We start from the raw sequence: 116,333 nt of genomic DNA, 5'->3' as shown, positions 1-116,333 counted from the left end.
TCTTTGCCGAGTGCCTGAGACACTCGATAAAGGCCAAATTGCACTCGGCAAAGAACACACGGCAAAAAATTGATCGGCAAAGCTCTCTTTGCCGAGTGTCTTTTATCGGGCACTCGGCAAAGGTTTTGCCGAGAGCCCTGGGGGCACTCGGCAAAGAAAAACGACCGTTACGGCGCCGGCCCCATTGACGGTCGCTTTGCCGAGTGCCAACCCTGCAGGCACTCGACAAAGATTTTTATTTTTTTTTTAATTATTTGTCGAGTGCCCTCTATCCGGCCCTCGGCAAAGATGTTTTATTTTTTTTCTAAAAATTCTTTGTCGAATGCTCCTGGCCGACGCTCGGCAAAGTTTGAATTTTTTTTAAAAAAAAAATCTTTGCCGAGTGCCCTCTGGCCGGCATTCGGCAATGTTTGAATTTTTTTTAAAAAAATCTTTGCCGAGTGTCATGGTCATGGCACTCGGCAAAGCTGGAAAAATAGTTTTCCGAGCGCCCATTTTTCCAGCTTTGCCGAGTGCTGTGACCATGGCACTCGGCAACGGGGTCCTTTGCCGAGTGCAACACTCGGCAAAGTGTCCCAAAACGGTAAATTTTTTTTACATTCCATCATGACAAATAAATTCATACAAACATATATCACATATATATCTCATTCATCACACATATATGTCATCCATCACATATATATCTCATCCATCCACACATCCATCCGCACATATCACATCCATCACAATATATATCACATATATAATAATAAGTGCTCAAATCCATCCAAATAAATCCACAAGGCCATCACAAGTCCATCAAAGTCCACAAGTATATCACAAGTCCGTCACTAAGTGAACAACAAATGAAAAAAATACAACGTGCACTCATCTCGGCCACTACGACTGTGGTGAAGGCCTAGCTCCATCATTCGAAGGTGCATGAGGTGGATTATTCGAACCACCGTCAGATAGAGACTGCACAGAGGAGAAAAAGATTGCATGTGAGATAAGATTATTTGGATGGCTAATCTAGGAAGGTAGAGGCCATATAAGCAAAGCACAAGCGAAAGTAAAAAACTTTCATACTCACAGCTGCAGAACGCGGAGGCGGAGGTGGAACCAATAGCCCAGCTGGTAGAGAGAAGCCCACATGTTGCCCAAGCCCTTGTAGGAACTTCGTAATGTCCGTCAGCCTCTGCGCTTGGGCCTGCCGCTCGGCCCGCTCGGCCTCCAGCTGGGCCGCCATCCTCTGTTGCCCGGCCTCCAGCTCCTGACGTTGCCTCATTTCTTGTTCCAGCCGGGCCTGCAATATTTCACTCCAATGTTTCAGTAATGCAAAGCTAATTAAGGTGTGTAAAGATCAATGTATGACAAGCAAAATAGGAATAACCTCGAGTGCGTCGACCCGGTGCTGTGCAGCGGTCGGCCGTGTGCGAATGGTCGGGCTCTTGCTCATGCTCTGTGCTCGGATCTGGGAGAGAGAGGGAGTAGAGGTCGTGTCGATGATGCCGTCGTCAAGCCAGAACCGCCCATGCTTCTTGCCTTGCCCCGCCCTCATGACGGCCTCTCCATCGAAGTCCTGGGTGCTCGGATCATGGTCTGACCCATGGAGCGACCTCGCCACCTTAGTGTACTCACTGATGCGGGAGTTGACGCTCGGGTTCGTGTATGCCTCGGGCGGGTCCTCCATGTTGAAGGAGACGTCGGACGTCGCCTTGCCCTTGTGGGCCATACACCATTCTTAGAAGTCTGAGCAAGCCTAGCCACTATGTGACGCCGACTGCGAGAAAGATAGCACGATGATTAGAAATCAAGCAGAACTGAGCGTCACAATAGATAAATGAATTCGTGTACCCATGCTTGTTTGTATCCGACGAGGCTGCGGCTGCCTTGATGATGTGCTGGACCTTGCATCTACAAACGATGGTCCTAGGCATCCCTGTGCATCTTGAGGTACTCCTCCGTGAACCACCTCTCCACCATCATCGTCCAGCACTCAGGATACGCTTGGCACCACCAGGGAATCATCTACATGTCATCAAGTATTGGACATATAAGAAGATCAAATTCAATCAACTTAATCTCAAAATAAATTAATATTAATGTTCTTCATTTACCTCAAGGTACTGCTCCCGGGTCAGCTGCATCTCTCTTGCGTCTTTCTTGGTTTTCCTCTCTCCAAGCTTCGACCCATAGTAGGTTACGATGGCCTGGATGCGCACCTCGCGATGCACATCGGTGACGAGTTTTATACAGGCTTTGGTAGTCACCTGCTTCGCCCTAGCCTCAAATCTCTCCTTACATCTGTAATAAGTCTACATACAAAAGCGATGTATCCATTCATTATTTTAAGAAAAGTTCAATGAATGCGACGTATTGAGCAATGTTGTGCGAGGGAGACTTACCCAAAACTCTGTCTTCACCCGTGCCGCCTTGTTGGGGGTACTCCGCATCGAGGGCGACGACGTAGTGGTCAAACGAGTAGGCTGGCTCCATCTTCGATGTGTATGTGACAATGTCGGGGAAGTGTTGCCTGCACAGAAGACCTAGGATGCCGTTGACTAGCCATGCGCTACCACCCGACACAACCACCCAGTTCCTGCACAAGTGATTAAGAAAAATTATTAGTTTTTTTCATCATATCATATGAAGTAGTGGTGATAACATATAAAGTTACTTACTTTTGCCCTTCGGGGCGAATCACTGGGCGTTGGTGAGGAAGCTGAACTTGTGGGAGGCTCGCGGGACCTCCCAAGTAGACACTCGAAGAGGAGTCAGAGGAAGCGGAACCCGTGCCTGTCGCCTCCCCCTCCTCCTCGTCCGTCTACCAAATCAGCTCCTCATCCGACTCGTCCACGGGCGCCACCTCCTCTAGCTCCCCCTCACGTGGCGTGGGAGGAGACGGCCCCCTCCTGCGGCTGGCGGTCCTCCTCCTCCTCCTCCTGTTCGATCCCTCCACCGCCCCCTCCGCCTCCTCCTGCAGCCGATGTGGTCTTTGGTAAATTGAGTTCATGGACCTATGACGGTCGCCCACCCTCTTTGTTCAATCACATGCAGTAAAAAAGAAAATCAAGACATATTAGAAATAGGTGCAAAAATGAACAAAACATAATTACAAAAAACATAGTAATACATGTATTAGAAATATTTGCAAAAATGAACAAAACATAATTACAAAAAACATAGTAATAAATGTATTAGAAATATATGCAAAAATGAACAAAACATAATTATAAAAAACATAGTATTACATGTATTAGAAATAATCTTCATGATTGAGATTAGCTGGATCATAGGTCTCGTCGTCACTATCAACATTGTCCAACTCATCAACACTATCCGAAGGAGGAATGTTGTCTTCATTGTCATTGCCTAAACATAATCGCTCAAGCATTTGTATGTCCTTCAGATTTCACACCTCGTCTCCAGCGTCCTCGTCATCATCCCTTTCATTGTCTACTTCCATTCCTATCTCTTTGGTTAAGTCTATGTCAAACCTCCCTTGTAGCCCCTCTTCTTGATAGAATTCTCCATCATATGTGTTTGGGTTGAAGTTGTAATCTTCATCGTTTGGGACATGTAGTTTACCGTGTGGCGATACCTTGTGCACAATAGACCAACCCTTAAGATGCTCGGTGTCTTTGCACGCGTATGACTATAATAAACCTAGACGGCCTGTTGAGCCACAATGTAGACATCTTTTTCCTGGATAGACGGAATCCTGTCGAATCTCGACTAGCCCAAGCTTAGGGGTCCATCTTGTTACTCCAGGATAAAACCAGTGGCATTTGAATATGACAGGAGTAAGAGGTTTGGAACCATAGAATGATAGTTCGTAGATTTCTTCAATTCTTCCATAATAGTCGAGTCCATCAGTGCTGGGCGTAACAACTCCGCTATTTGTGGTTTTTCGATTGGGCCGACTCTGCTCGTAGCTTGCTGTGTGAAAACGATATCCATTCATGTCATAACCGATAAATGACTTGACCCTAACGGCACAGCCGTTTGCAACCTGTCTCAGCTCGTCACTTATAGGCGCATCAGTTTGGGCTTTCTATTTGAACCAACAAATGAAATCGGGGCTCTCTGGTCCCGTACCTTGTGAAAGAAGGGTATCATTTTCTTGCGGGGTAGGTTGCCTTGATCCATGCTAGGATTGGCGAAGAAATTCCCTATACCAACGAGAAACATGGGGGTTGGACGAAGAAACAAGGACATACGACAAAATGAAACAAGTTCGTTCAGAACTTACCCAATGAACGGCTGCACCTCGACAAGGTTGGTCAACACATATAGCATGATACTGCGCCACTCTTCATTTTTCAATTGCTTAGTGGTCGATGCACTTGCGCTTCCGAGTTGCCCTTGGAAAAGGCTGAGGTTCGATTCATTTTCGCCAGCATTGTAACGAGGGGATGGATTATAAATGCTAGGAAGGTTCTCAGTGTAGTATTTCTCTGTGAAGTTCGACACCTCCTCTAGAATGTATGCCTCTGCAATGGAAGCCTCAATTTTGATATTATTTCTACATTTTTTGCGAAGAGACTTCAGACATCTCTCGATTGGATAGCACCAAAGGTTCTGCATGCCCCCCCCCATCCGTGCCTCATACAGGAGGTGCACAATCAAATGTTGCATCGGCAAGAAGCAGCCAGTGGAAAGATCTTCTCCAACTTATAGAGCAACACGAGTGCTGCTTTTTCCAAGTCATCAATGACGGTCCAAGAGAGCTCCTTGGCACAAAGCTAGTGGAATAAGTAGCTCAACTCTGCTAGCACTTGCTAGACATGCTCTGGGACATAGCCTCGAACCATCGCCGGAAGAAGCCGCTCAATCCATATGTGGTAGTCATAACTCTTCATCCCGTTGACTCACAGAGTGCCTAAGTTCACTCCCCTCTTTAGATTCACTGCAAAACCATCAGAGAACATTAGCGTCTTGATCCATTCAAGTACTTCCCTCCTTTGGTCCTTTTTCAAGATGAAATCGACCTTAGGGCTTCTCTAGGTCTTGCCATGACTAGGAGGCTACATCTCTTGATTTGGTCTATCGCACAACGTTGCTAGGTCCACTCTAGCCTTAGGGTTGTCCTTAGATTTTTTTAGTGTCCATGAGTGTTGCCCAAAGTGCCTCGGCGACATTCTTTTCGGTGTGCATTATATCAATATTATGTGGTAGAAGAAGGTCATCGAAATAGGGGAGCCTCGTCATGCCCGAGATATGAGTCCACATATGTTGCTCACCATATCCCACAAAACCACCTTCTTCATTGAGCACGAGAGCATCTATCTGAGCATGAACCTTAGCACCAGTCATCATCCGCGGTGCAGGGTTTGTCACTTTGACACCTTTTGTAAAGTTCTTGATGTCTTGTCTGAATGGATGGTCAAGAGGTAGGAATTGATGATGTCTGTCGAACGATGAATACTTGCCACCCTTCTACAACCAAATGAACCTCACACCTTCCTTGCATATTGTGCATGGGAACTTCCTGTGAACACACTAGGCGTAGAATATCCCATACGCTAGGAAGTCATGCAGGGAGTAGTGGTACCAAACGTGTATTTTGAAGATTGTCTTTATAGCTCGATCGTATGTCCATACCCCTTCGTCCCAAGCATGGACCAATTCATCAAACACGAGCTCCATGAACACACCCATATTACTCCCTGGGTGTCCAGGAATTATCAACGACAAGAATACATTATGTCATTGAAAGGAGACACCGGGGGGAGATTAAGGGGGATAACAAAGACGGGCCAACATATGTATGGGGCAGCCATCATTCCATAAGGATTGAACCCATCTGTTGCCAGCACAACACGTACATTACGAGCCTCATCTGCTTTGTCATGATGTTTGTCATTAAAGCGGATCCAAGCTTCACCATCGGATGGATGTACCATCTTGTTAGGATTGTACCGTTTGCCATTTTTATGTCATGTCATCTGTTTCGCGGATTCCCCGGTCATGTATAGCCGTTGGATCATCGGTAGGAACGGAAGGTACCATAGGATTTTCATGGGGATCGTAAGTTGCCTCTTCTGGCCATCATCAGAGTCTACCTCCAGGTACCTAGAGGATTTACACTTTGGACAGAACTTTGCATGCTCGTGTTCTTTCCTAAATAGGACGCACCCCTTCGGACAAGCATGTATCTGCTCATACGGCATCTTAAGTGCACGAAGGAATTTCTGTGACTCATACATGCTCTTTGGCAGAATGTGGCCCTCCGGATGTAGTCCGGCGTAAATCCATTCTTCACAAGATGTTTACACATTTCCACCTTATTTACCCTTATCCTGTTTCCACATTTGTTGTAGGGACACAAAACTAGGCAATGTCCTTTAGTAGCCTTGCCAAATGCACTATTCAAGAAAGCATCGGTCTTGTTCATCCATTCTGTGGTGTAATCACTCTGACTTCTCCAGCCTGTGTACATCCATTGATGGTCATCCATCCTCTAACATATGTATCAGTGAGTAATATAACCATCAATTGCATCTACATGGTGTTTCTACTGTCTAATAGGTGAGGATAGGTCCTAATCCCACCCGCGGATGCGTAGATGAGGTTAGTTTTCATGCTCTACTCCTATCCGAGACAGAATTTCGGCAGCACCTCCCCACTATTCTCCAGATACACGTCCTGCCAAAGAAGAGTGCGTATCCAGAGAACAACAGGGAGGTGATGTCGAAACTATGTCTCGGACCGGAGCAGACCAAGGAAATTAATCCATCTACGCATCCGTGGGCTGTCCAAAAAATGTGGACAATCCGAAACAGATACGGTCATAGATATGCAAAGATCTGCATACCTCCAACTGTATCTCTTTCGAACAGGAGACGCCTAACTGGGTTACGCGATCTATGACCATGATACGGAAAGAGGGGTTATACCTAGGGTGGCGACGGAGTCAGGCTAGCGGGGCCGTAACGGGTCGGTGCAGTAGCGAGGCGACGCAGTGCAGGCAGACCGACACGGTGATGGGAACTCTGACTCGACTCCGACGGGCTCTTCTCTACAAAAATGGAACAAAAAACTTTCATTAAAAAAATTCGGCAGAACCTCCCCTGCACGGTGAGGTTTCCAAAACCTACAAAAAATAACGGCACGATGACCGATAAGCACATATGCCTCAAGAGAAGCCATGTAGTTTGGATATCAATCCATGCAGAAGAATATATCCAAGTAGTACCACTACTTCTACTACTACTTCCACTATTGCTACTACTACTACCACTAGTTCTACTACTACTATCACTACTTCTAATACTACTACTACCACTAGCACTACTACTACAACTAATACTACTACAACTATCACTACCATGACAACAACAAGAGAGAGGGCATACCTGATGGGCGCCGGGGGTAGGGGCGGGCGGTGTCAGGGCGGGCGGTCCACGGTGCGCGGCCGGGGGCAGGGCCGGCTCCTACTCCTCCTCCTTCTCCTCCTCCTCCCCTCCTCCTCCTCCTCCTCCTCGCCTCCTCCCCCTCCTCCTCCTCCTCCTCCCCTCCTCCACTCGCCGGTGTTGGCGGGCGCGTGGGCAGCGTGGGCACGCGGGCGGCGTAGGCGCGGGTGGTGGTGGGCGGCGCGGGCGGTGGCGGGCGGGCGGCGCAGGTGGCGGCGATGCGGGCGGTGGCGGCGCGGGCGCGCGGGCGGTGGCGGGCGGCGCGGCCGGGGACGGTGGCGGGCGGCGTGGGCGTGTGTGCGTGTGTGCGGGGTGCGTGGGCCGACCCAGCCGGCGGGGTTAAATCCCCCTTTGCCGAGTGCCCCCGATCTGGCACTCAGCAAAGGTTTTTTAAATTTTTTTGACCGCCTCTTTGTCGAGTGTCATCTGGCCTAGCACTCAGCAAAGAAAGTTTTTTTAAAAAAAAATCTTTGCCGAGTGTCACAGATCTGGCACTCAGCAACGTTTTTTTTTAAATTCTTTGCCGAGTGCCCCTGACACGGCGCTCGACAAAGATTCAATATTTTTTTAAATGTCTTTGCCGAGTGCCCACTAATTCGGCACTCGGCAAAGATAGGAATTTAAAAAATTACTTTTTTTGAAATGTCTTTGCCGAGTGCCCCTGTGAAGACACTCGGCAAAGAGAAAATTTCTAAAAAAATTTCAAAAATCCTCTTTGCCGAGCGCCTTATTCTTGGCACTCGGCAAAGACCCCCCTTTATCGAGTGTCATGTCCCGGCGCTCGGCAAAGTTTTTTTTGGTTTTGGTCTCCAAATTTTTTGTGCAACCCTTTTAAAGTACTAGGAACTCCTCGTTAGAATTTGGGAATTTTTTGTGGCTTTTGATATATTTAGTTACTTTATTTCATTTACTTGAATTTTTTCGAAAAATATAAATTTAAACTGCACGTGGTACGAATAATGGAATTTAATGATTCAAAAAATGATAGTCATGTTACTGAGTGTAGTGTGAGGCCGTATCCAGGAACGGACCCGAAATTTTGGACATCTTGTTCACGAAACATGACCGCGAACTTGCGTGCGAAGTGTTTTAAAATTCTATAAAAAGCAAACGAAGTCCGAAAATCATGAAACTTGTTGAGATGTCGTGATATCGTATGTGGAGGCTATGATAAAAATTTCAGAAGATTTCGTGTACGTTGTCACTTACGATGCTTACAAACCAGAACATCTCTACATGTGTCACACTCGGGATGGCAACGAGGGCGCAGAACCAGGCTGCAGCGTAGAGCTCCCTCGGCCCTTCGTGTACACAGGAAAGAGAAGAGAAAGAGAGAGAAAGAGAAAGTTTGGGTGGTTGACAAACGGACCCCACTGTAGGGTAAAATGGTCATTTCACCAGTCTGTTTGACACCGTTAAATAGAAAAGCAGACGGAATGGCTTGGAGAGCAAAGAAGTTAAGAACGATGACACTCGTGAGAGCTCAATTTTTTTAATGGCTTGTACATAATTGGAAGTTTTTTTAATGACGGTAAAAGCCTCTGGTTCAAGAGGTTGCTACTAGTTGGATCTTGGCACAGTTAAAACTGTTCTCTGTTCTTCACTTCATTAAGAGGCTGCTGCTAGTTGGATCTTGGCACAGTTAAAACTGTCTCTCGTTTTGCTTCTGATTCATCATTCAGAAAAAAAATCCCAAATGAATCTGAAATGGAGCATTCTCATGCAGGATCAAAGGCACCGAATTCCGCATCATATACCAGGCTGAGGTATCCTTCACCAGAAATTGGGATCCTTCTGTCAACTTGAACATAGATAAGAGGTGACTGATGGACAAGTATAGCAGTTCGGCTCTTTGGGTCATTCTGAACCTAGAGTTATCTCGTCTTCAGTTCGTCGATTACAATTCTCAGACATCAGACTTTCCTGCCATTTTTGTTATGGCTCTAGTTCGTCTTACCCCATATTCGGTTTGTTCGGCTTCTTTTTTCAGCTAAAATAGTATTTTTCTCTCACAACAATTCAGCCAGAACAGTGTTTTTCAGCCAGTTTCAGTCAAGTTTCAGACCAGGGATGCATTTCGTTCCCTCTGCGACCTATAGGATTGGATTGGAGTGGACTGCATCCAAATGCCTCAAAGATGGTAACCTTATTAATTTAGAGAAATGATGACGGTATCAAAATAAATTAGGCAACCAAATACACCCTAAGGCTAGGCAGGCTAATATAGTATAAACAACCAGGAGTTGGCTCAGTGGGAGCAGGCTAAGGCTGCCCAGACTAGGATTCTAGCCAGACTAGAAGTTGGCCAGGAAACCAAACACGCCCTATAGAGGCAGTTATGCCAGCCACCTCTACTTTTCTGTCTCTACAAATCACGATTTTGTAGACAATGTTGCATAAGCTGATAGGACAAAGGTCTTTGAGCCGCTCCGGACTCTGAACCTTTGGTATTAGGACAACCAGAGTGTCATTCCAATTAGCGGGCATAGCTCCACCATTCAAGAATCGCAAAACTTCTCTAGTAATGTCCCCGCCCGTCCCAATGTTTTTTTGTAAAACAATGAAGGCATTCCATCCGCCCCGGGAGCTTTGAGATCTCCTATTGCATCCAAGCTTGTTTAATCTCTTCGGCCGTGAACTCTCACATGAGGGTTCTATTCATATCATCCGAGACTTTGGCATGAACATGTGGCAAAAGCTCATTAATATATACGGCCCCATACATGAGAAGTAAACAAACTTTTGTATGTGTTAGTAGTAAGGTTTCTCATCTCCACTTCTTGATCCTACTTCTTTTCTTGCGTTCAGAAGCGTATTGGTGGAAGAAGCGTGTATTTCGGTCCCCCTCCTCCACCCAATGCACTTTCGCTCTCTAACGTCAATAGAGGTTCTTTTGTTCCTCCGGCCATTCTAGCTTATACCTCAGGAGCTCCTCCCTTCGAACCGAGCTGTCATTCACCGCCCCTTCCTACACGCCTCCAACAATCCCCTTGCACGCTTGATGCGTTTCTCAAGATCACCAAGAATATATATTTCTACTCCAGTCAGCAAAGTCATGAGCCACATTCCTCGCTACTGCATCATGCACCCCCCTCGACATACCCATTGACAGGCGCCATGCATTCTCTACAATGACCAGGCATTGTTCCTCCACTCACGCAGCCTCAAAGCGAAAAGACTTCTCCACCCTAGACCTCTCCTCTGCAGGTGGATCGGTCATCACAATGACAGCGCGATGGTCAAAGTGTCTATGCTCACCATTGATCACCCGTTATAGTAGGAACCAAGCAATCCAATCTAGCCACGGCCCGGTTGTTGGAGCTCAAAACTCTGTAATCGTGTCAGAGTTCTTGTATCCATGTTTAGGTGCATTAGCTTTGTTCATTAGGTGCATGAACATGTTTTTGTAACTGCGTAGAATCGCGGGCAGGGGTGGAGACTTGCACACCACTGCGCCGTGACCGCAATCAGGAGGCTCACTCCGCCACGGGCTGTTCGCCGTGCTTGTCGCGTGGACGTTCGCAAATGACGGCGTATCACGCAGCAACAACCTGTGGCGGGGATGTCGGTCGAGCCGGTATAAATATCAATGAAAATGCATCTGGTGAGGCTGCGCCATTAGCAGCTAACCAACTCGCCGTGTATCGCGCTCTGCGTCTCGTTCACGTGTTCTTGCGTGCGGCGACCGCGCACCACCGGGCATCGCCATCACCTGAGTGATTCCAAGGACGGCGAGCCGCCGAGCCTTACATTCTGGTTGAGAGTTTTGGTGGATCCAGTGGTCCACCAAGAGAGCCGACGCGGAAGAAGAACGCGAGCCACGCCGCCATTCACCATCGAACACCATGGGCGACACATCCAAGTCCACCGTGAAGGAGAGCTCGCTCATGTGGCCGATGCTCACCAGCGACAACTACACCGAGTGGTCCATGTTGATGCAGTGCAACTACGAAGCGTTGGAAATCTGGGGGGTGATCGACCCAGGTACCAACCCGAAGCGCGCACAAGATCGACAAGCTATGAGCGCCCTCCTGCGCTCTGTACCCAAGGAGATGTGGCAGACGTTGGGGAGGAAGACGACGGTGAAGGAGGCGTGGGATGCAGTGAAGACGATGCGGATCGGAGCCGATCGCGTTAAGGAGGTGAACGCCCAGAAGCTCTTGAAGGAATTTGAGAACATTCAGTTCAAGGAGGGGGAGTCTGTCGATGATTTCGGCATGAGAATTACCAATCTTGTCGGTAATCTCAAAACCTTGGGCGAGACGATTGATGATCTCCGCGTCGTGAAGAAGTTTCTGCGTGTGGTGCCACCTCGGTTCACACAGATCGTGGTGTCCATTGAGATGTTCGTCGACCTCAAGATGCTGACAGTCGAAGAACTGGTCGGGCGATTACGGGCGACGGAGGAGCGCTTCGATGAGAAGGTCGACCAGATCGTTGACAAGGCCGGGCGGCTAATGCTCGCCGAAGAAGATTGGTTGGAGAAGCATAAGCACCGATTCCACCCTGGCAACAAGGCTGGAGGGAGCGGTGGCGGCGGCGGCTCCTCAAAGGGCAAGGCGGCGGCGCGCCCTGACGGTGGTGCCATGGGTGCAGTCAAGTTGACCTCCATGGGCACGCCGAGAAGGAAAGGCCGGTGTCGCAATTGCGGCATCTACGGCCACTGGGCGGAGGACTGCAAACGCCCACCGAAGAAGGAGAAGAAGGACGACACACAGCCGGAGGCCAACGTCGCCGTCGGCGGGGCCGATCACGGTGGCGCTCTGCTCTTGGCCACGTGCGACGTCGCGCGCGGGCCGACACAGATCGTGCACCTGTCGGAGAAAGTGACCCCCATCGATGTCCCCGACGGTGTGTGGGTGCTAGACACCGGCGCAAGCAATCACATGACCGGGACGCGATCGGCGCTGACACAGCTCGATCAAAGCGTTCGTGGCTCAGTGCGTTTCGGTGATGGGTCTCGCGTCGAGATTCAAGGAATTGGCTCAGTGGTGATGCAGGGTCGTCATCAACAACACAAGGTACTGACTAATGTGTACTATATCCCCAAGTTAAAAAGTAACATAGTCAGTCTGGGTCAATTAGAAGAAAATGGATTGAAGGTTACTCTAGGAGATGGAAAATTGTGTGTTTTTGATCATGACAAATCACTGTTGATAGCTGCTCCAAGAACTGCTAATAGATTGTATACAGTAAAGTTTGGTCTCACCTCACCTATATGTCTGTTAGCACACTCTGATGATAAGGATTGGCAGTGGCATGCCAGATATGGCCATCTGAATTTTAGAAGTCTAAGTGAGCTTAGTGGGAGGCAGATGGTAGATGGAATGCCAACTGTGAAAAAGGTGGAGCAAGTTTGTGATGGTTGTGCTCTTGGCAAACAGCATAGAAAACCTTTCCCAAAAGTGTCAAGTTTCAGAGCAGAAAATTGTTTAGAACTTGTACATGCAGATTTATGTGGGCATATCACACCTAAATCTCTAGGTGGTGCTTCCTATTTCTTGTTGGTGGTTGATGATCACAGCAGGTACATGTGGGTTGAGTTGCTCAAGTCAAAAGATCAAGCTCTTGACTATTTCAAGAAAATCAAGTTGAGGGCAGAATCTGAATCTGGTGGCAAGTTGAAGGCTCTGAGAACAGATAGAGGGGGTGAATTTACTTCTCACCTGTTCTCTCTTTTCTGCAATGAAGGTGGAATCAAACACTACACTACTACTCCTTATTCCCCTCAGCAAAATGGAGTGGTGGAAAGGAGGAATCAGTCTGTAGTGGAAATGGCTAGATGCCTGCTGAAAACAATGCAGGTTCCACCTGTGTTCTGGGGTGAAGCAGTCTCTACTGCAGTGTATTTGTTGAACAGGTCTCCTACCAAGGCCCTGAACAACAAGACTCCTTTTGAGGCTTGGCATGGAAAGAAACCTAGAGTGAGTCATTTGAAAATTTTTGGCTGTGTGGCTTTTGTAAAGCACACTGGTCCTGGTCTGAAAAAACTATCTGACAGATCATCCAAGATGGTGTTTATTGGCTATGAGTCGGGCACCAAGGGTTACAGGTTCTTTGATCCTGCTACTGGTCGTCTTGTGATCAGTAGAGATGTCATTTTTGATGAAGGACAACCCTGGAAGTGGACCAATGCAGCAGATGAAACAGTGCAGCTGTCACCTGAATCTTTTGTTGTACACTATGAGTCTGATGAAAATCCAACAATAGATGGTGCAGATGTACAACCAGCAGCAGAAGCAGAAGGGGAGGCATCTGTTGGGCAGGGTGTTGTGGCTCCACATGAAGCAACACCATCACCACAAAATTCCCTAGATTCAGTGCAATCTCCACACCACAATCTAGCAACACCACCCAGCCAGGGATTTGACAGTTCAGAAGAGAGAACACCAAGATACAGAACTCTTACTGACCTGTTTGATCACACTGAAGAGATGCTTGACTATGAGTACAGTGGCATGTGTTTGTTGGCTGCTGATGAACCATTGGGTGTGGATGAAGCACTAGAGGAGCAGTGCTGGGTTGATGCTATGGAAACCGAGCTGGAGTCCATCAGGGAAAATAACACTTGGTGCTATGCTGATCTTCCAAAGGGATACAAAGCAATTGGACTGAAGTGGGTTTTTAAAGTCAAAAGGGATCCAGGGGGAAACGTTGTGAAATATAAGGCAAGATTAGTGGCAAAGGGATATGCTCAGAAGCAGGGGGTGGACTATGAGGAGGTTTTTGCTCCAGTTGCAAGATTGGAGACTGTAAGACTGATCCTAGCTTTAGCTACTCAAGGTGAATGGGAAGTGCATCACATGGATGTGAAATCTGCATTTCTTAATGGAGACCTGGTAGAAGAAGTCTATGTTCACCAACCTCCAGGTTTTCAGAATTCCAAGTATCCAGGCAAGGTGGTGAAACTGAGAAAAGCTCTTTATGGGCTGAAACAGGCACCTAGGGCCTGGAATGCCAAATTAGATCATGAATTGCACAAGTTAGGTTTTGTCAGGAGTGAGGAGGAGCATGCTGTGTACAAGAAGGGCAGTGGCAGCTCACTGTTGCTGCTTGGGGTGTATGTGGATGACCTCATCATTTGTGGGCCTGACAAGAACAAGATTGTTGAATTTAAAGAGCAGATGTGCAGGACTTTCAGTATGAGTGATCTTGGCATGTTGAGCTACTATTTGGGAATGGAGGTGAAACAAAGTCCTGGGCAGATTACAATCTGTCAGAGAGCATATGCTACTAAGATTGTTGAGCAATGTGGTATGACTGGTTGCAATCCAGTTGATACTCCAATGGAACAAAACTGCAAGTTGCTTCCTGGAAAGCCTGATCTTGTCAGAGATGTAACCAAATACAGAAGCATTGTGGGGAGTTTGAGATATCTGGTGAACTCTAGGCCTGATATAGCTTTTGCTGTAGGGATGGTGAGCAGGTTCATGGAATCTCCAACTTCAGAGCACTGGGCTGCTATCAAGAGGATTGTGAGATACATAGCAGGCACATCTGAATATGGTTGCAAGTTTCAGAAAGGATCCACTTCAAGTCTGAAACTGTTGGGCTATTCTGACAGTGATCATGCTGGTGACCTTGAGAAGAGGAAGAGCACCTCAGGAATTCTGTTTTTCTTGAATGACAATGTGGTCACTTGGACTTCTCAGAAGCAAAGAGTTGTCTCTCTATCTAGTTGTGAGGCTGAGTACATTGCTGCAGCCTCGGCAGCATGTCAAGGTGTCTGGTTAAGCAGCCTCATTGCAGATTTGATAGGAGAGAAAATTCAGAAGTTCAAGTTGTTGATGGACAGTAAGTTGGCACTCGAGTTGAGCAAAAACCCAGTCTATCATGAATGAAGCAAACACATTGACACACGGTATCATTATATCAGAGAGTGTGTTAGTGATGGTATTGCAGAGGTTCAACACATCAGCACTGACAGACAGTTAGCAGATGTTCTGACGAAGCCATTGGGGAGAGTCAAGTTCATCGAAATGCGTCAGAGGCTGGGTGTCATCAGTGTCTGTCACGATTAGGGGGTGAAATGTTGGAGCTCAAAACTCTGTAATCGTGTCAGAGTTCTTGTATCCATGTTTAGGTGCATTAGCTTTGTTCATTAGGTGCATGAACATGTTTTTGTAACTGCGTAGAATCGCGGGCAGGGGTGGAGACTTGCACACCACTGCGCCATGACCGCAATTAGGAGGCTCACTCCGCCACGGGCTGTTCGCCATGCTTGTCGCGTGGACGTTCGCAAATGACGGCGTATCACGCAGCAACAACCTGTGGCGGGGATGTCGGTCGAGCCGGTATAAATATCAATGAAAATGCATCTGGTGAGGCTGCGCCATTAGCAGCTAACCAACTCGCCGTGTATCGCGCTCTGCATCTCGTTCACGTGTTCTTGCGTGCGGCGACCGCGCACCACCGGGCATCGCCATCACCTGAGTGATTCCAAGGACGGCGAGCCGCCGAGCCTTACACCGGTCAGGCCACTCCCGAATGTATCGAGAGCTACTATGGCTATTGTTCCTCCATGCGAAAGGATCTCCTTCAAAGCCCAAATCAGCCAAGCCACACTCCTCCAGGGTCTTACAAAAATGATCCATGCAGGATTGGGGCTGCGGGAGACCACCCTCCTTCTAACACGCCAAGAGGACTTCATTAAAGTTCCCCATACACAGCCACAGACGTCGACGCATGGCGTTTAGAGTGCATAGCGCTCGCCATGACAAATCTTTCTTCTCCACACTCGGTTCTCCATAGAAGCCCGTGAACCTCCACAAGAATCCATCCGCTTTCGTAACATCAGCATATATCGATATACATGCGCAAGATCCCTTGAACATGTACATCCACTCCCGTCTTCCAAAAGATTGCCAAACCCTCGCTCCTCCCAACACAATCTTTCACTACTACACTCGCACCTTTCACAGTCACGTCGTAACCCTCATCGTAGTCCAATTTCAGCCTCGACAGTAAGCTGTCGGCGGTGATGATCATGGCCCTCACTGTCGCTATCTGAGACCGTCTACGGTGTACACACCGCCGCATTGGCTTATGATCCGTTCATGCTAAGGTCCTTACTTCCGTCGTATTGGAGCACGATCTGCTTATGTGGGTATGCACTAACACCACCGCATTGGCAAATAATCTGCCTGTGTGGAGGCTATCATCACTGTCATGTGGGCACATCAACCGCCTGTGTAGTGGTCACGACACCGTCGCCTTGTACTTTGACCCGACTGTCTACCGTGCACGTTCGTTGTCGCTTCGATGGCCGAGACGTCTGTAGTGGTGAACATCACCGTCGCTTCAGCGTATGAACCATCAGTACAAAGGTCATGGTCACCGTCGCCTTGCACCACGATCCGTCTTTGATGATTGTTTAGTTGGTGTCGGGTTACTAAATGATTCGGCGGTGATACACTTTTGATCCCTGCCGCATAATACGTATAGCGACGATGTTGGACGTTTGCACCACCAACGGCGGGGCGGTGGTGATAACAAAACAATAAAATATTTTACTAAAGACAAAGCATACAGATATAATCATTACATCCATAAACAATGTTCTTACAATAACAATGATCGTTTACCATAATATCTTTCTCAACTGATTTACTAACGCAAGCGGTACATGGATTGCAAAACTAAAGGTACTGATCTGTAGAGACTTACATAACAAAACGACGTAGCTATGCTCCTCCTATGTGCCACTCCTGCTTGCTAGGCAAAAATGAATATAATTAGTGCATCCTTCGGATTGATAGTCAATGCACCATGAAACCCCTCTTCTTCCTCCCTTAGCCAATGCAGGAAAATTGTTCAAAAGAATTCAGACTCAACCTGCACAAAGCAGCAAAATTAATGATATTGAACACACCATTTCTTTAGTTACCAAGCCTAAATTGGTCTATATATATAATCAAAACAACTACCTACCTGAACAAACAAAATACAGCAAATGCACCTTTCCTACTCTGCTAATGACTCTATGAACAAGAGAACATAAGGAAGATAGTAAGGTCCGTAGATACATAGACTCCAGGTAGGTCTAGGACAGTGGATGATCCGTGTAGGGAGGACATGAACTTTTTGTGGTTCATGTCATATGCAAGCAGTGTTCTGTCCTCCCTAACAAGGAAAATCAAATTTCATTCAAGGTGAACCGCAATCAGTCTGTACTCCGCATCACAAACCTCTAACCAAATTTAATATTGTTCTGTCCAAACATCTCTAGTGTGGTCACCGTATGCTTCAGTGTCCATCTATTACTACCATAGTCTTTAAGGATCCATATTGAAAGCTGAGTCATAGTGTAAATATTAGCAGTACATAAACACAACTGACCCTGGGCTTCATGGATGGAGATTGCATCACCACGTGGCTTCTATATTTTTATCCATGTCTTTCTATCCATATCAATAGCAACGATCTGGGAGAACTCGAGCCAGTGCATAAAACCATTAAGAAACACACTTCTCGCATATGTGGATACTATAATATCGTCGCCCCATTCAGATTCTTTAAAGATCTAAGCTGCACTCTTAGATGAGTAGATGCTCACACCTACGGACTCACCCTCCATTATCTTCCCATATTCAAATACATGGAAGTGCGAGGAGACTGTCGGATCAAACCCCAAACGAGCCTCACCACAAGAACGGAGGTTATTCGGTAGTAGCAACCATTTGTTAGTCGCCGGATTGCAGACAACATAGCGACACCCAAAACACCAGCAGAGGATGAGGCCGCTGTAGCAATCTGAGATGACGACATTGTGAATGGGGAAGGGCAAGAAGGACAAGAAGGGGTGTTCACCGGTGACGCTGGCAAAGTGGCATTTGCCTTTCCAGGTGTGATAGAAGAATCCAGCAACAATCTGGGGTAGCTCTTTTCGGTACTTGGTGTCTGAAATGAGGTGGTTCTAGTAGCGGCAGACACACTTGCAGCTACACAAGGAGCGAGCGGTGAGACGGCGGAGGATGAAGACCAAGACATGGTCTGTGAGGATGCCCACTCCCTTCATCTTGTTGGGGACCTCCTCCATCTTGACAAGGATCTGCTAGAGCGGCAGACACACACTAATCAGATGGAAGCTTGCTTCCTACTTATACTTACATGAGTGAAGAGGAGAATAAAAATCCAAGAAACATAGATAAGGGAAGTATGAAAGCATTACCTTTACATTTGCATCTTGCAGCAGTGAGCTCGAGTGGGCACGGCAGTGTGTACCACCTTGGTCACCGGTGGATCTGTGTGGGGTGGTGAGGCATACCGACACCGTGGCGCGAAGCACTAGATTATCGGTGGTGAGTGGCGGTGATGGGGAATAGTAGAACTGAGGAGGAGGCAGATAGGGTGGGGGAAGCGGCGATCTTTGTAAGCTAAAGTAGGAGCCGCAGGAATGCAAATTTGAGCGAAACTTTGTAAATACGTGCGGGAGACTTGGGCGGTCTTGGAAATTGACGATAGTGGTGCCATCCTAAGTTCCTGACTGTTTGGAAGCAGTGGTGAAGGCTGCCAGCGGTGGTGGTTGCGTGTTATGAATATCACCTAATGACGGACGTGACATATGGTCGCAAAATCTAAGGTGCTCGGGGGCTACCATCACACTACCGGTTGTAGAAGACCGCTTCCCCATCACACAAAATAAACATCGCAGCAAAGATAAGGAAGATCCCAAAAAATACATAAGTTAAGAACATTTCATATTTGATCTAAATAAAACATACATATTCTACGCTAAAAAATCAGTACATAAAATAAAAATCCTACTACAAGACTAGCTTCAGCGAGATGCGGATGACCCTCCATCGGGCCTTCTGCCAGGCTTGTAGTAGGGGTCCTTTCCCATGCGACGCTCGGTCCACTGTGTTAATTAAAATATAGTTAGTTTCAATTGGTGACAGAAACTACGTAGTAACTTAAAAAAATTGAAAGAAGGTTGATCTCAAAAAACATCATCACACAGAGTTATTTCTTCAGTACCTTCTCCTTGCGCGCTTCCTTGTCGGCCCTATTGGCCACGTGACGCTTGTCCCTACGAGCCTTCACTGCCTGATTGCCTATGTAGTCTCCAACTCCACCAAGCTCGCGGTCGTGGGCTATGACGTCGTTGCTCAGGATATACTTGGCCAAAGCACTATGCTCTGGCCCAGAGATCCCCTAGCCTTGCGAGACTTCCCATTGGTCTACTGCAGCAACTCACGAAGACTTCATGATGACACTTTCTTGCCACGGCAAAAAGGACACACAAAGGTGCCCTAGCCACGACCACGAAACCTGACGCCTCCATTGGAGAGGCCAAGTAGGATCTTGCTCTCCTTTTCTTCGAATTCAGCCTCGTCTGAATATGAGTTTTTGCTCTCAGAGTCACTGTGGCATGCCATGGTTGCGCATGAAGTGGAAGAAAGAAAGAGAAAGATCACTGCAAAATATTACAAGTTCAGAGTGGAGAAAGAAACACACCGCACCCCCTTATTATACGAAGCAATGGCGACGATTCGCATGGCAACGTCGACTTCCCCAGGCGCATATTTTCTGTAGCCTCGCCTCGCAATGTACCCGACCTATCCATTCAATGGTGACCATTCGCATGGCAGCGTCGAGTTCCTAAGGTGCGTATTTCACGTCGCTTGGCCTGGTAGCGTACCCAAAGCGTTCAAAGACATTGGAAAAGCAACCACCACAATGGTCATCAATTAGGAGTGCGATTCACACATAAAAACACGCCATACCCAACAGCGATGTTGTGGGCTATGCGTCGTCGAGATCGCGTCCAACGTCCAAGATCAAATGGCACAATGCACTGCATGGCCGGACAATACTCTTTAAATAACCGGAAAACAAAGTTTCATCACAATAACCACAACACCAAGATTAGCGATGGATGGTCTGACGCTAAAAGCGGCTACAACGATAGACAATCTGATGCTAAAAAGTTATGGCGATAGACTTCTACAGACGGTGTAAGTCCTGTCGCTAAAAATCTTTAGCGATAGACAGTACTTTTAGCGATAGATAGTCTGTTGCCCTGAATTTTTTTAGCGATAGATAGTTTGCTGCTACTCTTTAGCGACAGATAGCCTGCCAGTACTCTATAGCGACAAATAATTTAAAGTTACAAATGTTTTTAGCGACTGATGGTTTGACGAGATCATTTAAATGCATTTAAAAAAATAAAAGGCCATTTGGTTGCAAATTAATACAAAAGTAACATCATTGTGCACGTTTCTTATATAAATAGATTCATTCATGACCAAGTCCAAACACTCACTAAGACATACATATATGGTCAGCCATTACAAACATGAATCAATGATTCATCAATGATAAGTCTACAGTATCAGCTACATGTATCCAAAAGAAATAGACTAGCACCTAAATCAGCTTTGAGTGGCAAATCATCCACAAACTTGCTAACTAGCACCATAGTAGACCCTAAAAATGAACCTAGCATGCAATCAGTAACATGTTAACATAGATCCATGATCAGGTAAAGTTACTATGCTTCATTTTTTTGTTAAATTAATTGGATCTTAAATAACGTGTATGTAGATTGGTACTTAGGGAAAAATTGAAGGCCTCATATTGGGACTTGGTTTTCTGTATCTTGGAAGCTTACTTATGTGCCGAGCAAGTCAAATCATGTAGTAAATAGATGCTCCAAAGAAACCTAACTAGTCAATTAACACTTGTGCTACTCAAGCTAATGTTGCCTACAACTGTACATATGTCACCAGCTCCTATCTTAAGTTTCTTATCACAGCTCCTATCTCAAGTTTTCAGGAAGCTTTTTTCTCACTGAAAAATATGCAATTGCAGCCCATGTAAAGAAAAACAAACTAGGATCTATTGCAACAGTGTGTATCACATAGTCTATATATCACAGAATAGTTTATATATCATCCAGCAATAACATGCGTACTACAGACCTCCCAAAAAAAAGGATGCCTCCACCTCTTGCCACATCCTGCACACTGTAGACATATCCAGATCATCTTTTTGATCTGAACAAACCATAAGATCAGATGTTATACTGATGTTGTTGTTCCTTAATGAGTTAAAACTCAACCAGCTAGAAGTATATGCATCAATCTACATCATAAATTTGACCTTATTACAGTTATAGTATAAAAAAACTTTAGTTCACAGAAGATGAGCACAAGTATGTATTGTTGGTCTAGAACAAGATACATAGGTAGTCAGTGCTATATTCACATTGCTTGCAGATTCTATTTTTACTTCAACTTTTGTAATTTTATCTCCTACTATATTCTTTAAAGCCAAGGCCTGACCCACTGGTACAAAATGAAGGCGCATCCATGCATTGTACTCCCTAATATTTAGCAGATCGTACCTTGGAGTTGGAGCATTGCCGCTTCAGCTGTCTGCCATGCAGCTTTAGGCACCTGCCATTCTGGCCGCTGCTTTCGTTATGGTTGGGGTCAGGATTGCGCCTACTGCAGGCCTCTACGTGCTAGCAGGATGGCATAGGGACAGTGGGCGAGATTTTGAGTAGCACCGGCGGCCAAGGGCTGGGAGGGTGCCCATTTTTACACTGCAGTATTTCATAACAAATGGCAATTAAAAATGAGATCAACTAACAGCTACATTTTATTGCCACTTGGCTAGAGAATATCTATTTTTTTAAAACAAATGGTACGGATTTGAGTATGTGAACACATAAAAAATTCATGGTTGGGCATGCAAAGGAGACACGCTTAGGATACTATCATGTTGCAGAAATTTTGCTGTTATTTCCATTTCAACATTGGGCAAGCAACACAAGTAGAAATAAAAACAGCAGATATTCACAGAAGAATAAATGTGGAGGCCTAGTGTGATAGACCAGGAACATAGAGATGCATGCATTAGTTCTGAACATAGAAACCACAATTTTTTTGTTTGCGATATAATGTACGATGGAACACATGTTCCTCTGTCTAGCAAAAGCATCATCTTCTAAGGATGAGATCAGGTCCCAAAAAAGTAACCAGATCAAATGGTGCAAATGACTAAGCAGATATCACTCTATTTCTGTGGAAATGTAAAGTGCAGACTCACCGAACTTTTAGTTCTTCACTACTAGTCTAAACAATATAGATTCTCAAATAAAGTCAGAAGAGCAGATAAATGAAAGTGCTTTGGTACTGCCCTACACTACAGACTTGTCTACAATCAAGCACAATGCTCAAAAAGTACATGACATCATATTAGCAGCCAACCGGATGCATTGCTGACTTGATCCATCTGACACCGTTAAGGAAGCTAAAACTTTAATGCTAATACAGAGTAAAAACCTCGAATATGCAATAGAGGCTATAGTAAACTCATAAAGCGACAATCATGAATACTAACTAGTATTGAGTGTGTACCTGCAAGGCTTGAATTTGTTGGATGCAAGCAATGTGAGGACGGCGATGCAGCTGGTCTGCACCTCGTTGTCTTGATAAGGGACTGAACTCGACGCACCTGAGATGTTTAAGTATTGAATAGAAAGCATCAGAGACTCATGTATGACTATAATAACAAAAGGAAACTGTTGAACTTTCTACTTCAACCAAAAAAAGCAAGATCATGTCATGCCATATCTCCAACTTGAATATAATTAATCCTAAGGCATAACATCATAAATATATTTTTATTTGTTTTAGTTTGGCTGCCTTCATTTACCACAATGCAACAGTTTCTTTATGCAGTTTAAGTCTGAACAATGCAGTTTAAGTCTGAACAAAAACGAAAACTGCTAGCTTCGGTGTCCACATGAATAACAGCAGCAACAATAGATAAATCTAGATCACCCATCACATACCATTTATGTTGTTAATTCTTTCCAATGGTTTGTTTCATGCACATGTCACATACTAACAGCAGTAATAGTCACAAATAAATCAAAGGGTACAGTCTAGTACATACAAATCGCAGTCAAACAGCATGCTAGCCTACCAAATCTTATCTACCCAAATAAATATTCAATGTTGCTTTCAGCTAATACTTTACAGCTTTCATGCATCGAACTTGGTACTGCAGCTTCATGTACATATATGGAATGATCATTAATGTGCAGTTGTTAACTTTTTTTTGAGGGAACAGCAGGGAAGGCCCCTACCTAAAATTTTCATCAAATTTTCCTGTACATATGCAGCTGTTAAATTTCAACTAAAAATTTTAGAAGCAGCTATAAAAAAGGTTAACTACAAGCTGCAGCAAAAAAATGGATGTAGGACAATGGCACTAATCTTAGTATGCAGAGTCATATTTAATGCATGATTGCAAGGGCCAATTCATTGTGCATATTATCATCCCACAAGATGGGTTATCTAACTGGAAAAATAAATTAAAGATCCAGTTGGGGTTGTCATATATATCACTACTTGCTTAACCTAGTTACACCACATGAAAGCAGTAACATTCAGTTGTAGATTTCACTAAATATATTACACTTGTATGTAATACAGAGAAGCTATCAGCTCAATTACAGAGTGTGTTCACCTGAGTTGAGTGTTTGCTCGTCTCCTCTCCAATCTACCTAAGAAGAATGCAATTTATATACAGTGAGTTGCAATGGGCAAAATGTTCAGCTAGCATAGGTGCATGTAATTCTCGAGATTATTTCCAGAAGTGCACAAAATAGGAAAAAATAGAAACATATGACTGAACCATGATTGTCGACTCAAATAATCATCTTAGGTCTGCGGGCAACAGGGAAAAATATATTCAACCTTTTTCTCAGCACACATGTTATATTCTCTGACCACACAAACAACAATCAAAAATAGACCTAAATTATTTCTTACACATCTAAAATATATTCAAATTAATTTGATAGTCTACATGTCTTCAAATTCTCTACAAACAATCATCAGGGAAACTTTCCAACATAAGATAAAATAAACAAATTTACTACATCACAGATCAAACCAAAATGAAAATTATGTCAAGTCTAGTTTATTACTTTATTGTATGGCCATGCAGCAGTCCTCTCAACAAGATAGGAACAGAAAACTTTTATTTGAATGGATTAAGTGAAATTAGAAGCTATCCAGTAAATAAAATTATAAAGGAAGAAACTTAGTTTGTACAACTCACTATACCTTTAATAATTGTATCTAAAAGCACTGAGCAGAGGACAGCAATGGAGCCTTATGTAGCTTTCCATTGATTGGCATCTGAGTGAATGAACAATCACTGCAAAGGATTAAATTGAAACCTTAGATCAACTATAACTAATGTAAACAATCACCTCCCTCCCTCCAGTGACACATGAATCAAATTAATTTCATTTTCTAAGCCCCATTTCTTCAACAAAATCCTAAAATCCAAACCCTAAATCATAATTCCTCAAATCCTGTACCAAATCCCCAACCCTAAGATTAAGAAATGGGCTTAGTGCTCACCTAAGATGGCGTCAATGGGCTCGTCCGAGAGCTCACCGCCGGCGCATTAGGAACCACCACCGCCGTCGTGAGGCTCCTCGCATGCGTGCGCGCGTCCAGCAAAGGGCGCCATGGTGGTGCCCATTTTTTTAGCGACAAATAGATCAACGGTATATCTATTTTTAGCGACAGACGGATTAACGTTAAATATGATTACCTATAGCGACAGACAATGAGTCGTTAAATGAGGATTTAGCAACAGATCGTTTGTGAGTTATCTTTAGCGTCAGATCATCCATCGATAAATATATTTTTTAGCGTTAGATGTCTGACGGTGATGCGGTGTTGTGGTGTAGTGAACTCCTTCTCAATCAACCCCCCCCCCCCAAAACTCCTCCTCAATCAACGTACGTCGTGCCGTCCGCACGTCATACCTCCATCCACGTCGGCAATAATGACAGCGAGGCAGCACCCCACGTCGCTGATGGCGCTCCCTATCGAGGTGCAAATTGAGATTGCAGGCCACCTCGCTGTGACCTCAGAGCAGCCCATGGATGACCTCCATAGCCTACAAGCGACGTGCTCATCCATGCACCGCATCTGCGGCGACCCCACCGTCGGTCGACGCGTGGTAGTGGATTGGTGCAGACACGGGGCGAGGTCATCGAATGACCGTGTCAACTACTTCACCCTCCTTGCTAGGCTAACCCAAGTTGGCAACCTAGAAACTTGCTTGCTCACTGGGATACAAATAGTATTCACAAAAAACCACAGCCCCCGGCCATGCCTCGACTATCTCACCCATGCTGCCAATGGCGGGCACAATGTGGCAGCCTATGTGGTCGCCATATTCCTCTATAGGCACAATGGTGGTGCCGGCGATGACAACACTGAGAGGCGGTACATATGATAGGTTGAGGGCGAGGAAGAATCATGGGCAGTGGTGGCAGGCGATGGTGATGGACCAACAAGTAGGCGGCTAAGCAACAAGGGGTGTCAGTTGTGCCACGAGACAGCCGCGAACGTGATCCACGAAACGATGTGGTGGCGCAACATGTGGCCGCCACCACCACCGGCACAGTGAAAGGTCCTTGTGTGGTTTTGGTAATTGAGTGACAACCTAGGTGGACTAATTGTGTTTATGTGAGATACACAGGTGATTAGTCCACAGGTACATATGTGTGAGCAACATATACCATGAAGGTAAAAATGGCTTGGAGATGTTGCAAAGCTCACACATGTGATGATGAAGGAGCTCATTGCACATGAGACATGACATTGAGTCATGTGATCAAGGTGGAGAAGATCAAGACAAGACTTGGCTTGATGGACCGGTTGCAAGCGTGAAGGGCAAGTCGGAGGCTTTGAAGCGATGGACCATGTGGTGGTGAAGCTTGAGCAAGACTTGGCACCGATGGACGAAGGCAACGGTGAAAAGCAAGTGATGTCAAGATCGATGAACCAATATGATCACATGATGATATAAAGTGGATCATATTATTGTTGATCATGTTGGTGCATGTGTTGCATCAACATTGGAGGAGATGGAATGGAATGCGCAAGGCAAAGGTATAACCTAGGGCATTTCATTTCACTAGTCATAGGTGTGTAGAGAAGTTTGTGACTGGGTTTAGGATAGATGGCCGTACTATCAAGAGGGGCAAACTTGTTTGCATATCGGTCATCTAGTGCCACTCGAGTGATCTAACTTTGCATCATCGCTAGGATTGAGTGGCGTGGCAAGTTGAGTGGCTAATCCTTTGAAAAATGATTGTGAAAATGCTAACACACATACACATGGTGGTGTACACTTGGTGGTGTTGGCACATTTACAAAGGAGATGAAGTTAGAGTTGATGTGGATCAACTTGGCAATGGAACGGAGGTGAGAAGGGTTCGGAACTCCACCGGCGGAGTGTCCGGACGCTGGTCACGTGGTGACCGGACGCTGGAACCCAGCGTCCGGTCAGTGATGGCAGACAGCGTGCAGGCGTCGGTCATCGACCAGACGCTGGCGCTGGAAGTGACCAGACGCTAACTGTGTGCGTCCGGTCAGGGTGATGTGTGGTGATGTAGGCAGAGCAGAAAGGCCAGAGAGTGACCGGACGCTGGTGCTGCGTCCGATCACGATCGACTGGATGTGTCCGGTCATGTCTGGTACCTTACTGGAAATGACCGGACGCTGGGGTTGCTGTGTCCGGTCAGTTCAAGCTGCTGCGTCTAGTCGTTAGATGACCGTTGAGATCAGATGAATAGAGTTTGAAGAAGGGGACACGTGGCGTGCATCGCACGATCGGACGCTGAGGTCCAGCGTCCGGTCAATCTAACCGGAGCGTCCGATCGTCCCGAGTTTTGCCCAGTGAAGGGGTAACGGCTCTATTTGTTCGTGGGGTTATAAATAGAAGCCATGGTCGGCCTTGGGCCGATAGCTGAGCACACTAAAGCCTTGGTGGCTTGTGTAGTGGTGCTTGGAAGCCCTTCATCTCACATATACTTGATAGTGATCATTCGATTGTGTGAGAGAGCGATTCTAGTGCGATTGCATCATGAGGTTGCATTGAGTGGCACTAGGTGATCGAGTTGCAAGCCGGTGGTGCTTGTTACTCTTGGAGGTTGCCACCTCCTAGATGGCTTGGTGGTGGTCTCCGTTGAAGCCCGCAAGAAGCTTGTGCGGTGCTCCAGAGAAGAGCTTTGTGAGGGGCATTGTGCTCGCCCCACGGGAGCCGCGAAGAGCAACTCTAGTTAAGCGTGTCATTGAGCTACCCTCACTTTTAGGGTAGGTTCTTGCGGTGCCCGACGTGCGGGCTTGGCGGGTGATGCCAATTAGCCGCCAAACCACCAAGTGAGCGGTCGACACAACGGGGACGTAGCGTGTTGGCAAGCATGTGAACCTCAGGAGAAAAATCATCATGTCAACCTTGTTCTTCCCATTGGTTTGCATCCTCGTTACACAAGCTTGTGATTACTTTCATATACATTGTGCTTGTGTAGTTGCTCTTGTAACTAGTTAGCTTGTGTAGCTTACTAGTTACCTTCTTGCTTGTGTAGCATAGAAGTAGCTCCCTTGCGTGGCTAATTAGGTTTGTGTAACCTTGTTAGTCACTTTGCTTAGTTTGTGTAGCTAAGTATTTGCGCTCTCTAATTTGGCATTGGTTGCCTTGTTATTGAGCATTGCTAGTGAGCTTAGTTGGCTTTGTGCTTTTGCTTACTAGCATGTGTAGGAGCTCCCTTGTTGCTTAAAGTACTAGTGGCATAGGTTTGTGTGACCTTGCTCCTAGAATTGGTTAGGTGAGCTCTAGCTAGCCCGGCACCTTTGTTGCTTAATTAGTATCTTTGGAAGGTGCTAGAGAACATAGATAGAGGGGTGTAGTCTTGGCTAAACCGATAGTTCTAATTCTGCACTTGTTTCGGTTAGCCAACGCGATTAATTTTAGAAAGGACTATTCACCCCCCCCCTCTCTAGTTCGCCATCTCGACCCTACACACAGGTGTGCGGCGATCTTCCGTGCGCAGGCGGCGACTGTGGTGTTCCAAAAGGATGGGAATGAAGGACTCTATTTTGCAACGAGGACTATAGGCTTCACCACGAAATTATTTTGTTTGAAAAGGCAATTGGAATAAGAAACTAATTCACTCTTTACATGCGAGAGTGAATTAGTTATGTTTTGATTTTCTGTATAAGTGTTCTACTATAGTACTCTTTAATATAAGTGTTCTACTACAATACTCCATAATTCAATATAAGTGTTCTACTATGAATTAGTTAGGAAACTACTCCGTAATTCAATATAAGTGTTCTACTACAGTACTCTTCGCGCTCTGAATCACCGTATGAAACGGTGGCGGGAGCTGTCACACTACCGAGAATTGATGTCTAATTTTAGATTCGTCGCATAACAGAGTTCATTCGATCAAGTCTCACGTCACATTTTTTGTGAGGAATTAAATTAAAAGCCAAGCAGAAGACAGTACACATGACCACATCCCTCTATTAAAAGCCAAGCAGAGGAGCCATTGATGTTGAAATGTTATTGTAACACCACCGTAACGCATGTGTGCACCAAATAACTAATTCAATTTGCAAACAAAACAAAGATGGCACACTAGTTTAGCTGAAATAATGACAACATCCATTATTGAGGAAATTAACATGTCCATAGACAAGCAAACAACATTGGTCCATTTAAAATGCATGACAGAGAGATACATCAAATACAATTTATTTATTGCTCTGTCAATGATTCCAAGAACAAGGGAACATAAGGAAGATAGAATGGTCTGCAGTTGAACTCTTTTTTAATGCTACGTCTAACATACCGAAAGACACGGGTAGGGATGACATGAACTCTTCTGCGGTCCATGTCATATGCGATGATTGTTCCATCCTCCCCAGCAAAGAAAATCATATTCCATTCTAGGTGAACTATAATTATTGTGTACTCGACAACCCAATCCATGAAACCAAATCTAATATTAATCATTCCAAATAGGATCCGTGTGCTGACCGTATGCTTCAATGTCTAATTATTAGTACCATAGTCTTCAAGCATCCAGATTGAAAGCTTGGAATCATTGGGACCATCAATAGTACATGCACACAAGTGACCCTGAGCTTGATGCATGGAGTGTTGAAGGCCACTAGGCCTATCAATTTTCCTCCATGTGTTTCCCTCCATATCCACAACAAGTATCATAGAGTACTCCCCATAGTGCCCCATAATGTGCAGACAACCATTAAGGAACACACTTGGTTGTCTATAAAATATCACATCAGTATCCCTGCCCCATTCAGATTCCTTATAGATCCATGTTGCAGTTTCAGATGAGTAGATCTCCACACCTGTGCACAAACTGTCGACATCCACATACTCAATCACATGGAACGAGATCCTCTATGAGGCTGGCCAGTGCATTCCTGTTGTTAGGGGTTGCCTCCATTTCAAAGAGCTTGTGATCGTCATTGTGCAGTAGGATGAGAGCTTCCTTAGTAATGAGATCACTAATGAGGAAAATAATCTGACAAAGATCCATCAGTGAGGTGCAAAAGTATACCCTTGTCTTTGGAGTTGGCGACGGCGCGACATGAGGCGTGCAATGGTTCATACAAATTGCGAGAGGAACAATGCGCCGGCCGTGTGGGAGGTGGTGGCGGCGCGGCGCCAGGCGTGCAAGGTTCACATAAACTGGGAGAGAGGAACAATGCACCAACCTTGATGATGGAGAAGTGGAAGTACTACAGAGTATTATTGGTGATGCAACTATGTTGTGGGTAGTTGGGAAATGGGGAAATAACTCACGCTGAATTTACTACCACCGGTAGATCAAACAGTCGTGTAGGGCCGGCGGCCAGAATGCCTATCCCAGTCGGCTTGGCTTTTCATGCGATGGAGAAAATACCACTGCCGTATCTATTGTTAACCCATGGGTGGTAGAAGTTTCAACAGCCAGTTTCCTTCCCTACGAGGCCTCCCTATTGGTCCAACCGACGGAGGAAGTATGGCACCATCGCTTCTATTGCTACGGCTGTGAAAGTGGCGACAATGATAAATCAATCTGTAGTAGTGTTTGACGATCAAATTCATAAAACCCAACTTCCACCATAATCCTTTGATCCTCCTCTCGTCCATATTTGTCTTAGACAAGAAGAGAATATCAGGGTTTCCTCCTGTGAACATTTAGAAGGCTACGAACTGTCATGTCGTTCCCCAACCCGTGGTAGTTCCAAACTATTATCTTCATTGCGACACGCAGGGCTATTCTAATAGCCCCACTACATTAGTTTCATTCGCATTCACCTTCTCCTCTGATCTACCTTGCTTAGACCTCTTAGCATCTTGAGAACCGTCAAGCTCCATCATAATCCCCGTCCCTCTTCTTCTTTTGTTGTTTCCCTTGGCCCTTCTCCATCGACTCCATCTTCTCATCTCGCATCACCCTCTTAAATTTGCACAAGGCCATGTCCTTCTTCCCTTCATTCTCCTTGATGACTAGTGTGTCTTGCTAATTTGCATGGCACTGATGACGTGCATCTCACTGTACTCCCCACCGTGGACCGTCATCGCTAGGGCTGACCTATCAACTGGCTCTAGGAATAGTTGGGTCCTCACTACACTTGGTCATTGTTTAATGGCTTGGATACATTTCATAGGGCTTGTCACCTCCTCCCCCTTCTTGCCTAGGGATTCCTTCACAATCCCCTTCTTTGAGTCCTGCCTCCATGATAGACCATCAGCTCAGGACTTGCCTCCACTACCCCAACTCCCTGAGCCTCCTATCCTCCATGCCCTCGACCCTTGTGTGGTGGCACAAACCGTAGCTCCTTACTATACGGTGCAAGTTCATCCTTCCCTAGCTTCTTAGAGCTCTATCCACATGCCCAATGAGCCCCCCAAATGTAGCAAAAATTAGGCAAGTATTCATATGTGATCGGGCACCACCATTCGCCTTTATCAGCCACCAGATCCACAGTAATGCCTCATCACAATGGTTTATGTATATCTAGGTAGATCTTGAGTCAGAGGGCTCTACCAGTAGCCAAATCACCCCCATCCGCCTCCACCTACAAGAACTCGCCAACCTCATCCCTAATCACTCTAGCCATGGCTCGATTCATCAGCCCCAAGGGGAGTCGCTCCACTCGTATCCAGATTAGAATGAGGGAGAAATCAATCTCATTCAGATATTTGGCTTCGTCAAACTCCGACAGCACCAAGAGTTCCTTCAAGGTCATCCAATGCCTATCGTCTAGCGCCTTCCTCTTTCCCACCGCCTGGTTAAAGGAAATCAAGAAGACATTTCCCCGAGATCATTGCAAGTAATCCCCTTTGTGGGACACCAGATCCAACCCACAGACTGCTCAATGACATTAGATCTAACTCCCTTCTCTGAAAATATCTTCGCAACTGCCTAAGGTAGCCAATCACTCCCACCACTCCTCATCTCTAATCTGATCTTGATGCTCTTATTTTCCTTCGGTGATGGTTATAGCTTCTTCATCATCCCCTCGACCCCTCCATGGGAAAACTTCCAAGATCATAGGTCCCAAGTAGCAATGTTGGTGATGATCTAGAAATTGAGTGGACTCAAGAGGTAGACGGCTAGTAGAAACTAGGGCTTTGGTAATTATGTGGACACACAAGGCAAGGAAGCAGCGATCATGGTCACTAATCTAAGGAAACTAGCAATCAGGGCACAAGGGATCCTAGACTCGAATCCCCTAGGCTAAAGCGTGCTAGGAGATGATCAGGGGACCAACAGAGATGATGATGAAGCATACATCACCACCGAGACCCACTCGAGTCACCTAGGGAAACCCTAGACACCAAGACCGTTGCCCCACTTATCTAAACATGTCTAACTTGTTGGTCTTTCATCGTCTTCGATAAACGCAAGACGAACCGAGGATGCATGCATCTTATTCATACAGATTAATTATACAGCCATGATACGTGCAAAAACTTTGCATGTATTCTGACAATCATGTGGGCTTAATCAACAATACATTAATCAATTTATCCAAAAGATTATCGTGGGCTTTGAGTTCTCGATAGGCCACATGTGAGAGACGCGTGATGGGTCATGTATGAGATGTATCTATAAAACTATTTTGTTAATTAGACTTTGCACTAATTGATCAACTTCTTATAGCCCATAATACTTTTTTTAACATAGCCCATATTTGTCAAGTATGATATGCACAAAGATATAGAATATTACATGCCAAAATCTAGTCATAAACCCATACATGAAATAGAGCATGATCGGCAAAAGAATACACTGAAATTACACAAATATGCCTATCAATTGTTGGGACAAAGCAATCCCAAACAGGTTAAGAGGAGAGAGTGGAGATGAGAGGTGATGGAAACTAGGGTTTGATAACACACAAATGAGAGTGGGTGAGAGAGAGCCCCTTCCCCTTATTCCCTTGGGCATTATATATATGCAATGGTTAGTTACAAGTGGCCCCTTGGTTGGATGGGTTTTACATGCCACTACACTAGCACTAGTTGGACCACTTTTGGGGGTTTTGGCCCATATATTATATGGGCTCCCCCAACAGTAGCCCCTTAACTACTGCCTACTAGGTCTTGAAACAATAAACATGATATCGAGGTGCTTACCTCTCGAAGGAGAGCAAAGTGGAGGGTGAAGACAGCGCCGAATAAACTACGGTAGGCGAGCAGGGCGAAGACGAACAGCCCAACACCAAGCGAAACCTTGGACAAGAGCACCATCCCCACAATGAATGCCTAGATGACCATCATTCAGGGGCGGACCCAGTATACAAGGAGTAAGGGCATGTGCCCCCACTCAAATTCTTGGTTTCCAAAGAAAGTATGCCTTCTTTTGTGTAGTTGTAGAGCTCCATCAGTAACAAGCCGCCACTCAAATTTTGTGCTAGTTTTTCCCTTGTAATTACCTTTCGTGCTGCAAGATGGATATTCTTCAACGCATTCATTGGGTGCATAAATAGTTGACTAGTAACTATGACAGTACTTTTTTGAGTGGAGATAGATAGTACTTTTACTTTACTCATAAATATGTTCTTGTGTATACAGGTATTCACTTCCTAAGTCGTTGTATTATTATGGACTTGAGAGCACAATGGCTTCTTATGCAACAATTTTCCTCAAGTTAACACCACTACCACTTTTATAATAACCATCCTTCTAAGGTACATCACTATGCAAATCAGATTTGCTAAGGATGGGTGCTAAAAATTTACCTTAGAGAAAACAGTGCTAAAAACATTTGATCTAAAGGTGTTTAAAAATATAATCACAAATGAAAATATTATTTAACCAAATCTGATTTGTTTTATAGGCTAATACAAAAACATTGAACCTACATTTGTCTTCTATTGAAATTCAGCACTACTTAATTACGTGTGAAACCTTAGATCACATTGTGTCTTGTGTCTTCCAATATTCTTCTAGCTTCCTTTATATTATTCATGGTAATAATTATCTATTGTTTTGCTACATTGCTACAATGTATTTTTGATATATTGCAAACCTAATTTTCTATAGCATTACAATGATGTATTTTCAACACATTTCTACGTAGTACTTAAAACTTGAAACAATAAGAGATCATTGTATACACCCTCCACTATCTAAATATATTGACATGGAAATTTAAAAGGAACAAACTAAAGAGAGAATAACCTACATCATTTACTTTCTGAATTGAAATGGATGTGTTCATATGTGCAATGAGGGAGAAAACTATCTATCGTCTTTGGAATCAAATTTATTTTTAAAATTTGTGTAAAGTGAAAGCCATGGGTTAGACAATATAGCGACGCCTATTCATACATATATGATTGCCAGAGGGAGTAACGTTGCTAGAGTTCAAAACCGTGGGAGAGGAGAACCCACTGAAGGTCCAGTAGGAGGCTTCAGAAGGAGAAGGACTAGTCTAGGAGCTGCCTGAGTGCCCATCACACGCCCCCACCAGTTACATCAAAGGCAAGCTCCGGAGCATAATAATCCTCTCTTTATTTTATTAAAAGAAACTGGAGTCTATTATGTTTGATGCATTCCTTTTACTCACTACACATTTCATATCTAAACTCTTATCCACACAAGAACTGAAGCCCTACGAATGAGAAACATAATTGGATCATTGAAGGTTGCAGCTCTGTTTGTTTCTCTTGGTGGGACACTTATTATCGTTGGAAGCTTCTCTCAAAGGCACATCTTTATCGCTGGGAGCTTCTCTCAAAGGTGCATCTTCCCTTGGGGGATGCATTCAGTCATTGTAGTCAATGTAGTCGAAGTAGTCATTGCTGAAGGTTGTCGTGAAGCCTCCATATCTTCTCTCACAAGCGCCGGGCAAAAGAATTCACCCACTAGAGTGGCTAGTCCTCCAGTATTCTCTCCTAGCCCCTCTTGACTAGCCCTCACGATGAAAGGTCCTAATGGCTAGAGGGGGATGAATAGCCTATTAAAAATTTCTACAACACTTAGCAAACCGGTTAGACAAATATGAAGCGAAGCGAGTGTTGCGCTAGCCAACTAAACATGCAAGCCACCTACCACAATTCTAGTTTCTATAGTCTCTATCCACACAATGGCTATGTCACTACACTAAGTTAGTGTGCTCTCAAAGGCTAACTAAAGAGCCACACTAACCAAACTAACAAGCTCTCATGACTAGCTACACTAAAGAGCTTGACAACTGGTTTGCGGTAATGTAAAGAGAGAGCAAGATGGTTATACCGCCAAGTCGAGGAATGAACCAATCAATCACAAGAATGAATACCAATGAAGACCAATCACCTCAGAATCAAATGATGACACAATGATTTTTTACCGAGGTTCACTTGCTTGCTGGCAAGCTAGTCCTCGTTGTTGCGATTCACTTGGAGGTTCACGCGCTAATTGGCATCGCACGCCAAACCCTCAATAGGGTGCCGCACAACCAACATAAGATGAGGATCACACAAGCCACGAGCAATTTACTAGAGTACCTTTTGGCACTCCACCGGGGAAAGGTCAAGAACCCCTCATAATCACCACGATCGGAGCCAGAGACAATCACCAACCTCCACTCGATGATCCTTGCTGCTCCAAGCCATCTAGGTGGCGGCAACCACCAAGAGTAACAAGCCAAACCTGCAGCAAAACACGAACACCAAGTGCCTCTAGATGCAAACACTCAAGCAATGCACTTGTATTCACTCCCAATCTCACAAAGATGATGAATCAATGATGGAGATGAGTGGGAGGGCTTTGGCTAAGCTCACAAGGTTGCTATGTCAATGCAAAATGGCCAAGAGAGTGAGCTAGAGCCGGCCAAAAGATATTTATAGACACCCCCAAACAATGGAGCCGTTGGCTCAATTATTGGGCTGACTGTGGGACGAATGAACGCGTCCAGTCGCTGCATCCGGTCACAACCTAACTGCCACATGTCCCTTTCTAATTGTTTAGCCATTGGCACCCAACATCTATCTCTGCGCACAATAATACTACGTGATCGGACGCACAGTTAGAAAATGACCGGACCCAGGAGACGCAGTGTCAGGTCAAGTCCAGAGAGCTCCCAGAGCCGCTCTGGGCCAACCGGACACGTCCGATCACACCGGACCAGACGCTCCCAGCGTCCGATGAATTATTGCGCTGAAAACCCGAGACTTGCTGGTTCACACCGGACGTGTCCGGTCGCTCTCTCTGCTTCGGGCTATATCACTTTGACCAGACGCTGAACAGTAACTCATCAGCGTCCGGTCACTCCACTAAGCCAGAGTCCAGTCACTTTCACTTAGTCGCTCACCTCGGGTCCAAATATCGGACGCGTCTGGTCCTGATTTCGAACGTGTCTGGTCACTTCTGTCTGACTACCCCAAGATCGGATAAAATACCAGACGCGTCCGGTCCCAATTTCATACGTGTCCGGTCACTCGGTGACCAGCGCGACTAACTCCTTTTCAACTCTATCTTCTTTATCCTTGCTCAAATGTGCCAACCACCAAGTGTATCACCTTGTGCGTATGTGTTAGCATATTTTCACAAATCTTTTCAAGGGTGTTAGCACTCCACTAGATCCTAAATGCATATGCAATGAGTCAGAGCATCTAGTGGCACTTTGATAACCGCATTTTGATACGAGCTTCACCCCTCTTAATAGTATGGCTATTGATCCTAAATGTGATCACACTCGCTAAGTGTCTCGATCACTAAACTGAAAAGCTCCTATCAATTTCATCTTTGCCTTCAGCCATTTGTTTTTCTCTTTCTTCTTTTCCAGGTCCAAGCACTTGATCATCACCATGGCATCACCATCATCATGATCTTCACCGTTGCTTCACCACTTGGAATAATGCTACCTATCTCATGATCACTTAGATGAACTAGGTTAGCACTTAGGGTTTCATCAATTCACCAAAACCAAACTAGAGCTTTCACACGACCAAATCTTTAGTTGTGCTTGGTGTAATCGACACATTTGTATTAGCCATAGTAGCGGAAGTACATGTTTGAACCAAAGTTGTCAGTGAGCCCCTCATCCCAAAGTGATTGACAAAGGTGAACTAGTCCTTGGTGGCAAAGGAGGTGGCATATCCTCTCGACCTCGATGATGAAGGCAAGTTGCCTTAGGCGCTGATGCCAAAGGTGTCGATGAAGGCTCTCAAGTCATTATGCGAATATGATGGCAAAGCTGCTCTTGCCAAAGCGTTGGTGGTGGCGAGTCATAGCGGTTCGCCAAAGATGTTGACAAAGCCCCACCTGCTGAAGTGTTGGTGGAGGCATGTCATTGTGGTTTGCGAAGATGTTAGCGATGACCCTCCTACAAAGGTGTTTGGCAGAGGTGATGTTGGTGTGGATGCCGAAGGTGTTAGTGAAGCCCCTCATGTTGATGTGTCGACGGAGGCAAGTCATTTTGGTTTGCTAAAGGTTTTGGCGATAGCCCTCCTGCAAAGGTGTTTGGTGGAGGCGGTGTTGGTGTAGTCGTCGTGGATGTTGGTGAAGCCCTTCTTGTCGAAGATTGTTGGGGAAGTCATGTGAAAATGCGCCCGAGTTGAGAGGGTGCATTTTTTAGGGACTTAGGTGAAAGCCTTATGTTTGGTTTTGGTAATTGAGTGGCAACTAGTGGACTAACCTTTGTCTTAAGTATTGATTAAGCTAGGTGATGTTCACACCGAGAGTTGAGCAAGATGGCATCCACGGAGGTGATGAAGGAGGCCACAAGATGATCAAGTGTTCAATATCTAGAAAAGAAGAAAGAAAAAACAAAACCCTATGGTTAACAGGGGCTCTGATGTCTAGTTGCTTATGGTTGCTATGGTCGGAACTTATTAAACAAAACCATATCACTGATGCCGAGACTCCCGGCCTGGGTCAAGTCAGTGTCGGGACTTCCGACGGTCGGGACTTCTGACGATCGTCGGGACTTCCGACGGGCACAGACAGCAGGTCAGTAGAACCATCGATGCCGGGACTCCTGGCTTGGGTCGGGACTTCCGACTGTCGGGAGTTCCGACTCACGTCGGGACTTCCGACGTCCACAGTCACCGCGCAGGCTGTGACTGGGAGTCAGCACTTCCGGCAAGAGTCAAGACTTCCGACTGTCGGGAGTTCCGGCTTACGTCGGGACTTCCGACACCGACAGTCACAGAAAAATTATTCTATGTGCTCGTGAAGTGCTAGAGTGTCTCACTTTGAATTTAATTAATATGCTTGAGCACTCTATCTTCCTCAGACCACCGAAACTTGCATCCCTCTTAATAGTACGGCATACCTATTAACTCAAGATCAAAAGAAATACGAAATTAAACCTTTTGAGTTGATCTTCTTTAAAATTGATGCCGTGTCTTTCAATCTTCATCAAGTGAGGGTGCCAACATGTCAATATTGATCTTGTCACTTGAGCATAGCCATCTTGAGCACGTGACTTGATTCCATTCATCAAATATGAATAACTCCAAAATGTATCAAGTCACTTCCATCAAACATTCCAATAGTGATTTGATCCTCCACATAAACATGGCCATCATAGCTTGATTAGTACCTCAACTAAATGCAAGTACTTCCTTCTTCACCCTAGCTAGGTTCTTCGGCCGCCAAGCCGTCGCTTGCCCTTCACCCTTGCTTAGTACCTCGAAGCCTTTCCTTGCTATCTTCACCATCTCAAGCCATCAAGTCACATCTTGTGTTGAATCATCCATTCATGTATTGTCATCTTTTTCATTTCAATTTAGCAAGCTTCACTTAAGAGACCATTCCATATGCAATCCTTCATGTCTCATTAATTAATCCTAACGAGCTTGCTTTCACATAGTACATGGAATCCCACAATAGATAAGCCTTTGTATGAGTTTCATTTGCATTGTTGTCTTGTGCTTGAACTAGATTGTTTATACAACAACACATCATTTTGGCTTTTCATTAAGTATCTGTGAGATAACCTATTACCTGTTCACACTTAGCAAACAGGTTAGACCTTTAATCATGTTGTCATTCAATCATCCAAAACCCACTAAAGGGCTAGATGCACTTTCAGTTACCGATCTAGAGCTCCCTACCCCGCCTTATATAGCCTAGGGGGTAGGGTTATAGTTTGAGTCCCGATCGGTTTACATGAAAGGTTTCCAAGTTTGTTACAAGGAAAATCTACGTACAAAAATGATTTATTCCTTACACATCTCGGTCTCCAAGCTCCATACCTCTAGTTGCTTGTTCACCAAGTTTGATGATGTACCCTGTCCTAGTTGGGCCTCATATTCAATGTCTTCATCCCACCCCGGTTGTAACGGGCTCTTCTATGGGTGGTGAGGAACCATGGATCCATACCACTGACAGTCAAAATCCAACGGTCAAAACTAAATCTAGACCTTGTCGTTAGACCCCCCCCCCTAAGCTCTAGTGCTCCCCTAGCCCTAGCATCGGACAAATTTGATGGGTCTAAAGAGCTTGGGCGTGCTACTGAGGTCTCCGTGCGAATGTCAAAAAAACTTTTCTCTAGTGCAAACACAGTGCACCCACCCGAGAAACCCAGTGGTTCCTGTAAGGTTCTACAAAACTAACCCAAGAGCTCATGTGACACTAAAAAAGTTTGGCGCTTCCCTTGTACTAGCACCGAAGAAAGTGGCTTCAACATTCAAATATCCTGCATGTAGAGGTAAATGCCACATGTCCCCCATGAGGAGCCTAAGCCCTGGTGCTCTGACCTGGTCATCACCGGATAAATCAAGTGGCCCACTAGTCAGTGCAAACAAGTCAGTGCACAAAGGCTGGGGGCCTGAGCTCTGGTGCCCCTAAGGGCTATTGATATTACCTTTGATATACATAAGCTCTAGTGCACAGAGGCCGGTAAAATCAAAGCCTTATTGATATACCTTTGCCTTTAATTAGGCTTACTTCCAACTCCATCTTCTTCAACAATGTTGAGCACTTGCATCTTGTGGTGAGCATCATCCCCACTATCTTCTAGCCTTGATCAACTCCTTCATGTGGACCTAGCACAATCATCTCTATTGAGAGCATTAGTCCACTAGTTGTCACTCAAATACCAAAACCAAACTAGGGCTTTCAATCTCTCCCTTTTTTGTAATTATATTAATGACAACCTTAACAATGATATTGAATTAATTGAAATTCTAAGCTTCACACAAGTGTAAATTTCTAACTTGGTTTAGATTTTTTTCACTTATCCAAGAAATAAGACCACTTGAAAAGAATTGGACAAGCTTCACAAAATCCTACTTGGTAGTGTTAACTCACTCTACATATGTGCTAAAATGGTTTGGTTTCAAGTTTGCACATATGCTAGATTGAAGTTGTGGTAGAATTAACACTACTAAATGATGCTAAGGTATTTGTGATAGAAATGTATCTTTGTAGCGTGAATACCACTTTAAAAGTCCATCCTTAGTATCATGTTAGCTAGACATAAAAAACACTAGATACCACGTGAGATCAACATTAAAAGCATGACTCTAGTTAATATTTCAAATAACAACTATAAGCTCTAGAAACCACTTGTAAGCATATCTGACTATGTACTACTATAGACAAGTCATTAGTCAAGCTTATGTCTAGCAATCAAAAATTCACAACAAGCATATTATTCGAATTAAGCAACGATGCATGTGCAAGCACAAATATGATTTCAAATACAACAAATTAAACATAAGGTTCATGAGCTTAATCACCCTACTTGTGTGCTTATTCAAACTTTTGATCCCCTTCAATTCTCCAGTCTTGTTCGTCATGATATCTTTGTGTCCACATTGTCCCCCTTTCTCCTCAATTTCCACACAAAAGATGACACCACTTGAAATTGATGCTTGAAATCATGATGTAGACACCACACTTTGGTGGAGATGATCACTTAAGGTTGAGGATCACTGGATCTTGATTGTTTCCATGAGCTTCCTTCACATTGGCTTGAACTAATTGATTTGCATAAGCTTCAAACTCGGTTTAAACCCTCTTCAAGCTTCTTCACAGCCCTCTTCAAGCTTCTTCACATGCCCATGAGCGGTTATCTTGTTGAGGTTGAATTTGTCACTCTTCTAGCTCACCAACTTGATTCAAACACTTGGGTTCACATGCTCTTGAACAAGTCTTATGCTACCACACTAGTATCATACAAACATAGAAGCAATAGTTTAGTTTGTAGGACATGAACTCAAAACATGCAATATTTGCATTGTATGTCCTTAATGTCACAAATATGTTCTGTATGCACTAACCACATGTAGTAAGGTATGTATGCTCTTGCGCAACTAATTTTACCTTTGCTTTGGTCGGAGGAGGGGTTAATCATATATACAGTGTTCTTTAAGACATGTTGGAGAAGTCAAGAATGTTCAACTCATTTCTTAGCTTGCAATATCTTCATCAAGTGTCTTGGTGAATTATATCCACTAGTTGATCATCGGTGCCCACACTCTCAAATCTCAATTTTGATATCCCTCTTTGTTTGGTGATCTCTTAAGAAGTTATGGTGGCAAATATCAATGTGCTTGGTTCTAGAATGTTGAGCCAGGTTCGTGGCTATCTTGATGGTACTCTCATTATTACATAGCAATGGCACTTGATCATTTCTAAAGTCTGACAAAGTTACTCTCATCCATACCAATTATGCATAAGAACTACCCGTGGACATATACTCCACCTCGGCCGTTGATAATGTAACCGAATTTTGCTTCTTTGAGAACCATGACACAAGTGATCTTTCAAGTAATTGATATGTGTGGGAAGTGCTCTTCCTATCAATCTTGCACCCCACATAGTCGGGACCAGAGTAACCAACTAGCTCAAATTATTGTGCTCCTCTAAGGTACCACAAGCCAACATTGGGTGCAGTGGCGGAGCCAGGATTCCAAACTTGGGTATTCCTACTTCCACGTCAATAAAAAAATCAGTTGTTTTTAACTGCAATGAGTAAAAATACTACAAAATATGAGCCAATTTGAGAGGCTGTTTTTTTACTGTTTTGGGCTTCAATGAGTGAAAATACTATAAAATATGACATTATACATATACATATACAAGTATATACACATATATACATAGAAGTGTGCTAAAATAGTTGGGTATTCCTGGAAATACGGGGAATACCCTCTGTACCCGCCCATGATTGGGTGTATGCTTCAAATACCTCAAATCCCCTTATTAGCCATGGTCAAGTAACATTTCTTAGGTGAGGCTTGAAACCTTTCATACATGCATACACTAAACGTGATATCCGGTCCTAATGCGATCAAATAGAGTTTAGATCTAGTCCTAATTGGCTTATTATCCCACTCATGATCCGAACTCACAACCCATGCTCATACGAGTTATATATTAGAATAGCGCATGACGCAAGATGTAAATTTGGTTGGAACGTGCGGACATGTTTGCCCCAGGTTGACCATTCTAGATTACTCTTGCTCGATCTATGTGGCATGCAATATATATGCCAATATATATGTCCTCAGGTCAGGTCGTTGATGTCACAAAACACAGAGCTGATCAGACATGAGCAAATTATAGCTTCCTCGCTGCAAAAGGCAGCAGCTAGCCGCTGAGCCTGAGGCAGGCAGCAAGGCCAAGGGAACCATTTATGCATCCACCGGCACCGCGCGAGCGCAAGAGGCCAAGAGATGGAGGAGAGGAATGGTCTGGAAGAGGCCGGTCGATCGTCCCTGCATCTCTATCGATCGACCTGTCGTGTGGAGGCAGCTAGGCCAGCCATAGTCCACGGGAGCCAGGTGCCCAGGTCTCTCCCAGGACAGGAGTGATCGACGACGGACGGAGGCCTGAGGCTGAGGCTGAGGGGAGCAACAGCAACAGCAACCAACTCCTTCCTTTGGGCGTCACGGGAGTTCGATTTCCGGCGGAGAAAAAGCTCCCGCCTTTTCCACTTTCCCCAACGCTCCCCCTTATCTCCTCCCTCCTCGCCTCCGCGCAACCAACCACGCGCCACCTTGTTCTCTCTCTCTATCTCAGCTAGAGCTCGAGGCACCAGAGAGCTTGCTTGCATGCGCGTCGTCGTACGGCGTTCGTCCTCGTTGGGTCGTCTTGTGTTGTTTCTCGTCGGAGAGAAGAGGGAGTAGCTAGGAGGGAGCTAGGAGCTAGTAGGGATCGATCGGCCGGGAGAGGTAGCCGCCGGCTGGGGATCGGATCGGAGGTGGTCCGTATATATACATGCGCATGGAAGGGGGCGGAGGAGGCGGAGGCGGCGCCGGCGTCGGAGGGTGCCTGGGTCTGGGCCACGGCGGGGAGGCGCACATCAAGGGCACGCACACGCACGGCGGCCGCTACGTGCAGTACAACGTGTACGGCAACCTCTTCGAGGTCTCCGCCAAGTACGTCCCGCCCATCCGCCCCGTCGGCCGCGGCGCCTTCGGCATCATCTGGTGCGTACCTTCCTCCCCCTCGCGTTCGTTCTCGCTCGCTAGCTTCTCTCCGGCACCTTTTTTTTTCGTCAGAAACTTTGCATGGAATCCTTCTTGCCTTCTTGGTCAAGGCTTTGCAATGGACCCCACCACCACCCGGGTGGCAGTGCATCGCCTATGCAGGAAAAACAATCGTCAGAAATTTTTTTCACAAGTCTGAATGTTTTACCTTCATCACGTCTCATTAAAGCTACCGAAAAGGAAAATAATCTCTCCTAATAACATGAAAAAGATGGATCCTTTTTAAATTCTTTTATTTGTGAAATTGAATCGTTGTCATAAAAAGGGTGTACAATTACATACTTCTTTCATCTCAAGTTTGTAGTGATGACTACTGGCTGATGATTAATGTATGCATATGTTAGACTGTTAGTTGATGGTTACTTGTGTGTATGTATGTATTCCTTTTGTGCATGCAGTGCTGCTGTCAATGCGCAGACTCGTGAGGAGATGGCCATCAAGAAGATCGGCAACGCGTTCGACAATCAGATCGACGCAAAGCGCACTCTCCGAGAAATTAAGTTGCTTAGGCACATGAAGCATGAAAATGTGAGTCATCCTTAATTTCTCTCTACCTTGTGATGAGCCACGTGACGATCTCTGTGGTCGTGAATCTTCAGATAAAGATACTCCATATATACTAATTACTTTTTGTCAATGTATGTATTTAACTATATATATGGCTAATAACTCTGTAGCTCATTAGCTCATTGCAAAGGTAAGCCGTACGTCCAGAGATCTGCCAAAATTTCTGGTGATTCTCTCTCGATGCAAAACCATTCTCCTTAATTCGTCTAGGCAGGAATTCTTTTCAATCGTTGTGAATGTTAGCTACGTATAAAACAACTATCTTTGTATAGCTAAATGATATATCCCTTTTCCTATGGATATTCAATTTGATATAGTTCTTCTCGTGCCACTCGCTCGGGTTTGATGCATCATCAGCCAATAGACTTAAACCACTTCTGATGATCGACTTGTAACAACAACACATCTACCCCTTTTTCTGCAGGTTATTTCAATAAAGGATATCATACGCCCACCTAGGAGGGAGAACTTCAACGATGTTTATATCGTTTACGAGTTGATGGACACTGATCTTCATCACCTTCTACGATCAAACCAGCCACTAACTGATGATCATTGTCAGGTACAATGTTGTGTCGTCTGTTTTCTGTTTCCATTTTTTACATCAGAATCCTGTATGTAAGTTGAATATGGTAATTAATCTGACTGTTAATCTTCCCTCATGCAGTATTTCGTCTACCAGCTGCTCCGAGGACTCAAGTATGTACACTCAGCAAACGTCTTGCACAGAGACCTCAGGCCGAGCAACCTGCTGCTGAATGCCAAATGTGACCTGAAGATTGGGGACTTTGGGCTGGCAAGGACCACAACTGAAACTGACTTCATGATGGAGTACGTCGTTACACGGTGGTACAGAGCGCCTGAGCTCCTGCTCAACTGCTCAGAATATACTCAGGCTATCGATATGTGGTCGGTAGGCTGCATCTTCGGTGAAATGGTCACAAGAGAGCCTTTGTTTCCTGGAAAGGATTATGTTCATCAGCTTTTGCTAATAACTGAGGTATAGTTGCCAGTTCACAGTCCAAGATTTTGTTTTCATTCTCCTCACTCTTCGGGCAATCTCCTGATCCATTTTGCTGAAGGACAACCTAATTTCAGATTAAAATGTCTAGACAGGTGAAAATAACAAGGTCTTATAAATTGGTTTAAGTGAAGTTTGGAATTTGCTCATTTGACATGTTTTTAAAAGCTAACATTTGGTCAAAACATGAAGCATATAATTATCTTGGTTTCTCAAGCTAACACCTGAATGGTAATGTCTCACAAGTCTTGTTTGTTCTTTACTTATATAACTTCTTCCTCTTCATTCTTTATGATTTAAAAGCTGGTAGGCTCACCAGATGACACGAGCCTTGGGTTCCTCCGAAGCGATCACGCCCGCAGATACGTGAGGTCCCTTCCTCAACACCCCAAGCAACAATTTCGTGTGCGGTTCCCCACTATGTCTAGCGGTGCCATGGATTTGCTTGAGAGGATGCTCGTGTTTGATCCGAGCAAGAGGATTACTGGTAATCTTGCAGCCTTGCATGAACTTGCTGCATTAATTATCATATAAAATGTGTGACATGCCTGTCTGGATGCGGTTGATTTTGCTGGGATATAGGGAAAGAATGAACCACCCATCGTTTGAAATTCTGCACTTTTAGTCCCATATGAATTATATGATGACCCTCAAATGAATTGTTGAAACTGAAGATTATTTTCATGCAACTATCATTCTTGCATTCTGAGGGCAAAAGGGCCAATCTCTTGAAATATACTAACCTTTTGTTGCTTTTCTTTTGGTGGAATTGCAGTTGATGAGGCTCTATGCCACCCATACCTGGCATCCCTTCATGAGATAAACGACGAACCCGTCTGCCCAGCGCCTTTCAGCTTCGACTTCGAGCAGCCATCGCTCACCGAAGAAGATATCAAAGAGCTCATCTGGAAGGAGTCTCTCAAGTTCAACCCTGACCCAATCCACTAAATAGTTCCCTGTGTAGACACGAGCAAACCAGGATGGCATGTCTATCAGCTCCATATGGGGACGAAAGGCAGGAGGTAACTGCAACAAGATTAGTGTATAAGTGACCACCCCTCATCATCAACATCATCATCACATCTCGTGGCTTGTCAATGGCGACACCCTAACGTCGAAAACATTGGACATTTATGAAACATGCTTGATCAATAATTTGTAGTGGAGAAAGCTGGCAGCTTATCTGCATCTTGTTAGGTTGTATCTATCTTCCTTCGGTTGTATGCTTAAGAAATGTAGGTAGGAGCTTGTCACTGCCTATGGACCATGGTAGCGCAGTTGTCCACACACTACAGACAGCAGCTCACTACGTCACCTTCCAGCCGTTCCTGTTATGTTCTTAAATCTTGATGAACATAGAACCACATGATAAATGTTGTGTGACTACTCACCTTACCCGAATTCGTTCCAGCAATTGGCACCGTTCCCTTAGTGTTACACAAATATTCCTCATACAACAGAACGTTCTTCAAACCAAGCGTGTGATACAAGATTACACACCAAAGCTTTTGAATAGCATCAACAACATACAGGCAGAAGTAGCAACGCATTTGTTTTAAGGGCACATGGCATCAAGCTTCAATAGACACATGAACAGAACAGGTAGTCATTGCATCAGAAATAGACGGGACAAGCAGACACAGAACTGGAGATATGATGCCGACTCTTTTCCCAGCTGGATGAACGCAAATGATTACGTCTGATGATCCAATCAGGAGCAGCAAAAAGGAAAAGAGAAAAGAGAGAGATAAAAGGCCCAGCTCACAGTAAAGACAGTTCGACTTAATAAAGTTCTGGACAGAAAATCATGATGTCTTCTCTAAAATGAAGGTGCACTCTCGTTGTTTGTACACGCAACTTGGCGAACCCAGATACAGTTTAAAAACATAAAAAAAAATAGTATTTGCATCTTTTCAATGATCGACTTGAAACTTCTGTATATCGCTTCACAGGGGTCCTGTCACAGATACAAATTAAGAAATAGGCGACAAGCTCCATCAAACAACAGAAAGGTCAATAAGCACTAGTGAGACAGTTGCATTGAAAAAATCCTATATGAAATCCAAAATGGAAATAGAAGACTAGAAGTATATGCAACATAGATCAGCCAGTACTAAAAAGAATGAAAATTGGAGTTATGTTGTTAGCAGCCTGCCAACTTTGGCTATGCCATAACTATCAGCAGACAATTAAACTGCTTAATAAGTTGGACCTGCTAACCAGTAGTTAAAAAACATGAATGTTTACAAAAATATAAGATGACTTTAAAAAATCCACAAGTAAAGTATAAATCAAACGAACAGTACTTTAAGAATCTAAAATTGTAATATTCTATAAACCATAAGAAATTAAAGAACTACACAGGATGCAACATGTATCACAAAAGACTGCATAATGCAGAGATTGCAAGAATCCTGTAGTGAACAACTGGTAACAGTCTCTTAAAGAGCATATGGACATCCTATGTAAAACAAAACAAGAAATTTGTGACTTACATCCGTGCACCTTACATCCTATGTAAACCAAAACAAGAAATTATTCCTTGCAACAGTCCAGGAGTTATGATGTAAACAACACACATCGGACATGAAGCCCCAAATTATTGCTGATGGCATTAGTGTACAAGATGTCAGACATACCACAATGCAATGCTTGTCATTTGAGGGGAACCATATCTTAGCATCCATAGAACTCAGCCAAACCTAACAGCAGATGAAAACTATCAGACATTAAAACTACTAGATGATACAATAGGAAATGGATTGTGGATAAAAGAATACCTGGCTGCCAGCAGAGAAAATGGTCCTTCAGGCTACATAAGTTGACACCAGTAACCTATGTAATATTTAAGTGTCAAAGCTAAGGCAAATACAGTCACACAGCAATGGAAACGAAGTGTAATCTCCTGCATGTCAGCTTAAGACTTAAGTATTTTGCTGTTACCACAGCTAATAATACCAGACCAATATAGTTATCATATCATTTGCCACTTTGTGCTGGAATAAAATTTCAACGTCGGGAGAACAAAGAACTGTTTCATGATTACCCTTCTATCATCTCATATATTTCTGCATTATTTAGGCAAAAAGGAATGTCAATAAAACAATTCATGCTGAAAATGAATATAATTCCAGATTTTATCAGGCGACCATGAATATAATTTCACTATCCTGGAACATGTGGACCAGCTAGAAGCTCCTCACCATGCTGCTCTAATTTTCACTGGATGTTCATGTGCATAAATATATGACCTTCGATTAGCAGATCCTCAGGGCTGCCAGAATAGAGGTGGCTAGCATAATATGACCTGTCCATCCTAATAATATAAACAAATTGTTGTACTTGCAGTCAATTGGGGAGAAGAGAAGTGGGGGAAAAGGTGCAAAATCGGGGGTCTATATATTATCAAAACAAACAGTTGAGAACTGCTCCAAGACTTTAAAGACAAAACTTCTTTACAACAATGTGATACTTTCTATCATCACAACAGAGATCAAAGTCTTGAAGTCCGGTTACACTCAGCTTTGCTTCATATACTCTGCCCTGAAGAAACTGGCCAAGCCCCGAGGTCCTCACGCTGTCAGCCATTTTCTTTCACTGCATGACCATGCACCATAAAACCACTTGTGCCTATTGCATGAAACCTTTTAAGGCTTCACATGTACTGATCAAATTCGTTGGTGCAAGATAATTATGATTTATCAGTTCATCACTCAGAAAATTCTTCTCCACTATATTGGTCAATATCTTCTACTCGAGAACGCTTTGGATGCTCATCAAGATCATCATCAACATGAGATCTTCTTGGCTTTGAATTCACCTACAAGGAAGAAAACATTGAGTTAAAGGGTACAGGTAATGCAAAAACAACTGTTTTCATTCCTTTTCATTTCATGTGTTGAGTGGTAATGCATTCTATTTTTATCGGCATTGTAGAATTTTGTGGAGAGGCAAAAGTACATTTGCATAAAGTGCCCCATCTCATTCAATGTGTGTTACATTAAGAATCCAACCCTTTGTTCAGAGGTCACTATTTAACAATGAATAGTTTATTACACAAATTTTAATGAGGAAGCAAGAGAGCAATATTCAATAGGGGTGTATGGTCGTTTGGTGTTTTTCTTAGTAGTGTGCTCTCGTGTAAAAACATGACAAAAAACAAATAGAAAGCATGAAATGTCCTAATATATTGCCCTGTTCGTTTGGCTGATAAGCCATGGCTGAAAGTACTGTTAGCTGATTTGTTGTAAGAGAAAAATACTGTTCGTTGGCTGAAAAAGTACGGCTTATAAGCCAAGCGAACAAGGCGATAGTGATCACAGAAAGCGAGTGATTGTAAAAGCAACAATGTTAATTAGTAGCAAGAAGTCAAGCAAGCAGACCTAAGGTTTGGAGAGAAGATAGAATGCTTACATAAATACTTAGCTGGTTTAGTTTAATTTTTAACTAAAAGAAAGATTTTATAATGAATAATAAGGAAGACTGAGCCATACATGCAAGCCAGAAGATTCTCCGCGCTCCATGGTACCACCATGAGCTGTTTTGCTCACAGTAATACGGGAAGGCACAGGAAAATGCTCAATTTCATCCCCAGACCTCCCCTCCTTTGCTTTCTTCTTCTGCAAAACTAGCTTAGTAGGAAGAGGCTGAAAAACAAAAAGATAATGGCATATGTTACACTAGTGTCAAATGAATCATTCTCAGAAACCAAATGTAAATCATTCTCAGAAACCAAATGTAATACAGAATGCACAAAACCAATTACCAAATATTTTGCACCCTCCTTATCAAATGTGACAAGGTATGTTGTAGGATCATCTTTATCATCTCCTCTTACCTGAATCATGAAACAAGTGTGTATGTACAATGGATGAGTATGATGCCACCAGCTCATAGACACAATTAGAGAATAATTAGGAAAATACGCATACATCCCAGTGATATTCTCTTAGCCAGGAATACTGGATATCATCGTCATCATCCAAGTCTCTGGTAAGCTGATGAAATCACAATAGTCACCATCAGATTGATGTAATAGGTCACTTTTTTTAATAGAAATGTACCAGAGATGAGTTCATACCTCATGAGGTGCTGGGGCCATGTATGCCAAAAACTTCTCTTGTTTTGCAGGGTCTGAACCACTGACACTAAAACTTTTCATCACAGCCTGCCATGAAAACATGAAATGGTTACAAATACAAGCAAAGGCATTCTCTAGGTGTAATATCATCAGAGTCCAAGTAGGGTGCAGGTGTCCTATTCAGCAAACTCTAGAAAAAAGGATTCAGGGATTCATCTAGTTTTCATTTTAAATAAATTTAATTAGAGAATCAATTTTATTTCTACAAACATTTACTGTCATGTCACGAGCCTGAGTCCTGGCTGATAAATATGCCATGGATGAATCCAGACATACATGATGCACCGCAGGTTTTAAAAGGGAAAGAAAAAAAAAAACTGAGAATAGATGAAGATATTCATTATGGGGCTGTCATTTCCTGGCCCACTAGCCCACCTCTAACCATGATTTGCGCTAAACCCTCATGCAACCAGCAGCTATCATATTTCTACACACACACACACCCAAACCCCCCTGTGCTACTTCTCTCTTCTTCCGCAACAGTGCTGGTGCCAGCCTAAATTCCTCACTGCCATCCTCACAATGAAGACTACCCAAATAGAATTGATGCCCCTTATCCTCCTTGTGTGTCCAATGCTCAGTTTTGCCAGAGGAATCTCAATGGATTTGACTGGCCCTGCACATAGCCCTGTCATGGCTACGGTTCTCTTTGCCTCCTGGACCAGGCGATTGGCCGCCTTCCTCTTCCCTTCTCTATCTTGCCCTCTTCTCTCACTCCCTGGCCCTCCCCTCTCTCTTTGAACCTTCAGTTTTTGCATTTGATGCTGCTCCGAGGTGACCAATATAACTATATAAGTCTCACCGTGTCTGGCGATACAAGACATACAAGACATTGCGGCAAAAAAAAAAGGGGGGGGGGGGGGGGCAAGCAAGTCCCTGTAACGCTGATCTCCATCTAGAATTCACAAGACAGTGGGCATGCATTGCCATTAAGTAAGAAAGCCTAAGGCAGAGGAAACTTGAGGAAACAGAACTCACCCGGGATTCACATTCATCACGTACAGATCTCTCAAGTTTGTTATACTGCTCAGAATCAGCAGTTGGATCGCCATCAAAATTCGCCATAACAAACGGCTCCTCGTACCTGTTTAGGTGAACATAAAAGGTCAATAAGAGGAATAAATTAGAAACCTCCTATATGCTTCAAAAGGCAGACTTTTGTGCAGTTATACCCCTCAAAAAGTAATGTTGAAATACGAGAAATTTCACAAATTACTGATAAAGAAGAGAACTTTTCAACCATAAATCAAGAGCATTTTGTTTTATAGATATGAAAATGGACAGGCAAGAAGGCATAGCTCAGTAAAGTAACGGCAAGCATCTGGTATCAAGGATGAATACTTGTAGCACATAAAAGCAACATCTGAGAAGTAAATACCTATCAAAATCAGGTAGCAAAGGCATAACCCACTCAGCTTGCATCCCACGTTTAGTCTGGTGAACAGGCCTTGACTTGGCTGCTCTGAAGGATTCTTCAATGGCTTTGATCTGTTTCTCTCTGGTATACACATGAACATGAAGATGGTGTCAGTAACTGCACCAGGTTTTGCAAGTCGCAACAGATAACCTTTACAGACCAACAAGTGTGAATAAAAGAAGAACCAAACCTATCATTAAGATTGTCTAGGAAAGCATTGCGACCCTCCCTTGATTCTCGCCTTTCCTTTGCTTGTTTCTCAGTAAGGGACTGCAAAGCCAAGCAACTTTATTAAGTATATATCATTAAGTAATTATTGTGTAACTAAATTCACACAAAACTCAGTATGAATTACCATTTTGGCTGCATCAGTACTTAGTGGAGATATGTATTGTGTTTTGACCAGCCAAGAAACACCTTTGTCAGTGGGCCTCTCCCTTTTCCTTATACCTTCTTGTTTAATAGGGGTGAGGACCTCATCATCACGCAATAGCTCTTCATCTTCAGGAGCCATGCGCAGCTGAACATCTGGGGGGCTGGGACATGTTTGGTAGATGAGTTAAGGACACTAGAATAAATACTCAGACAGAGAAATCAAACTCATGAAGACATATGGTTCAGATCCTTACTTGTATACACTCATGTCAAGTAGGTCAAGAGGTATCCCAAGATCCTCAGGGACAATCATTTTAGGAATGTAGTTTTTCTCCAATGAAGTTATCCTGTATTTGGTATATCTGAAAAGACAGCAAAACATAGTAAGCATAGCTGCCTCCAAAATATAGAAGGTTTTAAAATGCCAGAGCCAAACACAATTGAGAGCAACATAATGAGTCAAGACACATTAAGTTCAGCATACTGTAGGTAGCAGAAAAAAGAGAGCAGAAGGCGATGGACAAACTCTACAGTATCAAAGCAGAGTAGCACAGAATTGCTTTAGTGCAAAACGAATGGAATTATGGCAGTTGAACAGGACACCCAGTTATGATATATTTATGACTTTATGTAAGCTACAAAATATCAATCTATTTAATCTCCTCCAAAGCAAGCTAATGATATCAAATCTATGCATAAGTAGCAGGAATATGAAACCATGGGCCTGTTCAGCTGCACTAGTTTGCAGCGCTGCAGCCAAACAGACCTGACTTGAAATTTTGGTTAAAGGTGAATGATCAGTCCTAACAGTACACTGAAATAACCTCCAACCGTCTGATGCCTTACCCATGTTAGCCCAGTGAAACCAGGCCTGAGTCTTGACATCAATCTAACCATAACCCCCACAGAAAATTAGATTAGGCATCAATGCAACAGCGATCAAAATGTGTTCTTTACCCATAACATATAATGTATAAAATTACCAAAAAAATTTATCTATACAACAGCAAAAGCAAGGCATAAATTGGAAACCAGCAGAAAGCAAAAACAATGGATTCCTGTCATCGTAGAAAAGATCTTCAAATAAAAAAAAAAGCATAAGTAAGTTCAAATGATCTATAAGTAAAATGACCATTCTTAGTAGATGAGCAATACTGAAGTGGCTTGTACTACTCCAAAGATGCCATCTTAAATAAAAAACAAAGGGGGTGGGGAGTAGACAGCTAGTGATGCATACCGGTCCTTATACTTATTCAGGGGCAGCCATTTCAGCTGAGCACTTGGATCCGGGAGTTCATTCCTAAATCTGTGTCAACCAAAAAGAAAAGGCAAAACAGGATCATTCAAGTGTATAATTACAAAAATAGACATAGATCACCAAGATCTAAATACTTGGTACAAATCAGTAGCTGATTAAGGCTCCATAAAAACGGTACACATCCAGAAACTTATTTTAAATATACAGGCAACAGAAAATTGCCATTTCATAATAGTGGATTAACGTTTTCCAAACCGTTACTAAGTTTTGATGTGTCTGCCCTGTTACAAGAAAGGGGTCCCTTTATAGGTTCATAACAAAGAAATTGGTTGGTAGACCACCTCATGCACCTTTTATTAAGCACTATATTCTCAATAGTTTTCCAGAACTAAGCGGAAGTACTAATCTTTCTAAGCACATAGAGAAGCACAAAATTTAAAGAAGCTATAAAGCAAATTCAGAAAACAATGATCCTTTCCATACGGTGCCCTTACATTTCAACAACAACGTAAAAAAAAAAACTAGTAAGCAGCCTACGTCACTCTCTAACTAAGGATAGCATATGTTGCCAAGGTTTACACCCCTAAGACGTGTATGATCAATCAAAATGTTACCCAACCACAAGCTGGGAATTTAAATTTTGGTGCGAACGCAACCGAAAGGGCCAAAACTTGGCTGGACTTACTTGTGCTTGCAGAGGAACGTTGTTGGCTTTTTTAGCCGGTTCTCAAACCTCTCAGCATTAGGCGCTGATGTCGGGCGAGACCCAGTTGCCACTGCCCGAGAGCCAGTTGCCGCTGCCCGAGAGACACCCGGAGGCTGGTGGTGGTGGTGGCGGCTCTGCGGCTGCTGCTGAGCAGCGCGCTGCTGCGTCTTCTGCAGAATGGCGGCCTGTGTCTGGCGCATCATCTGCTGCTGCTTGCGGTCCTCCACCCGCTGCTTCTCGAACTCGCGCTTCTTCCGTGCGCGACGCTCCTCCTCCGTCTCCGCTCTCGGCAGCGTTGCCTTAGGCTGCTGCTGCTGCTTTGGGGGCGGCGGGGCCTGGGCAGACGGTGGCTGGGCCGGAGGCGGAGGGGGCGGGGGCGGGGCCGCAGGGGGTGGGGACGGAGGCGGGGGTGGAGCCGAAGGGGGAGGAGGAGGCGGGTTGCTGGTCCCGCCGTAGGGCGGTGGCGGCGGCTGGTAGTACATCTGCGGCGGGGGCGGGGGCGGGGGCTGCTGCGGAGGCCGGGGGCCGAAATTGAACTGCGGTTGGTGAGGTGGTGGCGGCCCGGGTGGCGGCGGTGGCGGGGGCCCCGCGTGGTAAGGCGGCGCCGGCATCCTGTTGTACGGCGCCTGCTGCGGCGGCGGCGCGTACGGATTCATCTGCGGCGGGTAGCCGCCCTGTGGTGGCGGCGGCGGCGGATGCTGCTGCGGCGGCGCGTATGGCCTGTACGACGCCATCGCGCTGCGGCTAGGGTTTCCTGGAACCCGAGCCCCAGCACACAGACCCCGCGCCCGTGGCCACTGCTCGCTACCCCGTCTCCTCCTCCGTCGCCGCCACCGCAAAAGCCTCTACCACTGCGCGTCCGAGGCCACCGGCACCTATTCTACCAGATGTCCAGATCTACACGGCGGCGTGCGGGAGCGCCAGGTAGTCGGCGTCTCGGCGATTGGGCGAGGAGCAGGAGGAAGCAAGGGGCGATGGGAATTTCACGAGAGCCTGTGATTCTGCCTGGCTTTTTTGTCCAGGTTTGAATGAATTTGGCTGAATTTTGCCCGGGTTTGGATATCAATTCAGATTTTGTAGCATTTATTTATTTATTTGCATTAGTGTACTTTGGGATTTGGGATGTAATAAAAGTTAATAGGAAAATGGCCTCTTGCAGGTCAGATAAAAGAGTGGTGACGATGGCTTGGATGTGTTGCATGTGTGTGTTGGGTTTTAACTGATGTCTATCAAAAAAAAACAACTGGTGTTGGCACACCCGGCTGTGGCGGCCGCCCTCTTTCCCTCATCTCCTCTCCTCGCCTACCGCCATCTTCTCCGGCTCCGACAAGCTCGTCTGCCGCCATCTTCTCCAACTCCAGCGAGCCTCCCCTACCCCGACCTAGTCCGACCGCCCATACCACCGCTAGCTCCCCTAAACCGCCCGGCCACCATCCCCAGCGTCTGCCCTGCCTGTCTCCCCCTGGTCGGCCCCTTCTATAGCGTCGTAGTTGGAGAAAAAAGAGAGGGAGAGCTCGTCGGAACCCTAACAGGCAGATCTAGAGAAGGAGGAGGAGGAGAAGGCCTACCTCGGCGGATCCGCCATGGCCAGCGAGCTCGTGCGCGGGTGGTGCTTGCCTGGAGAATGTCGCGCGGAGCGCGGGTGGGGGTCACCGGGAGGAGCTTGCTGGCGCCGGGGAGAGAGATAGAGAGGGAGGAGCGTCGAGGAGAGAGAGTGAGGGAGGGGTGGGGGGAGGCGTCGGGCGCGGGCGCATGCTGCAGCGGCAAAAAACGCGTGTTGAAGCTGGGTAAAACACTCGGTTGAGTGTTAGCACTTCTGTTTTAATTTTAACAACAAAAAGTAGTGGCAAAGAGGCTACTTGGAGGGATTATATTCCCTGAGTCTTTTACACTTAGCTTTGTTTCCTTTGTTTCTCCTTTTGAAGTGTCTTTTACACTTCTCATATAGGCATTTTAATTTATTTTTGCCTTTTCATCATTAATGAGGAATTGAAGAAAAAAATTGTTATACTAAAAGTATAGTGCATATCTCCATATATTAGGTAACTTAAGAGGATTAGATTTTGTGTAAATCAAATTTTGTTACGATTCGGAACTGATGGTCCAAATCAACTTCATCTTTTTACCCCTCCCTCATCCACCCCCCCCCCCCCCCCCCTTTATTTGCTCATGGAGTTCGAGGTGGACTCGGACTTGATATGTATTAAACCTCAAATTTGGCTTGACCAGCCATATTTTGATCTACTCCGCCTCCATGTCTCTCTCTGAGATGAAAGATTTCATCCAATGGTACCTTATTAATCAAGGGATTTTCAAGGTGCATCAATGTATAAATATTTAGTAAACCAAATAGCACTAACTTTGAATGAGTCTCGTTAAAAATTACCACATCAAATAGAGATCTTTCTTGTGGTTCTTATTTGAGGAGGTTATTGTCACATGTTGCAAAATTTATTTGAAGAGCCCTTCAAGTTGTATCTGGTTTACAGCCGCCAAGTAATATGACAATTATTTTAACGGTTTTGGCTTCAGCCTACGACAGTTGGTCATGCCCCGGGTGGCGTCCACCGTGACCAGAGTTCGAATTCTTGGCCAAGCAAATTTCTGGTCGGTGGTGTGGAAAAAAAAACTCTCACCTGTCCCGCGTTCCCAAAGCACAAGTAAAATAGACCAGCCCTCTCACCAATTAACAGACCCCTATATGTGGGCGGGGCATGGGGGTCGGGGAGTTTTCTCTGTCTAGGTGAGAAGTCCTCTACTTTAAGCTAAAATAGCTCGGCGGTGTCTACCCCGCAGCTCGAGTTTTTTTTAAGGATTTTGGCTTCACCAATTAGACTAAAAATTCGATCTCAAACATGTGAGAGCATTTGCAAATTTTGGTATGTTAGATTAAGTATAAATGGTGTATTGTTTGACCAAAACAATTCTTATCTGCAAGTTATTCTTAAGGTTAAGGCCACAGACTCCTTTCTAGATCATCTTCCAAAAGGAATGTGACAGACCAAGTTTGAAATATTCATGTTGTATGTTGGAGTTGGAGACCGCGGCGGCGGAGAGCTTCACTACGAATGGATGTTTGCCGTCTAATAGGCTTAGCAATTAGTTTTGACAGACTCACTTCTTCGAAATAAGTTTTGTGAGCTTGTTTTAAATAGACGGAGGCTAGATCTGCAATAACAAATGGTTGTACAAGTTGTAAACAATAATAGGATTTATCATGAAAATTTCCTCTTTTTTCCAAAACGTTTCTCAACATAATAACAGATCATTCTCTCTCTCTCTCTTATAAGCTAGTGGGGCAGCGGCGGCAGTTCAAGATGAAGAGCAAACCCCTGCTGCTGCTGCTGCTGGGTCGTAAGCCGTACTTTTTTAGTTAATAAATAATATTTTTTTCTCACAATAAATCAATTAATAATATTTTTAGCCATGGCTTATCATGTCAAGCGAACAGGTAGCAAGTGGTCGCTGCGCATCATCCAGTTCTGAACATGCACTGATGGTACGAGGACTTGAGGAGGTACGTACTCCAGTATTGAATTGCTGCCGGAAAAGAGAGGGCCAAAAGTCTAGATGGGCCTGTCACCCTGCTTCGTTTTCCGCTTGCGGGCAGAGGCAGGCCACTAGGCCAGGCCAGGCCACCAGCCCGAGAACACGCACATGCATTGTGCTACCAAAAGGGCGCGAACACAAAGGCTCTGTCCCACTGTGCAGTGCAGGTCTTCACTGCCTTTGGACTACTGGAGTCTGACCACTCTATTGTTTGACTGCGATTTTATCATCATCAGCATGAATACTGAATCCACTCTAACACCGTCGGATTTCAACCCAGTAATTTCAGGGGGATTTCACCGATGGAGTAAGGTTGGGCAGGCACTTGTCACAGGTTCGAATTCAAAAATAAAACACCAGTATTCCTGCGTCACTGCATGCAAAGGCTCCCGTCGCCTTTCGCCTCAGCGTTTCATCTCGCCTGACTTTACAACCATGACGAGCAAAAAGCAGGCAGGCAGCAAATAACCACGCAACGCAAGCAAAAGAACAGAACAGGTAGGGTCCAGTTCATCTTCATCATCTCGACGAGCCAGCACTGTTCGCTTCGCTGATAGAAAAAGTATGGCTTAGGGTGCGTTTAGATCCAAAAAATTTTGGATTTTGGCTCACTGTAGCGTTTCGTTTGTATTTGGTAATTAGTGTCTAATTATGGACTAATTAGGTTCAAAAGTTTCGTCTCGCGATTTCTCGATCAACTGTGTAATTAGTTTTTTTTTTCATCTACATTTAGTACTCCATGCATGTGCCGTAAGATTCGATGTGACAGTTACTATGCAAAATTTTTTGGCAACTGGACGGGGCCTTATAAGCGAAACGAAAGCCGGTCTCGTCGCGTCTCGGGTCTAGTTCTGATGAGACGGCAGCGCGCGCGGCGCTACGGCCGGACTGCAGAATGCAGATGTTAATTGCCCGGCGTCCGTGGACGGGCCCGGGTGGGCCGGGGCCCAACACATTGATGACTGTACAATCGATCGTCCCGCCTCAAGTGGATCTTTTACATTTTCATTAATTACCCTTTCTGTTTTCTTAGAAAACCCGACCCCTGGTAGAGACACAATTCGTAATTGCCACTCTTTGAATAAAAAAAAAACAAAATTTGAACTCCTGCATTGCAGTATTGCACGGTGGACGCGTCGTAAAGTCCTAACATGCAAGACCGCACGTGCCAGGTACAGTACCACCACGTCGCATATCAATGGCACGGTGCTATGCAAAAGGGATCATTTGCAGAGATATATGGTTTCCCAAGGTCAAATTGTAAAAACTTGACGATGACCCACTACCATATCATGAATTCATGACCCAATCCATTCCATTTATTAAGCGAGCGAGCCATTCTCCTTTTGTGAGTTTTCATATGCATGCCAATTGCCAAGCGAGACAAGAGTCACTTTATTTGAACTACCAACCTCAAATAAAAGCCTGTATTAATTATTGCACGCTGAGCAAGCAAACATGCAAATTTCCAAACAATAACCCCGGAGTTTATAGTGAGCAAAGTTTAGAAGACAACGTCCACCTTCAATCGCGACATTTGAAAATCTTCTACTCCGCCCTAAAATGTAATGAGTCATTTAGTTTTTATTTAAGTTAAACTTCTCTAGTTATAACTAAGTATTGTAGAAATATATTAATATCTATGGTATCAAATGCAAGCGGGCGCTAGACCAGTTGGCTAGCTGCTACCGCGTTGCACCCTTGCGGCCGGAGTTTGATCTCCCGTGGGGGCGAATTTGTTGGTTTGAGGCGAAAAAAATCTCCTCATCCCACAGGAGCTACGGTGCTAGCGCCGTTAAGTAGGTTTTCTCGGTCTGCGTAAGAATGTCTTCTTCTTAAGACCAATGCCCAGCGCTGTCTTACCCTGCGGATCGAGTTTTTTTTTTCTATGGGAATTTGGTGAAACTAGTTTGATGTTTTTCTATGAGGAGTTTGACTGGGAACAAAATTTAAATGGCCCACGTTTTGCAACATAGGGAATAGTTTTTTCAATACTGAGGGCGCGTTTAGATTCGAAAATTTTTGAGTTTTGGATAATGTAGCACTTTCGTTTGTATTTGACAATTAGTGTCTAATTATGGACTAATTAGGTTCAAAAGTTTCGTCTCGCGATTTCTCACCCAACTGTGCAATTAGTTTTTTTCCCATCTATATTTAGTACTCCATGCATGTGCCGCAAGATTCGATGTGACGGGTACTACGCAAAAAATTTTGGATTTTGGGGAACTAAACGAGGCCTGAACTGAACCCTTTTACATCTGCTTCTATATATACTCCGTACTATTTTATTATTACTGCTACTAAGCTAGGATCCAAGCACAGTATAGGGAACTCCATTATTAACTACTCCTACTCCTGCCTTGCTTATACTACTATACTCCCTCTGTCCCTGTCCCATTTCAGAGTCGTCGTAGCTTTGCTTCTTGCTGTCAGCTGACTGAAGGCTAAAACGACTCTGAAACAGGACAGAGGGAGTATATCCTATAGAATTAGTGAATTATTACTAACATGTAACAAGTACTATGGTAACATCATGCCTACGTATACCCCCAGGCTAGGAGGCTAGTGGCGAGGTGACTACCTAGGCAATTGCACCTTGCGTTAAGCAAGGCTCATATCCTGATTGTCCCCCCTACACCGTAACACAGCTCTTGAGATACCAGAGAGGCCCCTAATCACCGAACATGAGAGGGGCATATCCGTTGGGAACCCCAATTAGAGATACACCCAAGCATACATCATGCCACACACACAAAGAAGCCAAATTGCATTATGCTAATGACATCACACAACAGGGGAGCACAGCTCAAGCACATATGTACACACACAGAGATTACTTTTGTTGTTGGCAATTGGATAGTCATGCATGTGAGAGACAAATTATTTGTTCCATTCCAATATAATATTGTCAAGTGGAGGCAGCTGCTAGCTGCTATGTACAATGTACATCTCTCTTTGGTTCCCCTCACAAATTAAGTTAATAATAATATAAGAGGAACCATGGAAAAAAAGAAAAAGGAAAAATAAACTAATAATAATAAACAAAAGGGAGTGACAGAGAGAGACCGAGAGAGAGTTGCAGGAGAAAAGGGTGGAGTGGAGTGGATGGGTGGACGTTCATTCACCAGATCCAATGCAGGTAGCCATCCCTGTCCTCCTCATAATTAGTGCCTCACCTAACAATCATACTGCACCACCTCGCGCTCACTGACACCTCCTCCCTCCTCTCTCTCCTCCTCCTCCATTTCATTGCTTCCAAGAAACAAATTAATAGCTTGGATGGAAGGACCACTGGACCGGGCCGGCCGTACGACGGGGCTCATCTCATCAGCTAGCAGGTACTGTAGGTAGGTAGCTAGTTACTGACCTTGCTCTGCCTCCCAATCGGCCGCCGGCCCGGCCGTGTTGCCTTCACTTGCTTGGTTGGTTTGAGCGGGCGCGGGTTCAGAAGGAGAAGGGGGAGGAGGCGAGCTCGCCGTCGCCGGCGCTGCTGGGGTCGGGGAGGAGGAGGGCGCGGCAGAGCGGGCAGGTGGCCTGGCCCTTGTCGACCCACTTGTCGATGCAGGCCTTGTGGAAGGCGTGCGCGCAGTTGCCGAGCTCGCGGACGCGGTGCCGCGCCTCGAGCGCGCCCAGGCACACCGCGCAGACGGCCGGGGACGCGGTGCGGCGGGACCTGACGAGGTCGGCGTACCGGACGGCGGGGAGGCGGGCCTTGATGGCGGTCGGCGTGGGCGGCGCCGCCTGCAGCAGCAGGGATGACGACGACGACGGCTGCAGCGCCCAGAGATCCGCCGGCTGCGGGGCCGCGTAGGCCGGGTGGTCGTCGGCGGCCGGTGGCGCCGCGAGGCCCAGCGAGGACAGGCAGAGCAGCACGGCGTGCCGGAGGAAGTCCAGCAGCTGCAGCACCAGGATCAGCGGCTGCGGCAGGATCACGCAGTAGCACACCGACGGGAACCCCATGGCCGGGCGGGCGACGTGCGTGCGGCCGTGCGTGCAGCTGCCTCTGCCTAGCTGCTTCCTTTCTTTTCTTCTTCTTTCTTTTTTTCTAGACTACTAGAAGAGAGAGAAATGGTAGAATGAGCTAGAGAGAGATAATGGGGGGAGGAGGAAGAAGAGGGAGGGTGGTGTGGGGTCTATATATAAGAGACAAGGGCAGAAACAAGGGTTTGTTTTGGGGGCACCTATGTTTGGAGGGAAAGGCCCTACCTAATGCTATCTCCAACATTAACACTAAAATAAAAGACTTATTCGTTCTTTAAATAGCGCTACAGGCAAAAGATTCGATGCCTATTCGGTATCTTCTCCAACAATAAGATCCAAAAGAGAATCCTTTCTGTAAATGAGTTTTCAGTAGAGAGGATGCCTATATTTAGGTTGTGCCTCTCAGACAACCCAAGCTAATTTTAGATCTCTTACTACTCATTTTAGATTTAGGTGCTCATATGGTTCCTTATTGGAGACCATCTAAGAGCAATGCTATGCGCACAAACCAGGCGTGTCACATGCGCACGGAGTCACCAGCAAGCGATAGCGGACCAGCGACGTGCGCGGTTGAGAAAAAACTCACCGGCTTTTTGTCTCGCCGTGACAGCAAGCATCGCACCCTAACGTAAGCAACTCCAATCATCGATATATACTGCTATGTGACAACACGTGTCTCATGCTTACTTGGTGCTTGAAAGCGGAGCCATGGGCCATCGATCCGTTTATCATCTCCACTCGTAAAACTGTCATGTTTTGTTGACTCTTGAGATAGCGAGATGACGGCAATGCACAGAAGGGACGAAATGAATTTTATAGGCTTTGTCTAGCCGTGACAGCAACGGTTTATTACTAGGACGACAAATTTCAATGATACACGACGCCTGTAATAGCACATATGCCTCCACCATAGTTGACACTATAAGGTGAGCATGAGCCTGCTATATATCGGACTTCGTCGTCGTCGTCGTCGCCGCCATCATCATTATCCTGACCTGAAAGTCAAAATCGATTATTTTCGTTTGACTCTTAGGCTCAAGAGATCTATGGTATGAGATACTCAGATTAGTTCACACTAATTCGATCACTTGTGATCTTTTTTCTGCTCGTATCACTAAGATTTAAGAGCAAGGCTGCAAGGGAGAAGATATGTTTCTCCAGGTGGGAACGCTGGGTACATACAAGGCCATGTCTTACAGTGTGTTTTTGTTTCCGGAGGAATCTTGTTTGGTACGCGTAGCATTTGCGCGCTGTTTATATGGGTTGCACGTACACGCACACATGTGTTGTCGTGGGATTCTCGGCTTGACTGCTGCTGCCAACACACACTAGGCCCTTGTTTAGTTTTCACCTTACAATTTTATATCCCGTCACATCGAATGTTTAACACATTCATAGAGTATTAAATATAGACTAAAAAATAACTAATTACACAAATTACGACTAATTTACGAGACGGATCTTTTAAGCCAAATTAGGTCATGATTTGACATTAAAGTATTATAATAATACATGTGCTAATAATAAATTAATTATGCTTAATAAATTTATCTCGTGATTTACCGACGGATTCTATAATTTATTTTTTTTATTAGGATCCAAAAAATTCCACATGACACCTCATGTAGCATGCGACGCTCCAAAACTTTACGTCCCGAAACTAGGTGCGTGACGGACGGACGGACTCCCCTTTATTAATTAGCTGGTGGTGAGCGCCGGTCTGGTTGGCAGTTTGGCACTGCCTGCCTGCCTGCCCTGCGTCCTCCACCCACCGTCGCCCATGTGTGCTCGCTTGGTTGGTTAGCAGGCGGCTAGCTGCTCGCGTTGCGTTGCGTTGCGGCCCACCGACGACGGGGGCAGCTCGCCGCCGCCGGCGGCGTCGTCGCCGTCCGTGCTCCTCCGTTCGATGATGATGCATAGTAAGAGAATCTTGTCCTTTCGGCACGCACTGCACGCACGCACGCACGGTGTTGGGTTTGGTTTGGAAGGGTGGGGAGGAGCAGGAGCGAAGGACGGCTGCTGAGGTGCGTGCATGTATGGCAGACGATGGACATGGGTGATGGGCGCATGCACGGTGTTGGGTGATGAGATGGGCGGGCAGGGCAAGGCATGTGTGCGGTAGGGCCGCCACGGCCTCACGCTCATGCATGCTCACATCAGGAAAGAAACCAAGGCATGTGCACGTACGAGACGCGGGGGCGTGCTGCGCGCCCGTGGTGGTGGCCTGGTGGCATAGTGGGGGAGGAGGAGAAAAAAGAGACGAGATGTGGTAGTACCATTTGAGTCTCCAAAGTGGCAATGTTTTGTCCGTTTCAGAATTATTACTACTAGATGCTAGACTTTGATTGCCACTAGTTCAAAATCGTCGAACCACTGTTCTTTCTTCTCAATAAAATTATGCATACCGTTATTATTAACTACGCTAGAAAAGACAAAACGTCTTATAATTTAGAATCGAGGGAGTATCTCTGAAAGTAGAAAAAAGAACAATTTGCGTACTTCTTTTACAGAAACTACTTTCGAGGGACATATTTGAGCAACTCCAAAGTCTCTTTGTATCATTTCTGATCGATAGAAATGGAGATTTTGGTTGGTTGGTGGTGGTGGTGGTGTCCGGGGATCCTCTAATCAACAACTTTTAAAATTATATCTCCAAACATATTCATCCTCTATCTGAGCGGCTCGGCTCTCTAGAGTGTGAATAAGATATAGAGAAGTTGTTGGAGGGTGGAAAGATATGGAGAACGGTTTTTATTCAAATGGCTCGCCAAATGATAATTTAAAGAGTAAGTCTAAGAAAGACTCTTGGAGATGCTCGTAAACGTGGTTCTAGACATCGTTGCAGTGTGGTTGACACAAGAGAGATCATCCTACTAGGTAAGCAGATGTTTAGATGTCATAGCTTTAGACATTTTCGCCGAGAATGAATGGTTACGTAGTAAGTAAACTTTGCTAATGATTATTTGCCCTCGTCCGGAGAACGAGTTGTCAACTCGATGGTAGGGAGATGAAGTGCTCAGTCCACTCACCCGGGCTAGAACCCTGATTGATATCCCAGGCGCCTCACGAGACTTTGTTCATTCACGAAGGGAAGATAGGTGGTGTGTGTTAGTGCGCATATAAGTGAGCATGCATGTGTCCCTCAGTAGGCGCATTACAAACTTCGGGTACCCGATAATGCCTAGCCGATTGGGCTTTGTATTGTAAACCCTACCTTTAGAATATATAAGGAGGCCGGTGTAGGATAACCCGATGGGAAATTAGGTCCCATCCATAGCCGTTCACCCACAAACAGCAGCACCCCGGACCGGCGCATGGTGCATAGCAACGGAGCTCTATTCCCGTACCGAACTAGCATAAGGTGGTTTCGGATACTAATAAAAAAATAAATTACATAATTCGTCAGTGTTCTATGAGACGAATTTTTAAGCCTAATTAATACATCATTAGCATATGTTTATTGTAGCATCACATTGTCAAATCATGGACTAATTAGGCTTAAAAGATTCGTCTCGTAAATTAGTCGTAAACTATGCAATTAGTTTCGTAATTAGTCTATATTTAATACTCCATGCATGTGTTTAAATATTCGATGGGACAACGACTAAAATTTAGGAGAGGCAACCAAACATCACCTAAATTTTTGTATCTAGTAGTGTGCTATCCTCGGATCTGCTACACTGATTATTAGTAGGAGGGCTAAAAACACGGACCAACATGTTTTTTTTTCATTAAAAAGATGAGCGTGCACCATATATACAACTCGCAGAGACAGTGATGGAACCACGCATGGAAATGGAAGGTCACAAGTCCTGTGTTCACACTTTGGTGCGACAACGGGTTCAGCGGCCGGCGGTTCAGTGCCTGTTGGAGAGCAGTGTCTCCACTCACCGATGATGTCATCGACGAGCAGGTACTGCACCCAGATAATTTACACTCAACGCGCGCGAATAGACAGATCAGGGAAATTAAGGTGCGTTTAATATAAAAGAAAGAGTAACGAGCCAGGCAACTCAGCTGACTATTATACAGTAGTATGTTGAAGCATGCGCAGTACATTATATTAGCACATGCATACTTTAATATATATATATATATATATATATATATATATATATATATATATATATATATATATATATATATATATATATAGAACTACTACTATGTAGCTGGCTACAAAAATAACTTATTCTGTAGCCACTTTTAGTTACGATAATTACTATGTTAATTTACGAGATTATAGTAACTCCTTGCTAAGTGGTTTACTATAACGTTATGGTAAATATCCCCATGTGTTATAGTAACCCAACTATTGTAAATATGTATTGATATTATCGTAAATTAGTATATAAAATTATCGTAAATAGAGGTGGCTACAGAATAACTTATTTTGTAGCTGACTACTGAATATACTCTCCCTATATATATATATATATATATATATACTGTAAATCAATTCCTACTGTTACCCTAAGTCAAACTGTCGGGTACCATAAAAAGGGGTCCCCTAAGCAAGAACCGAAAAATCGCTTAGACCTTGTAAAAATCGAAGCCAAGAGACAACCACCGGCAAACCCCCACCTTATCCGAGGCTCGGCTGGATCACCCGGCCCACCTCGGACAGTATCCCGCCTCGCCCGAGGCCCCGCACGTAAGACATCGGACAAGGTACCGATTCTCCGCCTCGCTCGAGGCCCCGCACGTAAGGCCTCGGACGAGGTGCCGATTCTCCGCCTCGCTCGAGGCCCCGCCCGCAAGGCCTCGGACGAGGTACCGATTCTCCGACTCGCCTGAGGCCCCGCCCGTAAGGCCTCGGACGAGGTGCTGATTCTCCGCCTCGCTCGAGGCCCCGCACGTAAGGCCTCGGACGAGGTGCCGATTCTCCGCCTCGCTCGAGGCCGGCTCGGCAGCTACCCCGTCATCACTGCCTCGACCGGGACGTCACGTCCAACTAACGCAACCAACCACTTCCGCGACGTCAGCCGAACGGTGGCTCGATACAGCGGAGCGGCCGACGAGATGGGAGTCACATCGACGCCATGCCGCCCGAGACAGGACGTGGCAGGGGTTACCGACCGCTGTGCTCGGCACTGTGCCCACGACTGACACCTATGCGGCACTGTGCTGCATAACCCCACCTGCTCCAAGGACAACACGGCGTGGAGAGTCAAGTCCGGGTCCCTATAGCCTCGGGACTCGCGCCCGCCGAGCCCCCCATAATGGTTCAGCCTCTACACCGATGGGGCCTCGGCTCCCTACGCTGTCGACATACAGCGACCGGCACGTCGTCTACAGTATGCACCATGCCCTGCATCAAGTCATCACAGGAGCTCCCACGTCGCACAGGATCGGGCGTGACCGGTGCGTCGCTCCAGTGCACCGAGGACAAGACCACTCCATCGACCATACCGCCATAGTGACAAGCTACAGGGCTCTGACATACCGCCTCCGCTCACAAAACGCCACGTAACAAACACATGTATCGCCCCTATCCCCCCCTTCAACTATAAAAGGGAGTGATCAGGGCCATTTACAGAGAGGCGAACGCACAGACAGAAGGAGACATCGCTCAGACAGACACACACGGACGAGCAACGCACAACGCTCTATAACTCACACTCCTCCGCACTGCAAGAGATCAATATTTCAAGCAACTCACGCCACTCTACGCAGAGACCTAGGACTAGCTCCCTCTCTCGCCGAGCTTGTAAACTGAAAGTGCATCTAGCCCGTTAGTGGGTTTTGGATGATTAAATGACAACGTGATTAAAGGACTAACCCGTTTGCTAAGTATGGACAGGTAATAGGTTATCTCATAGGTACTTAATGAAAGCCAAAATGATGTGTTGTTGTGTAAACAATCTAGTTTAAGCACAAGACAATAATGCAAATAGAATTCATGTGAAGGCTTATTTATTGTGGGATTTTCATGTACTATGTGAGAGCAAGCTTGTAAGAATTAATTAATGAGACATAAGGGATTGCATATGGATTGGTCTCATATTTGAAGCTTGCTAAATTGAAATGAAAAAGATAACAATATATGAATGGATGATTCAACACAAGATGTGACTTAATGGCTTGAGATGGTGAAGATAGCAAGGAAAGGCTTCGAGGTACTAAGCAAGGGTGAAGGGCAAGCGACGGCTTGGCGGCCAAAGAACCTAGCTAGGGTGAAGAAGGAAGTACCTGCATTTAGTTGAGGTACTAATCAAGCTATGATGTTCATATTTATGTGGAGGATCAAATTACTATTGGAGTGTTTGATGGAAGTGACTTGATACATTTGGGATTATTCAAATTTGATGAATGGAATCAAGTCGCATGCTCAAGATGGCTATGCTCAAGTGAAAAGATCAATATCAACATGTTAGCACTCTTACTTGATGAAGATTGAAAGGGACGGCATCAATTCAAAATAGATCAACTCAAGTGGTATAAATTCATTTTTCCTTTTATCTTGAGTTTAATAGGTATGCCGTACTATTAAGAGAGATGCATCATGTTGGTAGATAATGTTTCATAAGTGCTCAAGCCAACCCATGTGAGTTTTGAGTATTTGAGCGATAAAAGAGCTAACTTTATCTTTGCTGGTCTAGCAATACCGGACGTGTCCGGTATTTACTCAGCAGCTGTAAAATTGTTGTTCTCGGATTGGTTCGTCGGGAGTTTCGACGTAAGTCGGGAGTTCCGATGGTCGGGAGTCCCGGCAAGGGTCGAGAGTTCCGACGTCTCGCACATTAACTAACTTGGAGGGTTCACTGTGCTGGTCATACCGGACATGTCCGGTATTCATACCGGATGTGTCCGGTATGCCTGACCAGAAGTCAACGGCTAGTTTTCAAAAGCCTTGAGGATCAGGAGTTCCGACGGTCGGGAGTTCCGACATGCGTCGGGAGTTCCGACACCTCACTAACTTTAACTCAGTTACATGTTTTTCAAATTTGCTGAGGGTCGAGAGTTTCGACATGAGTCGGGAGTTCTGACGGTCGGGAGTCCCGGCATTCATCGGGAGTTCCGACGCCTCACAACTTCACTAACTTAGTTACCGTTGGCGCAGTGTGAGTCATACCGGACGTGTCCGGTATGGCAATGGCTATAAAATGGCTAGTTTTTCAAGGGAGCTATAAATACCCCCAAGCCTCTACCTTTGGTGGCTGCTGATTCTGCTGACATACACACACGTTTTTGAGCCTTGCCAACTCTCCTAAACCCTCTCTTAGTGAGTGTGTGATACAAATTTCAAAATCCATTTGTGGGTTAAGAGAGAATTTGAAAAAGAAAGCAAGCCACCACTTGAGCACTTGTGCATATTGTCAATCTCGTGATTCATATTTGTTACTCTTGGACTCTTTGGTCCTAGACGATTAGGCATCGCTGGAGAGCACCCGAGAGATTGTGGTGTGCCACGGAAAGTTTGTAACGGACGATTCCGCTGCTTCGGAATCATCTAGTGGAAGGAGGAAAAGGAGTTGGAAAAGACTCCGGCTGGAGTGACCTTCATGGTACCCTCTAGGGCTGACCTTCGCTGGGTCGCCCGCAGCCCCCTCAACGGAGAGTAGGACTCGAACGAGTCCGAACTTCGGTAAAACAAATATCGTGTCTCAATTTGTATTTCATTCGATATTTGTATTGCTCTAGCTCTTGTGTAGGTTCTCTGTGTTTACTGTCATCTCTAGTACATACCTGCAGTTTGGTTTGAAGATAAAAATCGAAGGGAGCAAGTTTGGGGCTGCTCTGCAGAAATCGTGCATACCGGACATGTCCGGTATACCTACCGGACACGTCCGGTATTAGAGCTCAGTGCTGAAATTATTTGATCTTTGCGCTAATCGTTGTGTTGCTGGATTGTGGCTCCTAGATTTATTTAGTATCTTTTACATGCTCTGTGGCTAACTTGTGAGGGGTGGTATTACTCTTATTTGAAGTTTCCATTTTGGAAACTCCCTTTACTAATTGTTTCCGCATTTAAAGGTGTTAATTTTTAGAAATGCCTATTCACCCCCCTCTAGGTGGCATCCTAGGTCCTTTCAATTAGTATCAGAGCAAGGTTCTCACCTAAAGCTTCACCGCCGTGAGAAAAAGGATGTCGACGCCTATCGAGTTGGAGCCGGTGCTTCTCCAAAATGATGGTTCAAACTTTCTAACTTGGTCAATACATATACTCAATGCTTTTAGAGATATTAGTCCTCTTGTTGAGCATATTATGATGCAAGCATACCTCTTTCTATAGTTGATTGGAGCAACTACAAAAATTTGTCAAAAGAGGAAGAGATATGCGTGTAACTCAATGCTCAAGCTATTAATATTATTCTGAGTACATTGAGTGTAGAGGTTCAAGATGAGGCAATCTTCAATGGACAACCACCTCCGGAGAGTGCTCATCTCATTTGGACTAGACTTTTTGATTTATATGGAAAATCCAAATGTGATGATACACTTGAGATCGAGTCAATGGAAAGTATGTCCATTGTGTCACAATACAGCGAAGAAGCCTCACAAGACCTCAAGAGCGTCGAGCCAGAGCAAGAAGTGCAAGCAGTGCATGACCTGCTGCCTGCCTGCATGTACCGGATGTGTCCGGTATGGCCGAGGCAGCAGACCAGCAAGTAGCTGTTTGCAACAATGCTCAAGCCCAGTGGCGACCAAGTGATGAGTCAACCTCAGTATCTCATGATACTCATCACTTGTGTCTCATGGCCAAGAAAAGCAAGAAAAAGAGTAACAAGAAAGATCAAGAAAAGGAGAAAGCACAAGTAGATGATCAAGATGAGAGTGATGTTGAAGTTGAAGACAACTACAACCTTAATCATCTCAACCACAATGACAAGTTCATCATCATGAAGATAGTTGAAAAGAATGATGAGCTTGAAGAAGAGATTGAGAAGCAAGAGCAATCACTTCAAAAGCAAGAATTGTTTCTCATCTCCAAGATAGAAGAACTAAAGGCTCTAAGTGAAAGGTATGAAAAATTATCAATTGAGCATGCTTTAGTTACTAACTCCTCTTCTAGTGTTTCACAACTAGAGAAGGAAAACTTTGAGCTCAAGGCAAGGCTAGATGAACTATCAAGCAAGTATAATGTGCTACAAGCAAACTATGTTCAGCTAAAGTGCTCTCATGATGAAGTAGTAGAATCAAGCATCATGCTTGAGGTAGCTCATGAGGTTGTGATCACATCGGTAAAATTCTCTCAACCTCTCACACATTCACTCACTAGTACACCATCTCAATTAAATATTTCTTGTACTAATGAGTGTGCTCCTCAAGCAAGCCAATCTTCGATTGAGCTAAATCTTATAGAAAACATAGAGCTCAAAGAAGAAGTGCAAAGATTAAAGAAAGATGTGATTCGGTTGAAGGGTAAGGAGAAAGCACAACCTTCTCAAGATAACCGTGATAACATGGTGAAGAAGCTTGAGAATGGTTCAAACCTTGCTTTCTCCAAAGCCCAACAAAAGAATCACATCTCAAGCAAGGCCAACACAACCAAGAGCAAGAAACATGGAAAAAGGATGTGCTATGGTTGTGGATTGTATGGACATGAGTGGGCCATGTGTCCACACAAGAGTTGGGCCGACAAGGTTGAAGCCGCAAATCAAAAGGCTTCTACAAAGAAATGCCCAATGTACAAAGAGGCAAGAAAGGAAGCCCAAGTTGCAACAAGAAGATGCTATGGATGCAATGAGATGGGCCACAAGGTTGATAGATGTCCATACAAGCAAAGCAAGCATAGAGCAAACAAAGGCCGCATATGCTATGCTTGTAAAAGAAAGGGGCATCTAAGCTATTAATGCTCAAATGGTAACTCACCTAAGCCGAACACATTTGTTTATAATGATATGCTTAGGAAGACCACAAATGGAGTTAGGACTAGCAAGGTGATGTGTTCACCACAAATTAGTGCTAAAGCTATTTGGGTGCCTAAGCACTTGTTGACTAACTCAAAAGGACCCAACAAGAGTTGGGTACTAAAGTGTGCTTAGGTTAATGATATAGGTACTTAGTGATGATATGAAGGCTTCGGGGTGGTTGAGCAAGCAATTTGACAATATTCACTCAATCTATCAACCAATTCTTATCATAATCCCTTATATGGTTGACCCGAAGACAATTCAATGAACATATCATATATTTCATCCTCACCATTGGTAACAAGTACCTAAACCTCATAGGATAGCCACTTTATTTGTTTTGTGCTCAATAGGGTCACAAATAGGTATATTTGTGAAACATTAAATGTGGCTAATTAATTTCACTTGAGATATATCATGTTTGCCATATGATGCTTTTGATCGCTCTCTAGTGGAGTAATTTATTTGTTGAGATGCTAGTATACAATAAATAATAAAGCTAAACAAAGAATCACAAGTAGCAAATTAATTGTGTTTGTCCTGCACCTACCGGACGTGTCCGGTATTGCAGCAACTAGAACACAATTTGAATTACAACTGAGTCTTTGATCCGTATATTTTCATATATCCTTAACTTACTTAGAAGCTTGTGATTTATCAAAACTAAGTGGATTGTGAGCATCTCTTGAACTCAATTGTAAACATGGAAATTTTATTAGGTTTATGGTCAAAATGGAAAATTGGCTCTCAATTTCTTAATAGAATAAAAGTGCTTGTTGAAAGTCATTCAAATTACTTGAAGCACTTATTCAGGGGGAGCTAAATTTCTATTTTGCACCATTGTGGACTGACAAATTTATCTAGCATTCTTTGTAGTTCTTTGGATGAAAATGTATCTAGCATGGTTATTTGGCAATTGAGGTCAACATAAAGATCATCATGCTATTTATCTTCTTAGTGGTATTCTTGTGGGCTCAAGGCAAAGGTATGTGTTTACATACATGCATTATAAGTGTATCTAAGGCCCTTTGTATGTTAGAATGTGCATTTGTGTGACATAGGAGAGATATTTTTCAAAACCCATAACTAGCATGTGTAGGTGGTGTGAATTTGAAAAACTATTTGAATCTTGGTCTTTGTGACCTAGCCTTGTCATGTGATGATTATAGCTCCCCTTGATTGCTTGATTGGCTAATCACACATGACATGGCTTTCTTAAGTCCACAATCTACTATGTCTCACTCTATCTCTCTCAAGTAAGCGAAATCTTGTATATGCCAAATATTTGGAAAAGAGAAAATCAATTTATGGCATTGGATAAGGAAAGTGATGATACTCGGTTTGGATCAAGATTATATACCTTTTTGGACTAAGAAATAATAAAAAAGGGGTTTGGAAGAGAGAAAACACTTTTTGGAATTACTTGGGCCAGCCCGCGTATACCGGACATGTCCGGTATGAGCGGGACTATAAAACTGAGCGTACCCCTTTGGCCCAAACAGACTTGTCTCCTCCAAATCAACTCGGTCGACGCTTTCCTCCTCACCTAGGGCAATCGAGGGATTTCACCAAGGGAAGGGAGAGAAGGAGATTGCATTGGAGAAGGCTTGCATCAAGATTGAAGGCCCGAGGACTTGGATTTCTCATCGCCTTCTCATCTCTTCTCTCAAGGTACCCTAATCACGGACCTCGTCCGATCTACATGGTCAATGCATGATTTTGAAATTCCTTCGATCAATATGCTACATTGGTGATATAGAAGCAATGCCCAAAGTTTGGAATTGATACATGATGGTTTGAATCCAGGAACCCTGGTTAGGGCTGCTGGACGCCCATATCGGACGTGTCCGGTATGGCCCAGTAGAGCAGACCCTCTGCTTTCCTTTGATTCAATCCAATCTTAGAATTGTATATTAGGCATAGTTTCTTCTGTATCTATGTTTTGCAAACCTTGTGACAGTGGTGTGTCGAGGTGATTGTAAAACCTTGGATAAAAGAATCTATGTCTAATTACAATTCGAGAATAAGCTATGGGCATGTATCTAAAATTCTATGGAAATCTTTGGATACAGGACAACAGCCATGAGTGGACAACAGGAGCCGAGGTCCAAGCACAGGCATGATCCCGCACTTGAAAAGTACAAGAAGGCAAGATAGGAAATGCATCCTGGTTTCAAGCCGACCAGTAGGAGGTCTACCAGGGCTGCCTCTAGTGCAACTGCTCAGTATGCAGAGGGGTCAAGGAGCTCTTCTTCTGACACTGACACTGACACTAATGAGTTTAGAGTGGAGTCTAGAGAAGAAAGAAAGAGGAAGAGCACTGACAGAGGATCAGACGGTGATAGCTCAGATGAGGAGCAGAAGATTGAGGAGGAGCCAGTTCCTCTAGTTCAGCACCAGCCTAGTCAGGGTATGCATTATGGTCTCCTTGAGACACGTTTGCCCAATGTGCCCTCTTATGTTCCTAGAGTTGACTTCAGGGGAAAGGGTATGACTAGGAGAGCTAGAGATGAGCGAAGGGTTGATCCGAGGGGCTTACCTAAGGTTCAGTATGATCATGGCTTCTAGATAGCCTTTCACCTAGACTTCTACTCCAGTGTGATTCTCACCAGGAACCCAGTGATTGCCAGGTCTCAGTGGATTGACTGGCAATATATTAGAGAGTTGCAAAAGGCCTCAGTTGATCATGCCATTGCCATCTGCCAGAGCACAGGAGTTTATGAGATCATGGAGTTCCAGCATGACTAGAACACAGAGGTAGTAGCTCAGTTCTATGCTACTCTGTTCATTGAGGAGGATGAGAGGCGGATGCACTAGATGCTTGAGGGCCAGTGGTATAGTGTTGACTATGATGTTTTTGCCACCTAGCTTGGCTTCTCAGAGGATGATCTCTAGAGGGACAGGATCCACACCGAGCAGGTGTTACCTCCTAAGCAGCTCACATATATGTAGCCTCCTGGTGGGGAGAGAGGAGCAGTGGGGAAGGTTCTAGGTCTTCACCCTACCTACAGATACCTAGACAGGATGTTCAGGAAGACTATTGACTACAAGGGTGGAGACAAGGGCAACATTGCAGATTACTCCAGGAACCTACTCCACAGGATGGCACCTGATGCTTGGCCTTTCAATGTATTTGACTTCATTTGGTCTGAGATCAGGAGTGTGGGAGAGAGGCCCCTCAAGGGCTGTGGTTTTGCTCCTTATATCATGCATATGATTGAGCAGGTGACAGGGCACACATTCGAGTATGATAAGATTCACAAGGCCCTGAAGATTGTTGCAGATCTGTCTGAGATAGGGTTACCTCCAATAGGACCAGGAGGAGCAGCAGCAGCACCAGAGGCAGATGCACCTGTGAGTGGTGCACCAGTAGGAGCTTCACCTCCACCACGTGCTCCTTCATGTTCTACTTCATGCCGTGGCAGTCCTCCCTCGCCTATCTGTAGGCTTTTTAGCTCTATATTTGGGATGTGTCGGGACATCCAGACCCGGCAGCAGAAGGAGAGGGAGGCTAGGAGGAAGGATACTTGGACTTTGAAGCAAATTGCTTCTAGGCTTGAGCTTGAGCCTCCTAGGTCTTTAGTATCAGATGAGGTAGCTAGTGAGCCTGAGACTGAGGAGCAGCAGCAGGCCAGATATGATAGAGAGTATACTGAGTTCCTTCAGAGAGAGCAGCAGCAGGCACCTGAGCACCCTGACACTCTACCACTTCAGGCTCGTGTGCCTACTCACTCTTAGCCATGCCCCAGCACTACAGACGACTATGCTTCAGACTGGTGGAGTGACCTCACTGGTGGTGGTGGCTACTATGGCTCTGGTGACTATGACCCATCTGGTGCAGGTGGTTCTCGTCTAGCTGGTGTTACCCGCTCTGATGACGAAGATGCTGGGAGAGATGATGATGATGATGAGTGATGCCAGAGATTAGTGACAGCTTGTAGCCCCTTTGTCCTTAGTATGTCATTGGTGGACCTTTGTGGTGATAGATGACAAAGGGGGGAGAGAGACTGATTAAAGCTTCAGGATAGTTTCATTTGCTTATCTTTGTACCTGAAGGTATGTACTGCAGGGTGTAGTTCATTTTTGGGCTTAATTGATGTATCTTGGATTTGAGATAGATTGTATCATGTGAGAGATGAGACTTACTTATGCTTTATCTATGTATCTCTTGAGACATGATCTTTATTTATATATCAGTGGCAGTGGTTTCCGGACTTGAGAAAATTTGTAATGAGTGCTATGTGTGAATTACATATGTTATATTTATTTTCATAAGGACTATGCATGCTATAATGAAAATATTTGATGTGATACCTTTCTATTTATTCTTGTGTGATATATATTGTCATATGCATCACGGTTTCACTTTGTCACACACACATGCACCCCACGAATGCAATGATTTAGGAGGAGTCTCCTATATGTTTTTGTATGTGCAATTGACATTTGAGGTCATTTTGTGAATTCTAATTATAAGCACATATTAAGGGGGAGCCTCTCATAAATCATTGAACCCAAAAATTTAAATGTTTATATCTTTGTGTAAGCTTTAATCAAGTAGTCATTAATCACCAAAAAGGGGGAGACTGAAAGTGCATCTAGCCCTTTAGTGGGTTTTGGATGATTGAATGACAACGTGATTAAAGGACTAACCCATTTGCTAAGTGTGGATAGGTAATATGTTATCTCATAGGTACTTAATGAAAGCCAAAATGATGTGTTGTTGTGTAAACAATCTAGTTCAAGCACAAGACAACAATGCAAATGGAATTCATGTGAAGGCTTATTTATTGTGGGATTTCCATGTACTATGTGAGAGCAAGCTTGTAAGAATTAATTAATGAGACATAAGGGATTGCATATGGATTGGTCTCATATTTGAAGCTTGCTAAATTGAAATGAAAAAGATAACAATACATGAATGGATGATTCAACACAAGATGTGACTTGATGGCTTGAGATGGTGAAGATAGCAAGGAAAGGCTTCGAGGTACTAAGCAAGGGTGAAGGGCAAGCGACGGCTTGGCAGCTGAAGAACCTAGCTAGGGTGAAGAAGAAAGTACTTGCATTTAGTTGAGGTACTAATCAAGCTATGATGTTCATGTTTATGTGGAGGATCAAATCACTATTGGAGTGTTTGATGGAAATGACTTGATACATTTGGGATTCTTCAAATTTGATGAATGGAATCAAGTCGCATGCTCAAGATGACTATGCTCAAGTGAAAAGATTAATATCAACATGTTAGCACCCTTACTTGATGAAGATTGAAAGGGACGGCATCAATTCAAAATAGATCAACTCAAGTGGTATAAATTCATTTTTCCTTTTATCTTGAGTTTAATAGGTATGCCGTACTATTAAGAGAGATGCATCATATTGGTAGATAATGTTTCTTAAGTGCTCAAGCCAACCCATGTGAGTTTTGAGTATTTGAGCGACAAAAGAGCTAACTTTATCTTTGCTGGTCTGGCAATACCGGACGTGTCCGGTATTGATACCAGACGTGTCCGGTATTTACTCAGCAGCTGTAAAATTGTTGTTCTCGGGTTGGTTCATCGGGAGTTCTGATGGTCGGGAGTTGATGTAGACTAGGTCCGATCTTCCGAAAGGTATGATAGCGTCGATTGGTGGAGACTCAATGTTCACGATCTAGGCTTCGAACCAAGACTGATTTGGACCCCCGCAACCGGTACACCACTGCTCTGTTGGTTATCAACCACGTGAACGCGATTGACCTCGCCGAGAAGGCTTTCCTACAAGCGAATTGAGAACACAAGCAAGAACGAGATAAACGCAATCTAAAATTGCAAATAAATATGAGGCTTATGATAATGAGAAAGAGTTCAAGTCTTTATTCGAAAGGACTAATCACCACAGGCGAACAAGATCAAGAACTGGGGCCCTGGTTCACAGCAAGCGGCCTTGGCGGCGACAGTTGCAGCAAAATGATGTCTGTTTTACGAGGAAATCAAGAACTAAACAAAACCCAAACCCTAAGGAGAGCTATGGCTGCTATTTATAGAGTCTTGGGCGTCACCCCCCTGGACGCGCCCCCTAATGGGCCCAAACACGATACACGGTCCAGCGGACCAAAAGACAGTGTCGCAGCACCCTGGTAGATTCTGGACACTGACTTGTTTTGATGATTCCCGTTGATTCTGAAGCTATTTTGACGTGAAACCACTTGGATTGGCTTCCTTATCAAATTAGCTTTCTAACCATATATGGATCGTCGAAAACAGAGTCCGGATGCGTCCTGGGTGACCAGTTTAAGGCAGATTGGTCCTGGAGCCCGAACCGGACTCGAACTTGAGTTGGACTGGGCTTCCACCATGAAAAAGATGAATTGGACACCCATGCTGGACCTCCTCCTCTACTTGGCTTGTATGCGATGAAGTAGTGATGTCCTCATCAGGCTCCCTTTCTTGAATTGAAGTCGTCCTCGACTGAAGTAGATCGTCTCCTCCATTGGATGACAACAACGATGGTTCCGGAAGAAGACGTTCATCTTGGCACCCCATCCTTTGCAAAGGCGGCTGCCATGGTGGCTTCCCTGTTGGAAATTCATTCTCCTTCTCCTGCAAAAGGTTAGTACCAACAAGAGGCATAGCACTAGGAGTAGGACCAAGTGGACATATAGGCGATGTACAAGTTAGAGCATAACATGGTTCATCATGATCAACAAGAACAGATTTAAGAGCAAATAAAACTTCTTTCATGTTACTTGATAGTTTATTTGTTGGTTTGCTAAAGTCTTTGTCATGGCCTTTCTTTTTTTCAGCAAGTTTCTTTTCATATTGCACAATTTTAGCAGGTGATAAAGGAAGTAAAGCAATGGTCTTTCCTTTAAACATAAAAGTATATCTATTTTACCTACCATGATGTACAACATTATTATCATATTGCCAAGGGCGGCCTAACAAAAGTGAACAAGCTTGTAAAGGCACGACATCAAAATTAGCATAATCATGGTATGACCCGATAGAAAATTGCACACGAGCAGATTATGTTACCTTTGCCTTTCCACTATTGTTGAACCACTGAACATGGTATGAATGTGGAAGAGCACGTGTAGATAAACCAAGAGTCTTGACAAGCTCAGAACTTACCAAGTTATTGCTGCTCCCTCCATCAATTATAGCACGAACACGAAAATTATTGACAATGAGGAACAATTGAAACAAATTATGGCGTTGTAGCTTGTCTACTGGCTCAACTTGTGTACTCAAAACACGCTGAACAAGGATTGGTTTATAGTCTGCAGTGTATGCCACACTATCAATTACCTCATCAGGATCTTCAGCACTATCTGCAAATTTATCTGCATAAAGATCAGTTGCAAGTGCAAATTCTTTCTCTTCATCACTAGCACTAGCATACCCACCATCATCAGTAGCAATATATGCGCGTTTGCTGGGGCATTCTTTAGCAATATGTCACATGCCCTTGCAGCGGTGGCACACAACTTTAGAAGAGCTGCTAGAGGAAGGTGTAGCAGATCTACTGGAAGAAGGTGTGATTAAAAATGGCAACGGGTAAAATCCGCGCGGGTATAGAAATCACAAACCCGCACCCGCGACAATATATCTGTGCCCGCGCCCGCGCCCGCCACCCGCCACGAGCAGCACTATGCGCCCGCGCCCGCTATCCGTGGGCATGTTTTGCCCGCGGGCATGCCCGCATACCCGCTAGAAGTATAAATAGATGACATTTAACATGACAGCTAACACAGAATGACAAAAGTATAAATATATCACAACGTTCAATTATTCATCACACGTTCATAATCTCAATTCATCACAATCATAAATCATGCAACATAGTTCAATAGTTCACCACGGTCCACACATTCAACAATACAGTACTGGCCTACCATACAAGTACACATTGTTCAACTGCAAAGTCTTCCAAGTGATGCAAATAAACAAGACATGAACAAGTAATTAGTCGGAATCCGCTCTAGTGATGCAAGATTCATCTTTCAGATCTTCTTCATTGTCTTCAAGGCATGACCAAAAGCTATTGAACCTTCCATCACCCTCATCTACATTCAAGTTCAAACATTAGTAGCTGCAGTATACAGTCCATGTATTAATGAAAAGAATTCATTGTAAATGCACATTTTTATACCTTTGAGATTGTGATGAAGCCAACTTTGGCTGCACATCAAAGCTTCCAACATTTTAGGAGTAAGACGACTGCGATGCTCACTTAAAACCCTCCCACTAGTACTGAAAGCCGATTCAGAAGCTACTGTGGTGATTGGAATAGCCAAAATGTCACGAGCAATTAGCCTCAAAGTAGGATAACGAGCTCCCTCCAACTTCCACCAGCCAAGGATATCAAAATAATCATTCTCATCATGAGGAAGAGTTTCCTCTTCCAAGTAGCGATCAAGCTCATTCTTACTTCTAACAAAGCTTGTAGTCTTCTTATTTGCAGCAAGGATTTTAAATATGGACAACACAGCAGCTGCACTAACTATAGAAGGGGCACCACCAGAGGATGTAGCCACAGACTCTTGGTCTTTCACATGATAATGTTTCATTAAACCAGTAAGCAATTCCTAGGCCTCTGTAACATATTTTCCAGCAGCCTCTTCTCCAAAAAGGGAAATATAGCAAGCATGTAACATTGTCATCTTAAGACGTGGATCAAGAATAACAGCAATAGCCATAAGACCATGGATGTCAGCCCAATACTTATCATACTTTTCTATCATGGCAGCAGACATGTTCCTAATAGTTTCATTTTCATCATGACCCCAAGAGTTGAGTTTAAGTTTAATCTCACATACTTTAGGAAAGAATAGGTTAGCTGTAACATATTTTGTCCCAGAAAATAGCTCAGTAAGCTCATAGAATAACCCTAATTTCTCACAAACATTAGTAGCAAATGTCCAATCATCTGCTGCTGGAATATCATAGTTCCTATCGAGCTCACCCAAACGTTCAAAAACCTTCCTATAAGGTATAGCAATGCTAAGCATGATGTAGGTTGAGTTCCTTCTAGTTTTGCAGTCTAAATGCAACTTCTTGACCAATTCAACATTTCATCTAGAGCAGTTTTCTCAAACTTTTCATACCTTTTTGGAGTAGCAATCCAATAAGCAACACTTTCTCGGATGTGCGCAACCGCAGTTCCAATTACTGCCATGCCATCTTCCACAATGAGGTTGAGAATATGTGCACAGCACCGCATGTGTAGCCATTTTCCTTTCAATAGCATATTAGCCGCCCCAAGCCTTGTTTCCATTAAGCCAATCATGCTATCATTGGCACTGCAATTGTCAAGAGTCACAGTTGATACCCTCCGATCAAGATCCCAACTCTGGAGGCATTTATGCAATGCGTCACAAATAACCTCTCCTGTATGGGGGCATGGCACATACATAAACCTACATCAAACAATGCAATAATTCAGCTGGACAGTTCATAAAATGTCCTGGACAGCAAGCAATAATTTAGCTGGACATAATTAACATAATTATACAATCTGGACAACAAGCAGAATTAAGATATTCACCTCAATATGCAGCTTCTAAGCGTCCATGAGTCATCAATAAAATGTCCAGTCACTGCCATATAGCCTCTTTTTTGATTTTTAGCTGTCCAAAGGTCAGTTGTGATAGCAACACGACAATTTGTCCTTTGCAAGAATATCCTAGCTTTCCTTTTCTCTCCCTCATAGAAACTCACGATGTCCCTTCTAATAGTGTTTCTAGTTGCCATTTTGAACAAAGGTTGTAATGCACTAACAAATTTACGAAAGCCATGGTGATCAACAATAGACAACGGGTACTCATGCAGTATAATCATGGAATAAAGAGCTTTTCTAGCTACATCTTGATCAAACACATAGCTTTCTACAGCTACTTTCCCCTTTTCAGTGGTTCCAAACCTCAAATTAGTTTGAACTTTTGTTCCTGCCTTCTTGTTATTGTAGGGACAAGTTTTCAAATGAGTTTTCAAGTGAGTTGTACCATTTCTTGATGTGGCTGAAAGCTTCTTGTTGCAGTGGTTGCACTTGGCCTTCCAAACTCCATCAACACGCACTTTTTCAAAGTCATTCCAGACTACAGAGGTGAGCTTTCTCTTTGAAGGCCGCCCACCATCATCCGAGTCCTCCTCCCCCTCTGATACGTTCACAACATCCACAGCTTTGTCCTCCTCAGTACCAACTGCAGCAGTTGCATGGGAGGTTTGCACTTGGGAGCTACCAGGGGTCGCCATTCTAGCCAAACAAAGCCATGATGTTTCATATTGTTATTTTCAGAAGTTAGTTTTGTAACAAGCGAAAAGGTTTATAATCACGAATCCAATACCATCAAAGATGTCATCACAGATGATCAGTTAACTTTTTGTTGCAAAGATCTCTAGTTAGGTGTATTCATCCCAATCTAAAATGCTCGAGACAACTCAAGTTCTAGCACTTCTTGTTCATTTGTCTTTGCCTAAGGTGAACCCTCCAGTCTAATGTCTTGCTGCAAACTCTCAGTCAGCCAGAGCAGCGCATGGCAGGAGCTGTGCACATTGCAGTTATCATTTTCAGAAAAGGAGTTACAATATGATATCTCTTTTCTCCATAGTTGGGAGCATTTTATGTATATTAGGACTTTTTTTCGTTTTTGATGTTTCTGTTTTGCATATATGTGCATTTAGTAACTTTATGACGTCTTAAAACTTTGCTTAGAAACTGACCAATCTGTGCTACTGGTTGACTTTTTTTCTGCTCCAGTATCTGAAATTAAAACCCTAAGTATTACAAATGAATTGATATGAGAATATGCGTCATGACATTGCCTTCTAGCTTCTACCATTTGGCCAATCAAGTATTGCGGCATTTATAGCTGTAAAGATTGTAGCTATGGTCAAGTGTGGAAGCTGGAGACAGATAGGCCATACAGTCTTTGACAGTAGATTGTTAATTTCTATTTCATGTTCAAGGTTCGTCTTATCAAGGAGCTCTACGAGAACCAAATTGGTGAGCTGTTCCATAGTCTTCCTTACAATATGATAGAGTTTGTATTGGAGGATTTTGAGTGGTAAGGATAATATTTAATTACTGCTAATGCTACGTTCTGCATCTAGTACAGTACCAAATCGAATCCATCCATGGAGAAAATAAACTACTACTACTCCTAGTATACACGGGAACGGGGGATTTGGTTCCTGACGGCATGCACGCAAGAAGCTAGCAGCAGATCTAGGCAGCGACGGGGGCAGACAGTTCCGGATGGAAGCACACGGACGGGGTAGGACACCGGTGGTGGATTGGGAAGCAACCAGCGAGGAAGAGATGAGAGTGCAGGCGGTCGTCTTACTCTTACTGGCTGTGGATCCAGCGGTCCGACCGGTGGGTGCTCCTCCTCTAGTCCTCCTCCTCGGCAGGCGGAGGTGGGCGAGCGATGGAGATGCTGCTGCAGCTTGTTGCCCCCAAATCTCAATCTCCGCAGGGGCACACAGCCGTGGGGGATTTTAAAGCGGTGGGGCGACACTCCACGGCAGGGAACTGGGGGCTGGCCGGCTGGGGATCTGACCGTCTGAGGGAGGCCGGAGTGGAGGAGCGGCGGCGCTGGGGAGGCCGGAGCCCGGAGGTGCGATGCTGGCCGCCTGCCGCTGGGGTTTGGGGAGGCGCAACACCGATGGGGACTGGGGAGGCCAGACTCCGGAGGCGCGACTTGGGATGGGATTGGGAATTTGGGACGACGGATGAGTGAACTGAAACCCTAGAATCTAAAGGTTATATAGCTCTTACGCGGTGGCCCCACATGTTAGTGCGGGTTTCGCGGGTTTGCGGATGCGGGCATGCTCTTTTTTTACCCATTTACCTTTGCCCGCTAGGCACAACTCTATGCCCACGCCCGTGCCCACGGGCACAGGTTCGCGCCCGTATCCACGCCCACCGGGTCGGATACCCACGGGTACACGGATTTTCTTTGCCCGTTGCCATCTTTAGGTGTGATAGGAGAATTCTTCTTTACAGGCGCTGGTGGTGTCTGCACATTAGAAATTTTACTCACCTCGGTTGGACGTGAAGGAATGGATGGAGTCGCGGATCGCCTAGGTTGTCATCCCTGTACTTCCCTTTCAGCTTTAATAGCATAATGATATAATTGGAAAAATCTAGTCCATTCTTTATAGTCAAGAACATCCTGTATTTCACGACGTAAACCTCCAAAAAATCTAGAACACTTATCCATATCATCCTCTTGTATGTTACTACGTGCTAGACCAATTAAAAGCTCCTAATAATATTCCTCAATAGTTTTACTACCTTGATTTAAACGTTGCAGTTTTAATCACAGATCACGCTGATAGTATGGAGGAACAAATCTTGATTTCATTCGTCGTTTAAGTACAGTCCATGTTTGAGGTATTTGAGCATTAGCATTAGCATTATTGCAAATATCATTCCACCAGAAAAGAGCAAAACTAGTAAACTCACTAGTAGCAAGTCTAACTCTATATTCTTTAGGTACTTGATAGGAGCTAAATTTTTTATCTATAGCCATCTCCCAATCTAAATATGCTTCAGAATCAGCAGAACCAGAAAAATGAGGTATCTTAAACTTGGTTTTAGAGAAAGGATCATTATTACCTTGGTTGTTACCTCCCATACCGCGTCGGTTAAAGTTCAACCGATTATGGTTACGTGCATCCTCAGCACGTCGTTGAGCTTCGGCTTCAGCCTCCGCGTCACCATCGTCCTCCTCAGAGAGATCATCATCATCATCTTCAGGACGTGGTTTAGGATGTCGTTGTTCAACATCTTCAATCCTCTTGGCCAAATTGGTGATTTATTGAAGGATCTCATTGAACTTGTCATCAAGAACGGCACGAAGCTCATTCTTAGAAACATAGTCATTGAAATCTGTAGGTGCGTCCTCGTTTCCTTCGCCGCTGCCTTTGGCTTTTCCTGACATGGTTAGTAGAAAGGAAAAGACAACACAAATAGTATTATCCCTACCAACTACTTAGGTTGTGGACAAGGAAAAATAAGGCACTCAACTCTCAAGTGTCTTACCACGGTCTTACAAGTGTTCTTACCAAAGCAACAGGCGATGTAATCGGTCGGTGACTGTGATACCATTGTAGCTTGAGTGTAATAGTTGCAAGGTGAACCTGTACTTGGTTAGAAGAAAGTGGAGCTTGGACAGACACAATATAGTAGCAAGGAAAAATAATATTCGCAACTGAATAGCAAAGCTGAATATGTATCCTAAGTACTTGTCTTAGTTGTTGGCCTACTCACGTTCCAAGTACCAGATGTATCAAGTGATGTGAACAGCAAGAATATGATTAAGAACAAGGTAGAAATCAGCACACGCAAACATAGCTCAAATGGCGCTCTCTATGTGCTCCTCTAGATATTGTTCCTCTTTTGCCCCTCTTTTTTCTCTATTTTTGGGCTGTCGTTGTTTTCTTGGGATTCTTCGAGTTTTTCTTTTTCTTTTTTTATATTTTTTCTTCACTTAGGAGCACAAAAGAAATAACCACAGAAAATATGAGCTTAAACAAATGAAAGATGTGGCCTGTGGAATTTTCAGAAGATGTGCTCGAAATCGACAAAGACCTTGTGACCACGAAAAGAGGATCTTGTGACCACTTTTTGACCAAAATAAAAATCTCCGACCCTGGCACGCCCAGGGATGGACGGATCCGAAATTTTTTTCTGATCGATTTTGATATATGGAACGTCGAAATCTGAGTTCGTATGTGAAAACTAGACCAGTTTTAAGAACGGACTCCGAATTAGAGGATAAAACGGGAACAATATGCGCAAAATTGGTCACAGCAGCAATGATTTGATGGAAACAGTGAAGATAAGTGTAGGAAATTAGATGGCGTGGACTAGGGTTTGATGGATATAAAGGAAACTCAACAAGACTTGGAGGTGTTCACGGATTATGATGAAAAACAAAGGGTAAAACACAAACTGGACTAAAAACGATCTAAACCAGTAACCAGAACTTGACCTAGGGCCCAACTCAACAACGCAAAACAGAGACGAAATTGCACGGCACAAAGAAGCTATAGGACAGGGAATATGTGACGATGTATATTTTTTGGCTTTTTGTGGACTATAGGTAATGCAAAAATAGTAACAATCTAAAGAAAAAAAACAAAGTTATACCTAACAGGCAATAAGGGCTCTGATACCACTTGATGTAGACTAGGCCTAATTTTCCGAAAGGTATGATAGCATCGATTGGTGGAGACTCGACATTCATGATCTAGGGTTCGAACCAAGACTGATTCGGACCCCCGCAACTGTTACACCACTGCTCTGTTGATTATCAACCACGCGAACGCGATTGACCTCGCCAAGAAGGCTTTCCTGCAAGCGAATCGAGAACACAAGTAAGAACGAGATAAACGCAATCTAAAATTGCAAATAAATATGAGGCTTATGATAATGAGAAAGAGTTCAAGTCTTTATTCGAAAGGACTAATCGCCACAGGCGAACAAGATCAAGAACTGGGGCCCTGGTTCACAGCAAGCGGCCTTGGCGGCGATAGTTGCAGCAAAATAATGTCTGTTTCATGAGAAAATCAAAAACTAAACAAAACCCAAACCCTAAGGAGAACGACGGCTGCTATTTATAGAGTCTTGGGCATCACCCCCCTGGACGCGCCCCCTAATGGGCCCAAACACGATACACGGTCCAACGGACAAAAAGACGGTGTCGCAGCACCCTGGCAGATTCTAGATGCTGACTTGTTTTGACGATTCCCGTTGATTCCGAAGGTCTTTTGACGTGAAACCACTTGGATTGGCTTCCTTATCAAATTAGCTTTCCAACCATATATGGATCATCGAAAACGGAGTTCGGATACGTCATGGGTGACCAGTTTAATGCAGACTGGTCCTGAAGCCTGGACCGGACTCGAACTTGAGTTGGACTGGGCTTCCACCATAAAAAAGATGAATTGGACGCCCATGCTGGACCTCCTCCTCTACTTGGCTTGTATGCGATGAAGTAGTGATGTCCTCATCAGGAGTCCCGGCAAGGGTTGGGAGTTCCGATGTCTCGCACGTTAACTGACTTGGAGGGTTCACTGTCCTGGTCATACCAGACGTGTCCGGTATGCCTGATCAGAAGCCAACGGCTAGTTTTCAAAAGCCTTGAGGATCGGGAGTTCCGACATGAGTCGAGAGTTCCAACGATCGAGAGTTCCGACTTGCATCGGGAGTTCCGACACCTCACTAACTTTAACTCAGTTACATGCTTTTCAAATTTGCTGAGGGTCGGGAGTTTTGACGTGAGTCGGAAGTTCCGACGGTCGGGGGTCCCGGCATTCATCGGGAGTTCCGACGCCTCACAACTTCACTATAACTTAGTTACCGTTGGCGCAGTGTAAGTCATACTGAACGTGTCCGGTATGTCCGGTATGGCAACAGCTATAAAACGGCTAGTTTTTCAAGGGGGCTATAAATACCCCCAAGCGTCCACCTTTGGTGGCTGCTGATTATGCTGACATACACACGCATTTTTGAGCCTTGCCAACTCTCCTAAACCCTCTCTTAGTGTGTGTGTGATATAAATTTCAAAATCCATTTGTGGGTTAAGAGAGAATTTGAAAAAGAAAGCAAGCCACCACTTGAGCACTTGTGCATATTGTCAATCTCATGATTCACATTTGTTACTCTTGGACTCTTTGGTCCTAGACGGTTAGGTGTCGTCGAAGAGCACCCGAGAGATTGTGGTGTGCCACGGAAAGTTTGTAACGGTCGATTCCGCCGCCTCGGAATCATCTAGTGGAAGGACGAAAAGGAGTTGGAAAAGACTCCGGCTAGAGTGACCTTCGTGGTACCCTCTAGGGCTGACCTTCACTGGGTCGCCTGCAGCCCCCTCAACGGAGAGTAGGACTCGAACAAGTCTGAACTTTGGTAAAACAAATATCGTGTCTCAATTTGCATTTCATTCGATATTTGTGTTGCTCTAGCTCTTGTGCAGGTTCTCTGTGTTTACTGCCATCTCCAGTACATACCTGTAGTTTGGTTTGAAGATAGAAATTGAAGGGAGCAAGTTTGGGGCTGCTCTGCAGAAATCGTGGATACCGGACACGTCCGGTATACCTACCGGACACGTCCGGTATTAGAGCTCAGTGCTGAATATATTTGATCATTGCGCTAATCGTTGTGTTGCAGGATTGTGGCTCCTAGATTTATTTAGTATCTTTTACATACTTTGTGGCTAACTTGTGAGGGGTGGTATTACTCTTATTTGGAGTTTCCATTTTGGAAACTCCCTTTACTAATTGTTTCCGCATTTAAAGGTGTTAATTTTTAGAAATGCCTATTCACCCCCCTCTAGGCGGCATCCTAGGTCCTTTCATAAACCCCTACTACAAGCACCTCGGTGCAAGGAATACAAGATCGATCTCTCAGACTGGACGTATGGCACCTATTGCCTGAACCAGTATAAACCTTGTGTCTCTTTGCATCACCATCCGGGATTAGGGGCACGCAGTACACTTTCACTAGTCGGTTGAGGGCCCGCCGGTCCAAAACACCGACACAAACACTTTTAAGTTTGATCAAAATTCATAAAAAAAAGAGTATTAAAATTTATGAAACTAAACTATATATAATTTTTTTTTAATTTTATAGTGGATTCATTTAGCGTCACAAACATCTATAATTTTTCTATAAGTTTAATTTAACATGAAAAAAATAACTTAAGACATCTATAGAAACTAATTTATTCAGGACCGAGATAGTACATGACTGAATACTAGTAAGGGCGTGATTGGTTGCCCGAACCGGACCGTCATTTGGCTCATCCCGCATCCTTTGGTGCATTCGCCTGTGTTTGGTTGCCCTACTCGCATCTTTCTCCTGCTTCCTCCCGTGCAGATTCGCTTCTCCATCCCGGACGACGCTGTCTTCTCGATCCCCACTTCCCTCTTGGTGCAGGCTCGCTCGGTGCTTGGCGGGAACCTTTGCGCCAAGCACGGGTGATGAGGCCGTTCGGGCCATAAAAGCGCGCGGGCGGGTCTCGGCTAGGGTTACCACCCTCACTCTTTGCCTCTCCTTTCTGCCATAGCTCTGGTGTGAACTCCCGTCTTGCTCCCCCTCGACCTCGGTAGCCCTACCGAGGCGACCCTCGCCAGCGGATTTCTCTCGGTCCTCTGGCGCTTGGACGGTACATATGCCACCTGCGCTCTTCCCCTCCTCTTTTCTTCGGTGTCGATTTTGTTGATTTGTTGGTGGATTTTGCTTGAAATGCTAAGAAATCAGGGTTCTTGGTTTGACATCCTTAGATCTGTATGATGCTATACCTGATTTACCTGTTTCTAGCTCAGATCTATACATGATGCTTCGTATTTGGTTTATACCTCATGTTTTGTGTAGATCTTGTACATGCTGATGCCTATTTTATTGTACACACTGAGCAAAGTGCCTAGAGGTCAGCGATGTTGCTTGTGTAACAGTATACGTTGGAGGAGCATCCTTTGGTGTGGCAGCCGCGTCTTTCATAGTTCATTTTGTCTAATTTTTTGCTTGCTAAGCAGTACACACCCATGTTGCATGCTCCCTTTCTAATGTTGCCCTCCATCCTGTTGGTAGACATGGCATTTGAAGCTAGGCGAAGGGTTGCCGCTGTTGTGGTTGTTGCAGTGGCTGCTTGGTTTTTCATGTGGTTTAGGAGGAGAGTTGAAGATTCACGCTCAGTCACCTATGGTCCCTTGGTTGAGAGGGACAAACAGAGGATGAACAACCTTAGATACATCTATGAATCTGATGATGTGTACTGTGTCAACCTTCTTAGAATGAAGAGGGACTCTTTTTTCCAACTTTGTGATCTTTTCCGTAGTAGAGAGCTTGTCATTGACAGCATACGTGCATCTGTTGAAGAACAAGTAGCCATGTTCTTGCATGTTGTTGGTCACAATGAGAGGTTTAGGGTGGTTGACCTCACCTTTAGGAGGTCCATAGAGACAATTAGTAGGTTCTTCCAGAAGGTGTTATATGCGGTAGGAGAGCTGAGGAATGAATTAATTGTCCCTCCTGCTACCAATGTCTATCCTAGGATCCTTGGGAGCAGAAGGTGGTACCCCTATTTCAAGGTTGGTATCCATAACTTGTCATACATAGGTCTCATGCATTATCAGTTTAGTATCAATGTTCACTTGCACTTATGTTTTGTTGAATTAGGATTGCATAGGAGCAATTGATGGTACTCATGTATTAGCTAGAGTGCCTGTGAAGATGCAAGCTGCCTTTAGAGGCAGGAAGCACACCATCACACAAAATGTGTTGGCAGCCATGGACTTTGACCTCAGATTCACCTATGTGCTTGCTGGTTGGGAGGGATCTGCACATGATGCTCTTATCTTGTCTGATGCTCTTGAAAGAGCTGATGGCCTTAGAGTGCCACCAGGTACCATCCAAACCACAAAAAACCTTTGACACTTTGCTTAATCCTAAATGAAACTACTAAAACATATTCCTATCTGCTAATTTTTAGGCAAATTCTATCTTGTCAATGCTGGCTATGCAGTGAGGCCTGGTTTCTTGCCACCATTTCATGCCACAAGGTACCATTTGAGGGAGTTTGGTTCAAACCGACCTCAAAATCAAAGAGAACTTTTTAATATAAGGCATTCGTCTCTTAGAGTAACAGTTGAGAGGGCTTTTGGGGCTCTAAAGAATAGATTCAGGATATTGGACAACAAACCTTTCCACCCATACAAGACCCAAGTTAAGCTTGTTCTTGCCGGTTGTATTCTTCACAATTGGATCCTTTGGCATGGCAGGACGAGCATGTGCCTGCTGAATCCACATGGACTCCTAACATCAATGACAATGCCTCACAACCAGATTATGTCCCTGACAATGGTACCTGGGCACAACAGAGGGAGGCATAGGCTGCACAGATGTGGCAAAACAGGGGGAATTCTAGGGTGTAGTGGCATGGTGTGTGTACTGTTTAGTAGCATTGGAGAAACTTGTATTTTAACTGAGACCTATGGCACTTTGCAATGATGTAGTACCTATTCCTTTTCTGCCTATTTGATCTGTTGAACTTATATTTCATATCATGCAATTTGTTTTCCTTACGTACTGGTTATTCAATGTTATGGTGGTTGTGGATAGGAAATGGACAATATGCCTGACCAGGTTATTAACATTGGTTGGGAGGACAATGTGGTGGAATAGGGTGGGGTAGTTGCTGTTGATGATGGCAACCAAGCAGCCCCTCAGCCCAATGGTCCTATGCCCTTGAGTCCTGTCCAGTCTGGGTTCATGCTTAGGAGGTTCCATGATTTGGTGAGGTTCCATGATTTGGTGGGGCAGGGGGTCAAAACTGAGAAAGGATTCGAGGAGGTACATATTAGGCAGGTTGCACTCATGGTCTCTGAGTTTGCTGGGGTCAATGTGAGCACCTAGCAGATTTACAATCACCTAAGGAGGTTCCATGATGTGAGACGACCTACTTTGCTTAGATGCATACGAGTTGGCCTCTCCACTTTTGCATATAGCCATGCTAACTGTCTTATGCTGTAGGAAGTATTTTGATGTGTAGCACTTACCTCAACTGATGCTACAAAGAACCATTTGCCGCCTAACCAAGGCTGCACCTAGTTTGGAATAGCATAGGAGCCATGGTGATGGATGTGAGGATTTGTTGATCTGTGTGGTGTAGACATTAACAAAGGGTGATGGATTGTCACTTAGTTGATCTGTGTGGTGTAGACATTAACATTTTAGATGTTGTTATTGTTCTTGTAGAAGTTCCTATTTGGCCGATGATGCAAACTATAGCAATCTGAGGTGGCTGTGGGTATTCTTCCTGTTGGTGCTTTATTGTCTTCTTGTGTTTTCTCATGTCTTTCATCAAACCGTGGGATACGTCCATTCCCAAGAAACTATTGTAGGCATGCCTACCGGATGGCTGGGATAGACATGTCCCACGCTTCCATAGGAGTCATGAACTTGCCTTAGCAATTTGTGTTCTTATTTGCCACCTAGGATTATTGCAGTTTACATTAGCTGAGGCCCACGTTTATTTGTGCTTATGATGTCAACCATTTTTTTACTGAGGCTGATACAATTGTGACATCCTTTTCATGCCTATGAAGATAACAGTGCTAGTTTGAGTAATGGATTATGCACATTGATGACCTTGGACTTGTGAGGTACTGGAGCATTGTTTCTTCAATCTTCTGCTTATGCTTCTCATGGCTGTCATCAAACCATGTGAGACATCCATGCCCAAGCAATAGCTGGGCGGTTCTGATGATCTAATGGCTGGGCTAGATGTCTCTCATGGTTTCATGCCTGTTATGATCTTGGTTTTCTACTATCTGTTTGAGGTTTGTTGCTGTCTATGTTTCTTAAGCTCCAAGTTTAAGGTCAAATAAAAAGGCAATTAAATATGAGGCAAATTGATTGAACTACCCCTCATCTTATCAACATCTTATACTTGCTTTTATGTGTTTTTAAGGGGCAAATGGCTTGGTATGTTGTGTACCGTGGCAGAGTTCCTGGAGTATATGCAACCTAGGCTAGATGCAATGCCCAGGTAACTGGTTTTAAAAACAACAGCTACAAGAGCTTTCCTAACAAAGAAGAGGCAGAAGCATCATACTTAGAGTTCATGGGTTGTGAAGATGATAAAGTTTTTGTCAATCCTCCACCAAAGGTGCTCAGGAACAAACCGGTGTTATTTGTTGTGGCTGTGGTGCAATCTTTTCTGTTGCTGGTGCTCCTGTGGTTCGTTCTTGCTCGTTGCTACAACTGTCTGTGATGCTCAAAATGCCATGGCTTGGTATGTTGCCTATCGGAGAAAGGAGCCTGGGGTCTATGCCCTAAAATGCATCCTTGTAGTGCTTCGGGGAACCAATGAACCCCTAAAATACCTTGGTTACTGGCTATTGCTTTGGTTCGGTCGTTTATTTTGATGATGCTTGACTTTTTCATTGCTAAACATTGTTGTAGGTGCCTCTAATTGTTTCATATTGCCTGTGATGGTTTCAAAATGCCATGAACATGTGTAAAGACAATGACCTTGTGAGGAACTGTGACTTTTGTTGTTCATGATTTGCTGGGAGTACTATTGTCATGTTTATGTCATTAGAAGCTCCAAGGTCATTGTCAATGCCAAGCTTGTTAGAACTGAGGCAAAGTTATCTCTGTTTCCTTCTATTCTTCTTTATTCTGCAATAGCTGGTGGTAACCACACCAAACTCATACATGGGGTACTCAGACCTGGGGCAATGCGGCCAACCAAACAAGACCTGGAATTACCAGTTCATACACCGAAATGGTGCAAACGGGGAACCAAACACGATGCAGGTCATTCGGTATCCTGTACTCGGATGCAACATAACACACCCACTTATATGCTTCCATCTTAACTAGGAAGAGCCTACACATGGCCCCATCCCGGATCATCAGTACCGGAGCAACCAATCACACCCTAAGTAGTGGCCGGTCTAGTGCTAGCAAGTGGTCGGTGTGCTGAATTGGAATTTGGAATCGGCTCTGAACAACCACCTGCCCGGAGTTGTAGAATTTTCTCGCCCTTAAACTAATTCATCGCTCCTTCCTACCCGTGCGGCCCTGACCAAGCGACCATCAAGTGAAGGTACAGTGTTTAGTAGATCCCTGTCACGGGATCCATCGTATCATCATGGATGAAAACACGGCAAGAGATTAACGTCCTATTTATTTGAGCGAGTTTGGTTTATAAGTAATGGTCTAAAAGTACCGTTGGGTGGTTGAGTGTTTGAGAAAAATATTGTTCATTAATTAATAAAGCTAAATACGACCCGTCGATAAGGCTGCAGCCGTAGATTTAGATCGTCGACACGCGAATGAATGATTAGACGGCCGGACAGGGCAGGGGCATGCATGCGGCGTGCGCACGTATGGGCACGTACGAACGCGCGCATCACCGGCCGGGTCGTTACACCAACAGTTTTATTGGTGCCGGCCGGCTGATTGTTCTGTTCCGCGCGCCTGCATATGGATGGATGGGCGACAACGCCGGAGTACGACTGCACAGCACGCCAGCACGGTGGCCGGTGGCGTGCTGGCGTGCCATGGGCGGCGCGTCTCGTTAGCTGCCTCAGTGCAGCATGGCTTCTGTTCGCGGTTGCAGTGCCGCAGTGCAGTATGTGACTGCTGGGGGTGTTGTCTGGAGCTCTGCGTACCTACAGCCATTCCATACGTTTGATGGGAACGTTTTGTAATAACTAAAGCTCACATACTTGCTTCTATATTCAGTCTCACTCTAAAAAAGGACTTGAGAAGAATGTGACTTTTGGTTCCAGAGATCGCCAACCTTGTCATGCAATCTCCATAAATCAGTTTCAGACCTCAGAGTCAAAGGCCACACGTACACCAGCGTACGTAAATGACCTCATTCTGTACTTTATTTTCAAAGACTGACGTCTCAACGTACTCACCTCTAGAAACTTTACTTACAGAGACGGCGATACGATTATCTGACTATGTTGCTTACTCGTAATAGAAACGATCTAGTAGAGGTGGGTTGGGCTGGGCCCATTGCCGCCTCTAAAAATCTAAGGGTAGTCCTAATGGTGTATTGATGATGGTTTCTATCCTCATTAAATGACTTGTCACGTAGGCAAAACGCTGACATGGCAACGTAATTAATGAAGAAAGAGAGCAAAAATCATAGAAATGGTTTCTTCATGAAGAAATCAGGTCTACTCTTGACCCAATGCACCAAGAAACCATGAAATCGCCATTGGGGAGAAACCACCAGTTTCTACGGAGCTCGTGTCGCACTCCTATTGAAGGAAGAAGATAGAGTTGGGAGAGAGAAAGAGAAAATAATTATTACTAATAGAAACCATGGGTTGAAAAACAGTACTTTTTTTAGTGCGGTATCCTATGTCATAGAAACTAATAGTTTTTTTCATTGGGACTGCCCTAATACGCTCATCTTTGAATTTGAACTTTTGTAGTAGTGTCTTTCCGTGTCAACCATTGTACACTATCGAGAGAAACTTACTGCCACCCATCCAACACATACAAGTTTGCGCTATCAATTATATGATGTCCCCTTCTTATATGACACCCGACATGCTATGTTTCTAGCAATTATGTTTCTTATAGGTAGAGACGTGTCATCAATATAATCAAGAGGGAAAAAAGGAACTAGACAAAGATGTTCGTGGTAGGTTAATTTTCACCGGTGGTTTTGTTGATGGACGGAGACAACAGAGGACTGCAATGAAAAGAACAACACAGACCCCATTCCCCTGCCAATGCAAAGGGAAGCCGAGTATTCCATCGCCACGGCCAAACAAGTCCGCGAGTGGCTACACCAATATGCCCTTGCTTGTCATGGCTATTTTTGACGTGCTTTTATAAGACAAACGTATAATAGATGTGCTTATATATTACTATATTAGTAAGTAATTAAAAAGCCTCTTTGGTGCTACACTACAACAGGATGTTTATAAAAGTTTGAAGCACCTAATTGTACCATGGCGATTAGCTTTTGTGGATGAATGCGCTTAGTGACGCAACAATATTCTTCCTTTTAGGAACTTTTATTTACGTGTTATTAGGCATCGTGCATCGTACTTGCCCTAATCAAATAGCCCGTCCGTCCGTCCGACCCTAGAGGCCGGCACAAGGAAAGAGAGACACCCGACAGAGATGTCCGTCCGTAGCAGTCTCTCTGCCATTCGTCTCCCTTTTTCTTTTCTTTTCTTTTTTACAAAGCAAATATTCGCTTTAGTTGCTTATCATGGAAACACAACACGGGGAGCTTTATTTGTACGAGCAGAGCACACGGTGGTGCAGTGCACGGCACGCAGAGTGGAGCGCCCTGTTTACGGCGAGAGCCTCGGCTCCGTTCACGTGCCCTTAAATCCGGTTTGATCCGATTCTTTTTTCATCCGGAACCGTATTTTTCTCCCATAAATTTCTTCAGAATTCCTCCAAATCATCCAAATTCCTCCACAACCATATCAGCCGAACACCCCCGCTGCCCCTGCCGTGCAAAAGCAGAGCACAAAACAAAAGCACGTCGGCATTGGCTCATCCATCACCCATCACCGTCAGCTAGCGCATCAGTTAGTAGCGGCTAAAAAACCACCACCCATACCACATAAAAAATAATCATGATTCATTTTTTTTAGGGAAAAATAATCATCATTATGGTTCTGGAGACAAAGAGATATAATGCCAATGCTGCGCGGGCCCCACCTCTGCCCCCGGCAAACCGTCATGGGCCGGGCCCACAGCAAAGGCTACCGAGTCTACTACAGCCATCGCTCTCATCAGGCCCATCGAACCATGCGTGTGTGTCTCTTCGCTTTCTCTAGTCCAACCGGTCGAAGCACGCAGCACTAACTAATTATTTATTTGTCATGACGAGATTTAAACGTTTTGTAGCCGGACTGAATTTCCCGTCGTTTTCTTAGAGTTTCAGAGATAAACATGTCGCTAATTTCCTTCAGGCATTTTTCTCTTTGTTAATTAAAGACGGCGAGAAGGGGGAGAACAAGAAGAAAGAAGATTTTTTCCCCTGGCAGAGGCAAACGAATAGACGATGATGGAGTCGCTGTGCCCAAAAGTGGGACAGCAGGATTATGGATGGGGGCAACAATGGGATAACGCAAACAAACGTGCAGTCTAGCTACCTTGCAGAGGCGTAAAGCGTGAAACAACAAAGCATGCCTGGTCCCGGAGAAAAAAAAAAGGGGCGAATATTTAGGTGGCCTGGCACATTCATCCTAGCTATGGCCATAAACAAGCCCTGTTCGCTTAATCGTATCAGCTATATTTATCAGTCATGATATAGTGTTTTTCTCTCACAACAAAATAACATCAGCCGACTTATAAACCACGTAAAATATGAAACGAACAGGGTGATGGAGCAACGAACCGGTACGGTGCCAGCCGCCAACAATAATCCTGAATTGCTTGCGATCAGTCCTTATTAAACTGAATTGCTTGCGATCAGTTAGGTTTAATGCGGGCACTAATTGGCACGTTGCCATTGTTTTTTTCTTTTTCTTTTGTCGGACTAGCTTTGCTTTTGCTTTGGTTAAGTTGCTTGTGATACGTGCTTTGAGTAGGCCCGGCTTGTTTGTGCTATCCAGATTGTGTGGGATTTGTACAATCTATAGTATATAATATGCGGCTGTGGGATATACATATCTATAATTATTAATCAACAACTAAACAAACAAATCGAGGTGATCAGGGGATGGATCTGCAACTGTTTATATGTAATGATGTTTCGTGGCCTTGTGGCCCAAGCTGCCTTGTGCCTGACGAGCGGTCGTCGAGGGAATCGCTTGGCCCGGCAATCGAGTGTGTGAATGCATGCACAGCAAGCAATGCAATAGACTGATCATCACTGATGGATGGGCATGGAAGTTATTATTATTATTATATAATCTGCCAATGCAAGTTTTGTCAAAGTACACAGACGTTATTCTAATCGATCGCGAAAAGCAAATAAAGTTATATATTCTACCAAATATTTTAGGTGCCAATCAATCCATGTACCAGAAAAGAAAATGGTCGGTGCAAGTTGAATGTAGGTTGCATTATATCGGAGAATCTTTCTTTAAATAAATATACTCCCTCCGTCCCATTGAGTTTGTCGCTCGGGAACCGGAATTATAAGGGGGCACGGTTTTCAAACGACAAACTCAATGGGACGAAGGGAGTATACTACTATCGTGGTTTCGCAGTGTCCAAGAGATGGACTAGTCAACAGTCAACTCTCTCTTTGGGTCTCCTTCTAAATTCTATCCGCACGCGATGGGAGAGCTAGCTTAATTTGACTAGCAAGCGACGAGGAGGATAATAAACACAAAAGCTTAACCTCTGTAACAAAACTATGGCACAACTATGTTCAAAAAAAAAAAAACTATGGCACGACTACACTTGAGGCACACGTGCATAGAGAGAATCTGCACCGTGCGTCCGTGCCTGCCATCATATTGTGACAAATGATAAGGAGCCATGTCGTTACAAATATATAGATGGGTAAAGAAAGTGAGGTTAACGTATTGGTGTGTTTGGTTTCGTGGAATCACCCCATGCTTCATGAGGTGATGCATTATGAGTTCATCCCATGAATTTTGGTGGAATCAACCAATTCCTCGTACATGACGAACATAGCTTGTGAGGAATAAAGTGGTGATGGATCGACTCATTCTATTCCACAAACCAAATACAAAAAGTGAGGGGTGAGAAGAAGATGGACCACCTCATTCCTCAACCCAAGCACACCTTATATCACCAACTCTCGGTACATTTCATTGATTCTAGGGATGAAAATGGATCGGCCGGATACGGACGGATATCACCGATATTATATTTGTTTTCATATTTCTGGTCGGATTCAGATTCGAATACGGATAGTGTCATCTATGCTGGATAGGATGCGATCGGATGTCGACATCATAAATATGTGATTTGAGTATTCGGATACGGATATGGTATCGGATGTTGAATATCCGGACTCAGATACGAACTGATCTGAACTCCTCTAAACGGATTCGGACTTAAATACGGTCGAAAAATATCCATGCCGTTTTCATCCCTAATTGTAGGGCAGTCTACAAGCCCCATGGGTAGTGGACTAGTGGCAACAAGTCTATATTTTTATACTACACTTTCAAAATTATAAGCGATGATATCATTTTATATAAATGTACGTAGTCAATACCTTTTTTTTGAATGACGACTGACGGAGTAGTTGCTTGATCATGCATCCGCACTGTTGGCTTGGCTTATAAGCCATGCTTTTTCAGCTAACGATCAATATTTTTCTCTCACAATAAATCAGCCAACAATACTTTTAGCCATGGCTTATCAGTAGCGAACATGACCAATCGTTCTGGCGTGCCACGCACACCTTTAGTTCGTTGAGACGGTACTACTATTTTGTCGCTATTCAATCACCCTAGCTACATTTTTTTTTTGCAAAGAAAGAAAAAGAAAGAAAGAAAAAGAACGTGCTATGCGTGGGGTGCATCATATACGTGCACTGGTTGGGGCTGGGGCTGTGTCTGACGTGGACTGGACGGGAACAGCCACGGCGGGCGTGTACGTGCCGGATCATATCAGTACAGTACACGATCCCAGCCCTAGGCCCGCACTAGGGGTGGGTGCTGTCAGCTGTGGTGGTGATTGGCCGGTGAATCGGTCCCCCACCAGCCCGCATGGTTGCAGCCTAGGTGCGTGCAGATACGTACGTGGCAGTGGCAGTGCTTTGTTTGGCTACGTTTCCAGGCTGTGATGCTGACTAGTAGCTACTGCATGCATGTCTCTGCTGCTGGGGTTTTTTTTTTTGGTGAGAGTCTCTGCTGGTATTAGGAGTACGCTGTATGTACGTAGCGGTCGTATACGGTGGCTGGTGGACCGTACGTGTGGTCCGTATGGATCGGATGTGATGATGGACCAGCCTCGCGCCGCGTGCCCACAAATCCATCAGATTCCGCCCGCGCGCGCGCGCGTCCTCTTCTCCGATTCGCCGCCGTTCGTCGTCGTCCGAGCTCCGTCGTGAGCGCTGAGCGGGCGCGCACCTGCCTGCCTACAGCATTCGGCTGCTTGTAAAAGCAGAGGCGGCGGCGGCTGCACGCACCCCATGGACCATGGTGCATGCCCGGCCCGGCCGTCTGTCTGTCCTTGGACGTCCCATGGCATGGCCGTGACGACTGACGATGTGCTGACGAATAATTGCCGATCGGTACGAGCAATGCTGCTGGTGCTGGATCATCAGAACGTGTAGCAGCAGCAGCAGCAGCTTTGGAGTGAGTGATTACTGCTGCTGCTGCTGCCGCCGCTGCCCTGCTGGTGTGCTAGCTGTAGCGCAGCAGGCGAGCAGTGGCCTGCTGCTGGTCAAGGCCAGCTCATGCGCCCAGCGGAGCAGCACGTGGGTGGGTGGGCGCCCGTACGTGCCGGTGGCCGGGCCAGGTCCCAGCCTCCCAGGGGTGGGTGCGTGCGGGCGTACGTGGCTGGCACGTGAACAGTATCAGGCCGGCACGACGCATGCATACATGCACGCGCCCGATCCGACCCCGACCGACCCGACGGCCAGCCCAGCTACTACTGCCCGCCCGCTACCGCTAGCTACAGCCTACAGTGGTAGACTGCTCGTGCTAGGCGACGACGGCCGGAGCGAGCGAGGTCCGGGAGCGGGAGGGATCAGCTGTGGACACACGCCGGCGCCTCCCACTTCGATCCTCTGCCGGTGCCGGCTCGCCTGCCCGCGCCGCCGGTTGCAAGCGAGGAGGACAAAGAGGATCGATCGTCACTCTGGGACCAATGGGCCACGGTGGATTGCCGGACCGGAATGTCCAAACGCAATTTGTTTCCTATATATTGGTGTCTAATAGCCCATCTACGTTTCGGCAAAACATGTACATTAATGGTCTTATTAGAACATCTCCAATAGTTTCTAAAAAAAAAGAACATCTCCAATAGTTTCAAAAAAAAATTGGTAACTTAATTGGGGTTTTCGAGATCCAAAATAGAAGGGAGCATATTTCTTGGATTTTTTAAAACAAAATATAATATCTCACTACTAAAAGTTAGAGGGCCATTTTACAGGGAATCTCGGGTTATTTCTAAATCATCCCAGTCATTTATATACTTTCGTTCTCTTTTATGCGTTTGCATTGAGAACCCTGTCCTACTTTCCCACGTCCTTTCCCCTCCAGATTGGTTGATCCATACGCGTGCGTATATTTCCACGCAATTCGATGGTAAGCGTGTATATTTCCACGCCTCCGGATTGCCTGTATTGCTCGACGCGGTGTTCAAAAGGATTTAGGCCTTTTTGTCGGGAAGATATGAAGACACGGTTCAAGGCTACACAAACCGTCTACAAGTTTGTTACCGGTGTACAAAAATTGGTGGGATATGTTGGGGTGGGGGGGCAGGGGCCCTACCAGCCCCCTGGCTCCGCCACTACTAGGACTTGTTGGCGAAGGTTTCTTCGCCTCTTTGTTATTGCTGGTGTTCTTGCGGCTACGTTGGTTTGTGCTCTTGTCGTAGAGAGTGTGTTTTTATTGATATAATTGTCTGGTTGTCTTTGTAGTGGTTGTTTCTGACATTGTTTGTCTAGTTTGGGATTTTTTATTAATATAATCGGTACCTCTCCTACCTAGTTCGTTCAAAAAAGTTATAAAGTCCGTTTGCAAGTGTTTGTTTTTTAAGGAGAATAAACTCTGCTTTTAAGAAAGCAAGGTAGCAGGGGATGCGAGTTCCAAAGTATCATACAAACAAGAAGCTAAACATTCAAACAAAAATAAGAAGCTAAACATTCAAACAAAAATTCAATGACATCAGTTGGCGCCACACAGCTAGGTTTGAACTTCTTCATCCAGCTCATGATGCCATCCTTCACTTGAACCAGCTTCTCCCTATCCTCTACCTTTAACAGAATACTCCATTCCTGCATCAGAGTTAAGGCAACATAGATAATACTAGTCAGCGCTGGGCTGTGGAGGAAGATTCCAAGGATTAAAAAAGTGGTAGATGTGGCAGGTTTCAATTTCTGCGGCACCACTTCAGTAGTACTTTTCAGCGAACGAACAATGTTTTCCTCTCATAACAAATCAGCATAAGCATCAGCATAAATAAATTTCAGCGAAACGAACAGGACCATAGAGAACAAGATTTACAAAGACGGTTGCATTTGTCTGTCTAGTTTTTTAAGGTGGTTTCTATTTTACCAAATGGCTAAATTAGAGAATTTGCAATCTATTTATTACAACTTAAAAGCATGATACCAATAGGACTGCGAAGTCCACAGCTCTAGGATCGCAATCATCTCAACCTTACAATCACATCCCTTGAATCAGAAGTGACCATGGTGGCATAGACCGTTATTTCGAAAGCAAAAACAACAACAACAACAACGGGTTTAACATTTCATGAGATGCGAAGAATTGTATGTTAACTTATGTGTGGCATGAGGGCCAATCAAGAGTCCCATCATCCGCAAAACACAACTGCATTTCAACGCTACTTACCTGACATCCGGACGCATCGAACGCAGGCCCACATCTCACTAAAAGCAGTACACCGCTCACCTTCCCTCTCTTATCCATTCTCTGTTCACCAGAACTGCTAATCCGACGCTGCGCCACGCCCCCATCCCTGCCGCCCCACATTCGTCCCGTGGTGCCGTCCTGCTCCTCCAGCTACTCCAACCTCCGCAAGGGCGGTCTCCATCCGCTCCCTGTCCTCCTCGCCGATCTTCCCTGCCATGTCGCCGTCGTCCTGAACCGTGGCGCGAACACGGTAGAGAGGCCTACGGCGGAGGTGTACGATGGGTCGTTCTCTCAACGTCTCCCTGACACGAGCTTATTGCCTACCACAGTTTTCCAACAGGTAGGCCATGGTCACCGATGACGCGCGTGTTTCAAGTGTTTTGAGGTGTTTCAGATGTATGTTTCAAGTGTTTCGTCTGAGTATTTCAAATGTTGCAATGGCTATATACGCATGTTGCAAGCGTATGTTTCATGTTGTAAACATATGTTTCAAGTGTTTCAGTTGTTTCAGACGTATGTTTCGTGTGTTTCATCTGAATGTTGCGATGTTGCATAACATGCATGTTTCAAGCGTAAGTTTTCAAGTGTTTCGGCCGTTTCATACGTATGTTGCAAGTGTTTCATTTGGATATTACAAAAGTAGATCTGGATGTTGCATATGTTGCTATGGCTATACACACATGTTTTATTTATTTTCAGACGTATGTTTTAAGTGTTTCATCTAAATGTTTCAAAAGTAGATGTGGGGAGCACATGTTGCAGTGGAGCCTGTGGCTGGCAGACAGTAGCCTACTGCTGCTGTTGGGTGCCGCCATGGGTCACCGTGCGGCGTGCATACGTAGGCGAGCAAGTGATCGGGACCGGTCTCATTCGCATGCGGGCGCATGATACGGAGCAGGCTTCCTGCGGGCACACGTGACGGAGGAGACACAGGAGCTGCGTCCATATGGAACGAGCTCAGGTGGTCCCCGCGTACGCCTGGGCGCAAGCGAGCAAACCGCGTGGGCGCACATGATTGAGGTGGTGCAGGAGCTGCGTCCAGACGCGCCATCCATTCGGACGTCCGAGCGTTAGCCCTTTCGTTTTCTTTTGCTAAGATATCAACATTTGATATTTTTCCGTTTTATTTGAAGGATAAAATTGTGGATTCTGCAATCTTTCTGTACGAACCATTTTGAGCAACTCGGCTAACGTCTGAAACAAAAACACCAAAGCAACTTGGATAACGAGTAGCAAAGCTCCAGGCCCCCCAACATGTGGAGATGTAAACAGCTGCCATGGCCTGAATATGGATCACTTGCACGGGATTTGAAAATTCACTGTGATGTGTATCACCAGCCCCAATTCCAGCTTGATAATACTTCTATAATAAGCACCTTGTTCGCTTATCATATCAGTCATGATACAATGTTTTTCTCTCATAACAAAACAGCATCTGCCGGCTTATAAGCCACAAAAACGATCAAACGAACAGGGTGAAGAGGGATGCAAGGGAAAATGGATGGAATGCTGACCCAGTGTGTATAGGAGATTGACAACATTGTAAGGCACAATTTGAAAGATGGGTGAAAGTGCACAGGCATATATATATATATATATATATATATATATATATATATATATATATATATATATATATATATATATATATATATATATATATATATATATATATAATTGCTATACCTCTGGTAAACTGTTAAGCTGCTGCGGTACAGATAAACAGTACAATTCATGATTACACAGATCACAATCACAGGGCACGAACCTGCGGACGAAAAACAGCATGACAATTCTTTTTTACACATAACATCATATATTTTATTCTTCATTCACACGTTTGAGCAAAATAATACAGCTATGAACATATCGAATGTGGTGCTGAAAACATTAGTCATGTGGATTTGGATTGGCAAGCATTGATCACCAGAAAGGATGCAATCTCATACCGTTCAGAATGAATGGAACTAGTGCAAATATGCCCTGCAAAAAGAACTCTGTTACAATTTTACAACCAATTAAAACATAAATAAGAAGAAAGTAATATAATTCTTGAATCAAAGGTTGTCAATAGCATGACATGGCCTAGTGCAGATTTGGCATAGGCTATGAATGTTCCATTGAAACCCACTTTTTTTTAAAAAAAAAGGAATTAAGTACTCCCTTCACTCCAAATTGTAAGTCGTTCTAGCATTTGTAGATACGTAGCTTTTACTATGGGTGTATTTGGTTTTGTTTCTCTAATAAGCCTGGCTAGAAAAATAATCGAGGCTAGCCTAAGCCTGTCCAAGTCAATGCAACAGGATCTGTGTTTGGTTGTCATATGCTAGCTCAACCTGTATTTGTTAGATCTTTTTCGTCTTGGTTGTCTCCCTTCATCATCACTCACTGGTGCTATGAGGTTGCCTCCTCTCCAATTGCTTACATCTCAGATCTCTCTCTCTCTTTCTCTGTATGCGTCCGCCAAGACATCTGCCTGCCTTCCTCCTCTCCAATTGCTTGCATCTCCGAGGCTATCTGTCTCTGCTTCATTTTTCTCCATGACCTGCTATCCTCATCTCTGAACCCAGCCAAGGTGCTAGTAATCTCCCTCCCAATTTCTCTTGCCTTCTATGTTCTTCCTCAAATCAGAGCACAAGTCACACATCATCCACTACCTAGTGAGCTTGCGATGCACAGGGTGCATGGGCCGTGGTCGCCAACGAGGTAGAGGGCGCATCAGCACTGGCAGGCTCGACCCGGCCACTATTGATGTGCTGCTGGTGGAGTTACCGACACAGCCATGGTGCGGATCTCATCCCCATGGCGCGGGCGCACCTGCAGTCATAACCCTTCAGCGAACAAGCTGCTGGAGTGCATCCTCCATAGCCGGGATCTCAGTGTGGGTAGCGCCCTCGTGGAGGTTTGGTGCAGAACATCTTGGCACCGCCGCCGCTAGTGACAGCTGCCATAGGCATCACAACGAGAGGGAGGTGACAGAATCCTTCTGAGTTCTGACCATTAGCACAAGCCAGGCTTCCTAGAAACAGCCGACTCTCTTATCCCCAGCAAGCCTGGCCAAAGGGTACTTCTTGCGCTAGGTAAAGCCTGGCAAGGAGCATGGAACAGGTAACCTGTTATGACCGGCATTCCCTATAGGCGCAGGCCCAACAACGGCTAGGGAGGCTGCCGGTCAGAGGGGGTTAAAAGCCCATAGTTATTCTATTTTATAGTATTTTAGAGATAATTTCCTATTATTTATCAGAGAGAGGCTTATATATATTGTAAACACCCTTTGGGATTAATTAAGCAGAAACAATTATTGTTTCCGGCTTCCTCAGGGAGCCGGGAGAAACCCTAGCCGCCTCCTGTCTTCTTCCTTCCGCGAACAGTACCGCGACACTGTAGCGGCGGTACTGTAGCGCCTCCACCCTCGGCCTTCTCGCGCCTGCGCAGCCACGGCGCCTCCGCGCCGTCTTCCTCGCTCGCTCAAGCCTCGACTTCCCCCCCTCCCACTCATACAACCTGAGATCAGTTCCCGGTAGGACTAGGGTTCCTATCACCTTGGTATCAGAGATTTCCAGGACGATGTCCACAGCTCCGCAATCCTCCGGCGTCCTGCCGACGCCGGTGTCGTCCGTTCCGCTGCCGTCCACGTCCTCCGAACTCTCGGAGACCTCTGGCACCGCTCTCACCCTCGAGGGTTTAGGCGGTGTGATGGAACAATTTGCCCGCAACATGGATCAGATCGGCCGTACGGTGGATGCCCTCAGCCTCAACGTCTCCACCCTGCAGCAATCTGTGGCGGGCCTCCTGCCGCCGCCCCCTCCACCGCCCGCGTCGCAGCCGCCCCCGCCACCGTCTGCACCGATGACGTCCCTTCCCACGAGTTTCTCCCTCGGCATGCCGCAGGGCAGCCAGGGGGTTCCCCTGCGTCAGCTGCGGTGGCCAGCCTCGCCGTCGCCCGTCCCGTCGTGGGCACTGATGGGCACGACGCCGCCAGTCTACACGCTGGCTACCACCGTGATGCCGTCCGCCGTGTCCACCACCGTCGTGCCTTCGGCCACGGCGTCCAGGACGTTCTACGGGGGCACCGACGGGTCCCTGCTCTACGGCGGCGCTCCTGCCTCGTCTGCCGCTGGGGGCAGCAGCCACCCCGACGCCCACGCTCCGCCGCGGTTCTACAAACTGGAGTTCGCCACCTACGATGGGGGCGTCGATCCGCTCAACTAGCTCAACCAGTGTGAGCAATTTTTCCGCGGCCAGCGTACTCTCGCCTCGGATCGCACGTGGCTGGCGTCGTACCATCTCCGTGGGGCGGCACAGACCTGGTACTACGCCCTCAAACAGGATGAAGGCATGCCGGCCTGGGAGCGGTTTCGCGAGCTGTGCCGGCTCCGTTTCGGTCCTCCAACGCAGGGCACCCGCTTGGCGGAGCTTGCCCGGCTGCCCTTCACTTCTACGGTGGCGGGCTACTCCGAACGCTACAACGCCGTCCTTTGTCATGAACCCGAGCTCAACGCCCGCCAGAAGGCCCAGCTATATGTGGGGGGCCTTCCCGAGCACATCAAGTGCGATGTGGAGATGCATCACCCGCAAGACCTGCAAACGGCGATGTACTACGCGCCGGCTTTCGAGCGTCGCACGGCGGCGTTCCTCCCTGCCCTCCAGCAGTTGCAGCAGCGGGGGGGCCGCGGCCCACGCCCCGCGCCGACGACGCCGGCTGCCATTGCCCAGCCGGCTGCCCCTGCTGTTCCCGGCCAGCCGCGCATGATCCGTCGTCTCTCACCGGCCGAACAGGCGGAACGTCGTCGCTAGGGACTGTGCTTCAATTGCGACGAGCCGTTTGTGCGCGGCCACGTGTGCAAACGTCTCTTCTTCCTCGAGACGACCGACTACATCGACGACGAGTCGGCCGACGCAGCGGCTGCGGACGGCCCTACAGCCGCCCATCCGGAGGAGCTGGCGGCTGACCACGACACCTCGGGCACGGCTAACGCCCTTGTGGTGTCCCTCCACGCCGTTGCTGGTATCCAGCCACCGAACGCCATGCTGCTGCCGGTCGCCGTCAAGGGCGCGCACTTCCTCGCCCTCCTCGACACCGGCTCGACGCACAACTTCGTCCAAGGGGCTGCGATGCGCCGCCTCGGTCTCTCTCCCACTGGTGGCGAGCATCTACGTGTCACCGTGGCCAATGGTGATCGCCTGGCGTGCGAAGGGATCGCACGTGACGTGCCCATCCGCATCGGCGACGAGGACCTCGCCATCACCTGCGTCGGCCTCAGCTTGGGTGCCTTCGACTTCATCCTCGGCTTCGACTTCATCCGGACACTGGGGCCCGTGCTGTGGGATTGCGACGCTCTCACGCTGTCGTTCTGGCGGAACGGACGCCGCGTCACGTGGCAGGGGGTGCCCGGCCGAGGGCGCCCACCCCCCAGCAGGTTGTGGCCGCGGTCGCGGCTGACCCGCGACTGCCGCTGCTGGACCGTCTCCTCCTGCAGTACGACGACATCTTCGCCGAGCCCACGGGGCTCCCTCCGCAACGCCCATACGACCACTGCATCCACCTGCTTCCCGGGACTACGCCGACGGCGGTGCGCCCCTACCGCTACCCGCAATTGCAGAAGGATGAGCTCGAGCGTCAGTGTGCTGAGATGCTGGCCCAGGGCATTATTCGGCCCAGCACCTCGCCGTTCTCCGCCCCGGCCCTCCTTGTTCGCAAGGCGGACAACTCCTGGAGGTTCTGCATCGACTACCGCGCCCTTAACGCGAAGACCTCCAAGGACAAGTTTCCTATACCGCTGGTGGACGAGCTCCTAGACGAGCTGCATGGCGCTCGCTTCTTCACCAAGCTGGATCTGCGGTCCGGCTATCACCAGGTGCGGATGCACCCTGATGACATCAGCAAGACGGCCTTCCGTACCCATCAGGGTCACTACGAGTTCCTGGTCATGCCATTTGGGCTCTCCAACGCCCCGGCAACATTCCAGGCCCTGATGAACGATGTTCTTCGCCAGTACCTTCGAAGGTTCGTGCTGGTGTTTTTCGATGACATCTTGATTTATAGCTCGTCCTGGGCGGAGCACCTGCAGCACGTCGGCGTCGTCTTCAACGCTCTCCGCGTCCATCGACTTCACCTGAAGCGCTCTAAGTGCTCATTTGGGGCGACGTCGGTGGCGTACCTCGGCCACGTCATCTCCGCCGAGGGGGTCGCCATGGATGCGGAAAAGATTGCGGCGGTCGCTTCCTGGCCTACCCCGCAGTCCGCCCATGCCTTGCGTGGCTTCCTCGGCCTCGCCGGCTACTACCGGAAGTTCATCCGGGACTTCGGCGTCGTCGCGGCGCCACTTACGCGCCTCTTGCGCCGTGCCGCGTTCTCCTGGGACGACGAGGCCCAGGCGGCCTTCTCGGCGCTCAAGAGCGCCCTTACCACCGGGCCGGTTTTGCAGATGCCCGACTTCGACAAGGTGTTCGTGGTCGACAGCGACGCTTCGGGTGCGGGGTTCGGCGCCGTCCTTCACCAGGGCGCCGGTCCCCTCGCGTTCTTCAGCCGGCCGTTTGCGGCGCGTCATCTCAAGCTAGCTGCCTATGAGCGTGAGCTTATTGGGCTCGTGCAGGCGGTGCGGCATTGGCGGCCGTATCTTTGGGGTCGCCACTTCGTTGTGCGGACGGATCACTACAGCCTCAAGTACCTTCTGGATCAACGCTTGTCGACCGTGCCTCAGCACCAGTGGGTCAGCAAGCTATTTGGCTTCGACTTTGCCGTGGAGTACCGGCCGGGGCGCCTGAACAGAGTGGCGGACGCGCTGTCCCGCCGCGACGCTGACCCGACCACGGCGCGTGACGCTTCAGCGACCGCGGCTGCCACGTCGGGGCCTTCGTTCGCCTTCCTCGACGACGTCCGCCGCGCCACTGCTGCTGCCCCAGACACCGTTTTATTGCTGGAACGCTTGGCAGCGGGGGAGCTGTCTGCTCCTTGGCGGGTGGACGCCGGTCTCCTACTGCACGGCCGCCGCATCTTCATCCCCGACGCCAGCGACCTTCGCCATCAGGCCGTCCAGCTTGCCCATGGGGCCGGCCATGAGGGCATCCAGAAGACCTTGCACCGCCTTCGTTCAGATTTCTATATCCCCGGCGATTGCGCGCTTGTCCAAGACTGGGTGCGCGCCTGCGAGGTGTGCCAGCGCAACAAGACCGACGCCATGCGCCCAGCGGGGCTGCTGCAGCCCTTGGAGGTGCCGTCCCAAGTATGGGCGGACATCTCCATGGACTTTATCGAGGGCCTGCCCAAGGTCAGCGGCAAGTCCGTCATCCTGACCGTCGTGGACCGCTTCTCCAAGTATGCGCATTTTATTGCGCTCGGGCATCCCTACACAGCTGCTACCGTCGCCCGCGCCTTCTTCGACGGCGTCGTCCGCCTCCACGGGTTCCCGACATCCATTGTCAGCGATCGGGACCCCGTGTTTACCGGTCACGTCTGGCGTGATCTCTTCAAAATGGCGGGCGTGACTCTTCGTATGAGCACAGCATTCCATCCTCCGACGGACGGCCAGTCGGAGGTGGTCAACAAGGTGATTGCTATGTACCTACGCTGTGTGACAGGTGATCGGCCTCGCGCATGGGTGGACTGGCGGTCATGGGCGGAGTATTGCTATAACACTTCGTTCCATACGGCTCTTCGCGCGACGCCCTTCGAGGTGGTGTACGGGCGTCCCCCGCCGCCGATTCTGCCTTACCGGCCGTGGACTGCCCGTACAGAGGCGGCCGATGCTCTTCTCCGTGGCCGGGATGAGATGTTGGCTGAAGTCCGGCAGCGTCTCGTCCAAGCTCAACAGCTCGCCAAGCGCTACTACGACGCTCATCACAGAGAGGTGGAGTTCGATGTCGGTGCTTGGGTCTGGCTGCGCCTTCTTCACCGTACCGCGCAGTCCCTGGACCCTCGCGCCAAGCAGAAGCTGGGGCCACGGTGGGCTGGCCCCTTCCGCGTCCTGGAACGTATCGGGCGCGTGGCGTATCGCCTACAGCTTCCGGATGGTGCGCGTCTCCATGATGTCTTCCACGTCAGCTTGCTGAAGCAGCACCGCGGCGACCCGCCTGCAGCGTCCGGTGCTCTTCCGCCGACTCAGGATGGCCGCATCCTTCCTGCTCCGGAGCGTGCGTTGCGCGCCCAGCAGCGCCGCGGTGTCTGGAAGGTTTTGATTCAGTGGCGTGGCCTGCCTGTTGAGGACGCCACTTGGGAGTCGGTCGCTGAGTTCAAGATGGCCTACCCGGAGTTCCAGCTCGAGGACGAGCTGTTTGTCCAGGCGGGGAGAGATGTTATGACCGGCATTCCCTATAGGCGCAGGCCCAACAGCGGCTAGGGAGGCTGCCGGTCAGAGGGGGTTAAAAGCCCATAGTTATTCTATTTTATAGTATTTTAGAGATAATTTCCTATTATTTATTAGAGAGAGGCTTATATATATTGTAAACACCCTTTGGGATTAATTAAGCAGAAACAATTATTGTTTCCGGCTTCCTCAGGGAGCCGGGAGAAACCCTAGCCGCCTCCTGTCTTCTTCCTTCCGTGAACAGTACCGCGACACTGTAGCGGCGGTACTGTAGCGCCTCCACCCTCTGCCTTCTCGCGCCTCCGCGCCGTCTTCCTCGCTCGCTCAAGCCTCGACTTCCCCCCTCCCACTCATACAACCTGAGATCAGTTCCCGGTAGGACTAGGGTTCCTATCATAACCAAACAATCTTATGGTGCTTTTGGCAATCACTCCCTATGTATCTACTAGAAATATTTATATCTAGGTACATAGCAAAAGCTATGCACCTATAAAAGCCAGACTTACAATTTGGAACAGAGAGGGTACATCATAAAACACATGTAGCCTAATAGTACTGCAGACTGGAGTCATACCAAGCATTCAACTAGGAACATAACAGGATTACAGGAACACCCAGATATTAACAATTCAATATCAAGGAAGATACCAGTTATGCTTATGATGAATACTATCAGTTTTATCCAAACCCACTAGTAACAAGAGATACCCATTGATCTTTTGCCTCTCTTGACCTAGTGCACGGGTACCTATAATGGCAGCTAACACCCAGCAACAGTACAGGTGGTGTATTTTAATTGTAGGACGCAAGAGCACAAAATTATATCAACGCATAAGCATATTTATCACACATACAACAATGACTAGAGAACAATTCAGCATGAAGAACATGTAAGAACTCTTTTTTTGTTATTTAGTTTAGCAAATGGGGTACTTACAGCAACGGTGCATGCAATCAATCCAGGCTTCTCTCTGTGGTCCAAAGCAACAAAGAATAGAAGGAACGCGCCAGCATACCAGGGGATTGCCGCCAAGAAGAACCCCAATAAGAACCTTCAAAAAAATTTGCAAAAATAAAGGATAAATGTTGCACATGAGCAGATTTACTGCAAGAGACGATAGACTTGCACAAATTCATACAGAACTAAACTAGTGATGCCACAAAGTATCACACCAACTATGCCATGTGGGGTCGGCAGACAGCAGTACTCCCGTAGGCACAAGCACACCAATGCACCGAACGAGTTGGGCGCGCGGCCGAGCACGCCAAACGCCGTGAGGGCCAATCTTTGGGCCTTAATTCTAGGACAGATTAGCTCAGTTTGTTAGCCCTTGGGGTGTCCATTTAATTGTATGAGGTATGAGACAAAGGTAGGGCACAGAGGGGAAAAACTTCGCCCCGATCCTGACCACGAGTACCACCTACGTAGTCGGGGTGCGCTGCCGCTACTACCTGTGCCCCAACCACGCCACAACATCTTAGTATCAGGTTGGACATGAAACCAATCCGGACTTCCGTATCCTCGCTCGACGCTAAGGTCGACAGCAACTCGCAAGCCATTCAACGCCTAGAAACAATGGTCGCCACTGCCATAAACCGAGTCCTCAGGCAGCCGCACCTAGACGGGCGAGCACCACAAATGTAAAACATGACAGAACACCTCACGTCCAAAAAATGCTTATATGGCCCAGCTCCACACATGGAATGGGTCTGCATACGCGTAGCACCTCTCTTACACTTTTCTACTCGCTTCATGTAAAATGGTTAACTCGGAAGTGCTACGTTTGGAATCACAAGGATTATAAGCCGGTACTAAACCCACTAACTACAACTCCTCATATGCCACATGGGCCAACAACTCAACTACTAACGGGCCCAGTTTGGTCACACAGGCATGCAGGTTTGGGTGCTCCTCGGAGCTGTTTGACAAAATGCTTAGATGGGGGATGTTGCCCAGTTTGGTCATGCACAATACTCTTCCTGATGCATGCTGGTACCAGGGTGTTGCGGCCAAGGCTCAGGAGGCGTGGGATCAGGTGGCTACTCAAAGATCAGCAATTTGTACATGATTGAATTTTTCAATTTTTGTACATCCTCAGCAGCTGATGGTTCAGAGATTGATCATGTGATCTGTACTTTATATTATCTAAAAATGAGAGTTGTATGGTGTCTCCATATATCAATTGGGCTGGGTGGAGCACGTTGATGTGGACAGCAGGTTGGTGCACAACATCTACGCTACGGGTGAACTCAGGGCTCGCCTTCGGTGCACTGGTTGGATGGAATGCTGGATCGCCAGTGCGAGCGCCTTTGCCAGCGTCGTCATGGCCAGCAGCATTCCGACAAAGTGATATCGGTGGTAATCTCTATATAGTCTATGGCATGGATTAACGTGTACCATTTTCTCTCTATCCAATTGAATCCCTAAAAGATTTCAGATCCTTATGAAAAATCATTTGTTGCAGTGGTGCCTAGCATGGAGGGAAGGAAGAGCATGCTGAAGCTGGCTGAGAGGATGGTGATGAGCTTTTGCAGTGGTGTCAAACACCCAATGACCCAAAAGCAGAGGGGAGGGAACCATGGTGTTTCTGCTATAACAGAGATTTGGTATCTCATTCTAACTTTTAGTTTTAGCTTGCAAAGTTCTAAACAAACCTTGTGTCATCTTCTCTGTGTTTTTTTATTTTATTTTTTCAGTCAAAATTGACGAGGTGTACTCAACGACCTCCCTACCAACAGTGGTGTCAATTGAGATTGTTGGCACCTCCATCCACTATGTGTTGTTGCGGGGAGGCAAAGCACCAGCCTTGCTGCTGGGACACAAAGCACGTCCAAGCCTGCACCACGCAGGAGCAACAGAGAGATGACAGCTCCAAAGGTGGAACCATGCTGGCCAACATATATGGCGCAGGCCTTAGGGTCTGCGTTCACAAGGTCATTGTCCATGCATAGTAGTTCTTGGATTGGGTTACCAAATTTTTTATCCAGTTATGTGATTAGGAGCAGCTATCTCTGCTTGTGCTTGCAAGTGCGTGATATAAATTTTGTTTTCCTCCTACACCATTTTTCCTTCCTAAAAATTGCTTCTTGCAAAAGAAGGAAGCTTTGGATTGTATAGTTCAGTACATGTTACACATCTATTTTAAGCGTCATTGCATCTACTACTAGCTAGAATCTAAAGATATAACATTTAATTTGATGCTAAAGAGATCTTCATTCAGATTAGCACACATTAGTCATTGGCTGAAATAAATTAGCATGCAAATCAGTAACTAGGAGAGAAGAATTGACATCTACATCAAACAAAGTTGAACCATCCTCTCATACCATATAGTGAGGCATAGTTCCATTATTTTGTTTGCATGTAGCAACACACAGGCAAAGACCTATAAAGCTTGATTCGTCAATGATTTATATGTCTTTCAATTCTCTCTCCGGCAGAGGCTGACAAGTTCTTTAAAATTCAAAGGGACTTGGATGAAAGCAAGATTATTCGGGTGAGTAACTTTATGTTTGTTGAATTCAAAGGGGCAAACATGTTTGCATTACATGTTTACATTTTAAACATGTTGCTCCTCAAGAAACAATCAGGGACTCAGAAAGTAGGAAGTTTTAAGTCTAACCATCCTTTAGACATAGTGATTTGCATTGGGTTCAATCCTGGCGCTGTCACATACTTCTCAGATATTCCCTCCTGCAAGAGTGTATCTTGAGGAAGCTCATGATATTTTTTTAATAAAAATTAACATTTAAACCTTGCAGGAGGATTTCAGTATTATCTTTTGCTAAAAGGGCAGACCCAGTGCCGGAGGCTCCCACATGAGTGGGGTCTGGGGAAGGGAAAAACCGAGGCAAGCCTTCCCCCCCGCAAAATATGCGGAGAGGCTACTTCGAACCCGCGACCTTCAGTATTATCTTTTGCTACTTATATAAATTATTATTCTTCCTGAAAGGACTCTTAACACATTGATATTTGATTATCTTAGCAACTGAAAGCCTACATGACATTGCCTAGCTTCAAAAGTACTTCATGTCTCCCTTTAGCATAGATTAGAGTAACCATCAGAGACATCAAGGCCCGATCAGTTTTTACCAAGTCCTTCTGACATCTCTGCCTGACTTTTCTCTCTGCTTTCTACCAGTCCTTTCTACAAGTACTAATTAATATGATCTTCTTCTGTATTAGGAGCTTCCGGCCATTGAAGCAAATAAACAAGTATTCAAAGTAAAATTGGATCTATAGGAATTTATTTAATTTGCTAATGTTGATGCCTACTTTTTTTGTTTACTCTGTTTGGCCAGATGGACCAGCGACTAGGAACATTGGATAAAACTGAGTTGCTGCTGTGAGGCAGAACCAGTGATGAGGTTTGGGGCTGAGAGCAGTTGATGGGCTTGAGCAGAATAGGAGGTTGGAGGATGCACTTCAGTTGTTCGATAGAATGCTTGGGGCAGACCTGTGATGCTATTTGGCAGCAACGGTTCTCAAGTTATGTGATTACCTTAGACCAATGATTATCTGTACTATAACTCCATTGTACTAATCAAGACTCCATATTTACATTTGTTCACATCAAAATTTGAATTATATTTTTAGTGTTCATGCTCCGTGAAAACTGTAATATTGATGATTGGCTAAGAAAATGGAATGTTATGAATATCATACTCGAAGTATGGCGTTCAAACTCAAATTTTCATGTTATTATTTTTTCCCGTTCCAACCCAACGGTATGATACTTGTTAAAAAGCACAATTCTCACCCAATTACCATTTGACCCTCTAGGCAACTAGGACTCTAAGCTCCAATTCTCCTTCCCACCAACCTCCCACTTCCACGAAACGAACCAAAAATTTCTCTTAACTCCAAACTCCCGTTCCCTCGTTCCAGTTGCCCCAACCAAACGTCAATTGCCCCAAACAAACATGCCGCACAGCATTAGCTCGATCCATGTCTCCTTGGTACATAGAGCACTCACAGAAACCAGCCGACGCCGACGCCGCAGAACGGTAGGGGCGGCTCTCGGATGGGGACGCCCTCCACGAAGACCTGCTGCTGGACGGCGCACGGGAAGGCGACGAAGCCCTGGCCGCCGCCGAACCCTGAGCGCCAACGAAGACACAGAAGCATCGATCGAGTCATATCTCAAAACCAGAAGGGGCGAGAATCGAGGATAATGGCGCCGGGACGGGGAGCAACCACCGATCGGAGAGGCATGGTAGTCATGGCAGGCGGCGCCTACGACTGGTGGCGGCGTCGGCTGAAACGGCGGGGGAAAGGTACCGTAGCCGTGATGGTATCGGAGAGGGTTCGCGGCGGGAGCCGAAGGGGATGGGGATGAGGATTGGGACTGCGACGGGAGCTTTGTGGTGGTGGGGTGCTTCGCCTCTTGCATCGCCTCAGTGGTGGAAGCCGAGACTGGAGATGTAGGATCTGGAGGGGGAGGGGAGGTTTGCGCGCGGTGGCCGGTGGATTCGTGGACACGACGGGGATCGCCGGGTTTGGAGGAAGAATCTGTGACGTGCTGGCCTGGCCTGCTGGCGTTGACCGGGTTTGGACTTTGGAGGAAGAATCCCAGTCGTAAAAGCCGGATATAGGGCTTGCTTGTTTAGCAGATTCAGGAAGGGCTTGTTTGGCAGGGCTCCTCTCCGGCTCCGGCTCCGGCTCCTCCAGAGGAGCCCTGCCAAACGTTTTCTTGGAGGAGCCGTTTTTCAGTAAAAAAAACAGAGGAGCCGGAGCCGTTTTGGAGGAGCCACAATTTGTGGCTCCTCCAAAACGGCTCCGGCTCCTCCGGAGGAGCCCCTCGGGAAGAGCTGTGCCAAACAAGCCCTAAGTCAAAAATTAGACAAAACTATTGTTATAAATTTGGTAAGCTAAATACGAAAGTTTGGTAAGTTCCGATAGTAAACTAAATACTAGTTAAAATCATAGTTTGTTAAATTATTGACATGGCAAATTTTAAAAGCAAACCAATTAAATTTATAATTGCCTTGTTTGTTTGGGCTTGTTTGCCTTATAAACTATAATTGAAAGTACCGTTGGCTGGTTTGGTGTGAGAGAAAAATATTGTTCGTTAGCTGATAAATCATGACTTATAAGCTAAATACGACCAAGTGAACAGGCTGAATATACTCTTGAAAAAAAAAGGTGAGATCACTTTAGTTGGCGCTTTCCGTAGTTCATTTTTTTTACGTCCAAACCTGTCAAAAGTTCGGTGGCTGAATCGAACGCCGCCTTTCTGCAGGGCTGTTTCAAACTTTTAGTTTTGTTAAGTTACTCTACCGTAGAATGTGTGGAACAGACTTTGTGAAACAGTCTCAACTCAAGGCCTATTCGCTTGAACTTATCAGTCAGCTTATCAGCTAGAATCTACAATATTTTTCTCTCACAACAAAACAGTTTCAGCCGACTTTAATACTATAGAGCATCTCAAAGAGTTTTCAATAAAGCATTCCAATCTGGTTTTTCGTAAGGATGGAAAAAATATATCTCCAACAGTTCCGAATCCCACCTCCCAATTTTTCCACGCTTCGAAAAAAGACCGATTGCGCGGATATATCTGCGCGTGAGAGACGCGCGTATCCATCATCCAATCTAAAGGTGGAAGGCGTGAAAAAAAAATAAAGAGTAGAAAAGAGTTTTTGATGTAAATATACAAGAGAGAGAAAATAGTAAAAGTGATTAAGATAATTTAAATTGATATAGGATTCCTAATATAAAGTTTTCTTCTGTATTTTAAGAGTGAATTATTAAAAACAGTTAGAGATGATCTTATTTATTTTTCTAAATAATTTTTGACGAGTTTGAGAACTATATGGTTTTAGGAAAAAAATGTTAGGAACTCTCGGAGCATCTCCGCGACAAGAAGTCCACGTGAAGATCAACGGGCTCGGGTCAGCTTATACTTGGCCATGCAGCACAAGACACGACGGCACGACACGAAGCACGAAAA

General features: G+C 45.5%; 4 protein-coding genes and 1 pseudogene across 5 annotated transcripts; 2 read left to right on the top strand and 3 right to left on the bottom strand.

Moving 5' to 3' along the window:
* The first annotated feature begins 42,600 nt into the window (after positions 1-42,600).
* LOC136476473 (mitogen-activated protein kinase 2) lies at positions 42,601-46,036 on the top strand. Its single transcript, XM_066474329.1, has 6 exons — positions 42,601-43,126; positions 43,585-43,714; positions 44,178-44,315; positions 44,421-44,753; positions 45,078-45,261; positions 45,550-46,036. Exons 1-6 carry the CDS (start codon positions 42,915-42,917, stop codon positions 45,720-45,722), a joined length of 1,170 nt encoding a protein of 389 aa, XP_066330426.1. The 5' UTR covers positions 42,601-42,914; the 3' UTR covers positions 45,723-46,036.
* Positions 46,037-48,154: 2,118 nt separating this feature from the next.
* Positions 48,155-54,663, bottom strand: LOC136476472 (protein PAF1 homolog). Its single transcript, XM_066474328.1, has 12 exons — positions 53,650-54,663; positions 52,944-53,012; positions 51,961-52,068; positions 51,687-51,867; positions 51,522-51,601; positions 51,293-51,412; positions 50,893-50,998; positions 49,855-49,941; positions 49,706-49,771; positions 49,540-49,611; positions 49,268-49,420; positions 48,155-48,594 (listed from the first exon to the last, which is right to left on the bottom strand). The coding sequence occupies exons 1-12, from the start codon at positions 54,402-54,404 to the stop codon at positions 48,484-48,486; spliced, it is 1,908 nt and encodes a 635-aa protein (XP_066330425.1). The 5' UTR covers positions 54,405-54,663; the 3' UTR covers positions 48,155-48,483.
* A 5,431-nt stretch (positions 54,664-60,094) lies between these two features.
* LOC136472225 (brassinosteroid-responsive RING protein 1-like) lies at positions 60,095-61,328 on the bottom strand. Its single transcript, XM_066469953.1, has one exon. The coding sequence runs from the start codon at positions 61,177-61,179 to the stop codon at positions 60,664-60,666; it is 516 nt and encodes a 171-aa protein (XP_066326050.1). The 5' UTR covers positions 61,180-61,328; the 3' UTR covers positions 60,095-60,663.
* A 27,311-nt stretch (positions 61,329-88,639) lies between these two features.
* On the top strand, positions 88,640-89,980 carry LOC136469150 (protein ALP1-like; annotated as a pseudogene).
* Positions 89,981-102,768: 12,788 nt separating this feature from the next.
* On the bottom strand, positions 102,769-114,934 carry LOC136476471 (large ribosomal subunit protein eL20z-like). 2 transcript variants are annotated; one of them, XM_066474326.1, is made up of 4 exons: positions 114,581-114,934; positions 114,360-114,483; positions 110,321-110,435; positions 102,769-103,060 (listed from the first exon to the last, which is right to left on the bottom strand). In XM_066474326.1, exons 1-4 carry the CDS (start codon positions 114,774-114,776, stop codon positions 103,001-103,003), a joined length of 495 nt encoding a protein of 164 aa, XP_066330423.1. In that variant the 5' UTR covers positions 114,777-114,934; the 3' UTR covers positions 102,769-103,000. The 2 variants fall into 2 exon arrangements, with proteins under 2 accessions (XP_066330423.1, XP_066330424.1); XM_066474327.1 differs by having other exon boundaries at positions 114,584-114,934.
* Between the last annotated feature and the right edge of the window lie 1,399 nt (positions 114,935-116,333).

This window comes from Miscanthus floridulus, chromosome 8 (genome assembly GCF_019320115.1).
Source record: "Miscanthus floridulus cultivar M001 chromosome 8, ASM1932011v1, whole genome shotgun sequence".
In the NCBI taxonomy this organism is placed as follows: Eukaryota; Viridiplantae; Streptophyta; class Magnoliopsida; order Poales; family Poaceae; genus Miscanthus; species Miscanthus floridulus.
This window is presented reverse-complemented; position numbering and strand designations above follow the sequence as displayed.

Excerpts from the sequence above, each read along its gene's own strand:
- LOC136476473 (XM_066474329.1), top strand. The coding sequence starts at position 42,915 with ATGCGCATGGAAGGGGGCGGAGGAGGCGGAGGCGGCGCCGGCGTCGGA. Across the intron at positions 43,127-43,584 it reads GGCGCCTTCGGCATCATCTG|TGCTGCTGTCAATGCGCAGA; the intron begins GTGCGTACCTTC and ends TTGTGCATGCAG. Across the intron at positions 45,262-45,549 it reads TCCGAGCAAGAGGATTACTG|TTGATGAGGCTCTATGCCAC; the intron begins GTAATCTTGCAG and ends GTGGAATTGCAG.
- LOC136476471 (XM_066474326.1), bottom strand. The coding sequence starts at position 114,776 with ATGCAAGAGGCGAAGCACCCCACCACCACAAAGCTCCCGTCGCAGTCC. Across the intron at positions 110,436-114,359 it reads GTCGGCGTCGGCTGGTTTCT|GTTCTTATTGGGGTTCTTCT; the intron begins GTGAGTGCTCTA and ends ATTTTTTTGAAG. Across the intron at positions 103,061-110,320 it reads TGATTGCATGCACCGTTGCT|GGCATATTTGCACTAGTTCC; the intron begins GTAAGTACCCCA and ends TTCTTTTTGCAG.
- LOC136476472 (XM_066474328.1), bottom strand. The coding sequence starts at position 54,404 with ATGGCGTCGTACAGGCCATACGCGCCGCCGCAGCAGCATCCGCCGCCG. Across the intron at positions 49,772-49,854 it reads TGGCCCCAGCACCTCATGAG|CTTACCAGAGACTTGGATGA; the intron begins GTATGAACTCAT and ends TGATTTCATCAG. Across the intron at positions 49,612-49,705 it reads TAAGAGAATATCACTGGGAT|GTAAGAGGAGATGATAAAGA; the intron begins GTATGCGTATTT and ends TTCATGATTCAG.
- LOC136472225 (XM_066469953.1), bottom strand. The coding sequence starts at position 61,179 with ATGGGGTTCCCGTCGGTGTGCTACTGCGTGATCCTGCCGCAGCCGCTG.